The following is a 144,179-nucleotide window of genomic DNA, read 5'->3' as shown; positions in this document are numbered from 1 at the left end:
TTAAATTGTTTTTTATTCTACAACTTGATATTCCGATATGACAGTGAATGTGTAAAAGAGAAGTAATCTCAATTTTAGTTCCTCAACCAAAAATATGTTTAGTTATATATATATAGTATGCAGCAGTTAATATAGCGGTATCTGCGTGATTTAACGTCAGAATGAATTTAAAATTTTCAGACCGATATGCTGAGACATGCACTTCGTGAACTAAAAATATAGTGAACGATATACAATTCCACATATTTTGCTCTTATCAGCAATCTTCAGGAAAAAAATATTCTTGCCATCAACCGATTTGGAATATTCAGCCTGAATATTTCCGTCGTCGGGTAGATATATCAATGATATCAGCGTACACACACACACAGATATATATAAATATGAATCACAAAAGATTTCTGATTCAGCTTCATGAAATTTCGCGGCAGTTTTGCACATTTAGTGTTATTGCTTTTCAGATTCAGATTTTATATCGAAAGAATGCATCAATATATTATCGCGACTTTCTTCGAATAAGGTCATTCAATAACACCATACGGTCGTTCAAGTTACTACGCACACACTAGAAATACTCGCAACAATTTTTAACTGTTTTTACTATATTTAGAAGATGCTATATCCTTCTCTGTCGCATGCCAATAAATTTCGTATTGATACAGTTTTCAGAGTATGTAAATTAATATAAAACATATGTGAGGGGCAGTTTTATAAACGAGGCTATTATTAAATGCTATTTATATGAAATACTGATTTTGCTGATGAAAGGAGCTTGAGGAATAAAATTGATACTACAATATGTTCGTGGATATTCGATTATATGAATCTATATCAATATTGGTATTATTGAAAATGATTTAATGAGAATTTCATTTCTACTCTTCTAAACATATTTAGTTTGCTAAAATGACACATATTATATGTATTCCCGATTGCAGAAACCTCCTATCCTTGAAACAATCTGTAAGTAAGCCCACGCATAGTTTTCACGGTATCGATCATCCATTCAAAGAGAAATAAACCCAGTTCTACATCTTAAAATATTTTCAACGGTAAACATTGAAGTTTTTGTTGCTCGTATTGAAACACATCTTTGCGTTTGACTGCTGGTTTGACTGTTTTCACGGGAAAATTTACCATTGATTGATTTTAAGCAAATATTTCTTAGAACAAACATAATCGAAAATGATCTCTGATGAAAATTCGTCAAACACGGTGCATGATTTTCTGTCGTGCGTTTGTTATAATTGTTTTCTTTTTTTCAAAGTTAGTAGATAAATATCATACTGTGGTTATAGTACATCTTGACACAACTAACAAATGACTCATTATTTGATGCTATTGCTCTTTGAGTCGTGAAGTGTATATGCGCTGTAAATATTGATATATACAGGTTTCTTCGAATATCTTTGTTTACGAAACAGATTTTTAGGTTCCTCAAACTAATAGAGGTCTCCATAAATTCATCCTTCATGTTTCTATTGCTAAATATTTCTTTTCAAACAAATTGAAGCGTATTCGAAAGCATCACAAAGAAAATTACCGAAGCTCATAATATAGCGTACTCATCTTTGTCGAATCGACAGCTACGATATATTAGTTTTATTTCTTGTTCAGAGGATGAAGGAACTATTTCACTGAAAGAAAGCAAGTAATATATATTCTTTGATGGGAAGTTGTGGAGAGCGTTGAGATGATTCTTTTGGAGAATTGATTTTAGGTGCGAACAATCGTATAGAATAATGTAAAGTGATAAATTAAATCCTAAAGAAAAAAAAAATTATTCCTCTCCTGGAGAGTGAATCAGGGAAAAAATGGATAACCAAACCGAAATATTTTCTCGAAATTCCAGATATGATTGATGGAAATAAATTCTAAGAACAACGTGTTTGAGAGAAAGAAAGTACGGCAGACTGATCTTGATCACCGAATTACACACAAACACCAAAAAAAAAATAAAAAAACTCTTTTAGTTCGTGATAAAATTTTCTCTTTCCAGTGAGTGAAGGGTATACACTATACATGCCAAACCCATATCCCGTAGGCCAAAGGAGTCATCTGATTGGCCCACGATCTCAAACCTAATTTTGTAAAAATGAACCAAGTGGCAAATTGCCAGATCACTTCAGGGACCAGCAGCATATTCTCAGATCACTCAGTTCAAGATCACTCAAGCGGCCTATAGCATATTTCTAGATCAAAAAGTGACCAGCGATGTAATTTCACATCACTTAGGTGGCCCACGGCATTTTTACAGATCACTTAAGTAACCCACGGCACATTTACAGGTCATTCAAGTGGCCTGCAGCACATTTCCAGATCACTCAATTGGCACGCGTTACGTTTCCAAACCAATAAAGTGGCCCGCACTCTTCAAACGGTTGAGCGCCCGTGCTATACTCGTTTGTTTCAAAAAAATTAGAACGTCCCAGCAATTTACGATCGTAATTAATGAAATGCTCAAGTTAGAATACAAATTTACAGCACATGGTGTATTTATACTCCATCGATGATGTTTGATGGACATGGCTGCATTTTCGATCGAAAAACTACGTTTTCCATCTTCAAACAAAGTCTTTAGCTGCTGGAATCAAAAACTACAGACCAATGGATCAGAAGATTTCTCTGGATTTAGTTGTACATTAGGCTCTCTACCTTTTGATTCTAGAAGTTGAAGACTTGTATGAGGAAGGAAATTTCATTTGCCAATCACGATTTTGACTATGTCTAAGAAGCTGTATCGATGCTGCAGCAGTATACATAGGCAAAATTTTTATGCTAATTGTTTGTGGAGTCGTGCTAGAACTTTTTTTTCCCATACTGTCCAAGCACAAACGCATACCTCATTTTCTGTTTGCAGAAATGCCCCTTTTTTTACCCGTAAAGCGAAGATTGAACTATTCTAGGTTTACATACATAACTGAGAAAGACATACAACACACACGAATTCAATCAAGTTGATTTGAATTTGAATAGAAATATTGATGTGATAATCTGTTTTTAGTCAGATGTTACAATTTTTTAAGCAAGAGGAGAAAGTGATTTGACATTTTAGGACGCATTCGATCCACTTTATGCAATTTTTTTTGTCATTGACATGCTCAAGAAGGACCTCTTAGAAGATGGAAATGCAAACTACAGATATTCTGAAATTTGGGCTTTCTAACTTGAGCATTTCATGAACTCGTAATTTTCTGGGACGTCTCTAAAATGCATCTCTTCTCTAAATTTATATTTAAACTACTGATAAGAGAATCTTATATATTTCGTCTCATCGACGTAAAAAACTCTTTTAGTGCATTATCTGACGAAAAAGTGTAGTGAAATTACCTTCATTTTTTCGTAAGCAGATAAAAGATGTCACAGAAAAATTTTATATTAAAGATTCATTCGATAAATTTCGCATCATGATGTCAGCTGCAAGACTCGAAATTATTCTTTCCCCCAAATTTTGCATATCAATCAGTAAATAATTTTTTTCAGGGAAAATTGTGGGAAAGATTTTTTTGTGAGTCAAGGTAAACAATTTTCGGCATCCCCGTGGCATATTATGACCTACAGGTGTCCCAAGATAATTAGTTTACTACGTTCTAACATTATGATAAATAGATAAAATTTCTGTATAATTAGGTAAGTTATTAAAGGTATTAAACTAGTTACACTTTGTTGAATTTTTGATGTTTCAATAATCATCACACACGAAATGTTTACAAAAGGATTATTTTTTAATTTTCATTGATTTTTTTTTTTGTAATATCTATGACATGATTTTTAAGTGTTACTTAAGCAAAGTACAATTTTTCTCTGCAATATACTATAACTTACGTATAATTTGAGGTAAGTGTGAGTGTGCAAAAAGGAGTCCGGTAGGATGAACTATTTCACCAAAGCTATTTACCGCTGTTTTAGAAGAAGTATTCAGAAAAGTGGATCGAGATGAGAAAAGGAATTAAAATATACGGAGAATTTCTCAACTATTTAAGTTTTGCCGTCGACATTGTTATTATCAGCAGTAATCCAGATAGACTTGAAGACATGATACAAGAACTGGCGGAAGCAAGTATTTAGGTGAGTTTGAAAATGTACCTGCAAAAGACTATAGTTAATGTTAACCCTTCTGCTTCGAAGAAGAAGATTTTGCTCAACAACACAGAGATGGAAGAATTGGAAAGCTATGTATACCTGGAACAAGAAATCACTATGAACAACAGCATCCTCAATGAAATAAACAGAAGAATCAGGATTGGGTGGAGCAGTTTTGGCAAAAACTGTGATTCTGAAGAGCAACATGCCATTATGCCTGAAAAATATCCAACCAGTGTGTGCCAAAGCGCTTGAAGAACACCTTCAAGCGCTTTGGTGTGTGCTACCAGCACTGACTTATGGAGGTGAAACGTAGACACTATGCTAGGCATTACAAGGAGGGATAGAAAACGAATCACATGGATAAGAAACCAAACAAAAGTATGTGATATCATGAAAGAATTAAACGTCTAAAATGGGAATGGGCTAGACATATTGCTAGAAAAGAGGACAACAGATGGACCACAAGTATTCTGGATTGGTACCCCGTGGTGTTATGCGTCCGGGAAGGCGTCCCCAAACAAGATGGAGCGATGAGATTCGAAAGATGGTTGGAGCCAACTGGATGACAAATGCATCAGAGTAAAATAAAAAAATTTAGAGAAGACTTACATGTCCATAAGTGGATTGAAAAAATGGTCCTTGTTGTTGTTGTTGATGATGATGAAGTGTGATTATTCGGCATTAATGAGCAACTCACAAATTTTAAGAAACAAATTAATAGATAATTCATGTTATATTCACCATGATTTCATTTTTCAATACTTGGTTTCACTTTTTGCATTGAAAAGTTAAAGATAATTGAGAAAAAAATCGACTATAAATACCGCAATTTTTGTTGAAAAAATTACAATTAGGAATGAGTTGAAATTTAAAACATCGAAGAATGAATTTAAAGCATAAAAATCGTATGCAATTGGGCATTTTGTTTAAAGAAGAAGTAAGGAAAAGGGATTTTGCTGCTGTGTGTGTGTTGCTAGTGCAGCTTTTACTCAGAAATTGAATTTTTCTACACTTTTGCGAAATCAGCAAAAACGTTATTGGGGGAAAAAGAATCTATCAATAGGCAAATTTTCTCTGTAAGAAATGCTTCTATTTTCTTACGTTGAATTGGTGAAGTACTTATTGAAATGATTTCAAAAAAGGTATTTTGGCCAATATGTTTGTTATAGCTTGTGTATGTCTTTGTTTTGTTTTCTCGAATTCTGTGCTTTTTCAAACATCTTCAATTGAATCAATAAATGTTAATTTTTAATAGATTTGCTTTTATTGTTAGATGTTGTTTGTTAGTAAATGTTTTCTTGCTTGAAATTTTAGAACCTTTGTACGTACGTATACGGTTTTCAGACGACACGTGCAACATAGACTCTGAATGCATTTTCAATCAATATATATTTTTTTCAGATCATTCAATTAAGTTCTATCAAGTGTATCTTACAACTTCTTCAGTCATACGGAAAACTTTGATCAGATTACAAATGAACAGTTTAATGAAAATTTATTATCTTGTGTACCAAGTGTGGTTGTAGGTTAAAAAGATACGTATTTTTCTTTAGCCTATTTATATTGTAGACATTTTGAAATAAATTTGTCTCTAAAAATATAACTATTTGGTTGATCGTATTTATGTTTTTTAATAATAATGTCTTTTCCCAACCTTTTTTCGATGTATCGTGATTATAATTTCTTTTATTGAATACCGTCGGAAATCCATTTATCAATTTTTTTTTTCATCTCTTTCATCATTCTCTGAATTCCGTTTTCTCAGGGTGGAGTTCGTTGAGCCTTAGCACGAATTCGTGGTCAATCGATACATGAGGTGTGGCCACTGTAATGGTGCATTTTCTGAAATTTCTTCGTAAGTGGCAGATTCTTATCTCTGTGAATGAAACGATCATATAATTCAGCTGACAAAATAGCCACTTGAGGGTGGAGTTGTTGCACTTTTTCAATATTTCTCGTTAAGACAATGAAAAAAAATTATGGTGCAATATCTCAAAATTTCCTGATTGCCTATCTATTTGTGGAACCATTAATGAGAGATAATTTGAAGTCTGATATATAGATGCTATATGTACTTATATGTACGCTTGGCATACATTTTTACCTCTACGAGTGAACCAAAATAAAATGCTACTTGATTAACAATTCTAAAAACCATCTCGAATAACAAACACTTAGAGTTTTACTCTAATAATTATGAATTTCTAACGATTTTTAACAAAACATAGAATTTTGTTTGTTTAACACATTCTCCTAATAATTACAATTCTCTTGATATAATAATTAAAAAAAACAATTGGAAGATTATTTGATGGTTTCAGATAGTTGCAAGAAAACTGTTTTTAACTAATTTTTTTGCTTTTACGGTTTGCATAAAATATTGAATGTTATTGATAAAATAAATTGGATTTCGAACAAGATGCACAACTTCGCAAACTACATTAACTTGACGTGTCCAATGATAATTTCATTGACATCAGACGTAGGGGTCCTGAGGTGAGTGAGGGGATGTCTCATGTATTTCCATTAACGTTCATTTCATCAACAGTTTGTTAACTCTAAAGGCATTTTCAAACCTTGTGGGAGTCATCTCGTTCCTATATTAAGCATCATATTATGCCAAACAGCCTTGTCATATTCCATCGCTGCATTACAAGTCATACATTTAACGACGGTCTAGTTCTACGAAGGCGCGAAAAGATTGTCGCTCACGAGAATTTACGAAAATCTTCGGATATGATTCCCATGAACATGACACACACAATTACTCACAACCATACAGCATCGGCGCAGCTGTGCGCTCAAAATCTGCATTAGCTTTCACTAATACCATTACCGAGAACGTTCTAAAGTTGTTAGTTAACATATCTTGAATGAAAGTTTTCAAAAAAAAGTGTATTGGGAGAAATGCATTACTTGACAAATGCACATAAATTCGTTTACCGCATATGCGTGTATTTAAACATCACGTTCCTCAAATTAATTAACTTGATCTAATTTGGAAATGCTTTTAATAAGAGTGCTCTCTAATGGGAAGCTTTCACTTGTTCATCTACTTTCCAGTTTTTTCCGTATTTAAAATTATTAACTAATGAAAGGATAAATGAAATCTTTCACTCGTCTTATATAAATATTCGTTTGGTTTTTATGGTTAACGCATTTTTAATCACAAACTTTTTTCAGAGATTATAAAGTTTTTATTCGGAATATAAGATAGTGAAATAATAATCCTGAAAGCCTAGTAATTGTAATTTTTATGTTATCGAATTTTTGTTTAGTAAAAATAACACTAAAAAAGATGGGAATACAAGCATATGAAAAATTCCAAATACCAAAGCATCATGTTGAGTTGATTTCAGATTCAGTTCATATATAGAGGAAACTTGTACGTTGACCATAGTAAACCTTGAAACACTTGAAATAGTTTTAACGATAATGCCTTCTAGCTGATGTTTTTGGAGTGCAATGCATAAGCTTGCAACTGAGTGTGGTTTTAAATCATTTTCTGTGACTTTGACAGAGTATTTGCAACTAGGTACGTTTTAGTAACAAAATTGTGAGCTTGTTTTTGCCGTGTTTCCTTCTCAATGCTGAAAGTTCAGTGAACTATATTTAGTAATTATATAATCTATGTAATCACCTGATAAACCATACCACGTGCTCAATAAGCAACATAATAAGCAACGCGAATAAAATTATTAACATTTTTCACAAATGGTGGAAGGTCATGTACCTTAGAACAGCATAGAACTTGAAATGTTCGTACATTACTTACCTTGGAAAACATACAACTCACACCATTTTTTAATACTTCTTTTTTTTTGCTTATAAATACAATTTATATTTAAAATTTTAGTTCTATATTTTTTCTTAAAACTTAAAAGCTATACCCATTTTTTCTCTTTTATTTTCACCTTTTGTTATTTCCTGGTCAAATTTGTTGGAAAAAACACACAAAGTTCACAGTGTAAGATGCGTCCAGCAAAAACTTTTACCAAATGAGTTCCCTTAGGAGAAGTGAGAAAATAATTTAGTATTCATTAGTGCCAGATACAGCAAATGTTGACATCACGGATAATGTGTCTCTAATGCACATCAAAAAAAATTGGCATCATTGTCAATCATTGTCATCATTGTCAAAATCTGTCATCAAAAAAATTGGCAGAACTAAAGATTTACAAAACGTAATTTTTTTCCACAAGTACAACAAAGAATAAATATATATTTTATCTATATAAATACGTTTCTACCTCCATTATTGTTACTTTTGTTTATATATGTTAATAATAATATTTGTATCATCATTTTGATATTTTGTATTTCAATACATGAGTTATATAAAAAAAATACTTATTATATTATTTTTTTCTGTAACATTTGAATGTTTTTGTCTTTGTAATCTTACCCTGGTTTCAAGGTACAACAGTGCATGCTTCAAGGTATAAGACCTTGGAACATTTTTACTTTTTCAAACATCAATATTTCATGATTACAAACTAAGAAAAAAATACAATTTAAAAGTTATATGATGTTTCATATAGTATACAGTTACTAAAAATGAATTTGGTGAAATTTTTTATAGTAAAAATTGAGTGAGGAAAAAAAATAATGTATATATAGTGTCCTTTGTATGTGATCAATTCGATTGTAAACACTATAAATACTTGTTTCTTAAATTTTAGATTGAATTATTTGATGGGGTTACCCATCTATTAATCCAAGTTACTAAAAAATAACAATATCAATGAATTTTGAATTGAAACGAAAAAAATTCCACTATTTAGTTTCTTTGGGAAAAATTCACATCACGACGGAAGTGAAGAATCCAACAAAGTGAAATGCCTTCATCTTTCACAAACTACTACCACTGTCAGTTCAAGATCACGCTGGTTCGTGAAGCTAAAGTATATTTACCACTAGATCCCGAATACAACAGCCTGAAGATCTTTGGAAGGTTTTCGGATAGTAAGACTCACTTCCTATATCACGCCGTCACGAAGAAGTCAATTTCCTTGAAAGCAGACGTGATTCTTGTATCAAACAGTCTGAAAAGAGCAGAGGAGAAAATTATTCCTCAGAGGGCAATATATATGGTGTTGAAGATGCAAAGCCTATCGTTTGCGTATAGTATTCCTTTTGCTTCTAAAACAATGTTTACTAATGGTCCTTGTGGTTTAAAATAGGCCTTATATACTGTAGTTTACATTTTTTACGCGCTCGCGAGTTTTTTACACGTCATTTTATATACAGCGTGCCCCAAAAGTCCTTACCCAGCCTTTCTTGTTCTCAGCCGTTGGCTGTAGCCAAAAAACTTCTACAGTAGTCTCGATAATTCGAGTCCCAGATGTTCGAGGCTCTGAAAAAATCTTTAGAAATTTCTTTTTAAAACCCCATTCTTTCTGATTGCTGCCGATAACGCAATTTGTTCAATTTTTCCTAGGAATGCCAGAAATTTTACTTTGAAGAGGACTTTCGTCAGCGAGTAAAGGCGTAGACGGAGATGACTTGAAAGGCTGGTGAGGGGAGCCACGATAATGATGATGTCAATTCGATTGTTTCTCAGAATGATTTCTCAGCCACCTCGTTGGGCATTTTGCCCTGTTGTGGCTTTGTATTTGTATACATTACACCGGTCGGCTCTATCATTGACACTGGGGGTCTTGATTCCTAGGTCGGAATCTTCGGTGGCCCTCAGGCCAGAATGTTTTGCAGGTTCGTTCCTCTATAGTAAATTTAGTGTAAAAAACATCTTATCAGGTCCCCAGGGCTACTGCACCAAACACCAACACTGGCCATATCGCTATATTGCAATTTATTGCCATTAACGAGATGGGTTGGAAATGAAGGCGATGTCTATCGGTGGTCGCCTCAAGCTCATTAGGGAAAATATCTTCGCTATATCCTCCCTCGGGTTTGAACTTAGAGACTGTGAGAACAACCTTCATGGTGGTAGACGAGCATCTTACCACCACGATACTCAGGCGTCGGGTCCCCAGTGCTTCAGCCCCCATTATAAAGGCGGCATGAGTTTTGGCAGCCCTTATGTAAGGTATTAAGCCCTTGAACCAAGAATTAGAACGGTAAGAAAGTACGAATACGTAGGCTCCAAGAGAACAAGAAAATAAGTTCCCTCAACAAGTCCGGAAAACCCAGGAATGGGGGGGGGGGACCTTGTAGTTTCTTAATTTTTTACTCACACTATATGTGGTATATTTAACTATAAAATAAATATGGGTGGGGTTCTCTCACCTCCTCTTCACGTTGAAATTTATTTTTTGTTGTTTTTCGGATAATCAGAGATTTCAGTAATAGGACGTATTCTCGGTCCCGTTCACCTCGGATTATCGAGACTCTACCTTAATTACAAAAATATCTTAGATAAGGTAAGTATTCATACTTTTACATAAATAAATTAATTTTTCAAAAAATTAAAAAAAAATGTCTTTCATACCTTTTCCAGAGCCCTATAACCATACCCAGGAAAAGTGTGTTCTTTTACAGTGATATGACAAACAAAACAAGTTTCATCACCGTACAACATAAATTAAACGAGATATTTAATTTCTAAGTTTGAATTTTTTGTTTGGCTCTTGGAAGCTATTTTTACAGCTGCTATTAAGGGGTCGGTGTAAAACATAAATTGCAATAATTAGAGACAGATTTTTCCCCTTCCATATCACTCAGTGTTACTCGTTTTGGTTTACTATAGTAAGTGAAATTCTCAATCATTTTTGCTACATATTTTGTCTACCGAAATTGATGAATAAAATTGATTAATTAAGCAAACAAGTACTTTATCAAATTTTATTATACTTTCTTTCGAGAGATACAGTGGAGTATCAATCATAGTCACTATATTAACATCAGAGACCAAAATTTGGACAGCTTTGTCCAAATGATACCCCGTTAAAGCAATATACTTACATTTTATTACGTAAAAAATTACTTAATAAACATACAAAAATAATTCAAACAGTGAACTAATGTTTATGAAATCATAAATTAAATAATTACTGTTTTTTTTTTGTTTTCACTTGACGTACGGTTTTGACTAATTGAAGTTTTAAGAGGTTTCACAAAGTTATGATAGTCACTAAATAGAAGAAACAAGGTGTGAACAAAATCAGAAACATCATTAACAATCTATTTAAGCACCTCAGCGCATTCTACTAATTGTTGTAAATAATTATAGATCAAGAACGCGACGATGGTACGAAAATTCAGCCTAACACATAATTTCAAACATAATGCTTGTCCTAAGGGTAACCCGCTTGTTCTATAAATTCACCTCACAGTTTACGGTATATGTTTTTCTGGGAATCTACTGTGAATTTTAAAAAATAATAAACCCTAATTAAATCGAATGCTGAAAAAACAATAGATTTTTTTACTCCCTGATATAAAGTATAATGAATGAGAGAAAACAAAGACATATATTGTTTTCAAGCTAGCCGTAGAAATTCCATGATCACATTTCACTTTCAATCAAGGACGGCGAAAAGAAGATAAAAATACAGAGGGAAAAAACCACTTTTCCTATAATAAATCTGTACCTTTTCTGTTCTTAAGCAGTGAAAGCGCATGATTTTTTTTTTTTTTGTAAAAAAAGTATAGGTGAAAGTATTTCTTTAGAATCCTTTAAGACATGATATAAAAATGCACTGTTCCTTAGAAGTTAAGTTCGATTTTTATCGTAGCGAGAATAACGTCCTGTACTGGACAGTAAAGAATTCGGTCAGGGTATTCTGTGTTATCTGCTCTATTTTCGCTTGCTTTGGTTGGAGTTTTTATCTCGTAGGAACAGATTGAGAGTAAAATTATATGATTTTTTTAAACTTGTATATATGGTCGCTTTTCTTCCGCGCGGAGATAACACTTCATGAAAATTTTCTTTCACCCCTAATGTGAAGCGAGATTTCACTCTTACTTTTTCTCACCACTTTTCTTTTTGTGCTTGAACATTTAATCATCTACAAAGTTACTCAATTTTCTACTTTATCGTCTTTTTTTAACCACATTTCATCTGAAAGAAGCAGGTCACGATTTTATGTGTACTTGAACACATTTTTTAATTTGCGGTTCTGAAATATCTTACGCTCATAACGTTTGCCGACGTGGCCATTCACCATAAATAACTAACTTAAATGAAGGAAAAAAAAGAAAAAAAATTACTTTTTTAAAAAAGTTTTCTCAGCTTTGTTAGGAACTTGAATTTAATCGAAAGATTTTTTTCATCAGTAATTAAGTTTACAAACATAATTTAAGTTTTATAATATAATTAAGTTTATATTTACAAATATAATTAAGTTTATATTTACAAATATAATTAAGTTTATATTTACAAATATAATTAAGTTTATATTTACAAATATAATTAAGTTTATATTTACAAATATAATTAAGTTTATATTTACAAATATAATTAAGTTTATATTTACAAATATAATTAAGTTTATATTTACAAATATAACGTAATTTAATTACAAATATCATTATATATAATAAGTTTATATAGATTATATTTACGGCATTTGGAATGAATTTAACTTCTAAAATTGTAATGAACACCCTTTCTCAGTGTTTTAAAATGCATTTTTTTAATGTCCTCATTTTTATAAAAATAAATACGATAAACACGTTGGGGTAGATCGAGAAGCTATCTATACTTAGAATAAGACAACCACTTAAATATTTTTTATGGGTATTGTACAATATTTTATCATGCATGTATATTGCTTTTAGTTTTTATAATTGAACTTTTAATTGGGTATTGCTGCATTGTAGAAATATATGACATCCATATTTGTTATGGGCATCTTTTTCTCAGCCTCCTCGTTGGGCATTTTGCCTGTTGTAGCCTGGTATTTGTATTACCAAAATAACGCGTTTCAATGTCACACACACTTTATTGAATTAGATATCTGAATGACTGATACATTTATGTGCTTTAAATTACACGTGAGCAAGGAGAAAAAAAATCATAAGGTGAAACCAGAAAAATCTGAGAAATTTATTCACGTAATATTCATCAAAAAACACTTGGTATTCATAATTTCATCATCATAAACTTTATTGCAAAATTATATAAGGAAAACATACATATTAATCCTTTATAACCTAGTGACGGTACTTTGGAGTACCACAAATTTATTAACCCCTGTAACATCCTTTACATACGTTGTGGACTGTTGATAATTTGAGGTATAAAGACTATAAATTCTTCATGATTACCAAAAGACAGCACGTGAGGGACAACTAGTTTTTTTTAATATGATAAAATAGTAAAATTCAGTTAGATATTTTGCTCCTGTAAAAATGTTTACTACATTACACTTTTGTGTAATCAAATTGATAGCTAAAAAGCTAAAATTTTTTATAATTAAAATTAACGTGTAATTTAGAACACTGCTGCTTTTACAAAATGTTCCCTAACAAATGTATAAATAAAATTTTGGCTTTCTTTCTCTCTCTCTGGTAAATATTCATTAATATAATTATATAAAAATATTCATTATTAGGTATCATTCAGCACATTCGAAAAAAATGGTATTTTTTATTTCTATTGTAAGCATACAGTGCTGACGAAACTTTCAAGTACCGGGTTATTTAGTTCGTTGTGTACACAACCGTAAATACTTTTTTGACAAAAAAATTATTATTTTTTTGTTTTTAGGCTTTAATTAAAGCTGAAATTACCTACCAAAAAATCACATGATAATTATTTCGTTCTTTTATATAGTGGTAATAATTATACAACTTTTGCATCAGTAATTATATAAGTAAGATTATCTCAAGATATGGTGGCTCAAGCGAGGGTGCAAGGGGGGTGCGGTACACCAGCGTGGCAGGTTGCTTAGGGGCGGCAGCTAGAGGCTTTAATTAGACGCCAAAATTTTTTAAAACTTCCAATCATAAAAATTCGCATAACTAGAGGCGGATTCATGGTTGAGCTGACTGTGGGATGTAGAAATTTTTCCGTCATTCTTAAATCCTAGTCTGATTTTTTTGACCATATATTTCTTAAATTTGACTTGCTACAGCCCGTTCAGCCTGTAAACGTGCCTCTGTTTCTTAGTTAAATTTTTCGTCACTCTTTCCCCCTTAGCCTTGCTCTCTAGATCAGTACTGCGCAAACGGTGGGTCGCGAGAGATTTTAAAAAATAAAAATTTCCAAATGAGAAAATAATTTTTATTTAAAAATATGTCAGAACTAAGGAAAGCATTTATTCAGCTAAGCTAATTACCATGTGTCATACAATGTGAATTTATCAAAATCCAATTGTACAATAATTAATGTATCGGCTCCGTCACGCCAGAATCACGAATGTGCAGTGTCCTTGCAAAAGAAAAAGAACGTGGGAGAATCACCCGATTTCAAAATTGTATATTTCTTAAAAATCAAAAACAAAGTATAGACTGATAACTGAATGCCATATGTGAATATAATAGGGGAAATGTGTCTACGTTTTATGAAAAAAAAATTTAATACAAATAAATACAAATACAACACCACAGCAGGCAAAATGCCCAACGAGGTGGCTAAGAAAAAGATGCCCAATTGTTGGTCGATTTCAAGTATAGAATCATTTTGAAATCGGGTGATTCTTTCTTAATCATCCTGTATACGAAAATCAAGGACCATACACCTCACTACACTTCCATCTGGCATAAGGGATACTAAGTACATAAAAAAAACAAAGTAAATATTTATATGATATTTAAAAAAACTGAATATCTTTAGAAGTCAAAATATCATCTAATTAAAATCGGAACAAGCGTTCCGAAAAGGGTTTTCGAGACAGCAAGTCTATTTTCAAAAAAATCGGAATGCACCGGGAAACCAGGACAAATGATCAGCCTATGATGCGGTCGCGGGACATATGGTCAGCCTGTGTAGGGGTCGTCGATAAATTTTTTTAGTCAAAATTGGGTCGCGCTTCAAAAAGTTTGCGTACCACCGCTCTAGATCACTCTTTGTCGTTTACTGAATTGGTCCCTTGTTCTTTAGGTCTTTTTTTTTTTTTTGGTCACTCACATGCTTACACACTTTTTCGATCACTCACGGGCTTACAAATTCTCCAGATCTCCCTGCCGCACCAGGAATGCCCCTTTAAAATTAATTTCTAAAATAAAGTCACGTCTTTTATATACATCCTCCTTGCAGGATAAGTGTCAGTAATTATGACTCAATGATGAATTGAGAAATATGACACAATTAAAAACAGTAAAATGGTTCTAGACCAAAAAGCAGGGCCATATTTTTAAAAGTAGTACATATGGTCATGAATATTGTGATTGGCAAACAACTGGCTTTGTACTGCAAAAAATCATGTTTTTGTCAGGGTTCCCCTATGATAAAGCCCTGTCAGCCTCCAGCTAAAGTCTTCTTTAGGGACGGCTCATGAGGCTTTACACCCGGGCGACAGCTAAGCTCAAGCCGCCCATGTCTCAAGATATAGATTTGAAATAGATAAAAAAGGAAATTCTTATTTTTGGAAACGTGACATTTTTTTGACATTTCACTCCAGCATGTTCGTAACCTGCATTGAGTCCAATAGAGACTGCCTTCCCAATATTGAGAAAATATCATCTATCTAAATATTACAATAAGCCCCCTTCTCTGAATATTTTAAATAACTTCACGCTTTACATGCCGGTGTTCTAATGGTCTGAAGTTATTCTTGTAACTGAAATTCCAAGAACATAAACTATTCATATTTTTTACTCATTTTATAAAGTTTTTTCCCTTACGCGATTACATAAATCTTCTCAGGTATTTGAGTGTTGATCTTAATTGCTTAATTCATAAAATTCAATAAAAACAATATAAGTTGCTTCCGATGATATTTTATAAACCTGCTGATTTTCGGTTGCTTTTGATAGTTAAACATTGATCGGTTGCCACTGAACAAACGCAACCACAAATCATTCATTACATGCGTGATAATAGGATTGATTAACTATCTTGCTTCCTCACAAAGGCTTCGATGTATGTTATTGCCGTTGGCATTTCATTATTAATATGCTTGACTTCAATCGTTAATGTACACCTTTACTAGAAATGACCGCAGCGTCACCTGCCAACCTGGAAACTTTCCAAAGATTTTTCCTCATTGAAAAATTCTGGTCGCTCTCTTCTTCTACATTCCCTTATTTTATTTTTCCTCCCCGAAATTTTCAATGTTTTCTACGATAAAAGTTTTTATGCCTCACTCGGGAAATTTAATTTTTTTTAAATGGGAAAGATGATACATACAGCTGCACTGATGAGACTTTCGATAAAATTTAAATTGCTAGCATTTCGCAAATACAATAACGTACATATTTTTTAAATTATTCGATATGTTTAGAGATTTCAGTGCGTATAATATGTATGCTCAAATCTACTTGGTAACGGCTTATATTCCATACCGGGATAGATACGGGGCTCTCTGGTTAATTTTATATGTAGTTTGTTAGCATATAAATGTTTTTTTCTTTTGCTTGAAGTTAGAAAGCCTTAATTTACAGCATGGCACTAATTGTATATTTAATTTCATGTAACCATCATGTTTTTCTTAAGCATATCGGTGGCAAAAATTTGCATAAAGTATTGCAGATTCAATGCGCTCTAAAAAAATTTCAAATTATTTTTTCCTCTTTGTTTCAAAAAATTAGAACATCCTTAAACTTATTTTGAAAAGTTATATCTCACTCTAAAAACGGATTATCATATGAATATTTTCATGCAAATTTACGTCAATTTGATGGAATTCATGTTACGTGTCTTCCTTGATTACGTATGTAAACCTAAAATAGTTCAATCTTCGCGTTATGGGTAGGAAAATGGGACATTTCTGCAAACGCGTGCGCGCCCAAAATTAGGTGGGCATTTGCTTGGATAATATGAGAAAACGCGTGCTGTTATTAAGTACATTGTACTGTGGTCATTTTTCAGGGCCGGAACTAGGATCTTTATGTTGTTTTGCCGCCCCAAAACTTTAAAATGTGAGAGTTTTCTAACGGTGTTTCCCACCTAAAATTTTTTCACCCAGGGAAGTTACTCCTTCTGACCCCTCTAGTTCCGGCCTTGACCGCCGATTTTATGCTGAAAAGTCTCTATTCACAGATCTGTATTGGACCTCAATCGTGAATCCCATCGTCGCTATTGTAGAGCCAATAGCAGCTGGTTTGCAATTGATCAGCTTCTTTTTTTAGCAGACAATGCTAAGAGAAGTCAGATATTCTATTTTTTTTAAACAAGTACGGTGTTTTAAAAAATTAAAACATATTTTGAAACAAAAAGGAAAATGTAATTTGGCATTTTAGGGGGTATTTAATCTACTTGATGCAAATGTATTGCTACCGATATGCTCAGAAGCTGGAAAATAAATCACAGCCATGCTGTAAATTTGGGATTTCTAAGTTGAGCATCGAGTAAAGTAAATTTCTGGAACGTTCTAATTTTCTGAAACAAATGTGTGTATCGGCTCTATAGATTTGTTGGGTAAAATGTCACTCTCCGGACGTAGTAGCAATATCTATAAGATGTGTGTTATAGTGAAATTTCGATATAACGATATTCTGCGGGCCAAGAAAAAATATCGTTGTAGAGGGTTATCGTTATATCTAGAGATAAAATTATCATCACGTGCCATCTAATTTATGCTGCTGTTGATATCTTTTCTAAATCGATGTTGTTAGTACCACCAAAAAATGTGCTTTTGTGTATTTATTCACCGCAAAAAAGTGTAATTGATTAGTTGATTAACAAAATTGAGTTAGATACATTGCTCCTGTGAAGAGCTTTATTGCAATTCACTTTACTGTCTCACACGAAAAGTAGCAATACTGAAACTTCATCAACACTTTTGGTATGATCAGGTGGCACCAAATACCGATATATTATTAGACGACCTCGGAAGAACAAAAATATGTGACAAGTTTAAAAACATATCGAACGATATTTCGATAAAAATATACAGAATATCCTTGTGTAGCGATTTGAAAATCTCAAATAATATCGTTATTGGGGGTTTATATAAGTAAATGATATTGTTCTATCGAGACAGTTTAACATTAGACTATAGGTAATTCCAAATAAGATTTGAAAAATACCGGTATAGAGGAATTTATCGTTACATCGAGTATCGTTGTAGCGAGGTTTTACTGTAAAATGTTATATTTGTCATTTGCCTTCCTTGAAAAGTACCTCCTAAGGCATACCATTCTCCCTTCATTTCGATGTATTTTTAAAGCAAAAATGAATATTAATACGTACTAATGATGAAAGAAAAATTGCTACGCTCCGACTTTAGTAGAAGAAATATGCATCTCCACCAGCATTGGAAATAAATAGCAATAAAAAATCAGAAATTTACATTTTCTTACGAAATGCCCTAAGGGGAAGCAAAGAATCTGAAAGAAATATTTCTGAGATACACAAATACCTGCATTTTTAACGATATGTGTGATGAGGGGTAAAAAAAAAATATTAACAGCGTAGAAAGTTATGTGGAAGATGCAAAAATAAATAAAAATAAATAAAGGCATATTATTACAAAACGGAACATTGAGTCTAATTATCCTTTGCTCGTTGTGCGCTTAAGAGGAAAAGATGAAAAAACAATGTAAAAACATAAAGGGAAAGACTAACGCTTATGGCATTTCGGTGTGTGCACATTTTGTCGCAACCAAAAATTTAATGCCGCATGCTTTACCCCAGTTTCTCGAAAGTGTTATTAAAGAACTGAGACTAAGTTTCTAAAAATAGATTGGCAGAAAAGCGCGGAGCGTAAATCTGCTTCAATCTGAGAAATATTTCATTCCCCCTTTTTCTGTGTGAAAGCTAGTACTTTTTTCTTTCCCCATCTCGTTTTTTTTCATTCAGTTAGTACAGCTTTAAGCTCAGAATTAAATTTTTTTTTATTTCTATGTCACAATGACTGCTTCTTCTCTTTTGTATTCAAAGACATATTTTTGTTTTCTAACCCACAAAACTGTTGTTATCGTGTGAGAGTAATTAAAATTCAGAACAAATGAAGAGCTACATTAAACGTGACACTTACTCAAAAACTAGACTCAAAACCCCAAGTTTTTCGTACAGGTTCTGTAATTACAGTACGATACTCCTACTTGTTCTACGAAGAGAAATTATATACCATATTAAAAATTATGGATTCTGAACCGGTGATGTGTAAGTTTATAGAACCTTAAATGAATTTATTTTTACAATATTGTTGGTCATTGCTAGGTCTATACAAGAAAATGCAGTTGAATGAGAAAAAGATATTGTTTGATATTGTACAAAAATCTAGTGATCGTTGGAGAATCGACAATAGAGTTGAGGAGTTTGTTCCAGCCACTAGTGGTATAAGGAAAGAAGCTGTATTTAAAGCAGTCAGTAGAAGAAAAAAAGAGGTTGTATTTTATGGGGATGGTCGAGTTTATTAGAGATGTAGGATTCTTTGGCTAGAATATATACGAGAAGTATCAAAGTTAAGATGACTATAGAGAATCTTATATCAGGATTAATCGAGAAATAAGTCGAAGAGAAGAGAGGGTGGCGGAGTTTAAGTTAGTATTTAATATATTTTGATTATTATATGTTTTGTGTAGGGGAAACTGTCGTAATTTGACCATAGAAAAAATATAGTAAACCTTGTATGTAACCTATTTATAAACCTATATCCATAGTAAACCTTGAAAAACTTGGAATATTTTTAATGGCATTGCATTTTAGCTGATGTTTTTGGAATGCCAGAGATGCCAGAGATAGATATAGTCAGAAATACATAACCTCACAACTGAATATTGTTTCAGCTATTTGTCTGATAGAAATTTTGGAGGCAAACGTTTTTGTAACAACATTGTGAGCTTGTTTTTTGCCGTGTTTCTTCTCAACGTTGTGTAGCGAATAGAATGCTCGGTTTCACTTTTAAAAGGTCTCTTCGCATTCTCCCCTAAAGTCATTCTTCCGCTTTTTCGAAGTTGTTCTGGACTGGAGTATGATGTAAGGTTTTGGAGATCAACCTACAGAGGGACATAGACTTGGTTGAAGGGGGTGCAGACCTACGCGTGTCTTTGTTGGCACACGGGGATTGAGTTATTAAGAGAGAGACTTCATTTTTGAATATACTTATATTGGAAGAATGTGCAGGTGTCGGGGGATATGATCGAAATGCTCCAAATTTTCAACGGGATGGATAGAATGGACCATGAATTATCAATGCGCTGCCCATCGACTGCTTTGACAAGTGGACACCAGTACCAGGGAATTTTTCTCTAATAGGATTTTAATAAATGGAATAGCTTACCCCCGGGAGTAGTAAATTCTAACACAATTCGCACGTTTAAAAATAAATACGATAAACATGTTGGGGTAAATCGAGAAGATATCCATAGTTAAAATAAGACAACCATAAATATTTTTATGGACATTGTGTAATATTTTATCATTGTACATATAGTTTTTAGTCATTATGATTGTATTTTTGATTAGGTTGCTTTATTTTTGAAATATAGTGTTCCAAGGTATAACACAGTCTTCCTTACTTCTAAATTTGTATGCGATAGATTCAGGAGTGTGTATTCTATCAAAATTCTTTTGTTTTGAGCTGCGCGCAGCCATAACTATTCATTAGAAAACTATGAAACAATGGGGAAGAAACGAGGGACATAAGAAAAAATCAGTTCCCGCAGTCGTCACTAGAGAGCATATCCTTATGCAAATGATAGCGCACATGCTAATTCTTGTAATCATGCGACCCATCTGTTCAAGCTTAACGGCGTCGTATCTAAAAATCGTCGGCAGAACCATTTCCATTCGCATTTCTTCACTAATGAATATGATTGTGAGATTACAAGAATGTGCTTTGTGTTGAAACTCTTTTACGAGTAATTTGATTCCACTAGAGAATATTTTCGGAGATTTTCAGTCGTTTGTGGGAGCTCCAAATGTTCTTCCCATGTCTACATAAAGAGATTTCCATAATTTTGTAACATTTTGATTAATAATTTCGGTTGTGGATAGCTCAGAACAGGGTGATTTCCGTTATAGGCACCCTGTAAATAAAGATAAAATAATGATAATGATAAAATAAAATAATGATTTTTTATTCACACCTGATGGTAATCTTGTCATGTTGAATTATTTATAGAATTACATTGTGTACATGTAATCGTCATAATCAACACATTTCTGTCTAGTCCATGTTTTCATGAATAAATGTATCTTTCATACAAAAGATTGACTTTCTAAATTACCAAATATTGAGAGAAAACAAGTTCCACACACTCTCGTGTCCGAATCAGTAAAAAATTAAGACAGGCGTAATATTCGAAATTATGAATTAATGTTTTTATAATTTGTTAGAAAGAAGTTCATTAATTTCTAAAATTATTTTATGGCTCTATTGGTCCTGTGCATATCTCAATATACATGGTAAAAAAATTCAATATACCAATTTCTTTTCTCAATTTTTTTGGTATTTTAGAAAGCAAATCTTTTAGTGTCATTACGGCTATATAATGAAATATACCTTTTTATCTATAAAGACATCTTATTGCTGTTGTTTTTTGAGAGCTGCTAAAATATGTTAATGCTAACACGTGTTCAGCAAATTATAAAATCACAACAAATTGAGGGAATCAAAAATGAAATTCAAGGTATAAACTATTCAGCTTTGCTAAGAAAAGTCTTATTTGTTTATAGATAACACATTAAAATAAAGACAAACTGTATATTTTATCCTTTAATTAACCATTTTAGCTCATTAAAAATCCATTCTAATTAATCAAATTGCTGTATTGATGAATTGTTTCAATTGAATATATGCTCTTTGATCATGATCAAATGTAAATATGCTAACAACATCAATTTATAGTCAGTTTTGTGAAAAAAAATTCAATACGTTTTTATAGGGGGTGTATCCCATAGTAAATTCACCATGAAAATCAAATAAGTTAAACATGAAATAAAGTTTGACACTTGTAGAGATTGAACATTCTGCTACTCTGGCTTCTCCTCAGAAAACATAATTTCACAGTGAAGCCCATTTTACTGGCAGAATGATTTTTCTTTTCAAAAAAAAAAAGCCAAAAATTTATTATTCATATAACCCAAATTATCCGCTCATTTAGTGACACGGGTAATTTTTGTTGCATGAAATAGCTGATCAACAATGTGTTAATCATATTCCACCATGAAGTTATATATTTTTTTAGATGGCTCTATTTTGAGAATATATTAGACTAATCATTACTATTGATGTTAAATAGCTTAATTGTATCCAATTGAAACAAAAGAATCTTACCAGAATACGATTTATATATTACGTTATTTTTAGTCTTAAGCATTCCTGTAATTTTGGTAGGGACTTTTTTAAAAAATAGCTTTTACAAATTATAACATGGTCCTAGCTCTCCTGATATTAGAAAGAAAATTGTGAATAAAAAAATCTGAAAAAGAATTTCGGCAAAAAATTTAGTAATATCAATCTGTGTCATGCGGAATACGATATCCAACAAGCAGCGATTCAACAATTAGGTAATAGAAATCTGTACTTATATATATATATATATTAGAGATTCGTTATTTGAAATGTTTTTCAATATAAATGCTTCTTTAAACACTTTTGTTATAATTTCATTCTACAAAAAGGCATTTTCTGCATATCTGAAATTGCCGATGAATACTCCCATTGGTTTCAGATTAGGGTAATGTTGCGTAGCCAACTAGCCAACATCGTACAGTTGTATTTTCACTTTCAATATATTTGAGCTTAAACTTTTTGGGAAACAATTCTTTCACAGCCAAAAAATATTAATTTTTAATTCAGCCAAACCGTATAAATTTCATATGCATATACAATTTTACGTGAATGCTTTCCATCTGGGATATGCAAGAGTTTGACGTCACAGTCGTAGATAGCGCATTCACCCTTAATCGTGGAGATTTAATTGGAGTCTTCTCAACTTTCTCTTTTTTTGTCCGGATATCGTTCTTTGTCAATCTGTTCCAAATTGGTTCTAAACTTTGGAAATCCCCCTAATTAGACTATGGGTGCACAAAATGACGATGCTGCAAAAAATAAATAATGAGTTTAATAAATGTAAAAAATTATGGAATGAGAAAGAAATCGAATTTGGATTCTATTTCTGAATTAATCGTACAGGCTCCCCCAATTTAACTGCGCAGCGGATATCTCTGCAGCCGCCGACTTTAGAGAGAGAGAGAGAGAAACATACTTTCAATTATAAAAGTTTTCAAATGACGTGCGGTTATTCAAAATGTCTTAAATTTCCCAAGGGGGTCGCATGCATAAAAAATAGGAAAATTAACTTTCTATTTAGACCCTGTCTACTAAACGTTCCAGTTGATGAAATGTAAATGTGGCTCTGAGAAGTCATTTACAAAAAATTGCATATTTCTAAGTGCAATATTAACGGAGATATTGGACTTCGGAAATTTTCAAAATTTATTGCCAATGATTGAGGGTGTGATTCGCAAATTGCGACACGTAAATTAAATTCAAAGTTTTTAAAATGCTGTAATTGTCAAAGAAATTGTCAAAAAATGTAATTGCTATTTATTATGAATCAAAAAATAAAATGGTAGAGCTCATTCCATTTGTGTGCAGTCCCTAAAAACGTAAACTTATGACCCAACGGAAACTTATCAACACAGTGATAAGTAGTCAGAACATAGTGATTTTATATAGTTAATAATACTTCAATATGTAAACATTGCATTTAAAATATGAAATTTTTTGGTTTTTCGACTTCTCAGAGCAGAATCTACGTTTAAATAATAGGAACAGCTTAAAAATTTAATTTCTTTATTTTTTATGTATACGCAACGTCCTAAACAAATTATGAGGTTTTAAGGGGGTTGGTGCACGATCTCATATGCTTTTCTATGGAAAAAAATACCCTGCATTCAAGGAACATTTAAAAATTTTCTATCCACTTTAGGGCTTGAATTATTTTTCTTCAAATTTTGTGGATATTTTTATACAATTTAACAAGAATTTTTTCGGTATTTTTTTGATTGTTGTTTATTTTTTTTCTAATTTTAACTTCAACAGCATGCAACTTTTCAAAAATCCCCAAAATCTACCCATATTTCGTAGCAGATTTTTTTTTTAAAATCATTTTTAATGAGAAACCCGCTCTTTAAAGTATATAAGACCTCAGTGCTGAGAGGCAAAGTTTCAAGACATTTGGACGAATTGTGTTTGAAAAATTGTTCCTTATCTGACAAAAAATATAGTTTTAAGAAAAGAGCATTTTAATGGAAAACATTAGCACATATAATGCCTGCCAGCGGTTTATATTAAAATATTTTAATAATATTTCCATTGCAGGTAGAACAAAAACTCGAACGCAGTTAGACGCAAAAATCTTATAGCACTTAAAAATCGAAAAAACTGCAAAATGTGTCTTTTGGAAAATTTGCGTGCACTAACCCCCTTAAGTCATTTGAAATCTTTTTGTAATGGAAAGTATGTTTCTCTTAAGTCAGAAGTGGCAGAGATCTCACCCTCGCAAACAATTTGGGACAGCCTTTACAGTAATAAAATTAATCAGGTAAGAAAATTTTTAAATTTCCGTGAACGCGCAAAGGTGTTTGAAAAGTTTCATCAGAAACAATGTGAGAATTTATCTTTCGGGAAGGTCATTTTCACCTGCTATCGGTTGATTGAAAACAGAAATCGATGTCTTGCCTGGAAAAGTCATTTCAAGGTTCAATATTTGCTAGATCCTCTCAAAGAACCTCTTTTCTTTGACATCTTGGCACGGAATCAAATATGTTGTTGCTACTAGCCATTGGTCCCATACATATCTGAGCAAAGAAAAGCACGAATATTTGCTAGAGGTAGAAAAGGAACCTCAAGCGATACCTGAGGGGCTCTGGGATTTATAAATATACAGAGGTTAAACGTGTGAACATTGAGATTATGTTTCCTGTCTCGCTTTTATCTTTCAAGTTTCAGGAAGCTGAATCCGGGAAACTTGGGGAGAAGAAAAAATAGCCAGCCAAAGTACATTTTCCTCTCGGAGAAGATGTTAGCAGAAGGTAGCTTAGTAAATGGATGTTGTGTTGGGTCTTGACATGTTTCGATGTTATATTTAAGGTCCGAAGGCACTTCGTGCTTGAAAAAAAAAACGGGAATGAGATCGCAAAATGGTGGTACTCATCTCGTTTTGAGCTATTTGAGAATTCTTTTTACCAGCCAATAGTTTGTCTTCCAGGAAAAAAGTAGAAGATTTTAAGCTATGGTATAATCACTTAAGGGTTTTCTTACCTTTTAAGGAGTTTCCTACCTTTTAAAGGGCCTCATACCTTTTAGCATGGTTAAAAACTACGCTCTAGTAGAAATATCACTAAAAATACTACTTAACCATTGATTTCTCTTTTTTTCAAATATTTTTATTCGATATGCTGCTCTATGCCAGTATAAAGTTTCACATATATCTTTAATACTTTTTTTTTTTTTACAAATTTCCAAAACAATCCATTAAAAACAAAGTGCGCATGATAAAATAGCATTACATTAATGTAATTGAATAAAAATTGATTCCAAATACATAAAAGAAACTTTTCAGTTCATGAAATGAAGCAAAAAATTGAAATTTCGTTGATTAAATCTTATTTAAAATTAAATTTCAAAATTGAAATAAAAAAATGGAATTTTGATTTACAATAAATTTAATTTTAAATAAGAGTGAGTCAATGAAATTTCAATCTTTTGCTTCATTTCACAAACTGAATAGTGTCCTTTATATATATTTTGAATCAATTTTTATGTCACACATATAAAGGACACTATTCAGTTCGTGAAATGAAGCAAAAGATTGAAATTTCATTGACTCACTCTTATTTAAAATTAAATTTTAAAATTTAAAATATTTGAATTTTAAACCTTTATTTTAAAATTTAAATTTTAAAATTTAATTTTAAATACGATTTAATCAATGTTTTCTTCATTTCATGAACTGAAATGTTTCCTTTAGCTTTGGAATCAAATTTTCTTCAATTACATTAATGTAAGGGTATTTTATCATGCGCACAAACTGTTTTTAATGCTTTCTTTGAAAATTTGAAAAAAGTCAAGTATTAGAGAGATATAAAACTTTATACAGACCTAAGAAAGTATACATTATCAAAAATTGCGGGAAAAAAAAGTTTGAAATAAATCAATGGTTAGGAAGTATTTTTTATAATATTTCTACTAGACCATAGTTTTTCACTACGTAAAAAGGTATGTGACCCCTGAAAATAGTAGTTCTTAAACTTTTTCCATCCCGCTCCCCCAAAAATACGATTCACTTTCTCGTACGCCCTTACATAATGCGTTTCCTATTCGTTAAAAAATTTACTTATGCGAAGGGCGGCGTGGTATGCAGGAAGCTTCAAACATGGAAATTCTTTATTCTACTTCACACGGTTACATGCGTAACAAACAACCATTCGCACTAAAAGTTCAAATCGAAATCTACGAGAAGGTTTTCTCTCCCCATAATGTTAATCTCCTTGAGACTTCGGGAAAAGAGTACAGTGGAACCTCGATTGTTCATGCGCGGATCAAAATATTATTGGAAGAAGCTTAAAAATGTCGAATTGAACGATATAAAATATAAAAGCACTAATATTAAGACAAAAGATATTTTGCGATTTTCATAACATTCACTCAATATAAAATCTATATTTTCTGTTGCAGTCAAACTAGATGAAATTAAATCCCAGGAAAGCAAATTTTCAGCTTTTCTGAAATTACCTTGAACAATTTTCGCAATATTCCATTTCATTTTATATTCACCAACAAATTCAAACACTTTTTTTGTTCGAACGAGGGAAAACGCTCGTTTCGTTTCCTTTCTTATTGCATTTCTTAGAGGCTATAAACAAAGTGTATCAACAACGTCTTAGTAATTGACGTAGACAAAGATATTCTCTTTGTTTGGTTCCTGTTCAGAAAATAGAGATTGGAATGTACTTTTCCTTTTACTTATTGTTTTCCATCCTGTTAAATGTGCGCATGATCCTTTTCAGTTTCAGAATAAAAAAATATTAGCAACAAGAAATGCTCTCTCGCAACTGATGGGCTAGCATAGGAAACCATTTTTTTTTCATTCGAAGAAAAACATTGTATTGTTTTTTTTTGTCTCTCTCTTATAACGTATCTCTAAGCGACATTAAAAACCATTACTCCAAAAAATAAGTTACTAATATCACATTACTATTATTTGAAAAAAATATTATTTAATAATCTCTCATATTTTCTTAGAAACCTTTTTACTGAAAAATGGAATATAATGTGGCTCATTCATGGAATCTTATTTCTGACGGTGGCCATGGATTTCAAAGATAAGATTTCGTGCCTACTTTTAGAACCATGTTCGATCTAATGCGAATTTTAAGAAAAATTCGAAAATAAATGAAAGGATATTTTGTGGTTAGCATCATTATTAACAATCCTTCAACTGAATATGATACAGCTTATAATTTGAGATTGTTAATTTATATTACGAATTTATATTACTTTTGTGTCGCTTATAACTTTAACCTCCTTAAATATCATAGTCCTTTGTCTATCATCAGTGGCGTATTTACGGGCTATAACCCAGGGCGGCATGTTCGGAGGGGCAGCAAATTTGAGGAATGAGTTGTCGAGAATGGCAGAAGGGTGGCAAAACCATAAATCCACTTCTTCCTAGAGAGTGAGGGACCAGGTCTATGACCAGGTTTAGTGATCAAACGAGTGATCTAGAGAGTTTGCAAGAAAGCATGTCAGTGAATAAAAAGCGTGCAAGCATGTTAGTGCTCAAGAGAATGACCTAGAGCGTGTGCAAGCTTGTGAATAACCAAAAGAATCAGTTTGAGAGATAGGGACCAGGCTGGTGAGCTACCAAGAGAGTGATCTAGTGCGTGTGGCTAGCATGTTAATGACCAAAAGAGTAACCCGGGGAGTGTGTAAGCATGAGAGTGACCAAAAGATGACCTAGAGAGCAAGGAATCAGGTCAGTGAGCGACCAAAAGATTTCCCAAGCATGTGAGTGACCAAAAGCGTTGACAAGAATGGGAGTGACCCAGAGAGAGTAAGAGCATGGGAGTGGCCAAAAAAGTGACTTAGAGACAAAGGCATATTTACTGGAGTGGGGAGAGCGAAACAGGTTACAGCACAGGACAATGAGTTCGTTAGGTGGAGACCGAAAAAATAAAAATAAAATGGGCGAAGGGCGGCAAAATTCGTGCAGCCCTCTGGTGGCAAATCCGTAAATCCACCTCTGTCTATCATCAGTTATACTTGTCTTGGCATAATAGAGGGTGGGCAGAAAGTTCGTAAAAACTTTAAAAATGAATAAAAACCGGAAAAATAACAGAAATAAAAAACGGTTTGCAGGGTTAGCATCGCTAGGTCACGGGAACGTTTTTAAGACAGGAAAAAATAACCGATAGGTGGTGCTGACGTACACAAGTCAAAGAAAAGATACGCAAATAACGAACAGAATGCCTCCAAATCGTTTATTACCGCAGTGTCATGTCCCACATGACCACCACCACCACAAGGGGTAACACATTGGAGGCGAGTCACAAATCTAGCAACGACAGAGTATAGCAAGTCCGGATGTATACATGACACCTCTCGGCGGATCGCATCTTTCAGTTGCGACAGACTGGATGGACCGGATCGATACATCCGAGATTTCAAATAATCACGTAACCAGAAGTCTGCCGGTGTCAAATCTGGAGACCGAGGAAGCCATGGGAACCTGCAACGCCTGCTAATGATTTTGTCTTCCCCGAACGTCTGTATCAGGAATGCCTTGACCGGAGTTCAGTGTGACTAGTTGCTCTGTCTTGCGTAAACGTGACGGTAGAAAGCGCATCTCTTTCAAGCAAACAAAACGTTGTTGGATTTGTGACTCGCCTGCAATGTGTTATCTGTGGTGGTGGTCAGTTGGAACACATACTGCTGTAATTTGAGGAACGATTTGGAGGCATTGTGTTAGTTATTTGCGTATCTTTTCTTTGACTTGTGTACGTCAGCGCCACCTATCGACTGCTTTTGAGTTATTTTTTTCCTACGAAGGTTTTAACAACTGGATGTTGCGAAGATATATTTTGGAAAGAGAGAAAATTCAACTGCCCCTGCGGGGAATCGAACCCACGTCCTTTCACTTTCCGGGTGAACGCCCTAGACCACTAGAATACAGAGGCACCGGTCTAGGGCATTCACCCGGAAAGTGAAAGGACGTGGGTTCGATTCCCCGCAGGGGCAGTTGAATTTTCTCTCTTTCCAAAATATATCTTCGCAACATCCAGTTGTTAAAACCTTGGTATGATAGTGGAGAGTGACGTCATCATTGTGTATTTTTTTCCTGTCTTAAAAAAATTCCCGTGACCTAGCGATGCTAACCCTGCAAACCGTTTTTTATTTCGTTTTTATTCATTTTTAAAGTTTCTATGGACTTTTTGTCCACCGTGTACAATCTACTGTAAATGGAACGTGGTATCTACTCAGTTCATCTGAATTCAACATGTAACAAAAGCGTTTATAATCGGCTGTAAGTTTTATTTCCAATTCTAACTAGCCCTATGGAAGTGCTATGATTCAAAAGAGTTAAGCAATACAGACACATACGTTGTACAGGCTGTCCCAAATTGTTTGCACAGCAGATATTTCTCCAACCGTTGTGACTTTAATAACACACATTCGAATACAAAAAGTTTTCAAATGACGTGCAGTAACCTAAAGATTTTGTTTGAGGAACAGAAATTTTTGAAGAACACAAATTTGAGAAACAAAAATGAGGAATCCGAGTTTTCGAGGAATCGTATACATAAAAAAATAAAGAAATTAACTTTTTATGCAGTCCCCGTGTTTGGAACAACAATTTGGGACAGTCTGTATCGTTTTAAAAAAAACGCAGCGAACTAATTTAGCATTATGATAAAACTATTATTTATCCACAGTATTGCTTTATATAAACTAAAAATATATTTAAACTAAGAAAGATATATAAACTAAACTCATATATTTTAGAATATCTGAAATTCTACAGCCAATAATAAATATACAGGGTGGTCCAAAACTCTACACTAAAATGAAGTAATACGTCGAGACAAACAATTTTTGCAATGAAACCAAGGCTCGCAATTATCTCACAGGAGGGTATAGTGATTTCTACTATGACGCGGAAAGGTTTAAATTGCATGTTAAGATGCGACTAAAAACATTCATTTCAGTTGTAGGTTCTATAGAAATAATTTCTGGTTGTTAGCTGCATTTGTAAAATCACCTCTACCTAAGTCTTATTAAGTGATAGAATTCATGAACATCCGTTTAATAAAACCACGAATAGACGACCGCGTGATCAATTACCTCCAACTTCTATCAGTACGGGTCTGTGTTCAATCCTGCTCTAGGAATTGTGGATTGCTTTTCTAGTCATCCTAAATGAACTCTGAATAACAACTCAATAAAGTTTTTCTGAATGTGGAAAACAGTCATAATGAAATAGAATGAATAAAATATACGAGGTATCCAGTGTTCACTCTTATCGTTGTCCTATGGCTATTTGCTGAACCGCTGGTTTTAGAGCAATCTTAAAAAAAAATGTTTCAACTTATGTCTCCCATCATCTTAAATTCCGTTCAAATGAATTTTTTTTAAATAAATAAGATACAAATTTTAAATTTTTATACTATCTCCTGTCTTCTAACTTCCAATTCGAAAGTTTAAATCCTATCTTTCCTGAGGGAAAAACATTCAATGTTTCTAAGTGCAATATTCAAAAATCAGGAAAAAAAGGAAAAATAACAACATAAATGAGAAAAGGGAACGTTGTCCGTTAGTTTAAATATGTTGTTCTTTCACCTTTTTTCTCTGGTTTTTGAATTCAAATATCTCGGTGAATATTTCCCTTGGAAACATTGGCAGTTTTTGGTGGTCTTAGGAGAAACAGGCCAACAACTTTTATTTGGAAGTTAGAGGACAAGGTGAACTTTTAAATTTTAAGTTTTGTAATTTTTTTATTAATAATTTTTTTTCTTAAATGCCGTTGAAACACTAGCATATAACCACTGCACAACACATTTAGGAAAACACTAGAATATAACCATTGCTCAACACATTTAAGGAACACTGGAATATATAACCACCACGCAACACATTTAGAATATAACCACTGCACAACACATTTAAGAAACGCTGGAATATAACCACCGCGCAACACATTTAAAAAACTCTTCTCGAGTATTCTAGTCACACTAATTTGACAAATAATTTGATAAATAATCAAATGCATAAAGTAGAAAAAAAAAACCTTCAGAGATCAAGTGCGGTCGACAATTCACTGGCTTTCATTTTTGCTAAACTTTTCTCCACATAGCTTCTGATTTATTTACAGTTCCGTTATTTTGTACTGATTTAAAAAGAGATCCGCTGTTGGAACTTTAAAATAAGCAAAAAAAAAAACAACTCATATATGGCATGTGTAACCGGAAGGCATACCACGCGAATAAATAAAAACACACACAAACTTCATTTAATTTTTTTCCCCTCCAGCATAATAAACTCTGAGACACAAAAAATACCATTATACACTAAAACAAAAAAGGCATCGAGTTCATCAAAGAAAAAAAAAAAGTTAAGAATTTTGGCAATGAAAGAAAATGCGCGTGTTTCAGTAGCGTACACTTGTTAAGAATCAAGCTTTTCCAACTCACTGACGTGTAAAGTTGTTAGTTAGAGAACTGTTTTATCGGGAGTTTGCTTCGGAATTCTTTTCCCCGTGTACTTGGTTATTATCTCGAGTAACATTATCTGGAGTAGTTTTGGTTTACAATAAATTTTTTTTTCCGATAAAAAATAAATTAATACTTTTATATTAGAATAAAATGAAAAAAAAAAACGTTCGTGAGTTTTTTTTTTTCCTACATCGGTTCGTTTCATTTCTCTGACATTTTTCAGTGATTAGTTTTTGCTCTGCATTTGAAGATGCTTCGAAGCTTCTATAAAAGAAATGCACTTGATTTCTGTTAAATGAAATCAAATGAATGTCAATAGCCGTGTATTTTTGTATCAATCAGCTTTGTTGTTGAGGAAGTATGTAAAAGCGTACTTGAAACCCGTCATGAATTTTATACTTGTTGCATCAAGATTATACAGTGTGCCCTGAAAGTCCTAATTCATCCTTTATGTCGTCAACCGTTCGTCGTAGAGGTACATGTTCTAATTCGAGAAATGTTCAAAATATGTTCAGAAATCACTCTGTATCAGTTTTGACAGCGAAAATAAAGTGTGTCACAAAGAACTTTAATTTTTTATGCGAACACCTGTCCCAAAAACCCAATTAGAATGTCGTGTCTCTGTCTCACCCGAGGCCAAATTTTCAAGTCAAATTTTCAAGTGCAATAATCGCTAAGATATTGAAATTTGAAAATCGCAGAAAAGTTGAGAAAGAACAGCATAAATTACCGGACAACGTCTCTTTCTCTGATTTTGAATTCAAATATCTCGACCAATATTTCACTTTGAAACATGAAATTTGTTTTGTTGGCCTTAGGAGAGCTGACAGGGCAAAAACTTATAACTGGGAGTTAGAAGACCAGGGGACAATATAGAATTTAGATTTTTTCATTTTGTGACACACTTTATTTTCTCTCTCAAAACTGGTACAGGGTAATTTTTTAACACATTTTGAGCATTTTTTTAAACTGGAGTCATACCCCTACGACAAACGGTTGATGAAATAAAGTCTGAATCAGGACTTACAGGACACCATGTGTACTGTAAGCTTGCAGGGGAGTAGAATTTTTGAGAATAGAGCGATCCTTCTTTGATATGCATTCAGGAGTTTCCTATACTGGGTAACCGTGATTGACCGTAAAGTAATTTCATCACCTATGAAAACATCAACTCAAAATACAGCATTTTTGAGTTTTTCGTATTTATCGTCCCAGGAATTGACGTGTTTAGAATATATACCAGAAACTCGCGAATGCAGTTCATGAAATGCTTGGTTGAGAACGTCAAAATTTACAGTATAGCTTCAATTTACATTTTCGTCTTCTAAGATGTTGTTTTTGAGTATATCGGTAGCAAAACATTTGCTTAAAGTAGATGGAATACCTTTCCATCTCTGTTTCAAAAAATTGGAAGAGGACAAAAAATAGGAATTGGAATTCTGAGTAAAAACGGATTATTATTATATCAATATTTTCCCCATCATTAGTTTGATCGAATAAGTATTGTAAGTTTTCTCTAGTTATTAAACTTCGCTCAATCTGGGTACAAAAGGGTGTTATTTTTCGTAAAGGTATTGAATCGATGAGCTACTCCAGCACGTATTTGGATAGAACTGGCTCATCCGTGGCTCCTATTGCTACTGTTCTAAACGATTGTAGCTAGCCCGCAAGCTTCTTTTTCAATGACACCACAATCTCTCAATAGGATTATCATCAAGTATCATCATCAGATATCACGAAACCAACGAAGCACTAATAATGTTAAATGAGCATGACCGAATTCTTGATCAAAAAATGTGTTTCCCATCTTCAAAGTCTTCAGCTGCTGGAACCAGAAAATGTTGACAAATACATCAGAAGATTTTTTGGATGCGAGGGTACGTTGCTCTCTACCTTTTAACTAAAGAAGTCGAAGACTTGCATCAAGATTTCGTAAATCGCAGCAGCATTGATACAGATTTTTTGGCATGGGAGGAATTTGTAAAAAGATGGAATTTCAAATTAAATCCATACTGTTAACTTGAGCATTTCATGAACGGCACTTGCGAGTTTCCGGGATGTTCGATTTTAAACAAGCGTGTATTCACTTTCTGTCATTCGAAGTAACTTAAGCAAGGATTCATTTCGCGATTACCGTAGTTTTCATTCATTCATCCGTAGTTTTCTTCTATATTTAAAAACATTAGTTTCTTAGAGCAAATCATAGTCAGCTGGTTATTATTTGCAGCATTTTTTTTCTGAGACGTTGCACAACAAATGTGAATATTTTCAAAAATAATTGACAAAAATAGTAAGATACGGTCAACTGGGATGACTTTGTCCAGTTTTGAAAACAATGTTTTCTGACGGTGTAAAACTTACTTTGTTGATCGTTTGTGGCGTTGCAGTCAGCATGGCATTTGCTGTACGTCTAAGTGAGGTGACCTGAGGTTTGGGGAAGGGTTTTCTGATAAGGTGATATTGACAATATTGAATTTCACCGGTTTTTTGTCGAGAGTCAATATCAAGAAAAGTTTGAAGACCTCAAACTTTCGTTTGCGCAGCCTTTTTTGATAACCAGGTGAGTCCCAGCAGTTATTATTATTAGATTTAATAAAGATTGTAAAGCAGTTGGAGTTTTCGTTTTGCACCTTACTGGAAGATTTTTACTTCAGTGGGAAATGTCACCTCAGTTTCTATAGGAAATTTGGGGTCACACTTTGCCCATTTTCTATATATATAGTTATCATTTTATCTCAGAGTACAAACTTAAAAGGTATAAATAGATCAAATCTTATAACTTAAATATGAATCGAAACTATTCAACAGCTTGAAAAAGGAAAACATAAGTTTATTTTAAACACGGGATACACTCTTACAGAGTATCCCACAATCAAATGACGATTTTCAGAATGGGATAGCAAGAAAACGGTGACACATATTGAAGTCATTATTACGGAATATAAATGTAAAAAGTCAGTTATTTCATATGCGGCATCCATGTTTCAAGGCGTAGTGTCAATGTGTAGTTATTAAAATAAAAAATTTAACTCTTTATACAGACACCTTGTGCCCAACAACCCAATTGAAAAGTTGTTGTCCTGCCCCTCCTGATGCCAACGAAAAAATTCACGTTTTTAAGTGCAATATTCGCAGCGATATTTGAATTTAAAAATCGGAGGAAAGTTGGGAAAAGAAGCTTTGTCCGTTAGTTTTTGCTGTGTTCTTTTCCCAAGTTTCTTCCGTTTTTGAATTCGAATATCTCTACGAATATTGCACTTCGAAACGTGAAATTTTTCGTTGGTATCAGCAGAGACACGGCAATAACTTTCTAGTTGCCTTTTTGGCACAGGGTATCCATATAAAAAGTTATTGCTTTTATTTTAATAACTATAAATCCTCTTGCAACATGAATGACGTATCTAAAATTCCTGACTTCGTTATATTCCGGAAGAATAACTTTAATATCTATCACCGTTTACTTGCTCTATTCCATTTTAAATACCGTCAGTCGATTGTACGACATTCTGTATAAGAACAAATATACACAGAAAACAATTTGACTTAATTCATAATTTATTCCAGGGTGGAGTATAGGGATTCTCCGGCGGATTTCTGTGGGAACCATTCAACCTTTAACTTTTGCTGCCTTAATTCGTATGTTTTTCTTCCGATTTCGGATTTTTTTCAACTCTTTCAATATTAGATTTAACATATTTTCTAAAGATAATACGTGCTTGAAGCTTTGGACTATGTTAAGGGGATTGGTGCACGCAAATTTTTCAAAAAATACATTTTCCAATTTTAAATAGTATGAAATTTTCTGCGTCTAACTGTGTCCAAGTTTTTGTTCTATCTGTAATAAAATATTTTCAAAATATTTTAATATAAACTGCTGGCAGGCATTACACGTGCTAATTTTTTTCACTAAAATGCGTTATTCTCAAAACTAAGTTCTTTGTTAGATAAGGAACATTTTTTAGAACACCACTCATTCAAATGTATTAAAACTTTGTGTCTCTCAACACTACGGTGTTACATACTTTACCTCGAGCTTTTATGTGATTTTAATTGTTGGTTATATTTTTTATCGAATTTTAACTCCTACAACATGCAACTTTATTAAAAATTCCATATTTTGTGCCATAAATGTTTTTTAAAATAATTTCGATAAAAAACCTTCGTGTTAAAGTATGTAACGTGTAACACCATTGTATTGAGAGACATTCAAAGTCTCAAGACATTTGAATGATTGGTGTTGGAAAAAATGTTCCTTATCTAACAAAGAAGTTAGTTTTTAGAAAAACGCATTTTAGTGAAAAAAAATTATCACGTGTATATATAATGCTTGCCAGCAGTTTATATTAAAATATTTTGAAAATATCTATAGTGTAGGTAGAACAAAAACTAGGACCCAGTTAGACGCAGAAAATTTCACGGTATTTAAAAATCGGAAAATGTGTTTTGTGGAAAATTTGAGTGCATCAACCCCCTTAAGTTATTTTCTTTATATATTAACTTTTATTGCGGTGAAGTCAGATCAGTCGGTTTTGGTTCAGTGGATTTCTGTATTATTTTTATTTTTCCTTCATTTTCTTCGAAGTTCATTTTTTTCTAGGAAACATCCTTATTACAACAAATGAACTTTTAATGCACATAATTTACCTAATTTCCACTTTTCACGCGTACTTTTCTAGTTTATCGTAATGTTTCGCCGACCAGCTTTAAGGAAGAGGCATAATTAAACCATATCTTTTAAAAATAAAATTCATTGCATTGTTTTGCGTTATTTTTGTTGTTATTATGGTTCTCTTGACTCTTTGTTGGTCGCATTCCTCTAAATCCACTCACGTCCTTGTTATATACACAAATCAGGTGATGGGCAAAGTCACGCCATTATGTCGGGTGACTGCCTACCCTGTTTTTATTTTTGCATAAAACGTCTGGGTGACTTATTCCAATAAAAACTACGTAAATCATATCCACAAACCATGAACCAAGCATAAAACTTTTATTTTTGACTCTTAACCAACGGATTCTATGAAAATTTTTAATTTTAATTATAAAACTGGGCAAAATAACTCCATTTCACGGTAACATTATATAGCAATGTTATAATCTAAATGGCGTAAAAAAATACACTTGACGAACAACTTCATCCATTCTTCAGATTTTATTTACGGGGATACAAATAACTATCAGAAATTTCAGTGGGGATATTAGGGGCAGAAAATTATGGTACTCACATTTGACGAGTATAAAGTATGCCAATTTATCATAAATGTGTGTGTGCGTAACATTATTACACAACACTCGGTTCAACACTATTCACAACGTTTCTTTTTTTTTATTTCTGCAACAGCTAATAATCCGTACTCGATAAGAGAGCTGAGCACGAGCTGTTCTTGTAGAAGCCACATAAAATAGTTGGAGTGCGAAATCGACTGACTTCCATTTTGTGAATATATTCTACTCATATACCCGGAGGCTACGATTTAGGGAACAGCCATATTGTATTAGAGATAGGAAATGCTACCAAGACGCTGAACATAAACATTGACAGAAACACACTCCTTTCTAACGTGTCTGGCTTCTTATGGCTAAAATGAATATTGTAGCATTGTTTCGGCTTCATCGAGAAAGCTCTTGGTGTTTCCTCCGGCTCGAATACTCTCTCTTTACTGAAAACTTTAATATCTTCAGCGTATCTCCTAAGCTACATGATCGAGTGTATGCATTCGCATATCGTTAAATCGTTGATCATGTAATCAAGTCAGCCTTTAGGTATGTAATACCTGACGTTGCTTTGGTAAAATGGCACCTGCGCAGTATAGATTAAAAACATATATTTTTTTCACTTTCATATAAAGGAAAGATAAAAGAAAGAATAGATTACGATTTTCATATTTGATCACGAGATGAATCGAGGTGCTGTTCGATAGGGCTTTACTGTACATACTGTGTACATTAATTACAAACTTACATTAAATTACATACAAACTTACATTAAATTACATACAAACTTACATTAAATTACATACAAACTTACATTAAATTACATACAAACTTACATTAAATTACATACAAACTTACATTAAATTACATACAAACTTACATTAAATTACATACAAACTTACATTAAATTCTTATTTGTTGCATATGTATTTGATAGTCGTTCAAATATTAACATTCATCTTGTTAAACTAAATATTTTTTTTGGATATAATTTGTTACTTTGCATTCCGTAGATTCTTAAATAAAAGGAATCGACTATAAATTAGGAAATACTACAATGGTATTGTTTGGCGAGAGAGAGGGAGTGATAGACATATAAACTAAAACGCATGATTTATAATTACATGTAACCATTACTCCAAGACGTATGTATATTCAAATCGAATATGCAATTCCCTGAATATAACTTTCGTTTAATACAAGTTACAGTACACAGTCATTCGAGTATAAAAATCAAAATACTCGCAGCATTTCAATATTGGATGTGGTCTCTACACAGTTTGATTTTTATGTGAAACAAAAGCTAGAATTTCATATCCGCATCATCCAATAAAATATTTAAAGGTTCAATCCATCAGCAGACGGTAGAAAAATTCTATTTGTGAAACAAATAGGTGTTGCGGAGCTATTTATAAAATATTTTTCCAATGAAAGACAGATGACTGAATCCGAATTCTTCCTTTTTAAATATATATTTTCGGAAAGAGTGAGTATAAATCTTTTGAAAGCGAGGGAAACGTGCGGAAATGTTTTTTTTTCTTTTAGGAGCTTAACATAGCTCAGGCTCAGGAGTCAGCAGGTCTCAATGCATTGCACGTAAGGCATAAATATGTCAAAATGTATATACATGTGCATGCGGGAAAAGAATAAAGCATTCCGAAAGAAAAGTTTTAAAGCACAAAAAAACACGAACCTTTCAACGCGTTCCAGACGTAAAATACAAAAGAAAACAATAAAAGAATGTTGAAAATTCTAAAAGAAAAAAGAAAACAAAAACTCTTGTAAATTTTTGGATCACGCAGAAAAGTTCGTTAAAATGAAAGAAAGTGAAATTGAAAAACTTTTAGAAGCAAAAATATTCGAAACGAAAAAACGTTGCGATGATTTCATATCAAAAGTGATTCTTTCATTTTCTTTTTCCTCAAGACAAATATGTTCAAATATGATATCTTGCTCTTTTCTCACTGTAAAAGAAGATTGTTTTTATGTTAGAGTTAATCCAGGATGCCATCAAACACATAACGTTTCATGCATGAAATAGGTTCCTTAATATGGCTCATAGTACTTTCAACACTGAAAAAAAAAGGAAAATTGTATAGCAACTATTTTGGGAATTCCCTAAAGTTTTGAATTTCTAACTTTCTTGATAACTTTCACTAAAATGTCAACAACAATTTATCATTGTGAAGTTTATTTACTATTTGTAACGAAACATTGTTGCGAGTAAAAATTAATATTTGAAAAAAAAAAATCATATATTAAAAAAAAACCAATCATATAATAATGAGACTGGATATTACAGCGAATAATTTCCTTTCCGCCATAGAATACAATTTACTGTTGCAGTAAATATGCAGTCGGATTTTTCTTGTATTTATATAATTTAGTATTTTTTTGCTTTCCCATTATTTACCGCTTGGAAACGCGTTAAAGAATTTATGGTCTAATGAATAATTGAAATTAAAACAGACCATATCGTCGATTTCTTTAGCGCATAACAATTGAACACCAATCTTTTCTATTAATTCTAAACAATAATGTACTTTCTGGCTTTCACGAATGGCTGAAACTGATGATTTTGAAGTAAATGCCAAAGATTAAAGAAATAATGTGAGTTTTCTATTTGTTAAGCGAAAAAAACTGGGTTCTTTCGAACTTCACTCGATTAGTTGGAGAATTAGACTATGAAAATCTCAGAAACGAAATGTCATCCGTTCCCTTAGGAAAAACAATTATTTTTGCTTCACACAATATATCTTGTTAGTTACTTGTCAAAACATATGCTAGAGCTTCTGTATTATTCATTCCGTTTACAGTGAAATTGTTGTTTTGAATAAAATATTCGTATCTCATTTTTTAAACATGATCTCCTGGCATTTGATACTGACATTGGAAAACAATGAAATTGTATCCGTCACAAAAAATATATATAATTCTGTATAACCTAGCAATGATCCTAAATTTTCTAGACAAATTAAAATGAAAATTGGAGAGGTCTTGTCTGCTCCTAGATCGGACCGCCTTTCGGAGACCTCAAGTTTAAGAATCCTTTGGAAGTAATAGGAATGCCAATTGTCAAGTGTCAAAAACTTTCTGAAGCATGCTGCCGATAATTATCAGGATTTGGTAGAAGACATGGTTGGCCTATTCCTGGTTGTTGGCTGCAATTGGGTTCAAGATACTTTTTCTAGCATATTAAGGTTTTTGATGTTCAGATTCATGTTCAGCAGATCGAAATACATGAATAAAACTTTTGTGATGTTTGTATCTAATGTTTAAAATATTTCTTTCTCTTTGTAAACACGGAAATTTTTTCAATACTTCTTGTCTAGTGCGATTAGTATTTATTCTCTGAAACTTTTCTCTATTCTGTACGTGCATTCTTCTAAGAAAGCACGTTGTTACATTGCTGTGTGGAAGTATTTTTTTCATTTAATCGTTCTTTTCATGCCTTTATTGGACAATAAATAAATATACAGGGTGTCCCATCAAAATCACCTAAACTCTGCACAGCCAGATTCCTCGCTTTCAATACATAAAGAATGTCCAAAGAACTGTACCTGTACGACCCATAGCTTTCGAGAAAAATGCGAAAGAAAATTATGACGTCATATCCGTTTCAAGAAAACAAAGCTTTATTGGGAACATGAACATCTGTATTTGCGTATGTTTACATAGGAACATGTTCAAAATGTCCACCGTGCATATCGAGGCATGCATGCGCGCGCCGTGGAATGATGTCAAGGCGTCGTTTGATATATCACCGGATATGATGTCATACTTTTCTTTCGCATTTTTCTCGAAAACTACGGATCGTACAGGTACAGTTGTTTGGACATTTTTTATGTATTCCAAACGAGTAATCTGGCTGGGCAGAGTTTGGGCGGTCTTGATGGGACACTCTGTGTAAAGTAGTTCACATATGAAATTCCGAGTCATTTCGATCCAGCTACAGATGTATTTTATAGTAGTGTCAGTTTAGTTATGGTCACTCTATATTTGCATAGCATTAGCTTTGATGGCACAATGAAGAACATGAGTGGAATTTTTTTTCTAATAAATATGGATTAAAAAAGAAATGCTGATCAAAATTTTCATCTAATATCAAAATTCAATTATCAGTTTATAACATCACACAAGTGAATCAACATTTCATTATTTTATGCTGGAAATTTAATTTCTCATTCTATTCTTTTAAATTATGATTTCTGTTGTTAAAATATTGTTCATATTTACAACTTTTTCTATCTTTGTTGGTACTGAGCTTAAATCTACGTTCTCCAAAGAGCATTCTATATAATCACAAAGTGAAAATAATCGAAATATTTTTGTGAAATTATTATTTATTCTTTTACGTACGTGGCGGGTGATTATAATCACTTTATACGCAGATAATAAATTTAATTTAAAACCAATTTTTAGTTCGCATAGAAAAACATTTGAGAATGTCATGGGAGAAATTCACATCGTTATTAATTACAGGGATGTTGTTATCTTTACATGTTCACCCAATATGTAATACTATATCAAGTCCATTCAAAGTGCATTATACAATGGAATAAGCAATCGAAAAAAGCACCGGAAAATTTTGGTAAAGAATATAATAAAGCGTGAATTATAGAAATATATAATAATCCCCATTCTTGTGGGTTATTACACATCGTCCCTCTCATGCCAGAAGCATGAATGTGCAAATTTTCACTTTTTGGGTTTATCAGCTGGTTGGATGGATCCCTTGTTTTGCTATCTAAGTTTTGTCAGAAACGCGAATGTTTAATCCCTGCTGGGAAATGATGATACATTTGATTTATTCAATTTGGTCAATTTAATTTATTGACCAGGAGCATCATCTCAACCAAAACAAATTTTGATGTTACGTCATCGAAAGTTCTTTCACGAGAATCCTGTTTTATATGAGATATAAATTTTTATATGGGCCCAAAAGCTCGGTTGGAGTGATTCGTTTTCAATAAGCGATATGCCTAAAATTAAACTTTTTATAAATCAGTCAATTTCGGCCTAAGAGAATTTTTTTGTTTAGCATAACAGGGCGTGAAATATTTTTTAATAGACATCGACGGACCCAGGGACCGTAAAAAAATTATAGTTCACTTCTTTTTTAAGACATAAGTTTTTGATTTAAACTTCCAATATGATGGGTTACATCATTTGAAAAATTATTTGTAATCAAAAATTTCTTCTTAGAGTGAAAGTTTAGAAATTAGCTATTCACAACGATGGCAGAGTGGACATCCTATATTTTTATATTTATTTTTATTTCTCCTTTTACTTTTTATATAGCCACTTTGTTGGCCATTTTCTTGTTGGGGTTTACATTTTTGTATTTGTATTTGTATATTAAGTTCATTACTTATAAGCAAGAAATGTTCAAAGATTAACAAGGGAAAAAATTTAACATTCTTATTCAAGAGATATAATTGATTACAAACACAAATACAACGCCACAACAGGCAAATTGCCCAACGAGGTGGCTGACTTAAGAACATCATGGATCCCCGAGCCATTTTTTGGAGTCCCTACATAGTACTGCTACACCACACATGCACCCCCTCCCCGCGGAACCCCCCAACGAACCGGTACATGCGGGAATGTGCGTGTACGTGTAGTGCAACCTGACGTAAAGTTTGTTTCGGTGTAATGCTTGTTATGTGTAGTGCTGTCATCTGCCCCCTAGTTTTTCTAATTATGAGTGAAGTGTTATGATTGAATGATTTACCGTTGTAGGACTGTTGCTCTCTGTGGCGAGACTTTTTAACGGGGAGATCGGCTCGCATTTGCGCCTTGAAGTTGGGAACCACAGAAAACCAAATTCAGCCGACCACCACTGTGGGGTTCGAACCCGGATCCTCGCATCACGAGTCCGGCACTATAACTACGTTTCATGAAGTTCAAGAGATATATGTGAATTTCATAAAATGTATCAATTGTCATGAAATTCAACCCATTACATACACTCATTGCCATAAAAATTTGCGCACAAAGAAATAATTGTGGGATCGAAACGAAAGTTGGCCTGCAGGTACATGTCGGGCAGATATGCAAATGATTAGAAATGCAGCGTGATTGCGCATTGCGTAATGCCACTAGAGGGCGTTGAACTTCGTTCTCCTTGGAGTATAAAACAGGTAAGCAGAGCTTGCTGGAGTGTATTTAATCGTTTGCAAAAGAAATGCTGAGGTAGACATGCCGTTACGCCGCCGTCGAAGACCATATGAGCAGTTGTCAGAGTTCGATAGGGGAAGAATAATCGGGATGATGGAAGCTGGGTGGTCAGCTCGGCGAGTAGCTCGTCAACTAGGCCGTTCTGATTTTACTGTGAGGAGGTGTTAGGACCAGTGGACAGAAGAGACATCATTTACACGGCGACCAGGTTCAGGACGCCCTCGACAGACCAGTCGTCGAGAAGACCGTCACATCATCCGAAACGCACGCGTAGAGCCAACTGCCTCATTGGCCGCTACCCAGACACAGGCAGCAGCTTCACTACGGGCCCCTGTGTCTTCCCGAACCATCGCAAGGCACCTGGCTGAAGGACATCTGGTTTTGGAGTGGTGTCGAGCACGACGGGATTGGACTGCAACGGAATGGAACCAGGTCGTCTTCAGCGACGAATCGAGATTCAACTTGAGCAGTGATGACAATCGTGTTCATGTGTGGAGGCCCCGTGGTGAACGCTTCAATCCTGCCTTCACTTTACAGCGACACACCGCTCCCACAGCTGGTGTCATGGTATGGGGTGCCATTGCTTACGATACACGGTCACCCCTAATATTGATCCATGGCACAATGACAGCCCAGCGGCACGTCCATAACATCCTTCAGCCACATGTGTTGCCACTCATGGCAGGGCTCCCAGGAGCCATTTTTCAACAAGACAATGCTAGGTCACACACAGCAAGGATGTCACAAGACTGCCTCCGCCACATTACCACCCTTCCCTGGCCTGCTCTATCCCCAGATTTGTCACCAATCGAGCATATCTCGGATCATTTGGGACGGCAAGTTGGACACCCTACGAGGTTGGTCGAACTAGAGGCGCATTTACAGCAACTGTGGAACGAGATGTCTCAGGACATCATACGGAACTTGTATGCCTCAATGCCCGCTCGTATCGCATCGTGCATTCGCGCTAGAGGGGGTCCAACAGAGTACTAAAACTTCTGTTCACCTGTACTTTTTTCTGCAATAAATGATCCTTTTTCTTGGATTTTCTAATCACTTACTTATATCAACGTAGTACTTACATGTGTAAAATTTCGTTTCATTTTGACGACTTCTTCTGGGTGCGCAAATTTTTATGGCAATGAGTGTATTTTATTCGCAATGTGTCACTCAGCATATTGTCAAGTTCTTGCTTTATTACTGGAAAATGGAAAGGCTACGGTGAGTGAAAAAAAACCACAACAACAACAACATGTGCTATTTATGACACTTGATTCATTTCACAGCTAGAACTACTTATAAGAGTATATGCTTATCCATGGAATGCTTCCAATCTTGCAGCATACGATACTTTGCGGATCTAGATAAAATATTGTTGTAAAGGAATTATTGTTATATCGAGAAGCAACATTATCATCACGTATTATCAAATTTATGCTATTGTCTTCTTTTATAAATCGGCATCGTTAGTATCACAAAGGAATGTGCTTTTAAGCATTTTTTCATTGCGAAAAAGTATAATTCATTAGTTAAATTATAATTGATTTGATTTGCATTGCCCGGCAAAGTTGTTTACAGCATTGCACTTTTGTGCCTTACACAGAAAGTAGCAACAACAAAAACTTCCTCAGCACTTTCGGTGACCCTGTGGTGCTGATTACCGATGTTTTTAGACGCCTTCAGAAGAAAGAAATCAAGTGACATAGTTGAAATTAAATTCAAAATAAATTTGAGTAAAATATAAAAATATCGTTGTTGCGGTTTCTCAAAAATCTTCTAAAAATATCGTTATAAAGAGATTTATCGTAGTAAAGGATATCGTTGTATCGAGAGTATTTAACATTGGACCTATAGGTAATTCCAGACAACATTTCAAAAAATATCGCCGTACTTGAATTTATAGTTATATCGAGTATCATTGTAGTGAGGTTTTACTGTTTCAATTTTCCAAGGGTATTTCAATAAAATATGCATGGAAGTTGTAACGTCAATTTTTTATATTGGTTTGGAAAGTATTTTATTTTACATTTATTTGCGTATTTTAAATTCAACTTCAAAAAAAAGGACTCAGTGAAATATACTTTTTAAAATCGGACATGAATTTTTCTACTAACAGGGGCAAGCCCTTTTCTTATAACATGTACACTCACGAGAGACAAGGATTGCAAGGCGTCTCATCATGCACAAAAAAAAAAAAATTACGTCTATACGGTTTATGGCAAACTTGTGGTGATTCGGTGAGCAGGAATTCCTTCTATACCACATTAACTTCACCAAGAAACGTACTGAATCCATTTATAAAAGTGTCAGACAAGAATACGCGATGAACTCGCTAAATTTTGTCTTGTAGTCGTTTCCGGAATGCGGAGGATGGAGCAAAATGTACAACCAAAAAGAGGAAAAATTGCACTCTCAGAAAGGAGTTTTCTGTATGAAATTTTTCTTTTCGGTGGATTACAGATAGTTTCGCGTAGCCGACTTCCAAAGCATAGAAGTATGTCACTTTTAGAGTTTTTCTGAAGTTTCACCATGAACTAAAATGGTTTCTCTGAGTACAGATATTCTTACAACTCCGCCGAAACTTATTACCCTGTTGCTCGAAATAACCTCGACGATGGATCTCGGAAAAGAAAAATTTTCTGTAGACATGATACAACATTCTTGAGTTGGATTTGAAAAAAAAGAATGCTTTAAGAGTTTTGAGTATCGCTTTATATATGAAGAGTGGCAATTTTTCTTCTACTAAATTCCTATGAAAGAACAAAATAAGGCTATTAGTAGTCGTACCACGTACAGCCAAACTAGAATATATATTTTCCAAAAAAAGTTCATTTTCCCAAACCTCGGAAGACATTTATAGATGCGTATTCCTTTTTTTGCCCCATCGCATTTTGGCCCAAAAAAGCAATTAAAGTTCTATCGTCAATTTTTGATGAGTAGTAATTAATGCTCGAATATAAATTAGTTCATACGTTACGAGATCTTAACAGCATTAGATATAAGACACATAGCAATGTAATAGAAAAAATTGAGTTAAATATATAGCCTACTTCAATTTCTAATACAGACCGCAGCGGCTTATTCTTATGCCGCTATATATATTTTAATATATTTTAAAAGCTCGAGCTCGAATATGAATGTTTAAAAACAAACATGCAGTGAAATTCATATTTTCTTGTATTTTTAAATTCCACCCCCTTCCCCAATTCCAACTTTAAACATTGCTGAACACTGATTTTATTGCCACAGATATTTTACTGATTTTAGGATGACTTTTAGCCGCTCGTTATGAATTTGGCATCAGTTTTGTCAGATTGGCTCTAGTTCTTTGAAATAAAAAATTTTATATTACGTAAGCAGCATACACACAAATCACATTGATTCTGTGTGAAATGTAGATCATTGCAAAAGATACTGTATTTCAGTGATTTTAGGATGATTTTAAAGCACAGATTCTAAATCTGGCGCTCGGAGTGACTCAATTTTTTCAGATAAAGTAAAAATTAAATTTTAATAGTAATACATATAAACGTGGGAAATGTAAATCAATAATAAACTTAGATAAGACAACTATAATCTTTTTATACGAGCATTGTATTATATAATATTAATTATTTTCGGGATAAATATGCCTCTATATTGGGCTGCTGTTGCTGTATTTTAGTTATATTTGACGACCGTATTTTTTTATGGGAATCTTTTTTTTGGCAACCTCGTTGGGTAACTTTCCTGTTGTGGCCTTTATGTTTGTATTTGTATTTGTATGTGTATTAAGGTCAATACAAAAACCACTGATGTCTAATGATGGTATAAATCTAATAATATAGTGAATAAAAAAAGAAAATAAATGAAAAATCAAAAGTAAAATTTCTACGCAAAAATTAGTGGCTGCAGACTACATTGAAATGTTGAGAGTATGAATTGTATCAAAAACTAGAGCCAGTTTGGCAAAACCAACACCAGTTTTGAAATCAGCAGCCCTAGTATACCCTAAAACCGTTACAATGTTCTTGGCAACTTGATTTTTTTTTTTGTTCTTGTTGTTGAGCAGTATAATCCACGTGCAGTGGTGAAAATGTGAATTTTTTTAATACTTTCTATTTTGAACGAAAAAAAAAAACTAAGAAACACGCCGATCCTTGTAATGCGATTGTGTTATTTTAACGATGCCCTGCTATCGCTTCGAATGAAAATGGTGACAATAATAACTGCAATAAAACTAAAAATAACATTGATACACACACTCATTCACTATCTCAGTTTCAACTTAAGACTTCATATCACAAAAGACATTTGCAGTTTATTGCTCGGAGCAAATGCCGTCGCTCGGCATGTACAAGGCAAAAGCGGATGAATATCCTTGCCGCTACCACTCAGAGCTTTTATGCTTCGGTTCTTCCAACATCTGTAAAGTTTCTTCGGTTTGAAAAGATCGACCAGAAGCGATACTCAAGAAGAGAAAATTATTTCGAGAGTGCCAGAGCAATGATTCATGAAACTCAAGAATTCCTCTACTCTCAAAGCCCCATAAAACTGTTTCTGAGCCACTTTTAAAATTTATCAATTTATTTGGTGGAAGAAAGGTTCGTAGCTTGGAAAATTATTTGTTAATTATACTGAGATCGGTACAAAACCCTATTATTATAGATTAATAGAAGATTAAAATATTAAAAGTGTGTACTCGAATATATAGAATTATCATAATATTGCTTAAAAAAATGAAAATTTTACATTCACGTACAAATACAAAGGCCACAACAGGCAAAATGCCCAACAAGGTGGCTGAAAGAGACATGCCCATAAAACATATGGATGTCAAATAAAACTAAAATACAGCAACGCAAAATAAACGCAATTTTTACGAGAAAACAAATACACACTAAAATAAAACTAATACAAAAAATGATTATGATAAAATTAAGTAAAATAATTTATTATATTATTTTATAAATTAGACAACCATAATTTTTTATGGTTGTCTTATCAAAGTAATTCATCTCATTATAAACAGCGTATTTATTTTTAAACATGTGAATTGTGGTAAAATTCACAATAACCGGGGGTTTAAACTATATTCCATTTATTCACAACCTTGTTTGAGAAAAATTACCTGTGACACCACAATTGTTCCTTACAAATCGATACTAGTGTTTCCTTGTCGAAACACTCGATTGATGGTGTATTAACCCGTTTATGCTCGCACCTTGATGTACTTCGAATTAAATTTCAGTATTGGAATATTTTGTTGAAATTGCTCCAGTTAAGAATGTTGAAAGGTATTTTTTAAATACGTCAACAGGAAGTATGACACTGGAAGACAAGTGTCCTCAAATGAGGATAGCAAAATATGACGACACATTTGAAAAAAAAAAGTTCAAGTGAAACGAATTATTAAATTGTGTTAGTTATTCACACCAAACTGTAATCTAAATAGTCAATTACAAAAGAATCACCTGCATCAAAATAGCGATATAATGTCAATAATATAAGGTGGAAAACAGAAGTACCCACGAGATGATAAAATACACCAACTTCAATTCTAAACCAGAGATCGCTACCCGAGAAGTTTTTCGATGCCAACCTCTGAGTAGGGTTGTCTGCCATCTATACGTACTAAATACACAATATCTAGCTGCAAGGCAAGTAAAATATTATACAAAGCCAAATCCTCGCAGTACTCAAATGACTTCAGTGGATACAAATGTTTTATTAACTCGTAGTCCATCGTATTCATCCCGTTGAAAAATTTTGAAACTTCAATCATATCCCCCCAATATCTACGTTCTTCCAACATGAACACATTCAAAAAGTCAGATCTTTCTTCATAGCTCAAGCCCACAAGGGACAGAGTGGCGGCCATGTTTGGATAGCTCAACCCCAGTGTACCAACAAAAGTGCACGTGACTCTCTTTTGCATCCTCCCAACAATTCTATGCTCCTCTGTAGGTATGGCCTCCAAAACCTTACGCATACCCCAGTTCAGGATGTACTAAGCCACTCAAAAATGGAAGGATAACTTTAGCAAAATTCGAAGACACGTCTTTCAGGATGAAACCGAGTATTCTATTCATTTTTTCTTTTGACCACCGTGGAACAATGTTCACAAAAACCTAAGCCGCTCGTCAATGAGAATTTCCATGAGACTGAAATATTCATGTATCCTTCACGATGCATATAATCTGCAGCTAAAATACGTGAAATCTACTGAAACCGATACTCTGTCAAGTCTGACGATCATCAGTAATCATTTATAATGTTCCTTGAACTCTAAGATATTTATCTTAATAACGAGCTGAGACCAGTTAAAGTTTCCAATATCTAAATACTGTTAGATGAATATTCAATATAAGTGCTTCCCTATAATTAAGTGCATTCCAGTGTTTTCAATCAACTCAGTGTTTTTATCAGGACATGAAATACTGTTAAGTGACATTTCGTGATATTTTATTCCATTATTTAAAGAGATGAGAAAAATTTCAAAAAAAAAAAAAATATATATATATATATATATATACAGTGTGATTATAAAAAAACTATCCCGACATATGGGCCCCTAACTATCATACCATTCACAGAAACTGAATGAAATTTTGACATAAGGTATTTTGATGTATGCGCTCAAGAATGATATGGAAAACAACAGTGTCACTCTAACAGTTACGGTTACAGTGAGAAAATTTCGAAAATATCAAATGGAAACACCAAGTTTTTCGTATTGGAATGTGATCTCCATTGTGAAAAACCCTAAATAGCGTTCGAACGGCAACTGTAGCATGAAAATCACCGTCGGTAGATAGGCTAAAAGTGAGGACAACCAATAAGGACAGAGAAGCAGCGTAAAATGAAGCATTTTATTGTGTTTCACAAATTTTCCACATGACCTTGTGGAGGACTAATCAGGCTGGGATCTCAGCCGAAGAAACGGTGTGACGAATGAAACGAACATTAATGCTCTGGTGCACGGCAAAGTCCTTTTTACTTTTTCCTTGCCTAGCTCCGGGGATTTTCGTGTTACAGGTGCCATTCCAACGCTATTTAGTGTTTTTCAGTATGGAGATCGCATTCCAATACAAAAAAAAATTGGTGTTGCCATTTGATATTTTCGAAATTTTCTCACTGTAACCGTAACTGTTAGAGTGACACTGTTGTTTTCCATATCATTCTTGAGCGCATACCTCAAAATACCTTATGCCAAAATTTCATTCAGTTTCTGTGAATGGTATGATAGTTAGGGGCCCCATATGTCGGGATAGTTTTTTTATAATCACCCCGTATGTATACACTGGTGAAATAAATTAAGAGAATTTGCATAGTTTATCGAATTTCATGAAAAGAACTGAACTGAATGTAAAACCACTGCTTCTAGACAAAAATGCAAATCTTGTACGTCAAATACGTAAGCGTACACGTGTGTGTTGGCGGAGCCAGTAGAGAAACAGGCTATATAAGCGCGCGTAAGTTAAGACGCATTTCGTTCGCTAACACACCTCGGCGAATTTCTTGGTGTTATTTTGCAGCAATCGGCTAATTTCAAATTGTAACAGTAAAAATGAATAACCACCAACGTTTAGATGACGGAATGAGGTGGCGAATTGTGGGGAGGCTAGAAGCAGGCCAATCTCAATTCCAGATTTGTAGAGAGTTCAATTTAACGCCCAGCGTCATGTGTAAATTATGGAAACAGTTCGAGGATATCGGATCCATCGAGAGAAAGCCTGGGCAAGGTCTTCCAAGAGCCACGACGGCCAGAGAAGATCACCATTTGTCGGTTATAGCGAGGCGTAACAGGAGTGCTACAGCTTCTCAGCTCTCTCGTGACTTGTATGCAGCCACAGGAACCCGTGTATCAAGGGTGACTGTTTCCAAAAGACTTCATGAGAGAGGGTTGTTTGCAAGAAGACCTGCTGTTTGCGTCCCGCTCACTTCTACGGACAGGAGAATCTGTTTATCATGGTGCAGAGAGCTTAGAGATTGGAGTATGGATCAATGGGTGACCGTTCTCTTCACTGATGAGTCCCGGTTCAGCCTAAGCACCGATTCTCGACGTACGTTCATATGGAGAGAACCAGGGACCCGCTACCTACCCTCCAATGTCCGCGAAATCTACCATTATGGCGGAGGAGGTTTAATGGTCTGGGCAGGCATCATGTTGGATGGCCGCACACCTCTCCATGTCTTTGAAAGAGGCACTGTGACTGGTGTGAGGTATAGGGATGAGATCTTGGAGCCCTATGTTTGCCTTTTCAGGGGTGCAGTTGGCCCTGAGTTCATTTTAATGGACGATAACGCGAGGCCACATAGAGCTCTTCTGCTCGAAGATTTTCTAGAGAGTGAGGATATTCGCCGGATGGATTGGCCAGCCAGATCTCCAGACCTTAACCTTATAGAGCATGTCTGGGACGCTTTGGAGAGGGCAATTGCAACTCGCAACCCCCCTCCGGGAACTATCCAGGAAATGAAAACAGCGTTGCTGAACGAGTGGGACCAATTGCCACAAGAAATGATAAACTACCTTATTTCAAGTATGAAATCACGCTGCGAGATCTGTATATATGTAAGAGGGGACCCCCTATTAACCCATCTATTAACCCATTTTTTTTATTATTCTGCAACCGCTGTTTCATACCTTCCAACTCCAACGAGTGTTACGCACGATCATGCGTGTGTATTACAATTATTGAATGATTATTTGTTTTGTATTGTATCAATGTATGTACATATCAAATTTCATTAAAACCGGTACAGTAGTTCTAGAGATAATCGACCAAGTCTGCAACTTCTCTTAATTTCTTACACCAGTGTATAAACATGTAATCATAGTAACTGCGTTTATTTTTACCATCGCTGCATATTTGCTGAGAATTTTGCTACAATGCATGATGATCGGTCTATTAATCAAAATTGGAAACCAACTAAACTATAATACTGTTCAACAATTTTCCATGAAGTATAGTATTTGTAAATGCATTCAAATCAGTTTATTTACGTTTCTGACCATAAGGGGACAGAATATTACCATACTGCTAAATCATTAGCTGTCTAGTACAGAGGTTCCCAAACTTTTTGTTCGATCGCCCCCTAACTTGAAGCAGCCCATAGGATTCTATGTTATACCAGAAGCTTCTAACGCCCCCTGGACTATTTCATCGCCCACCAGGTGATGATAATGCCCACTTTGGGAAACACTGGTCTAGTATATGAAAAAGTGCCCGACTGATGCAATGGTAATATGCTCGTCATCCACCATGAAGGTTGCCGTAGGTTCGATCCTGTGAAAAACATAGATAGCGAAGTATGTTTCCTAATGAACTTGAGGCGACCACCTATAGATGACACCTTCATTTCCACCCCAACTCCATCGGTAGTAAATTGCTGTATGGCCATATGATCTGAGTTGGTGCGTGGTGAAGTAGTAAATAAAATAGGAGATCTGGGACTGTGGCATATTAATGAAATACACAATTCATGGTTATAAGGTGTAATATGTAAAAATCTTCCATACAGTTATTGTAAATTCTTATGAAAAACTATCATTATATGGGCCAAAGTACGTAATGAATAACTACATTTATTGCGATACCAAATTGGGCTCTTTCTTTCTGCCTGTCGTTTGTATTGTATCTCTGGAACGTCTCTTGATCGTACAGCATAGTCTACTAGCATTGCCTTGCTCTATTTTCTTTCACACCCTTTTTTCAATGGCAGCATTGCCCTTATGTAATCGCTAACTGCGTTCAGCACCAGGAACAATCGGAATCATTTGAATAATAAAAAATTGTTGGTATCACTTGTTCCTACATCATAGTCTAAGTGATACTATTTTGGTGTTTCTGGGGTAGGGAGAAAATTTTTATAATGTGAAACAGGTCAAATGGCTGAGGATAGATATATTCCTCGACTTTTCTTTTTAGATATTCCTTGCCGAATAAGTGGTATCACACAGAAATAGCAGTCAGTTGAATGATTTGTGAATTCTCTTCAAATCACGGGCACTGCAAAAAGCATTGTGAACTACCTTTACCATTAATCTCATTTCACATGTTGCGTTGCTGGAACAAGTGTTACAAACAGTATGCGGTGCCCACGATTTATCTTGGTGTCCGATTTGGCATCCAAAATAACGGTGGTATGTCGTTTCAATCAGTGGCGCCATCACTTGTTTCTGACAAGAAATTGTTACCTCACCACACACATAGCCAGTAGCGGACGGAAGATTTTCTCAATAGAAAAGGGTTTGAAATTTTTTTTTCCTATGGTGGTTTCATTTTTTAAATGCAGAAATACACCATAATCTCTTCTCTGGAGTTACCCCTCCCCCGTGTACGCCAATACACATAGCAAAAGCTGTGAAGACAGTTCATATGAATTTGGGCTTTCTAAAACAAGAAAATGAGGTTACCAAACCATGTTACTAGTTGGCGTGGATTTTCCTTATCCATTACATTTACAGCATTACAATTCCCAACGATCGACATTTTTGAAATGAAATCTAGAGCTAATTATTAATTTTGTTTGTCGTTTTCGTTTTCAGCAGCATCAAAACCATAATGGCTACTTCTGTTCAGTTTACGACTTTGTTGTTGAACAGTGTAATATATAATATCCGTTGATACCATTGACCTCCAACTAGGTTGTATACTTTATAAGGTATAACAGTTTAAAATTTGCCAATGAAGTTTCAAAAATTCATTTTGCTGAGCTTTCAAAATTCACGTGCAGACTTTCATACTCCGATTTGTTTCTTCTGTAACGTTACAAAATTCCGTATATACGACATGATTTTTACCAACATTTGAACACTTGTTTTAAGGAAATCAATTTATCAATGTAAACTTCGACTCCAAGTGCATAAAACTATGTATCGAAATTTAAAATTAATTTTTTTTATTTATTTATTTAAATATACCACACTACAGAAAACAAAACAAATTACAGCAAGGTATGACATAGAAATGTAAACACAATAAAATCAAACAGGATAGAATGCAAGACACAGATAAAAAATACAAAAGATAGAAACAAACACTAGTCAATACGAAATAAGTAAAATGAAGGCCTGTATAAAACCACCGGATCAATTAGAAATGAAAATAAATAACACGACGATTAAAAATAAAATGGAACAAATAAACAAAAAAAACTAAATATTTTAACAGTCAAAAACAAGAAATCATCATTTAAAGAGAAAAAAAAATCGCTGATCAATCTGAGAGAAGCTCTTTGAATTTACCAATAGGTGTTGCAAATATATCAAATTCGTCAGGTAAACTATTATACAAAATCTGTTTATAGCACAAGACAGACCAATCAATGTACTAAAGTGAGCTATATGAAATATTTTATTTGACCTTGTGATCAAGAATCCTATCTTAGATCATTTTTGTCGCACCACGGTCATTTTACTGCACACGAGGGTTATTAGACCGGAACCTACAATTTATTGCCGATTCCGAACGGCAAACTTGTTTTTTATACTCATCGAGAGGTTGTTGCCCTAACCCCTCGATGGGGGACTCCCTACAGTAGCAGTTTTTTCTGCGGTCATGTCGCCGTTTCTGTTGTACCCCTGTGTCAGGAAAGTTTTCTGACAAGGACGAACGTGTATCGAACTCGCGACACCTCTAAACATCCTTTGGTACTTTAGGCGAGTATCTTATCGACCTGGGCTACCCAGCCCCTCCTATTTGAGATAACAGAAAAGAACAATCGATATTACCATTAACTAAGCTCCAGAAAAATTTCAAAAGAATGAAATTTCTTCTCTTTTCCGGACTGGTAATTAAAAAAATTTGTCGGAGAAAAGTTGTTGGAATTGTAATGTCATATATGCTCTAAATTTCTTAAAATACAAATATCGCATAAATGAATTTTGAATAATTGCAATATCATCAATAGCATTATTGTAATTAGAATTCCAAACAACACATGCATATTCAGGTTTTGATCGTATTATAGAGGTGAAAAGAACAATCATTGTATCCAAATTGGTGAAATTCTTAGTTATTATTTTAAGCCAACCGAGTCTGCGATATGAATTACTACAAATATTGTTAATATGATCACGGAAGGTAAAATCAGAGGTGTAAATTACACCCAGGTCCGTAGCAGAATATCTTCCCTGTAAAATATCAGTTCTAATGCATGTAATAAAAGTATCTGATAGGATTTTTCCTACGGGTGTAAGCGTTAACAAAGCATTTGTTAATATCCAAGTGTAGATGATTCTCTTGATACACCAGTGGTAAATGTGGGTTAATTTATCTTGAACAATAGAACAAGATTCAAAATTTACACACACAATAAATTCAAATATTTTAAAATCATCAGCATAAGCGATGATGAACATACTGCAAGGTCATTAATAAAAATGAGAAACAATAGAGGTCCAAGGAGAGACCCCCTGAGGGACTCCAGATATTGCACAAAATCCATCATTAAGAGACGAGCTAAAAGATACAGAAATCATTCTGTTTTTTAGATACGAAGCAAGTAAATTACAAGTATCATCACAGAAACCAATTTTTTCAATTTGTACATTAATATAGAGTGGCTAACATAATCAAATGCTTTAGCGAAATCTATGTAAATTACATCGAACTGACTTTTATAAGCTATGGCGTCAACAATATGGGTATTGCGGGAAAGACGATTGGTAATCGTAGATCTATTTCTAACGAAACCATACTGATTTGGGTAGATACAGGTCTTAATTTTGAGCATAGATTTTATGAATGCTTAAGCAAAAGATGACAGAATGGCCACACCTCTAATTTTCAATTTTATGTCTATCACCTTTTCTAAGAATTAGAACGATTCTTGCGTTCTTCCATTCATCCGGAAAGATCACATTTTTAACAGACATTAAAAATTAATAAAAGTGGATACACCAAATGCTCAGCACACGCCTTGATAAAATATGGAGGTATACCGTCAATAAAAGCTTTGATATGTATTATTACATTAGTAAATGGAATAAAAAGTACTTAAATCAAATACATACCACCTAATAAATTGATTTTGAGACTCATTTTAATGTGCGAAAAACTGATTGTCGAATAACGCATGATTTCCACTGATCAGATATATATATATATAGATAGATATAATATTAAATAACTATATTACAAAACATCTCACGAGAACTAATGCCAAGAGAAAGCGAGTAATTAAGAGTTGTAAGTTTTTATTATTTTTGCGGACGATCAGTTTTGAAACTTCATGTTGCTCACACACTTGAACAGCCGTGAACCTCATTTCCCGTGTGTTGTTTTATACAGAAAAGAATTGCGGAAAATGTCATTGCATTGAAATTCATATAGTGTATGTTACTTCTGTTATTCCTGAATGTTACCCCGTCAGTTACGATTACTTTGAAATTTAAATAAAATTCCACCATTAAATTTTATGCGATATGTTATTGCAGATTTGTGCCGAAGCTGATTTTACTAAAAACACAGAGAAGCTGAAACACTTCCAGTTGAGATGAAAATCAGTTTCAAACAACTTCTGTAACTAAATTAATTTTCCGGAATTCCTTGAATAAAAATAAAATTGGAAGATTCGCAAAAGATTTCGATTCCTTTTGGGAGGAATCCTTTTGAGACGTCTTCGGAATTATAACTAAACTGACTCAAAAATGAATCAAAGAAATTTCGTTTACAAATGATTTTCTCCTCGGATATAGATTTCACGAAGGAGGATAAATTAAGTGCAAACAATTTCTAGTGAAATTACAATTGTATAATATATATTTACAAATCCTCCTCCACAAAAATTGATTTGAACATTTTTATCGTGTATATAAACTTAATACCTGTTGTATTGGATGAAAAAATTGGAGTTAATCAAAAATGTAAACTTAAATTTATTTAATACGGAGGAAATATTGGGTTATCCTAAAATAGGTTTTATTAGACTGTACTGTTCCAGTTACGATGTGTCTTTTTATTGAATAAAAACAGAATACTTTGAAAGTTGACTGAGATGTCCGAAGTTGACTGAGATGTCCGGGCCTCCTTTTATGGTAATAGATGTATTTCGGATATTTATGCATACTTATATGGATACTTAAAAAACATATTCTGAGACACCGATGGTATCAATATATGAAAGGGAAGGTAATTCCACTCCAACCTTTTGAACTACAAAAGTCTATTAATATAATTTTTTACATGCATTTTGAGCTATAAAACTGAGTATTTCAGGATTGTATATCTCTACCACAGTGTATATGTGTATCACTAATCATTGTTCTACGGAACCCCAGGGTTTCACGAGAGCTTTTCTGGGGTTCAATACCATGAAAAGCTGTGAAGTTCTTCACTGGCGTTGGAATAAAAATATTTATGTAGGAAAATATAAATGTTGCTGGTGTTCCGTGGAAGTTTCATAACCGTCGAGGGTTCAAATTGTACAGAAACATTTGAAACCTCTGGTATGTATCCACAGAATATGTGTGCTCATTTTTTTTTCGGAAAATTAGATTGGTTTTTCAATTTCAAGCCTATCAAGTTACATTTTAAAAATAAATTCATCTTCATTCTGGAATAAAATGAAGCAACAAAGTACGTATTGTATTTCTGGGAAACAAAAGGCATTATTTGATTTTTTTTTATTTGAAGTGAATAATAGCAAGTTAATACATCGCCACATAATACTAGTGGAAAACACTGTATTGCACCTCTTTCATTTATAAGCCTGTAAAATAACCCACTAAACGAACATATTCGCAAAACCATCAGAGATATATTTCGGTAGTAGATATATTTCATAGTTTTCAGTGTATGAATAGCTGAAATCCATGCCGAGTCACACTCTCGCATAAAATCTCACTTAGCCATTTCAAAAGATATTAGGTTTCAATCATTATACAAAATGTATTCAGTTGCTTCTGAATTCATTAATTTCGAACTAATTCCATGTTACATGAGAAAGGCCTCATACTCCGTCTATGTCAGTACTGGAGCTGTAAATATAATGTTTCGGTTTTAAATTCCAGTTGAACAAAACGTTTAGAGAACATACAAAAGATGGAAAATCTAATAAGTTATTGTAATTATAATCCTCAGAGATAATTATGAACAAGTCTAGCTTTTGAAAATATAGAATGATAAAAGTGTGACATTTAGTACAAATAATTTCATCAACAAACTACGTTACCCGAAGATCAACTAAAGTCATGTAGTCAATAAAAAATATGACAAATATTTCAATGATCAAGGTAAATATTTAAATAAACAAATGCGATATAATGTATATAATTTTGCAAGCAAGAATGAGCTATAAGTCGATTGAAGACAAGACATTTTATCGTTTTAAACATTTATTGTAGAGCGAGTTTTTGTTTGTAACTGTCAACATAACATACAATAAGCAACAAAAATTTATTTTATGCCCACTTTTTTTTTCTATTGAAGCTATCGGACAGTTTACGGTCAATCAATGTAAATTACTTATCAGCGGAAGAACATTATCTTACTATGTTATGTGCTCAGATCGGTACGTTAGAACAGGAACTATAGTTTAGTTATGGATATATCCAGATAAAAATATCTGCAGAAACTTTTAACCCATAATTGTTGAACTTGAGGCCCTTATCAATTCATCATTCATTACGCTCCACAAATACTCCAATAAAATGCAGCTAAATATCACATGCATTTATTTTGTTTGTGACACAGTGCTATTCTCTCGTACGAACGTTCTACTCTCGCGAACGTTGTCACTTACGAGTTAAGGTAATATTATTTTACAGATGCAAATAGGATCACCGATTTGGGAAATTTCATCGACAAGTGGTTAAAGTTTTCCGAACATGGTTCCACGGTGGCGAAAAAATCGAATAGAATGCTCGGTCTCATCCTTAAAAAGTGTCTTCGCGTTCTCTTAAAGTGAGCCTTCCGCTGTTAGGGGTTTGGTTCATCATGGACGTTAGAGGATATACACTTGATTGGGGGGGGGGGGTTGCAGAGATGACCTACCGTGCTCTTGTTGTCAAACAAGGCTTGAGCTATGAAGAGACACTTGGTTTTTTGGATATGTTTACATTAGAAGAACACAGGTGTACGGGGGATATGATTGAAGTTTTTAAAACTTTCAACGGAATGGACAGGATGGAGCATGAGTTATGAACATACCGTCAAGCAAGTGTTTCGACAAGGAATCACCATTATCGATTAATAAGGAACAACTCAGGTTGTGGTGTTACAAGGAATTTTTCTCTAACAGAGTTGTGAATAAATAGCTTATCCGGGGAGTCGTGAATTCTACCACAATTGACACGTTTAAAGAGAAATACGATGTTCATTTTTGAATGAATCGAAACGCTATCCATACTTAGACAAGACACAACTATACTTTTTTTATGGGCAGTGTATTTTATTCTATCATAATAAAATAGTTTTAGTTTAGTGCGTATATTTTAGTTGCATTTGACATCCGTGTTTTTTATGGCCATCTTTGCAGCCACCTCTCTGGGCATTTTGCCTGTCGTGGTCTTTATATTTATATATTTGTGTATTTGTTTAAATAGAAAGGAAACTATTTTCATGTTCATACAACACCCACTACACTAGACTTGGCTACATTACTAACACCATAGCATTAAGAAGACATGCAATGTGTATAAACATATTATGAACACTAATCTGCATTCAGTCTCCGGCGTTTTTTAACCCTCTCTTCGCATCTAGGTTGATATTGTGAATAATTGTTTTATTAGGAAAAAAAATCATACGAAAATGTTTTACAGATGTGATGCTGTCTCGTAGAAAACTACAATGCATATTTTAAGCATTTTTGTGTATGCATACATTTCTGCTTTTTGATATTCTCAATCTTGAAAGTTACTAGAATAAATATTATAGTTATAATAATATAGTTATAATAATATAGTTATAATAATATAGTTATAATAATATAGTTATAATAATATAGTTATAATAATATAGTTATAATAATATAGTTATAATAATATAGTTATAAAAATAGTTACTAATAGAGCTATTGACAGCTGAAAACCTTTCACTACGAAATCAAGATGGAGGTAATATATATAGAGAACTATATATACACGAGGGTCTCCGTTCAGACGGAGGACCAGGCACAATCTTCCTACTCCAAGTCAAAGTTGATTTATTCACGGGTGTTAAAAAGTGAATGCGTATCTATGCATAGGAATTCGTTGATCTGTAAAGAACGGATAAATTGATATACATAAGCGAAAGAGTTGGGAAGCAAAAAGTTGAAGAAAGTTTGAACTTAGTGCGCCATCTGTCAGCGTAGACTTGAAGCTTCTATTGATAAAAGGTCAAAGTCACTGTTTCGTTCAATGCTTGAATTACACCACAATATTCTACTACATAACAAATTACTTTGTCATTATTCATTTCTTCGTGATGAACGCCTATATTGAGTCGATATGAGTAATTGACTTGTTCAATTAGTAGACCAAATTGTTTTGATAATACAAAATTCTATGCAAAAATGTCTTGAGAATTAGCTGCTGTGAGACCAAAAATCAATTTTGTGAGTGGAGAAATGTTCATTCGTTAATGTTAGAAAAAAACCATCTAAAGGACATTTTAATCACGATAAAATAGTAATTTTCTACAATTTTTATAACCTGACAGAGCAAACGATGAAAATTTGCTTATAAGTCCGTTATAACGACAGTTTTCCTCGTGATTGTGAACTGAATAAGAAGATTGTCTCTATATTCAACTAATAAGCGTATTGATTCTGTTCGAGCGAATGTAACCAATAGGGTCATTGGTTGTTTTTTCAAGTTTTGTAAAAGATCTTTTATCAAACTTCTATAGTGAAATACCAGTCTTAACGACTCCCATCAGGTGAAACAACGGCAGAAACCAGGACTTCTTGGGCCAAAAGCCACTCGCATTATTTTATGATTTTTTTTCCTTCTAATAAACATTCCCTCTCGGTAACAGACACATCCGGGGCCCTCGCGGATCATATTTTAAAAACCACTGCTTCAGGCAATGGTCGAAAGCCCATGAAAAAATCACATAATTAATAACTGAGTCGGATAGCAATATTATAATTAGCTTCAAAGAAATAATTTATGTTTCCTGCCGTACATAATCTTTTATCAAAAAATAAGTCTTTCATCATCAAAATAGATTTCTGTATTTTATAGAAGAATAGGAGCTTTTCATTCCTTTTTTTGCTACACCGCTATCAATGTAAGACATCTTTATTTCCCCTCTGGACAAACATCAAAGTGCCATTCATCGTTATTGCCACACAAAAAGTCATATCGCAATAAAATACTGGCAGATTCAATAAATACAACACCGTTACGAACAAACTGGCAAATCAAATGGCCAGTTTGCTTTGCTTTTATTGATCATCTATCTTTTACTTTGCTTTCCTTTTCAGAAAAAACCGTAAAACAAAAATTGTATTTGTTATATATTTTATGATATTTATTTCAATGGACTAGAAAATTTTTCTTATGTTAGGGGTTTAGAGTACAAGGAGTATAAAACACATATACTTAAAATTGCAATTATAACTCTTGCGCCTTAGACCCAAGACATATAATGATGGTAACGACATTATTAATTCAGCATTAATACAGTAATACCCGGACTTATGATAACCCGAGCTGCGCGATTTCGGGGAGTGCGGATATTTTCTGTGAAAATTTCACATTTCTGAAATTTAATCATATTTATAAGAGGTAGTGGAAATTATCCTGTGATAATTAAATAAATTTGTTTTATTCGATTAAAATGCATACGAAATTTCACGATTTTTGAGAGGCTACAGTAATAAACATGAAAAATTTACCGTGATTACGATATGGAATTGCAAGGTTTGTATGGTATCTACTATGTTTGCACAGGAACTCACAATTTCATACCTGAAATCCAATTTTATGGTCAGTCTTGAGAAAGACAATTCGTTAACGCTTAAATGCCCAATTTTTTTTTCGTAGTTAATGACAAGTATTACAAACCAGAAAAAAATTACTTTAAAAAATCTATTTCGAATTATACTGCTTATACAGTCTTACTCAAGACGTGCAAAGCTTCATAAACCGCACATAAAATAAATGAGTTAAAAAAAGGAACATTACTTTTTAAATATATAACTACCTGCTTTGGTGATTCAAACTATAGTAAGAAAAAAATTCGGCTTGCCAACTTCAAAATAAAAAAAAGGAATGTAACAAAGCATTTTAACAAATTAGTGAAATCACAGCGACGCATGTTCTGCAACAACGATTTGTTGCCGTTAATTGGAGCATCTACCAGAAAATTGAAAATATAAAATGGAAAGAATATGACCTCACCTGTGCGCAAAGGTAATTCTGAATTTTTATCTTCAAACTGACTGCAGTAATTAACGTTTGCACAAATACAAAGCTATGCATTTGACGGTTAATACTACTATGTTCAAAAAGTTCCGAGCCTTATTTTATTACGGGAGAATGAATGCAGATAGAACCTGTATATTTGGTGTTTCCTTCGAAGTAACTACGCTGTTCAATTATGCATTTTTGCCATTGTCCATATAAAGATGTAAGTGCGGATTGAAAATCTTTTTTGTGGCACCCTCCAGTGCCTTCGTCGCTGCTCTCTGCATTTCTCCGAAACCTGAGAAACGTTGCCCCTCGAGCAAATTTCTTTACCCGAGTAAAAAGGAGAAAGTCACATGGGGCAAGATCAGGGGAATAACCTGGTTTAGTATTAGAATGCGATGTTTTGACAGGTAATTTGACACCAGGAGGGATCTGTGAGTTCTTAAACGTCTCAAGACGCAAGCGACAAGATCTTTGGATGACCAAGTTGTGGGTGCTCCATCACAATATTGCGCGGGCTCGCGGGGCCCTCCTGGTGTCAGATTACCTGTCAAAACTTCAACATTCGGATACTTTTACATCCAGCTTATCCTCCCGATGTCGTTGCATTCATTCTATCTACATTTATTCTTCCGTAACAAGTCTCGGAAATTTTTGAACATATTAGTAAGATGCTCTTTGATTGTAATGCGGTAGATCTTCAACAATGAATTAATTTCGGAAAAAATTGCTTTCTTGCCTGCAAGCACAAGCAGATCTTTTTTTTCGATGCGCCAAGACATTATCACAATATTCAAAGCATTCAACACGTGACTTCCATTTACACAGATTTTAGGGAATGTGGCCTTTTTCTAGGACAAGATTGCAGTCACAAAGCAAGTTAAATTATATAAAACCACGGAAAAGTATTTTAGTAGTACAGCCATAGTGAAAAGGAAAAAGACGGGTGCTTTTTCCTGGATTTTTGTGCTAATTAAATGATATTTATATGTTATGTGTATGATAAATTGTATTGCGACTTACGCGAATTCGACTTACGCACAACCTTTTCAATCCGCGGACCAGAGTGACTATATGACCCGTATTTTACGGGACATTGCTGTAATTTTAGCTTTTAACTTTTTTATAAAATGTACTGTTTCTTTCCCTATTTGGATATTTCAGATGAAAAATTAAGATTATTTTCATGACCAAATTATATTATGATAGTTATGACTAATTATATTTATTATGGTTATATAAATATATCCATCTCGCATGTTTGTCAAACATACTTTTTTTGGTTAATTATATTTTGAGACTTGCAGTACCCATCATTTTCTACGATTGGCAATTTTTCAGCAATTTTATCGATAGTTGGCAATTTTACTTGCCTTTGCCAATATTATTGGCTAGAATCGACAACTGCACTTGCCTTTCGCAATTTTTTTTTTGCTGGAAATAACAACGTTACTTACCGTTGACAAATTTTTCTGCTGTAAACGGCAACTTTGTAAATGACAACTTTACTTGCCTTTAATGATTTTTTCTGGTTATAACTGACAATTTTACTCGCATTTGACTTTTTTTTTGGCTATATCCCGTATTTTTATGAAAAAAATATTGTCAGCATTATGTATTTATCGTGTTGTGTGAATTGATATTTTTCTGTTGGAACAACTTTTGCGGACCGGATGGAACCCCTTGGAGGCCTGCATTATGGCTGTGGGCTGGGGTTTGTGCGCCCCTAACTTACGCTGTTATCGTCGGTCCTACCTATCGCGTAACTTTAGGGTGTTACTGTATATCTGAGATTTAAAAAAATCGTTTCTTTAAAAAGTAAAAATACCGTACACTGGGGTAACTTTAGGACAGAAATATAATTACACAATTTTTTGAGTATGGTATTCGTACTGTGTACTATGATTGTTAACATGATTTCTGGGAAGGAAAGTAGCTGCAACATTGAGCTTTCTTACCAATGGCCGATTATTTCAAATTATTTATAGAATAAACAGGGAGAGACATAATTCTGCTGTCTTAAAGTTACCCCCACCATTCTGGTGTAACTTTAGGATAAGCCTTTTTTCTACTCTGAAAGACATATTAGTACTTTTGTCTGATTGTTACCCCAATACTAGCCTGTAGCGACTCTACAGGAAGAGTTTTACAATTAAAAAATTGTTAGTTTTTTTTAGTTTTTTTCTTAAAACAATTTTTAAATTTTTTTTTTCGCGTAAAGTTTTTTATTTTACGTTTACAGTCGAGTAAAGTAAAGTTCGAGTAAAACTTTCTTTGAAAGTTTAACAAAGAGAGAGAAAACATTTATTTTTATATTTATACAACTTTCAACAATTAAGTAAAAAAATGAAATGAACCTGATATGGATACAAAAATCAACGGTAATAGAAATTCAAGTTTTAAGCTAATTTTCTTGAAATACAGGTTATGGGAAGTTGTAAAAGACTGAAAATTCTTCACCAAAATTTAAACAGCTATGCCCTATATTACCCCGTCAAATGTAATATGTTTACATTTTATTACGTACAAAATTACCTAATTGACATAGAGAAATGATTCAAGGATTAATTTGATGAATATAAATTATAAATTGAATAATTACTTACCTTTTTGTTTTCATTTGGCATGGTTTTGACTTGACATGGTTTGATGAAAGTTTTAAGAGGTTTCACAAAGTTATGAGAGTCACTAAATAGAGGAAACAAGGCGCCAACAATCAAAAGCATCACTCAGAATATATTTAAGCACCTCAGCACATTCTGCTAATTGTTATGAAAAATCTCATCAAGAACGTGACGACAGTACGAAAACCCGGCACACCACATGATTTCAAATATGAAAATAATGCTTGTCCCCTAATGTTACACCAGTTTGCGTTAGTGAAAGGTTTAGATCTTTTCGAATGAAAGAGAAAAAAATACCAAGCTGAGAAAAATGATATATTTTTTCCATTAATGGAACTAGCAACTTGACTTGTTGCAAATAAATTTTCTTGTTCACCAAAATAATAATAATAAAAGTGTACTAGTGAGAAAATGAGTGCGTCTGATATCCTTACTTGTTCGAACGTTCACAGCCACGCAGTCGTTAGGAAGCCATTTGTAGCAGTTTTGTTCTTTTTTTGTTTGTGAGTGTGACAGATACGTACTCAGAATCATTAATGAAGCTTGTTTCTTACATCTTCCTTTTCCATCTGTTTGTGGTTAATGATTCATAAGACTTTTCTCGGATACAGCCGGGAAACTCAAATCACGCAAGTGCTCCTCTTTCTTCCCATCAAGTTACCTAATCATTCAATGAATGGTAGACTGCCATCAACCAACTGATTCAGCTCAGTGGCCGAGGAAAAAAAAGCTCAATGGAACGACGGATGATCACAACAACACAATTATATGCACTCGTGATGCTGTACTCGGGATGCTGTACTCTGTATTTCGGGAGTCTTCAATTCGTGGCCCACGGACCACATATGTTCCTTGGAGAATTTTTCTCCAGCCAGCTGAGGAGAAAGCATACATGATCACAGAAATGATGAAAAACACAAAAGTTCATGAAAAAAAATAATAACTTCAAAATCAATTTCAGAAAACATTTCACAATTAATTCAGCAAACATTTTACAATTAATTTCAGAAAACATTTCATAATTAATTTAGAAAGCATTTCACAATTAATTCAGAAAACATTTCACAGTTAATTCAGAAAACATTTCACAATTAATTCAGAAAACATTTCACAATTAATTCAGAAAACATTTCACAATTAATTCAGAAAACATTTCAATGCGAGGAATAACTTTATAATTAATGAGAGTAATAACTTCATAATTAATGAGAGGAATAATTGAAAAACTAATAAGAAGAATGATTGCAAAACTAATAAGAAGAATGATTGCAAAACTAATGAAAAGAATAATTACAAAATTAAAATAATAATTTCAGAGAATTGGCAAAAATTCTTCATAACTAATAAAAAAACTACTTTCAGAATTGAAAAAAAAGGTTATTTCAGAATACTGAAATATTGTACGTAACTATCCAAACATCAGTACAACTCTCTTAAAATAGCTTATCCGGATTTTGTGGTTATCGTGGATGGGTTCGAGTTTCTGTAACGATAGAAAAGTTGGAGAAGTTTAAATCATTAATTTAATTCGTCAAATGGATCTGATACCAACTTATCGCCATTGAACTGCAAAAAATGGATTTTTTAAAATTAAAAAATTCAGATAGTACTCTATATTCCGGGTAGCACAAGGAAAGTCTCTAGGCCGCATTTTACTGCCGAGAACCATTGATTTTAGAGGCATTCTTCCAATTACAGAAAGTATCTAAATAACGTGTAAGACCTCATATACTTCATTCATATTATAAAGGTTTATATAGTTATTAAAATACAGGAACTACTTCTTATACAGACACACTGTCGTCAAAAATCCAATTAGAACATTTTTGCCCTGTCTCTCCTGAGGCAAGCCAAAAAATCCACGTTTCTAATTTCAATATTCACTGAGATATTTGGATTAAAAAACAGAGAACAAAATTACGAAAGAACAGCAAAGAAGAATCATTGTCCGTTAGGTTTTACAGTTCCCCCCCCCCCCAATTTCTTTCCAATTTTTGAATTGAAATATCTCAACAAATATTGCATCAATGAACGTGGAATTTTTTTTTGTTGACCTTAAGAAAGATAGGGCAACAACTTTCTAATTGGGTTTTTGAAGACAGGTTGTTCGTATAAAAAGTTAGTTTTTATATTTTAAAACAACACAACCCCTTGCAATGTGAATGGCGTGTCTAAGGTCTATACGCCATTGGGATACTTTTTCTAACTGGAAGTATGCCTGTAGAATCAACGGTTTGTCAGTAAAATGCGGCCTAGGGACTGTCCTTACTACCCTTGTATTTTTTCAAATGCTCTGATTTAAAAAAATTGTGTCCAACAAAATACGGATCATATCGTCTCCCCATATGCAGAATTGCTCGCGAGGGAAGGGGGCATAAGGGTGTTTAAGGCAGAAAATTTCCGTATCGCTTTTATTAATGCAAGTTATGAAAAATTTAATTTGATAAGACATTTGTTAATCATACAAATATATTCGTACATATATTCTCTTTCTTTTCTCTTTAGTTTTAAAAGACCATGGCCGGAAAGCACAACCAAATGTATCTATCCAAGGACCAATGCAAGAAAAAACATCCTACACAGACTGAAAGTAGCATAGTTATTCATCAAATTTGTGAGTAATACTTGGTGGAACAAATATGAATCAGAAAAGAATTAAATCAGTAGAAGACAACGATTTCATATAAAAATGGAGTGAAATATATATTTTTTTCTTTTTGTCGCAAAATTAGTTTTATTTCCGTTCCAACAAATCTCAAGAGACTTAAACTTATTTTTCATAGTGCATAGTGAGACATAAAAAGGTAAAAAATGAGCTTTTTATACAAGAAATCAAAAGTAAGATATCTATAGAAGATTGTTTTCTGATTTTAATTAGAAGAAATTGTCTTCTAATTTCATCACTGAGAGGTTTCAACAATACATCATCTTATTTCAAGAAATAAAAAAAATCTAAGCGTCTTCAAGACAAAGACATATATTTTTATTATCGCCATTTTCACAAGAAAACTGATACATCTGAAATTCATTGCTCTTCTTTGGTTGAGTTTTATTTTTTACTCAAAGTTTTACTTATAAAAGTCCGTCGAAATCAAGATCTGTCGATGACAAAAAGTGGACATTTTTTCTGGAAACAAATCGTGGAAGCAAGGTAACTGTGAATGTTTGTTATTTTCGGACATTCAGGTGCTTTTGTACAGTGTGAGTGTGTGCGAACGCGTCCAAAAATGTGCTCGTGATTCGTTCCAAATTATGAACGTCAAGTATTTTATTACTAATTTAAGAAGCTAAACTTTCTGTGGAAGTGAACTGCGTTCCTTATTACTGGAACACCCGTAACGAATGCATGAGTTAGTAAAAACAAGGACAATTTGAAGAATCATCTGTGATTTGATGTAAGTTTCCAAGAAAAGAAAAAGACATGATAGCATCAAACGTTCTTTCACTTGTGAAAAAGGTAAGTACAATACGTTTATCGTTATCTTGATTAGTTTGAAACGTTGAACGAATATGCACCGTGTTTTAATCTATTATATGGCACATTTTTTCATATGCAATAAATAATTTAGGAAAAATCATTATATATATAAACAATCAAATTACTTAAAATCCAAATTGGAATTCTTTTGAATATGGAAAAAAGAACATTCAGATTGAATATTAGAATCCCAGCAGTGGTACGGATGTCTTTGTAACTTTCCTTCCTGAACAGATCACGTAAATCTCTAAAGCGAAACGTTATAGGTAGGTTTAGAAAATAGGATTTAACGGATTAAAAAAAGTATATGGGTCTAACATGAATGTTTCTACTTGAAATGGCAGAGAAGTCAACATATAAATTTGGGACCAATTTGAAATTTCAGGTAAGATTTACCAGTACTTGAGAAGGTAAGACCATTTTTATCTGGAATTTTTACTTGTTATGGCAAGTCTTATTGTTGAATATGCAGCGTATATGTAAAATGGAAAATATGTGAGGTAGGTCAAATTCAAAAGAAATAAAAACCTTCTCTGGCCATATATTTAGTTACATTCATGTGGAACATGTAACCATACAAAGCCGTTTTTACGACGTTGAAAATAGTTTTGGTTGAAAGCAAACATTACAATCTTTTCTAGAGAATCTTTTTATTTGTGGTATTGTGTGTTGGAGAATCCAAATGAAAATCTCCTCTGAAGCTGCCCTCATATGAAACCGTCCTACTGTTTTCTTTTGTAGATGTTCTCAGAAGTAAAAGATATTTTTTATCAAAACATATGATGGCACTATAATATATAGGGTGTCTTTTATAAGTGCTAATGCGGCTTTTATCTCATCAACCGTCCGTCGTAGAGGTATGACTCCAAAATGCTCAAAAGAAGTTCAAAAATTTCCCTGTACCAGCTTTGAGAGTGAAAATACAACGTGCCACAAAATAAAGAATCTAAATTTTTATACGGTCCCCTTGCCCTCTAACTTCCAGTAAAAACTAACAGACGACGTTACTTTCCCTCATTCATGCCCAACTTTTCTACGCTTTTTGAATTAGAATAGCTCAGCAAATATTGCACTTTAGAAACTTGTTGTTGGCCCCGGGAGAGACTGGTAAACATCTTTCTAATTGGAAATTGGAGGATGGGGGGCCGTATAAATTTTTTTATAAAATTCAGTAAAAACTTAGATCTTTTACTTTGTTACACACTGTTTTTTACTCTCAAAACTGGTACAGGGTAATTTTTGAAAGCCTTTTGAGCATTTTTTAAATTGAAACTATAGCTCTACCACAGACGGAATTGTATGAAATATGAATTTTTGTGGCGCCTTATATATATTGTTCTTATTGTGGCCGAGACGTGGGGAGCTGTCCATGCCTATAATACAGAAGGCAACCAATTTCGGGGCCCTGAAAATTTTTGGGCCTTGGACACGTGCCCCATTTGCCTTGTGTCTTGAACACATACGTACCATTACTCGAGGGGATTAGTTGTCGTAGACTATGGCTTACTAGATCAGAATTCCTGCAGTGGAGGAAGATAGTGTGTTACTCGATGATGAATTTGGGATTGTGCTGATCACGAGGAGACCTTCCTGCCTCGACCCGATGATCGTCTGTGCCGAAAACATCGAACCGTCAACTGGGGTGACTTAGCCAGCCGCGGGGTGACTGCCCACTTTAAAAAAAAATGTTTTTTAGAGGTGTAAAACTTGCTTAACCTCTTTATAATCACGGACGTAATAACACGTCCAAACACAAGTGCAAAAAATTCAAACAAGTTCTCTACGTCTTCTTTCCTCTCTCTTCACTATCGCGGAGCTTTATAGTTATTCTATCTAAGGAAGTTGCTTTTACTTTATTTTCATCCTTTTTTGCTATACTCTTGTTAATGATTTTTTTCCTGCACTTATAATGTATCGTTCTACTATATACATATAAGAGCGAAAGAGAACATGTAGGGTGAGGGTTGAAAGATACTTTAAAAAAGGCTCTCTCTATCTACCTTATCTATTATACTTTTTCCATTTATATTTTTCCCTCTTCTTTTTGCTAACGTGCAGTTAGGTTAGAACAAGTTTCCCAGATTTATCGCTGATTAGTCAAACATGGATAATCCAAATTGTTTTGCCTAAAGCTTGTACGTGAATTTGGCTAACTGATTATTTCACGCACCGCAGTCGCCAAGGCATTCGTTTTACATATAGATGAGACGACCTGGGATTTTTGATGGACGTTTCCTGATAAGTGATATCGCCGATAAGTTGTTTCTTCGACGAGATTCAATATCGAGGAAAATTGGAAAACATCAAACTTTCATTTGTGCAGCCGTTTTGATAACGAAATGAAAATCCCATCAGTTATTATTATTATTAATGGACGTTAGTAAAACTTTTGGTTGGGGGAAATCGATCAAACACTACATGGCTAAAATTATGAACAAGTGTGATGATGAAGATTTGGAAGTTTCTTTCCTGGGAACAAGCCATGAAGTTGAGATCATTCAGTTTACCTCAGGTACCGAATAAAGCGAGTGTTTGTCCCAATATAACATTGTGCCCAAGCCATCCCCCCCTAAAGAAAGGGGAAATGTCTTCCAGTTCAACGAAGACTCCTCTAGATGGTTAACCAACAAATTCAGATATATATATATATTTATTTATTTATTTATTTATTTATTTATTTATTACTCTATTATTATTTTTTGGTTAATTCATCCAATTTGAATGGTTTAATAGAGTTATGAGTTTCTTTTTTTCAGTTAAGCCATATTTCTTTAAAACAATTCTACATTATTTTTGTTATCGTGTTCCTCTTGACAACCCGTGTTGGTTACATCGCTCTAAATCTACTCACTGCCTTGTTATATACACAAATTAGGTGGTGGGCAAAGCCATCTCATTATGCCTTGTGACTTCGCTTACCCTGCTTTTATTTTTTAATAAAAAGCAGGGGCCCCAAAGATTACCCCATTTAAATAAAAATTACATAAATCATATCTACGAACCATGAAACCAAAATGAAAGTTAGTTTGATATTTTCGACTTTTAATGAACGGATTGAATGAAAATTTTTTAATTTCAATTTCAAAACTGGTCAAAGTCACCTCGTTGACGGTAGCATTCGTAACTAACTACAAGAATTTCCAATTTATGACATTGCATGTTGGTCTGGGTTTGCACGTCTCCAAACGGAGCCACCGATTCTCCCATAGGTAAAGAAACGCACGTAAGAGATGCGGGGATCTAATACCTACTTTATCTGGAAATGGTTTCGTTAAACTTTGATCCCCTGTCAATTGGTGGTGAGCCTAATTCGCCCGGAGGAGATCCTCTGCAGGTCTTTTTTTATATCAAATTTCGATGACGCGTTACTCTTATCTTGATTACATATCCACCAGGAGAAACATGTAGCTATCACGTGTGTACTACTCTGACCAACTTCAGACGCCATTGTCAGAACATAAGGTGGGCCGACCATACTGTATATCGGGATTGATCCGCATTATAGGGAATATCGGGAATTTTTCTCTCTCCACTATGTACTCTTATTTGCTTGTTTTTTTATTTTTTGTTTTCACTGAGGCTCAATTACACTCCGGCTTCAAGCTATTAGAATGTGCTTATAGCGCACTGCAAGGTGTACAGCAAAATTCGCTCTAAACTATTAGCATGCGAAAAATGCGTCCCCGCACACAGTTTATTTCACGTAGAAAACATCTATATTGTATGTGGATGCGTGATATTTTGTCATTCCGTGCGAATTTCAAAATGTTGCGCAGATTAATAATAGGTCTGTGCTCGTAAAATGACATTAAGCCACATTCACAACCACAGCGCCACGCCGCTCCGAGCAGCTCAAATCTGGTTTTTGGAGTGTTGCTGAGGTGAAGCTCGTAGAAACCCCATGCTGGTTCATCCTCCACATTTTTGCGAAGTGTTGCGCTAATATTATCGCTACAGCCCCCTATTATTATTGCTGCCCCCCCCCATGCTTTTTTTTAACGATTGCAACATGAGTGACGCATGTAAGTTCTACACGTTATTTGGATAATTTTTCTGATTGGAAGTATGTCTCTAGGATCAACGGTTTTGCTGTAAAATGCGGCAAGGGGGAATTAAGTAACCTTACTGTATATATATCTTATGTAACATTTTAATCTTGGCTTTACCTTTTCTTTTGTTGTGAGAATTTATAGACGATAGGAAAAAAAATCATTGTTCATAAATTTGGCTTTAAAAATTGGGAGAAGGAGGTAAATTAAATATTTTTATGATCTCATGGTCATATGCCTCAAAATTTCTTACAGCAAATGAGTCAAACCTTTGGGGGGGGGGGGGAGTAGTATTATTACTGAAAGGGATTGTTTCAAATTAATCGGAACGATGAACATAACTCGACTGTATTTTAACAATTACGGTATAACACACTGACTAAATTTAGTAGGTTGACTCCTTGAAATTAACACTCTCAAGAGAACCTAAGGAAAAAATCGTCTTCGTCCAACTAGAAAACATTACGCTGTTTTTCCTCTCATTATGAGGGAAAGATAGAGCTTATTTCAAAAATACTTTTTGATTGAGCTTCAGCATTTTCATAGGTGGATAAATTTTTACGCTTGATTTATGACGCGGTTCACGAGAGGTAAATGCTCTAATTTATAGAACACGATTGATTAAACACGCTACGACCAGAACTCCATCTCATTACATACAGTCAGTGGTTTCAATGAAATGCGAAATTCGACATCCTTCTGAGACGAGAATAGCTTACTTGATTGCATCCGCAATGAGAAATTCCCCGAATTCACGTTCGTTAAAAGCAGGAATCGAATTTGAATGCAGCCTATTTGCACAACATAAAGCACCACTAAAACATCACGTATATAATGTGAAACACTTTTCCGCTACAAATTTCCGAAGGTCTTTATATAAGTTTTCTGAAATTAATCTTTAGAAATCAAGTTTATTTTAGCATTTTTTTTTTTTTTTGGAATTTCATGAAAAAATATAAACGTGTCTCAGTTCGGAGAGTTTTTCACGGAATAAAAGAGAGACCAATTATACAGGGTGTCCCAAATTGTTTGCGCAGCGGATTTCGCTGTAACCGTTCGCTTTAGAAACACACTTTCAATTACAAAAAGTTTTCAAATCACGTGTAATTACTTAAAATCTTAAAAATTTTTGAGGGGTCGAATACATAAACAAATAAATGAATAAACTTTTTATATAGTCCCCGTGTGCTCAAAAACTTAATTAAAAAGTTGTTTCCCTGTCTCTTCTGAGGCCAACAAAAAATTTGTTCACGTTTTTAATTTTGTACGTTTCTTAGGGCAATATTCGCTGAAATATTTGAATTCAACAAACGGTGGGGAAAAATTGGGGAAAAAACAGCATAAAAGAGGGAAAGAAGCATTTTCGTTAGTTTATTCCATTCTTTCTAACTTCTGTCCGATTTTTGAATTCAGATATTTCAGCGAATATTGCACGTAAAATGTCGGTTTTTTTTTGTCCTCAGAAGAGACAGGGCAACAAAATTTTAATTGGATTCTGAGAACGCAAGAACTTTATAAAAAGTTAATTTCTTTATTTTTTTATGTATACGAACCCTCAAACAAATTTTAAGATTTTAAGTAACTGCACGTTATTTGAAAACTTTTTGTAGTTGAAAGTATGTTTCGAAAGTCAACGGATGCAAAGATATCTGCTGTGCAAACAGTTTTTGACAACCTGTATGCAGTATTATTATAATGTTTTAGATTAACTCAACAGAAAAAAGGTGTAAATGTATTCGTGATTTTCTAGTGACCATTGACTAATTCAATTTCTGCTTAAAGTATTACCATTAAACAGGCACACACCAGCGTTAATTGAAAAATAAAATTCACTGGACCCACAGACCAGTGAATACGAAAACCTAATGGTCCGCAGCCATTATGACTGGTCCCCTAAAAAAAATCTGTTCTGAATAATAATAATTCATTTTCCTAATTATACTATCATTTAGAAGAGTGATGTACCACCAAGCGGGTGCACAAAGCCATAAAAAACAATTAGAACTGCAGTGAAACTATAAAACCACCACTATCGATTACGTCGCTTATATTTTTTTCAGCAATAAATATCTATCATTCATTTAAACCACTGAGAAAATATAAAACGACTGTGAATCGGTGATTCTCAGATCAATATATCATCACGGCGAGGGGACGAAGTTTTTCGCTACTGCTCCCGCGGACCACCACAATTTGTTTCTCGTTGGTCCAATCGTTTAATCAGTGGTCTCGGACCAGCGGACTACCAATGATTTCGAACACTGTACAAATACAAATACAAATACGACGCCACAACAGGCAAATTGCCCAACGAGGTGGCTGACCCAAGAACATCATGGATCCCCGAGCCATTTTTTTTTTTTTTTGGAGGCCCTACCTACTACTGCTACACCCCAAATGCACCCCTCCCCGCGGAACCCCCCCAACGAACCCCTAACGAGTCGGTACATGCGGGAATGTGCGTGTACGTGTAGTGCAACCTGACGTAAAGTTATTGTTTCTGTGTAATGCTTGTTATGTGTAGTGCTGTCCCCAGTTTTTCTAACTATGAGTGAAGTGTTATGGTTGAATGATTTACCGTTGTAGGACTGTTGCTCTCTGTGGCGAGACTTTTTAATGGGGGGATCGGCTCGCATTTGCGCCTTGAAGTTGGGAACCACAGAAAACCAACTTCAGCCGACCACCACTGTGGGGTTCGAACCCGGATCCTCGCATCACGAGTCCGCACTATAACCACTCGACCACCACAGCGGCACACAACTAATAGTCTACCCAACTGTCTATACAGGGTGTCCCATCAAGACAAAAGGCCCAAACTCTGCACAGCCAGATTCCTCGCTTGGAATACATAAAAAATGCCCAAAGAACTGCACTTGTTCGACCCATAGTTTTCGAGAAAAATGCGAAAGAAAAGTATGACGTCATATCCGGTGCAGAGAAAAAAAAATTTCCACGTCATTCCACGGCGCGCGCATGCATGCCTCGATATGCACGGTGGGCATCTTTTGAACATCTTCCTATGTAAACATACGCAAATACAGATGTTCATGTTTCCAATAAAGCTTTTTTCTCTTGCACCGGATATGACGTCATACTTTTCTTTCGCATTTTTCTCGAAAACCATGGGTCGTACAGGTACAGTTCTTTGGACATTCTTTATGTATTCCAAGCGAGGAATCTGGCTGTGCAGAGTTTGGGTGGTCTTGATGGGACACCTTGTATATAGACTATACCTAACTATCTTTCACTTTTTAATTGTATATTTTATAATCGTAAGGTTGTTTATAGTTGTTTAATCAATTAGTTCTGCCATAGACATGAAGTACTATTATGAACTCTCATCCAGTGTTGAACTTTAGTCGGCTTTCATGGTGATCATTTATAAGATAAAGCTCAGAAAGTGTCATAACTGCTTCGCGATATACATTATTGTAGCAATAAATTATTTTTAGAGGGGAAAATAAACAGGTATAAAAGCATTTAATCTCATTTGACCAGTATTGGGGGGGGGGGGCAGTCCAGCTATTCGTAAAAAGGTAAACCCAATCAAATAAACAGTACATAAAGTAGTAATTTTCTTACGTTTCAGGGTGCGGGGAAGGGAGGCTATTCCTTAAGATCCCTCTCACTGTCTAAGGACACGGTGATATAGATTTTTCACATTTTTCCATGTTTTGTTTCCATTTCAAATCAGAATGTCAAGATCTATATAAACATCTGGCAACGTATTGTTAAGAAGAAAGCTTTCTAAAAATACTGTTTTTGCTTCAAGCGTTATCTCCATGATGTTAATCCCTATTCCCACCCCATACCCCATCATAATCTCTTTCTACAACAACTTAGAATATGAAGGACTTTCTGTTTTTGCCTAAAGGCTTTATGATTAATATTTTCATTTGAGATTATCTATTTATTTTCGCATTGGCCCCAGATAATGCATGGAGAACAGCTCAAATAAATTCCCCAGTGGTGGTTCTTTGCTTTGGCGAAAGGCAAGTATTTTAATTTATAATATAGGATTATAATATCGTTAATGGAAGATAATATCGTTATTGGGAGTGTTTTTTTGTGTTTATCAAACACACTAATTCCAAACGAACTAACTTAATTTAGGCCCTGTGGCAATATCCTTGTTTCTGGTTTCCATCGTTTTATTAAAACCATGATTAAATGCATTTATAAATTTAAATCGGGAAAATTTGTTTTGAGAAAACAAAATGATTAGTACAATCAGTAAACAATCAACTTTGTGAATAATATAATCATAACTGTATTAAATATCTTTCATACTGAGAAAATAAGTTTCGTAGGATATACGTGGCAGGTAGGTGCATAAGGTATATGTTTCGGCTTCTGGATGAATTTTAGTAGTACGAGTATCAGGATCAACTGATGTTTGGCTGGATTAAAGGGATTTCAGTCTTACACATTTGAATGAAGAGTGAATCTTCAGAAAAGTATGCATCCAGTTACAACGATAGATGAATAACTAAAGAATAAATCCATTCAACACCCTAATGTTTATTCGTAATTATAAATTTTTAAATAGAAAATATAAACATTTTAAATGCTTAAAATTATCAAAATTGTTAGGACAAAAAATTTAATTTGTAGTCTAGTTTCACGAGCATTTTTGGCTTCTCATTTGCCGATTCCTCCCATCAAACGAACGAAAAAGAATTTAATCAATTTTTTTTTTGTATTTATGTGCTCTAATTATTGCTCGTATATATTTCAGGATAAGATACAACTAAAAATCTAATCTTAAAAATAACGATCAGAAACGGTACCTTTTAAAATCTTTTCATAAGCATAGGATATCATTTTGTTTCTTTGCAGATAGTAAGGACTGGGGATGATGACGGAAGTTCCAGTGGAGCATCCGGAGGATTCATACCAACCGGAAGTGGGTCACAGTCGGGTAGTACTATCGGGAAACTTCGGCAAAGTGTCGCTTCCGGTATGAAAGAAATCAGAGACAAAACGGTACCTGGAAGCACCAATGCACCAGCGGGTTCGATAAAACCTCGCGCTCTTTCACAGACTGACTTGTATTTGCTTTCAGAAGTGGAAAGGGACGTACTTCATTCTGTGTGGAAAACTGCAGCGGTACCGGGGGAAGAGTAAGTTGTTCGCAAAACAAATCTTACACTGAAAGGACAGAATAATATACGTGTACATCCACACAATAAGCTATTTATCCAACTTCCAACAACAGCAGTTTTTGTGATGACAATGCGAGCTTTTGCTGATTCAAAAGAACTACCACCAGAAAGGATCTCCTATTTTGTTACCGACATTCCTTTTTCGACGAGTTCCCGTCATTTTGAATTGATGTCCGGGTTATGGTTAGTGAAATATAAATCAGGTTGGCTTGGATTTTTTGTGTCGGTTGGTGATACTTCTCTTCCAATCAATTGGGTAGAATTCAAAGTTTCGATAAACTAAAAAACGTTCAAATTGAAGGCGAAAAAGTATGTGTGATCACATCAAAATAACGATGGTAGAGATGGGGAATAAATTTGTTGCATGCGAAGAATTTTGTACATTAAAAACCACCATATATATATATATATATATTCCATTTCGTAACACTTGATGAGCATTGATCACCATGAAAGTCGATGATATTCTACATTGGATAATGTTTCTTTTTCTATAGAATCCCATTTGAGGGGAGTTGATGCCTTTAACATGATGAAAAACTATGCTCTGATAGAAATACCTTTAAAATACTATTTAACCATTGATTTAGTTAAACTTTTTTGCACATATTCTTGATTGTATGTGCTATCCTAAGTAGTATAAAGTTTTACATATCTTGAATACTTAATTTTAAATAAATAAATAATTTTAAATAAATTGAGTCACACACACTGAAATCTCAACCTTTTGCTTCGTTTCATATGAACTGAACAGTTTCCATTATTTGAATCAATTTTTATTCATTTACATTGATGCCATGGTATTTTTTCATGAGCACAAGCTGAGCAGTTTTTAATGCATTTTTTGAAAATTTACAAAATATTAAGTATCCAAGATATGCAAGATTTTAGAACAGCTTAGGATAGCACATATAATCAACAGCATTTGTAAAAAATTTTAAATAAATCAATGATTAAATAGTAGTTTTCATGGTATTTCTATCAGAACATAGTTTTCGCCATGTTATAGGTGTATCAACTCCCCATAATCACTTACATACGTCGCATCGTATGTAATGTACGTTACGTATGTCGTACTCAGCATGCACCTTTCATTAAGATTTTTAGCGACCAGGACGTACGTCGTTCCTTTAACAGCAATGCCTGAGTGTCTGTTTACACCTGATCAGTCGATCCTAGTAAATAGCTGCTTACCTGCGAAATAAAGCCTGGGAGTCAAGGAGTAAAGCAATAAATAAGTCTTATCAAATTTGGTCCGACCTATATTTGTAAAATACTTTCACGATTGTTTGCTTTCAGTTTCAAAACGAACGTTTATAACTCACGAAAAATTATGAAATTTTAATAAATCAGTTATATAAGTTTCAATATATGCCATAAATATATCACATTTGTAAGCAAGTAAAGAAGTAAAAAGTTAACAAGTAATCGAAATTTGTGATAACTAGCTAATGGAAAAAAAGTAACCTTATGCAATGACTTCAACCAAGAACACAAGAACGCTTACAATTAAAGTTTGAGTAAAAATACTAAAAAGCTGACGTGCATATATTCTTAGACAATTGCACACAACTTGGAACAGATCAGAATGGATCTTGAATCCTAATTAAATTTTTATTATTGATTGTCCACATTATATATACATACACACAGGGTGCATAGCTAACGCCTCGAACCGCAAATTAAAGATACATCATTCATATTGCAAAGGGTTGTATAGTTATTAAAATAAAAGGTAACTTTTATTGGAACACCCTATACTCAAAAATCTAATTAGAAAAACATTGCCTTGTCTTTTCTGAGGCCAACAAAGAAGAAATTCTACATTTCTAACTGCAAATATTTTGGCGAATATTACACTTGGAAACGTGGAAGTTTTTTGTTGACCTAAGGAGAAGCAGGGCAATAACTTTCTAATTGGGTATTTGAGGATAGGGTGTTCCTATAAAAAGCTAATTTTTTTTATTTTAATAACTATAAAACCCCTTGCAATATAAATGACGTATCTGAGGTCCACACGTTATTTGTATACATTTTCTAATTGCCTCTAAGATCAACGGTTCGCCAGTAAATTGTGGTTCCAGCTGCTAGCTATGACCCTGCATATACTGCATTCGAGTAATATGGAATACCAATATTATTCTTTCTATTATTTCAATTTGAAACATGGTAGATATATGAATCCTACATTTCCATAAAATTTGGTTTCTTGTTTTCGCACTGACAAGTGTATCGTATTTAAAAATAAATATCAAACTAAGAAAAAATCATTTTTAAAAGTCTTTTTCGTAGAGTAATATGGAATGGGGTTCAAAATGAAGGAAACTAATTCGGATTGTTCAGAAACCAGATTTAATGAGTCTATGACAACGAAAAATAAAAATTTCATCATTTGTTTTTGTAGTTGATGATGCGGTGGTGTCATAGTCTATTTACAAGAGTCACAAATGCAATCTTCCTATTCTACCCCAAAACCGTCAAGGTGAGCCAACAAAGAACGGGACACATTATTTCTAGACACGGTTTCCTCTTTTATCTTACTAAACTTCCAATCTCGAAGAGATATTCTAGCCCAACTCAGATAATACTTACGCTATTCAATATTACCCAACACACCGTCTGTGAAAAAATAGCGTTCCATCTAACCAAAAAGAATTGCTAGCTAAAAATGAATACAGAACAATAAAATAAAACACTTGTGATGAACATTGCTCTTAGTTTCAAATTATTGGGCACATTTCCAATAATTAATAAACACTTTTGAAAACTTGAGTGAGTAAATTTCTGGAAGGGAAAAACAAATATTCTCCTATAACAGCCATGATGATAGTGACAACTGAGCGACATTGGCTCTATAGAATCATGGGGAGCATTTTGAAGTTGTTCATCACTTTTCCACTTGGGAGACCATATTATTTTATAGATTCAAAATGCAAACGTGGAAATAATATGAAATCGAAGGATAAGTTACTAAATCTTTGCAGTAAATGTGTGTGAAAGAATGCAAATTGGTCAGGAATAATAAAAGTAGAATTCAATCTCGACATGGGATGTATAGTATTCAATTATTTATTTATCACTTTCAGAAACGTACTGAATTATTTGGAATGTTAGCCGTTCTTGTAACTGAGCAAATCCTGAATTTAGCATTTTACGGTAAATTTTAATTTTAATATTTTGCATATAGGTATAAACAATATGAAGACACAAACATTAACTCAACTTTAACAAAACAAATATTCTTGATTTTGATGAAGTGAATCCTGGTTGCTTAAAGCCTTCAAATGAAACGATGAATAGTGCCGAAAAGAATTTAAACCCATCTATATAACTAAATACCATAATTCTTAGATTACCTGTTTATGAACAGAGAAACTGCACAGATTTCCCTTCACCCAAAAAATCAAAAAGCTCTGAGGCTGCAGTGAATATTTTCGTAAGGTATATTTTGTAATCTAGGTTATTATGGCAGTGTGGCAAATGTAAAATTATGCCAACACCGATAAGAAAAGTTTATTCACAAGTGTGTGGTCAAATATTTTCAAGGAAAATTAGAAAAAGAAAGATTTACTCTCAACAGTAGTCAAACAGCGAAAATATACTATGAATTTATTGCGAACGAAATGAACCGAAATCCTAAATTTCGTTTTGCAACCCAGGACTTTTCTTTCTGAAAAAACATATGAATGATTGTTTGACTTTTGCTGAATCTCATCTATACAAAGGCAATATGAGTAGACTAGATAGCTCCAAATGTTACTCTGCTACGATCAAATAATAGAAACTACTTTAGAGCGGCATTTTGGCTGTTTAATGCCTTGAGACGGTTTAGCAGCTGGTGTGTAACAACTCCCATAAACATTATACGTTCAGAACTGGATTCTGGTGTTCATTCAATTAAAGTGGTGTAGAATTTATTGTCAATTTCTCTCACAAGTTCAGGAGTTTAGATATTCCTACATGAACATGTTATTGTTAATAGTTCAAAGTCTGCTAAACTTTGGTTGGAAGCCAACAACATCAAATCTATTCAATGGCAGAACTGATTTGAACCCTATTGATATTCTGTTGGGAATTTTGTCGGAAGTTATTTAGAAAAATTTGTAGGAAATTTTCATTGAGAAGAAACTGGGAAATGCCATCAAAAGTGGCCTGTGAAAACATGAACAGTAATGCTTTGAAAACTCATCGTAACTCAACGAGCTTCAGGTTGATTGAAATCATTGTAAATAAAGGTTTGTGCATTAATTATTGGTATCATTAAAATGCACAAATTTTTTATTTCTAGATTTCTTTAAGTACACACACGATTGTGTTATAATATCATTCACGTAAGTACGTAGCGTATTAACCAGCAAAAATACGAGTATCGTACTTTTCGCGTTCGCACATTCTCGTTCATTATATACGTACCTGAAAATTTATTATTCACATTTTGATATAGACGAACTTTTTTGGTTAATATATGAATAGAACAGATGAATTTATAATTTTTAATGCTGCATATTTTGTTCATAAAATATCTTCAAGTAGATGATATTAATATTTAAATTTCTAAAATTGTTTTACATGAAGTGAGCCGCCAAAGCCAGGATCCTGTCGTGTATGCAGGAGATCCATTCATAAAGACGACGTTTATTATATGTGTACTGAGTGTCGAGAAGGTGTATGTGACGATTGTGCAGCTTATAAGAAAGAGGAATGTGAGGATCCAAAAGTATGTAGGAAATGAGCATAGAAAACTATATTATTTCATAATTTTAATGCGAGATTCGGAAAAACTCTGAATATATTACATACTATAAAATTTTATTCTTAGCGGTGGAAATGTAGTTTCTGTATCCGCCGTCAAGAAAGAATAGATGCTGAAGCCGCTTCTGGCATACGTAGAACATCATCTGTACAGAAAATAGTGAGTACATACACACAAACTCAACATTAATAATTTAATTAATTGGTATGTTCTCATACTTTTGTTTTATTGAATAATTACTTAATATGTTTTCTTATAAATAAAAATTTCAGAATCTTCCGTATTCATTAAGGCAATCTTTCAGTGATGAGGGGAGAAATGATTCTATCGATTCATTACACGGTCCACAGAAAAGTCCCCCTCCAACTGCAAGAGTACGCCGCGCATCTTCCAGCATAATTTCATCTCCCGAAACAGATATGTCTTCTTTTCTGCATCAGGACAAACAGCCGGACACTTATCATTCAGACCAAAGGCACTCGGTTGTGGGTTCTAGACCATCGTCCATGGATAAATCAGAGAAATCAAAATCAACATCACCGCAACGGAGCCAGGAGAGCTTAAGTAAATCGCCTCCAACTCATTCGCACCAGTCACCAAAGAAAGGACCTCTGAAAGAGGCAATTCATCAACAAAGTCACACTTCCACAGCAAGTTATGATCTTCCTGGGTATAAATGTGGAGGACCCAAAATCAGTCATACCCAAAAGCAGATTCATCCAACATCAGTAGCGCAAATAAGAAGTAGTGTCGGTCATAGAAAAGCTCTCTCGCCAGCTGATAAAAGCATGTCGTACAATGCTCCAGAAACACATACATCAAGACTAGAGTTACATAGATCTTCAATGCCCGGCATCTTGACTACGGATCGCGCACCAGATATCACTTTCATGAGTTTTTCTTCAAGAACAAACGACAGATCAAGAGATATTCAATATTCAGATGTTCCGACATCAGAGGGTAAGTAAAAATTTACAAAAAATATTTGTATATGTAATACTATTATATTTTTTATAAAATTCAGACTCATTTACAGATGCACTGCTGTATTTGTATTCATGTAATGTCTATGATTAAGCAAATGCTTCTTCTGCTAAATTCCAAAATTTTATAAACTAGCCATAGTTATGTGTTCGATATTTTTTATCTCTGGGTACATATTTAATAACGCAAAGCAATCAAACGTCGAAACTGAATCATCTAAATACTTCTTTTACTTTATGTGGCGCAACAAACAACTGACTATGTCAGGCGCGAAATGGCTTGTTCAATAAATTTTATTTATATAAAAATCGATAGTTTTCGAAGAAAGGCCTCATCTGAAATATAAAATGCAAACACGTTATTTTTATTTATTTATTTCAAATAATTACAAGAAATAAAAAATCAGCATTCACATATAAAAACGAAACAAGCAAGAGAACATCAGTCCCATACTGGTTGTTACAATAAAAATGTTTGTATATGTTAAAATTACTACAATAAATATTTCTGTTAGAATTCATGACAAATAAATAAAATAGTTGTTTGGTGATATCAATCTTTTTATAACCTTAATTTTATTTGAAGAAAATGTAAAATGTAAAGAAAAGTTTTAGGAAAAAGCTTAAATATGTTTATATAATGAACAATTTATTTCATTACAATAGTGTCATATTTGACAGCTAAGTACAGTGAATTTCGATATAACGATATTCTGCGGACCAACGAAAAAACATTTGTAGAAAGATTATCATTATATAGAGAGGCGGTAGTTTTTAACATTAGACTAAACATTTCCAAACAATACCTGAAAAAATATCGTTGTTCAGGAATTTATCGTTATATCGAGTATCATTGTGGTGAGTTTTCACTGTATATAGGATAAATGTATATTTCATGAAGTAAAAGTGTCTGAAAGAATAGCGGCATTATTATAAGATCCTCATAACTGTGTGTTGTACTTTAGCCAATCGATTATCCGCAGCATAAACTAGTGTATCCATAGTTTGAATTTTAAAGATTTTTTTTCCCAATTTTTTCTGCAATAATGCAACTTGCGCAATGAGGTGGTGGAAAAAAATAGAAAAAAGTACCCATGACAAACTTTATGAGTACTTTATGTGATTGTGAAAAGGCAGTATATGGTGAGAACATAGTAAATTATTTTCGTCACTAAATAGTAACGAATTTAAGTGGTCTGTTGTTAATCAGGAAGTCTGCTGTTGGAACCAAAGAAAAAAATAGCTCAAATAATGATCACAAATTCAATTTAATACCTTGTAAATTATTAATTTCAATTTACTAATTTATTTTTACCTTGTTGTGTCCCCACAAAATCTTTTCGCGGGCCAACTGTTGGCAATCCCTGACTTATATCAACACAATGATTTTTTAATTCAAAAGTTGTAGTGTTATTGTTATTAATAGTCACCCGAGTATTAGAATGGATCAAGAACTATCCAATATCAATATGTTTTAAAATCTGAAATGGGTAATGGGCCGTAGGTTTGACAGTAAACATCCATCTTCTTTTATGTGTCTCTTGTAAATTGCTGATACGAAGGGTTGTTTTTATTATAAACAGTTTAGCTGGATCAAGTGTCTTTATAGCATGAAATTTTTCTTTTCAAATAACTGCAGTAGTTGTGATTTGATAATACATTTTTTGCAGGTGGTCTCAGAGAGAGAATGAGATCAGCAGATCCTTCAAAAAATTTACGGTCTCTTCCTCCTCAACCTATTCAGGCAGGTAGTTCTCACAGTCCCTCAACATCACCAAGTCGTTTTCGAATGTCTTCAGAAAGTTCTATTGAAGACAAATCTCCAGAAGACAATGGCGAATGTCAACGTCGTAATCAAATGAGACGAACACGCTTCCAAAGGCAGAAGACATTCATCGATGAGCATGATTCAGAAATCCGAGATGATTGGATGAAAAGCCAATATTCTTCTCATCCAGAAGACGTTAGTTCTTCGTTTGATTCAAACAGCGCTTTTGAGAGCTTTGATACCGATATGGACGCACCCATATACAGACGTGGTCATGGGTATCATCAAATTCCTGGTCGGAACATTCATGGCTCAAGCGATTCCACATCTCGCCAAAGACGACGCAGCTCCGATAGCTCAGAATTCAGTGACATAAACGCTGACGTTGCTTCATACAGGAAACAAATGCAAAACACTGGCAGGAGGCATGTTAGCCGTAGTAAGTGTTGTCAAACTTTCATTCAAAACTAAAGCTATTAAATTGTTACAAAGTACGAAATCGCTAATCATATATTTTAACGAAGAGACGATATTGTGTGTTTATGCTTGTGCAAATATTATCGTTATTTTAATATATTACACATAAAAAGCTTAAATATTCTTTGCCTGATTTATTTAATTACGTAAAGAGTCGTTTTAGCTTATATTATTTAAAACTGTGCATGGCTGCTGAAAACTTTCAAAAGCAAGTCTCTTAACCATACATATTTTTGCTTCCTAACAAACGATACTGCTTACATAGAGTACGTTTTAAAAAAAATGAAAATTTTTCATTGCCTCAACACAGCTGCTAAATTAGTATTGTAAAATTTCAGTACAACATCCTAGTGACGATTTTGCATTCGTATTACTAGATGCTGCTTCAGATTATGATACAGATGTCAGATATCATCATTCTTCACAAGGTGGATTCGGCGTGGCAGAACAAAGCATGAGACATCATTTAGAGAAGTCTTTATCTGTTGATGATCCAGAAACTATGGGCGTACGTAAAGGACAGAGGAAGATGCCAATGGAACCAACATCCGATGATCGCCGCAGAGTTCGGGTTCATGAGCATTTACATGATCCTGTACGGGGCGAATCCCTGAATGCATACCATTATGGGTCTGCAGAGTCCAGGGGCTATCAAAACCAGCAAAATTGGAATCGTTGCGCAAGATCACTGGAATTATCCATGGATGCACAAGAATTTCGAAGATCTTCTTTAAATGAAGGTGAAAGAATAAAAATAGTCATTGACGACGTTGATGCAGGTGCCAAGGGCAAGTGTCATTTTACTGTGCAATCAGTCAGCTTATTTTTCTGTACACTATTGAGTATATACAGCTCATACTACTCTTTACTAACCAAAAGAACAAATCTATCTTTCTCTCTTTCTGATTTCTTTATAATTCTCTCTATACTATGCTTAGACATTCATATTTTCACTTGTTTAATATTTATTTCTTTTTAACAATTTTATTCAAAATTACATTAGAGGGTTGAATTCGACCTTTGAATTCATTACAGCTTACCCTGCAGGACATCATGTACCTGACAGTCGGTCAAGTAGTAGGAGACATTTCCAGGAGAGAGGTCAGCGTGACTTATTTGAGTGATTTCTCTTACTTTTATTTGATCAAAATAGAAGACATAAAATTATTTTGTTCCTTTTGCAAGTTTAAAGTTTAGTTGAATCAGTTTTATGATAGTGGTAAATTTTAGATACTGCACGAAAATGATGAAGTAGTTGTAGATTGTATGCATTTATCAACTAGTGAATTTATCTGCATTCTGAATTATAGTATTCTTGCAATTATCATCTAGTAATTTTGTTTTCATTCTCAAATACAGTATTCATGCATTTTTCGAATATAGTTGATTCTGCCTTTCCCAATTATAGTATTGGCGCATTTCTATAGTATTGTGTGTGTGACGTATAGTATTTCTCATTTAGAGTTTTTTTGCATTTCTCATTTATAGTTTTTCTGCATTTCTCATTTATAGTTTTTCTACATTTCTCAATTATAGTATTTATGCATTTCTCACTTATAGCATTATTTATGCATTTCTTACTTATAGCATTATTTATGCATTTCTTACTTATAGCATTATTTATGCATTTCTCACTTATAGCATTATTTATGCATTTCTCACTTATAGCATTATTTATGCATTTCTCACTTATAGCATTATTTATGCATTTCTCAATTACAGTTTTTGAATGTTTCCACCTCAAAATTTTAAGAAACATTTCTGCTGAATGGATTGAACAGAGTCAAATATAGATATCATAATATTATGATCCCATTCGAGATCTAAGAAGAAGATCACAGAGAAAATTCTTATTCATGAACCATCCGAGAGAGAGAGAGAATCCAAACCTGTTGGGGAAATAACTTAAACGGATTTTTATAAAAACAATATAATTTTTATTCTTTTTATAATTTTTATCTTCATTAACTACACACAATCCAAATCATATTTACACTTTTTGACACACAAAGAAAAGTTAGGTTTCCTCTGAAACCCATATTTCAAGACCAAAAAAATGGTTAATTTTAAAATGGTTAATTTTTAAGAGTGATTTGCACACCAAGTAATCGCGAAGAAAATTTACTTTTATGAAAGTTCCAGAAGTCCTTCGGCCGTTTCCAATTTTCGACTTTGGATTATATATATATACTTGGCAAGAAGGTTAAAAATCGGATGAAAAATAATTAACTTCCTTTACTCATTGATAATAAATTATCCAGCGCATTGGTAGAACCAGTTTATGTTTCCAGAGTGATTCATAGATTGTGGAACCAAACTTTCGTAGTATTGTAAGTTAGATCTTTTCAGTTCCAAAAATAGGGTATTTAACGATTTTTTTCATTAAAAAGATATTTTAATGTTAATTAAAAAGGTATTTTAATGTTAATTAAAAAGGTATTTTAATGTTAATTAAAAAGGTATTTTAATGTTAATTAAAATTAAGACGAACCCTTTCCCCCCACCAAAAATCTGTAAATTGACTCAAAACTAGAGGTCCATATTAGTATTTTATGTTTCTAAAACATCTCGTATTAAAAGAAGGTACTGAAATAAATCAGAGATAGTAACTGCATCAGTTACAAATCGAACTGATAATGGAACGATAACAAGCAACTATATAATAAGTTCTCTTTTATATGTGAGTGTATATGCTGTAGCAAAAAAAAGGCGCTTAGTTCAAAATAATTACATAAATCCAACTTATTTGGTGGATTGATTTCAATAATGCAAGGACGAAATACTGATGATGTAGAACTTGAAGTTTTGGCCCAGAGAAAACGTACTTGAGTTATAAATAAAAAAATCGCATGGAATTATGGGATAAAAAGTGTATATACAGGGTGTCAACTCGCATCGTTGTCCAATGCTATTTCCTGAATCGTTAGCTTTATAGAGACAACTTTCAATTAGAAAAAATGTTTTAAATGATGTCGCATATCATCTAAAATGCCGTTGAAGTGAAAAAAATTATTAAAAAAGTTGAAATTTAAATTTTTATACGATGTTCCGTCCTCTAAATTCAGTTAGAAAATGGTTGCCCTGTCTCTCTTGAGGGCCAAAAAAATTTCCACGTTTCTAAGTGCAATATTCGCTGCGCTATTTTTTTTAATTCAAAATCTGATTAAAAAAGAGAAAGATTGAGAAAAGGGGGCGTTGTACTTTGGTGTTCTTTCCCCCTTTTTCCTCTGATTTCCAATTCAAATATCTCAGCCAATATTTCAATTAGAAATTTTTTTTGGCCTCAGGAAAGACAGGGCAACAACTTTCTCATTGAAATTTAGAGAACGGGAAAACGTATAAAATTTAAATTTTGTAACTTTCTTACTAATATTTTTTTTTCATTCGAACGGCATTTAAGATGATGAACGACATCTTCTGAAACATTTTTTCCAATTGTAAGTTGTTTCTGAAACCAACGGTTCGGGAAATGGCCATTGGACAACGATAAGAGTGGACACCCTGTATATAAATATCTTGAAAAACAATCGTCATTCTTTCACTATTTTTTTTCACAAAACCTCTTTATTTTAATATATTTTATTTTGAAGCATGATATATTTCACGCGTTAAAAGTTTTCATACTCAAGATAGCGATTGATTTCGAGTATTTTCAAAGAAGTACATCACAATCTGCTAGGAATATAAGTCATTTACTTAAAACCTTATTTTTTGGGTGCATTATGAAATACGTGAAAGAGAAAGGGAATCTCGAAAGCTCCATTGCGGTAAACTGCTTTCACAGGAAGAAAACAAGAGAATACGCTAACAGTTTATCTCAGACACATCTATTGCTCTTTCGATGAGCATTTTAGTGGCCAATTTAATAACAAACCTGAAACAGAATGCGATGAAATGACAACGGACATGCTGCACTTTCTAATCTTCGATCATCTCCTTTCAATTGATCGCCGTCTCGTTCTTTTCTGTCGACAAAGAAGATCTCTTTGCCCAATATCTTGACGATCTAATCAGAGCTTCCGGGGACGGTAGTTCAATTGAATTTTGTAGTTCGCAATGTGGCACAAACGAGATGTCAAAGTAGGTGTAAAAAGACGAATAGGTCGATGCGTCTTTTTATCCTTTCACTTTTTCTTCTTTTTTTTTGTTCTTTGTCTCATCTTAAAGCTACTCTAAATCGGGTTCGATATTTGCTCTCCAAAAAGGAACAGAAGTCTGCTACTTTTTATAGTCCTGTACAATTGGAAAAAGCTGAAACTATTAAGGGAGTGAAATAAATTATCTAGGAAATGTTTTTTTTACCAAAATCTCAAATGGAAGTCTCAAGCTGTGACAATAAGTAACAAACTAAAATACATCAATACCAGAATTTATTGTTTGAAAAATATTATATATATATATATATATATATATCCCCTGAGTTCCTTCGTACTATTCATTTTTTACACGGATTTTACCAATCATACAATATTACATATCGATATGGTGATTATGATTCGAATATAAATATAATTAGAAACACTGAGAAAAATAGTAAATAACATATTTGAAAAAAATGATAGAATCTAAGACTGTTATATGATTTGATGATTGGTACGTTGTCGCCCACAGTATATGTGTATATAGATATGTATACATTTTATTTTGTGTGCCCTGGATGTATTGTTATAATCCCTTTGGCAATCCCGTGGGTGAATAATATATATTTGTATTGTTATTTATTTGTTACTGTGCTTGTTCAGTAATAACATGTGTTTGTGTTTGTGTAAATCAATTTCAATTTCAAAAATTTTCAAATGAAAAATCCAATAATGACTTTCAGAGGAATGATAATAAAAAAACGTAAAATCTCTTCCGTGAAACTAAATTGGGAATTGGTGTCATTAAAGAATTTTATGAATATTATGTGGAACATTTTTGTGTAATTCATTTTGCGTGAAAAAAGTGTTCAGATTTTTTCACGCAAAGTAGGTAATATGTAATTTATTAATTTCATGTAGTCAATTTGACTGTCATAGTATGATCTCGTTAAAAATCAGGCAAGACTTTTTTCAAAATTCCAGATGGAGTTTGTTCATTGTCCATAATAACAGAAATTATTCAGTCTTATCAAAAATTACATCATTAGAGATAAGCTGTAGGGAGAGAGAGATGTTACATTTTTTCCTTAAAAAGTGTAAATATATGCTAAGAACAATATTTTTCACTAGAAGGGGGAATTAATTTATTTAGTAAGGCACTTACAATTACGAGAGTAACCTTTTTTCGTAGTCTTTAAAAATTAAAAAAATAATCTCGAGCACGTTTCCAGCGCTTGAAGTTTGATTCCGCTAAGAGCATACGTCCTTTATCACTAATAAACTTAATTTTTGACATTCAGAATTTTGGTACTATAAATGGTTTTTTTAATTTCGATTCCTCAATTGTTAGTTGTTGAGTTTTATTATGTCACGTATTCTCAAGTACATTCATTAAAATGAAAAAGTGATCTTTCCATATGGGGGGGTTTTTATTTAGTAGTAGTATAACCTTTTTGAAGAAATCCTAATTGGAATATGTTAATTTTTTTTCCATACATTTAAACTTTTATATTTTCCCCTGTTTTCAGGTGTGAAAAGTCTCGACAGAAATGAAAGTCTCGATTGGTCTTATGAAGACAATTACAGTAGTTACGGTGACAGTGGAAGGTTAGATTTATGATATCGGCTTCTTATCTATAAATAGTTTTATTTATCCGAATGGATCCATGCTCATTACATAAATATTTAAATTTATACGAGTAGAGAGATGAATATGATTCATTTTGCCTGTTTCAGAAATTTGAATGTCAACATACGTCACAAAGCATCATCGGCAACAGGTAAAGTATTTAATTGCTTTCAAAACAGAAATTGTTATCTACTACATTGCTATTTATAATGATAATTAATTAATCTGTTTTCTAGTGCGTCACACCATGTACTCCTGATACATCCTACCAGGATTAGAAATCAAAAATGTAAAATAAGTTCCTTCTATGATAAAAGATCATGGTTATTTACAGTGAACAAGAAAGAAGAGTGAGGCTACGATCTGCGGCCTTAGCATAGAAGAGTGGGCTAATAGCGCTCCAGTCCGGGGCTTAGGATGAATATCCCATTATTATTTTTTGTTATTTTACTCAACAAATTCAATTTAAAATAGGGAATTGTGACTGGATGGCATAGGAAAGATCGGGACGTAGATACTTGGACAACCTAGTGGAGCCTACGGTCACCCTGAACTTGGGGATTTGCAATAGCCACTAAAAGCACTCGTGGTGGGACCCGAACGTTGAGTATTTGCTAGATGGTGCTATATATATTTCACCTCTGGATCAACTTTATCGATTCTCACAAGACAAAAGTGATTAATGTCTCTGGTACCGAATAGCTTATGTATTTGGGCACCCAATTCCAGCATTTTAATTTTACAATTGGAATGTTCTATCACCGCCTGATCGTTCGTTCATTATTTTACAACGGCCCGTGTGTGTGGAAATCAGAAAGAGTTTGAAAATTCTCACAGACCTTAAATGCTTTTTTACTATTGTTGATGATTGCTAGTCCATTCACCGTATAACAAGAGGTATACGGAAGCATATAGCAAACACTATTTTTTATATTCTTGGTTTGTACGTTTGTGAATGAAATCTTGAATCAGCTGAAATCTCTATCTAATAAGTGGAGTTTTCATCAAATCCAGAATGCTCATCTATTGATGGAGGCTCTGTCGTATGACTTCCATTTTCATCAAGCAGACAAACTTTATGTGATATGTGACTTATCGCGTGATTGCTTTCTGATCTCATTAATTTTTCCCCATCCCAAGTGACAGATGTAATGTTGTGATTTTATTTTGTACAAAACATTAAAATTTCCATCACCGTGATTGGATAATTTGTCCCGATACCTATGAACAAAAACTTCTATTCTCCAGATGGAAGCAATTTTGTAGAATGTAACATTACTGGCTTTACGATTGGTGAATTGTCACTACTATTTTCTTTTTCTGTTTCTTTTTTATGAATGAATAACTCATTCTGTCTTAACAGAAGAGCAAAATTTTCTGACCTAGCTCTGTCCCTCACCAAGTGGTGACGGTGGTTAATTGTAAAAAGACGATGACACCGAAAATGTGTGTGGACCCACTTTCAGACTCCTTATTTGATATATTAAAATATATTTATGCCTTGAAAGTTTTCGACGTTATACACGCATATATTACAGTTTTAGTTATAATTCCAGTAATTTCAGAACGAACAGTAATTTTGATTATTTTTGCACGAATATAGATTGCACTCACTGTAAGAAGTTTTCGGTCGAAGACGTGTTTCCAGGTTTCAAAATATTTTTTGACTCGTTTCTGTATCCTTGTATTTCTTACACGACAATAGACATTTCTTAATATTCCAGTTTTTCAAATACCGCAATTTCCCACGTTTCATCAGCATATGCGGATTTCGATAGGGGAGAGCGGGGTAATGCCAAACACTTAAGAAAAATCTCTAATTACTCAATTATATGTAGTATTCCATTAACAAATTTACTGTAGGTACCCTGTTTCGTTACCTACCAAAAAAACACAAAACATTTGACTTAATGGGTCAAGTTTTCTTAATTATTTTTTTTTTGTAAACCTTACAATGTTTGGAATTGCTCCGGGGATCGGGGCATTACGAACGGTCTCAGGGGCAACATCGAACGGGGTCAGCTAAGTAAGGAATGTAGGATAAATTACGTAGTTTTCTATGAAGTTTATTAATTTAATTACTTAAAATAATATCAACTGTAGAATCAACTATTCCTGTGAAAATATACAACTAAGGTAAACATAAAGCTAGTAATTATCTTTAATCGATATGAATATTATTGTAAAAATTTAAGTAACGTTTGTATAAATGTTCTTAAAAAATTGCAAAAAACACATCACAACAGCAGAGTTGAAACTGACTTAATCTAACGCTGCCTACAAAAATCACTAATAAAATTTTCTAGTTTTTACACTACTGCACCGCGTACGTCCACCCAGAACACAAACGACAAATTTTATTTTGAGCCTCATTTATTTTTCTACCTAAAACCACTGAATGTTGGTGTCTTGAAACAGGTTTTACCACTTCTAAGTTAGGAGTGGCAGAAATTTGTTAAATGACATCATTCCAGAAGCAGATGGTGTAGAAATTTCCATATTCAATAGAATCGATCCACCAACTTCAGGTTTTTTGATTGAGTGTATTTACACTATAAACTAGTGTTAAATAGTATTTAGTATAAACTAGTATTAAGAAGGCGTAATATAAGTAATCCATATTTCAGAGATAATAAAACAGTAATATTTATTTATTCACAGAAGTTTTCCCATATAACGGACCATTAAGGACAATACTGAACACCAGCGGGGTGATTCTGAACACTTTATTTGGAATTTCCCCAAAGGACACCTCGTGGCAATTTATCAATCTAACACCAAAATATCCACAGTAACCAGCCTTTCTTTCTACTTTGTAAATCGCTAAAGAAACATAGAATCTGATGATACCAGGCTCACTACTCTGAAAGCGAACGCATTATTTTTACCTCTTATCTCCAAATGAGCACCAATTTACTAACAAAAAGTTCCGAAAAAACTGATTTTCACACACCATTCACAATAACACAGCTAGAAAGACGCCCGCCCGCTCAATGAGTTTACGCGGACGCCACCAGACTGTGTAACACTAATCAGACCTCTCCAGATTCAAATATTGACCTAGAACAACGGTGTTTGGTATAACCCCACTCCCCCCTACTTTATTATAGAAAACATGTCATCCTATAATCCGCATCCGCATCCAAATTTTAATCAACAATAATGAAATCTTGAGAAATCAAGAACTATCGATTCTTATACTTGCATCTGTAACGAAAATTATTTTTTGCGAATCATTTTGAATATTTATTTTCATGCCAACTTCTAAGACAAAAAAAGCTTCAGATAATACATGCAATAGTCTATAATTTACACATTAATGAAACATCCATTCAGATGTTTTTGACATATGTTCCGCGAATCATAAGCAGGAATATTCGGTATTTTTTGAGCATCTAAGTTAATCCAAGATTATATGTGCGAAAGTAAGGCAGATGGCCCTTAGTAAAATAAAGAGTATTAATGACTTCGTACACTGAAAAGTTATGAAAAGTTTTTATGTTTTTTTGTTTTTTAACAAGGAAAATTTCCCTCATTTTTCTGAAAAGGGTCATTAATTTTGTGGGAAATGAAATAATATCTAGTTAGGAAACAGATACTTTTCCGTATTATATACCGAGGGGCACTCGGAAAAAAAAGTCATCTGGTCTCCGCCGGGACCCGAACTGAGGCCCTCTTGCAAACCGGGAAAACATGCTACCATCTACATCACTAGAGACACGACCCTGCCTTCCTTATTTCACTCACTGCGACATAAAGAGCTGAAGTAGAGACATTAGTAGCTTCTCTTAACTTCAGCAAGTGGTTCCCCAGGTGGAACGGTAGAGATAGAGATAGACGGCTTTTTCTCAGCCAAATATATCAAAGAAACAAATATTTTCTGGATTTTATGCCAGGTGAACTCAGAAAGAAAAGCCACTGATCTCCGCCGTCCGTTACTATCTGAAAATATCTGTTTATTTGATATATTAAGCTGAGAAATATCCATCTATCTATATTAACCCATTAAAGATGACTTTATTCTTAGAAAGACAAAAAACGCTGAGTTTTACCACTCCCACCATTTATTGGCAAAGAAAAAATTAAAATGTCGAATGGAAAATTTTCTTATCAACCGGCGTCAATGGATTAATAGCTAATAAACTTATCACAAAAGAAATTAAATGTCAAATTTATGGTCTCATTAATTTGTATTTTGTGAAGGGTCCATCTTTCAGATCCAGAATTTTGTGAAGGGTCCATTTTCCAGATCTGGAATTCGTGAGGGGTCCACATTTTAAATCCGGAAGTTTGTGAAGGTCCGTTTTTCAAATGCGGAATTTTGTGACAAGTCCGTTTCTCAGATCCGGAGTTTTGTGGAAGGTCTAGAAAACAAAGTTTGGCTGAACAGACTCCTGCTAACAAGCTAATGTAGTAGAATCTGGTCTTAGATATTTTGTAAAACACTAAATATTACCGTGACTTTTTGTGCGGAACTAAAATAACATAATGCATTCAGTATGCGTTTTATAGATCCATCAATTTCCTATGAAATGAATTTTTTATATAGTCTTCTCATTTACTCTTTGGTTAATATTTCCTTTCGTATTAACAGGATATATCCGTTCAGGCTGCAGCTGGGCGCAAACCGGTTAGACAAGGCATATTTAGACAAGCTTAGTCATTCTTGTTCACGTTGATTTGTATGGCGCAACGTTTCAATTTGTATATGACTAACCGGTGTACGTTGCGCCATACAAATCAACGAGAAAAACAATGCCTAAGCTTGTCTAAAGCTGTCTTGCTTTGTCGAAGTGGTGCTCGCTCAGCTTATTGAACCAGCTTAATATCTTCATGATGAATAGATATGAATAGTCATTTCTTTGCTTCTAATTGAAAGGTCTAAGAGGTGTCGATGAAATTATTTCGTATATCCGATGAGATGAACTTTTTCTAAATTAGTTTAAGAATCGCAGTTCATTAGAAAAAAAAACAAAAAACAAAGCCACACACACACAAAGACCATCCTCACATTTTATTTTCGATTATTTTGTGCAGATAATTTATAAATTTCCCATCAAATTTCAGATGTTAGTAGAGATGTTGACTATCATCAATCGCCATCTGGAAGGAGAAGGTTGCCAATGACTCCGGTGAGTTCAGACAAATGTATACTTATACTTTAATAGTTTCCATGTCCCCACTAAATCCTTGCAAATGAAATAGAAATCGCCATATCGACGCAGCTTTTTTGTGAACGTCGAAAAAATGAATCACAATTTATATTTAATGATTAAATTTTGTACCGACGATAAAAATACGTTACGTGTCCTGATATTATCAAAAATATTTATGTAAGCTATTGGAAAGTTAACACATATATTCAATGCTTTGGCCTGTATAATACGATGAAGAAATATCTACAGTGAATACTCGCTACAACGACACTAAATACAACGATATTCTACACTGAAGTACCAAAAGTCATGGGAGACCTCTCTTAATATTGATGCACTTCACCGGGTAAAAGGAGGTCCCACACGATATTAAGAGGGATCCCATGACTTTTGACACTTCAGTGTATATGTGGTGTCGTGGTAGTAGTAAGTAGACATTACAATGCAGCTGATTGCAAAGCGTACACACATCTAACTTATTATTTCAATAATAATCAATATTGTGGATTGATCTCAAACTGATTTTTAAGGAGTCAAATGATTATTTTATTTTGAGGATAAAACACGATTTTAAAAAAAAACTTTATAGCTAACCATAAAATCATAAAGCAAAATGCACTTTATTACGTGACAGAAAACACAAGTTTATCACTCGGGAATTCGAAACTTCTATCATTGTGATAGAACGTGATGATGGACGTGGGAAGCATTAGAAAAAATAAACCAAAGCAACTATTCGATCGATATTTTCTCCGCCATCTGCGCTTTTTTTTCTATGTATGTGATCATTGTATTCTTACACGGTTCTTTATTCTCGATGATAATGGAAATGTCTTTTTCTTGTCGAAAATGGTTTCAAAAGTTCTCTATGTTCAAGATCATTAGCATTCAATGTCATTGATTGTTTTCATCTTTATTTCGATGGAAATTGAAATATTTGAAATAGAACTAATTTATTTTGGAATAAAAAATTAAATTACTTCCCTTTATGAAAAAATTAATAAATAATTGCATTTTTGTTTCTTGAAATAGCCACTGCAACTAATTTATTTTTAAAGACAAAATTTCAGTTATTCTCAAGTTTAATTGAATCGGTGAGAAGAAGAACGGTAAAAACGTCCAAATTCCATCTTTTTTAGTTTTTGTATAATTTTTTTCTGAATCGGGTCGATAAATGTAGATTTAAACATTGAGTGTAAGAGCAGTACTATATTAGCCTCCCTTCGTTGGTTCCAAGCATGTTTTAAATTTGAATCAGTGAAACAACAGTACAGAAAAGAAAAGTTAAATTTGATTATCTCGAATTGATAATTTCAGACTAAACTCATGCTCAAAAGTTAAGCAACAAACTGATAATTCTCCATTGTAAAGGTATGATGATCTGGACAGAAATTGCTATTGGCGTTCTCATCGACCTCCGTGACTTCATTAGAGGTTCAGAGACGGTAGTGAACTGTCGAGATGACATTCTTGCACCATATGCTAGCACCATTTCTTTCTGTCACGGGACTTAATGCCATGTTCATGGACTATAATACAAGTCAACACAGTTTGTGTTGTAGAGCATTACGTTCACAGTCTGAAACGCTCACTCGTATGTAATAGCCACCCACTTCTTTTGAATTGAACCCAATAAAGAATATATTAGACATCCATGGAACACATTCAACTTCTCTCCATGACCCTTCTCAAAGCCTTGGCGAGCTGCGAACACGTCTTTCGCTTAAATGGTCGCTGATACCACAAAACGCCATTGATAATCTCATTATTGATATGAATCGACGTTGTCGAGGCGTTGCATCCTCCATAGGTGGTCATATCTCGTATTGGCCGACTAATAATTGAACATTTTGGGGCTCAATGTATGATTTCTTTTTTAAGTCAGTTATTCGATTTTGGATTTTCTATTTTCTTTGTAATTTCACCAGAGTGTCCTTCGCTTCACCCTAGGGTCTGGATAAACTCCAACAAAGAAGAATCAAAACATTTGCTTTTATAAGCATTTATTTTTGATTTTGTTGCTTAACTTCTGCTCATCAGTGTAGCACTGATCTTCTTCTCGCCTATTCAATTATATAAAGCTGAACAACATTCTCTATTCTTCTAACTGTTCCATTATCTTTAAACTTTTCATATACCTTTAAATTGTTTTGGGTTTTCCAAATTTTAGGCAAGATTTATTACAAACAATTGAGATGTGTGTTTATATTTAAAAGTAGTTTTGGCATTTTTATTTAAATATCTCGAGACTGAAAAGGAAGCAAAAAAGTTATATAAAATCTCCAAAATATTTTCTCAAATTTTTCGGAGAAAAAGTAAACAATATATTTTATTTTTGTTATTTGTTTTAGAAGAACTTCTTGAGTGCAAAGACAAGTAACTCTCCAGCGTATACCGTAAGACAAACCGTACTAGATGCGCGACTTTAAACAAATGATTCACTTTTCAGCTGCGCGTTTCTCCGATGATAGTTTCACAAAAATTCTCAAACGCTTCGTCTCCTTAGACTCGAATGTCTTCTTTTAAAGAAAAAAAAGGCAAAGAAAAGACCGAAAATAGAATTCTTTGAAAAAGAGGTAGACAATCGTTAAATCCGAGTTTTATTGCTTTTTTCCCCCTCTTTCCTTCTTTACAATTCTGCTTCAAAATGGATAGTTTGCCACACGCTGAAAATACACACGTATAAATTTTATTCTTTTTACTTGTCATTTCCTTTTTATATCTTTGGCTTTTTCTTTTTGCAAGACGTTTTTTAAACCTTTCTGTGAAAAAAGAAAAGGCCTTAGCTGCGAAAGGCTTTTCTCCTTCTTTAGAAACGAAACTTTCCAACCAATAAACACAAAGGTTGTAGAAATATCTTTAGTATTTATGCTAAGTAAAAAAGAACCTTGAAAAGTCTGACAAGAATTCTTGCAAACAGGATAAGCTTCTTTTAAGCTTAGTGCGAATAAAACTTCTGCTCCAATTGGAGAGAGTTTCTTAAAATTTCATGAAATAAATTTGTTTTAATGTGAGAAAACAATGTTTAAAAAATTCTTATGTATACATTTATTTAACGAACTTAAATTTTAATTGCTGTAATATTACCGGAAAATGTTGGGAAAAAAATTCCAACAAAATCTGGTTATAAGTAGGTGGTAGATTTTCTTAATTAATTTTTTTTTTAGGATCAGGCTTATCATGGGGAAATTGGAATACGTATTCATTATGAAACCAAGTGCAGCGAACTAGTAGTAACGATAGCTGCAGCAAAAAACTTACGTAAACAAAATCCGCAGTCTACCACTGGTCCAAGAGCCTTTACCAAACTGAAACTGACACCTTATCCGTACGTATATATGTTGCTTTAAAATTCTTGATATGTAAATCAGTATATCACTATACTCAAAAATTTAAGTAGTGTAAAATTCAAATATTCTTTTATTTAGCTATATACAACATAATTAACGTGATGGATAACAAAAATGTATTAAGCGAAAACTTAATACATTTAAATATGAAATACTTAATTTTAATACTAAAAAATGATAATGTTGATTAGAGAAACCTTCGTAAATAGACTTAACTATTTTCATACAATTATCTTACCTACAAAAAAATAAGAATAATAAATTTATTCTTATGGAGTTCACTCCTTAGGAACAGGAGTGTCATTGTTATAGTGGTCAAACATTTTGTTACAGATTGATACAAATTTATAATTTGCAAGAAATTAATAGATCTATTGCAGTCGAACTTGGTTAATTCGAAGTTCAAAAGGACAGCAAAAAAAGTTCGAATTATCCAATTTATGCATATAAAATAACTAGACTTTTACAAAATCTCTTAATAATTATATAAAAATGTATTGAATGCTATCATTACTATTCCAGTTTTTTCGTAAAATTAGCAGCAATTAGTGTTTGTATAAAACGTAAACGATGACGAATAGTATTTCACTTGTAAATTTGTCATTTCCATATTTCTTTTCTTCTGCATACTCTTAAAAATTGTATTAAAAGTTTGTTCAGGTTATCTATTTATTTATTTACACATCTCAACAGGCTGAGCCTAATTACAGAGATGGGAAACACACGAACATAAGAATACAAAAATACAAGTAATGAAAATTAATAGAAAAGCAAATAATAATAATAATTCATCGAATTTACACGTTAAAAATAAAATCATCAACAAACTTAAAATACAAAAATATATACGTGCAACGGAAACACACATTGAGAATTCAGTATGAGAAAGACATAAGAAAACAAGAAAATATATACAAATTCATATAGCACCTAGTAGAACATGGAATCCTTGTGAAAAATATCTGGGAATTCACCCGTATTATAATTTTTGCATGATAGCAAAATTGGTGAAGCATTTAAAATGCTCGTGCGTGCACGAGGTAAATAAAAACCATTTCAGGAACTATGAACCTGTCGCTCGCGAGATGGCACGGAGATATTAATTAGGCTTGTCAGATAATACGAAGGTTTCTTAACAACTGGCTGTTGCGAAGATATATTTTGGATAGAGAGAAAATTCAACTGCCCCTGCGGGGAATCGAACCCACGTCCTTTCACTTTCCGGGTGAACGCCCTAGACCACTATACTACAGAGGCACCGAATCTCTCAATCTTTCCTTGGAGCTCGTGTACACTGACTATTATCGTCAGATAATAGTCATCGATTCTGCCGTGAAGAACTTTGTGAAGGAATGATAGATTTCGCTTTGTACGTCTGCTATCGAGAGATGTCATCTTGAAAAAAGAGAGAAGATCCGAAGTAGGCGCATCTGGGACGTACATACCAAAAGTCTTCCGAAATAATGACCTCAAAAACTTTTTCTGTACACGTTCAATACGTACGCTCATCACTGCAGGAATATGGCCCCATATCACTGAGCCATACTCAAGTGAGGGTAAGACATATGCGAAATACAGTCGTACCATCGCTGGAACTGAGGTGAATGGCCCAGACGACCTTACGAGAAAGCCAAGTGACTTGTTGGACTTTGACAAGACACTCTCCACGTGAGCGCTGAAGTTCAAATCACTCTTGAAAATTACACCTAAATCCATTACCATGCTCTTTCTTTCTATAGCTGCTGTATCTACGGTGTAATCGTAAAGCAATGGATGTAATTTTCGCGTGAATGAAACGACACTGCACTTTGAAACATTCAGACCGAGATTGTTGTCACGACACCAATCATTCAGATGCAATATATCATTTTGAAAAGAAAAGCAGTCTTCTATGGATTGAATTGATCGATGAAACTTTAGGTCATCAGCGAACATGAGGCAACGGCTATTTTGAAGATATAACGGTAACTCATTTACAAAGGTGAGAAAAAGTAACGAACCAAGATTGGACCACTGAGAAACACCAGACGTGCTTGCATATGGTTTAGAAAGATGTCCTGATGGCAGCCTAACGATGTTTGTTCTGTCACTCAAATAGAAAGCGAAGCAAACTACAGATTCATTTGACAAACAAAGTTGCGAGCGTAATTTCGTCGAGAGTACATGATGATTTACTCGATCGGAAGCCTTTTCAAAATCTGTGTATATGGTGTCGATCTGTTCCCCATTGTCAAGAGCAACCGACAGATCATGGGTGAAGTTCGCAAGGTTGGTTACAGTTGAGCGTTTGCGAACAAAACCGTGCTGAAACGGACTCAATGAAGGCGCATTGTATCAGCGTATGCCCTCGTGGCGGGACGCTTAATGTTTTTGCTTATCAAAGGTTGCGCAAAGGGTATTTTAGGTTGATTTAAAGAATGAGATTTTCGAGCTTCAACAGTCGCACTTTTTTTTTAACATGTCCATAGATTCTGCAAGTAATAAGGTCCTCTGCGATTTTATTTTCTACTTTTTAACCGCATCCATAACTCAACCACAATTTTCTTTTATAGAGTTGAACAAGCGTATGAATCTTGTTTGGACACGTTGAAAAATGTTTCTAAGCTACGTTGATATTCCAAAATAAATGAATAATGATGCTAGAAAGGCACGGATCTCTAAAATTCTCACCAGATAAGTGACTAAGATCACAGCACTACATATTTTAACAATTCCGTCTGTAGGGAAGTTGATTACCACACACACACACACACACACTCACACACTTCCGTGTTTCCTGAGTAGTAGTATATGCATCTGCCATTGACAGGTGCTAATTAAGTCATCCAAGATCCGGCAAAACTCCAGCAGTCTACGGAAAGACGAAAGCCAGCGTGTAGAACTTGGAATTAAATCATTGCATCTTGATTGGAGCCGCAACAAAAAAAAATTTGTTCACTGTAATTTTTTTTTAATATTGACTGCATGGCATATTATGGAAAAGATCAGTAAACAACGAAATAAAGAAAAAGATGGCGGAATATTAAGAGAAATTGCTGGGAAGTCTGAGAAAAGAGACATTCCACATGTGAAATATCTGAACCAAACTTCAAATTATCCAAAACATTAGACAAAAAATTCGAATAAAATAGGTAATTTCAACATTCAATTGAATAATTAACACAGGAGAAAATCTTAATATTCGAATTATCCAAAAATTTCGAATTAACCACGTTTGAATTACCTAAGTTCCGCTGTATTTTTTTTAGATTCAATGACTAGGAATATATTTTAAATGAAAAAACTAAATTTTAATGATGTTTGAAAAAAACTCTCAAGAGAGTTTGATATTTATGAACACCTCCGTCTTCCGAATATATAAGAACTAGGTGAGAATTTCGAAGATTTTACACTTAAAGCATAGTGAATTTCAAGCAAACAATATTTTACCTAGAAGAAGTGCAAAAAAACTGGTGTTTGATAAGAGTAGAACTTTCCAGACATTCCAATAAAACTTCAAGATCAAAAGAAAGAAGAACGTTTAACTTTGCTTATTTCAAACATTTTAGTCTGTTTACATTTTTCCGTTGCAGTTACTGACATTTATTTCTATTTTTTTTTTTTCGCAGGGGCTTCCGACCAATGGAAACACATATTGCAGAAGCCACCGTAAATCCAGAATGGAATAAATTGTGCGTTTTTCCGGGTATTGCTATGGACGATGTACGTCATATCCAATTTAAATACCAATTCATATTCTTTATATTTTCTCTTCATATATATGTATGGATTTTCATTATTCAGTAAAAAACGATAAAAACAATAAATAAATTACTTTTTAACCTCGGAACTGTGAAATATGTTTCGAAAAAAAAGCATGAAAAATGAAAGTATTTTTCCCCGTTTAATTCCGTGCATTATACAGTCAAATCTCGATAAGTCGAATGTGCTGCGGATAATTATATATATATCGTATTAGTAAAACATTTGAAACTACTGAAGATGCAGAAATTTAATTGTAGAATGAAAATATTTAGAAATAAACTAGACGCGTACATTCTCTGATACACACGTCACTCTCCGCTATCCATACGAAGGTTTTTTGACAGCTGGCTGATGCGAAGATATATTTTGGAAAGAGAGAAAATTCAACTGCCTTGTGGGGAATCGAACGCCCTAGACCACTAGACTACAGAGGCAACGAATATCTGAATCTTTCCTTGGAGCAAAAAACTTTCGCATGGATAGCGGAGAGTGACATCATCCTCGAATAAGTCGCCATCTGGTGGCATTGTCAGCAATTGTAAGGTTTGGCCTGAGTTAGGTCCGACCGTCCATGCACGGTCCCGTTCAGTGCACACGTGCTGCAAGGAAAGATTGAGGTATTCGCTGCCTATGTAGTCTAGGGGTGTAGAGCGTTCACCTGGAAAGTGAAAGGACGGGGGTTCGACTCTCCGCAGGGGCAGTTGAATTTCTTCTCTTTCCAAAATATATATTCGCATCAGCCAGCTGTTAAAAAACTTTCGTATAGACGTGCACATACTATATTATGGGAACGGGCGCATATATGGCATATTCGTACAAATGAAACTAACTATGACTAAACTGTACACAAGATTATTATTTTCTGTCAAAAAATGCAGTGGATTTTGAATCTCTGTTTTTCGTCCTTCTTTCCTGAGAAAGTTATTCATTTTTTCGCAAGCAGATAAATGAATCTGATAAATTTTATTGCTAAAGCTGAACTTCTGTAGCTAAACTCTAATTTGTATTGCTAAATTCCTAATTCTATCGCTAAATGTTAAAAATTCAACTGTTGAATGCTAAATTCTATTGATAAATGCTAAATTCTATTGATAAATGCTAAATTCCTAATTCTATCGCTAAATGTTAAAAATTCAACTGTTGAATGCTAAATTCTATTGATAAATGCTAAATTCTATTGATAAATGCTAAATTCTATTGATAAATGCTAAATTCTATTGATAAATGCTAAATTCTATTGATAAATGCTAAATTTTATTGATAAATTTGATAAATACTATTTCTTTTATATCTCTCGTTTCCGAAAACTTGGACTTAAATGAAGAAAACTTCGAGTTATAAGGGAAAATTTTGATATTGAAATGCGAAAAAAGTTCACGGGCTGAGTGAAAACTTCAACTTGAACAGATATTTCTGTCATCAGAGTTAGACTTACCGTGAATTAACTGCATAAATAAAAAAGGTAAAAAAACTCAATTTGGCCTTTAAGGTGAAAAGAAAAACCAATTTTTCTCGTCACAAAAAAAAACTCTGATCAAAAACGTATTTTCAGTTGATAATTATGGTTATATTAACGTATTTTCAGTTCACAGGTAAGGGGTTAAATGAATTAGAAAAATTGTCATGTCATTTTTGTCTTATAAAATGCTAAAATAATGCAAAAATCTATAATGTATTTTGTAACATAGTGTAACATTTTTTTTTGTAAACTTATTTTGATAGTTAACGCTGTATAAATAGATTCCAGTACCTCCGTTGAATGTGTGAATTGGTTATAAATCTGCGTTTCTTTCCTTAAAGCTTTACGAAAAGATTTTAGAGTTGACAGTTTTTGATGCAGAACAGGGCATTGACAAGAAAGTGCTTTTGGGAAGTGTTACTATTTCGTTGAGAAATGCGGATTTTAAGGATTCTTTGCATTGGTTTCCACTCAGTCACAAAGGTACATCACTTTTTTCACATCCTCACAAAGCGTCTTCGACTGGAATGTTGGTTTCAACTCCGGCCCATGATATTGCCAGAAGAATTCTAAGTCGAGGAGCTCAGAGAGAAATGCTGCAATCCCAATCTTTAACAGGTAACATTGAGATAATACTTATCCTGTCTCTACAATACATTTCTCCAACAACTATTCACCAAACATTTGAATAGAGAAGAAATAAAATAAATATTGTTTGAGCAAAAGGCTTTTGAAAGGCATAGCAACGTAATATAAAAATATAACGCTGAAACACTTTTATGTGTAAATTTTGCAAATACATACTTACATGGGTACTTAAAATACCATCGACGCCACTTATTGAAATAACGGATACTGTTATCATCCGAGTATTGTTATCACTTTTCCAAAGAACGGAACAGACCAATATCATAACATGGGGGAAAAACTCCGTTATAACAAGTACGGCTTATAACGAGAATCTCGCTATTACGACTAAATCACAAGTGATTGTCAAAGAGCTAATGTTAAAGTTACAAAAAATATCCGCTCATAGTGAGTTATTTATGAATAAAAATCAGAATACCGTCTCTATAACGACAACGAATATTCTCGAAAAGTATGTTTTCCTTTAATTTTCTTCAATAATTATTCATAAAATGTACTAGAAGAAAAAGTGGCTTTTCTTTTTCAAAATATTCATTCTATTCATAGGTGTTTATTAACGGGGAATATCAGTTTTTCCCCATAAATAAGAAGACCACATGTCGTATCTTATCTTCTTATTATCTATATAGGAGGTTGGAAAATGAACTGCATAACTTTTATCTGTAGCTATATTGGTTGGGCAGATGGAGCACTACCTCTGGTTTTGACATCAATGTTATTTTCTTTGATAAATCATCCCCCCCTCTCTTTTCTTAGAATCTTCCAAAACTGGTGCAAAAAAATTAAAATTCGTTTATAATGATATCTCTGTTATAACGGCAATTTTTCCTCTAATTGTAAACTGCCATTATAACGGACTTTTACTGCATATTGCAAATTTTTTTTTGCAAACATATTCTTGAAAATTAGCTGTCTCATTTGGTTATACTCAATGAAATAGGTTTAAAATTTGCAAATGTTTTCAATAAAGGTAATCCACTTAATCCACTAAAGCTCTCTCATTTTATCAGATGATGGTCCTGTAGAATGCTATGATACAGATGATGATCAAGGACTTGTGAAGAGCACATCTATGGACTCAACTTGTATGAAGGAAATCTTTTTGTTTACATAAGCATGCTGACTTTTTTATTTACTCCAGCACTATATCGTCCCCTTCATGCCAGAAGCATGATTGTACAAAAAAAAAAAAGGCAGGAACGAATGAAAAACAAGTGTGCCTTGGAAAAAATAAGAACCTGGGACATCTTCGAATGTTTACCCATGCTACTCTATGGAAGTTATTTTCCTAAAATGTTTAGCAACATGTGTTTGAATAGGGATGCTCATTCGCGTTTCAGACAAAACCTAGATAGAAAAATAAGATATTCAAGCAGCTAATAAAAGGAAAGTGAAAATTTGCACGTGCTCCTAGCATAGGCTAAGTGGGACGATATGGAATTAATATGCAACAGAAGGATGATATTTCCTCTTTTTATTAAATGAGCAAATTTATAATGCATGAATTTTTTCCCCCTTGAATACATACAATCATACAATCTTTAAAATTTCCAATTCAAAACCGTATTTATTTTCAATTGATATAGTACTGAAAAATTTTCCGCATATTTCCAATTTATATTTGAAAAAAAAAATTGTGTGCGTGTGTGTGTTAGCCCGGATCGATAAGATACTCGCCTAAAGTACCAAAGGATGTTTAGATGTGTTGAAAGTTCGATACGCTCGGTTCGTCCATGTCAGAAACTTTCCTTTCCTCATGCAGAGGTACAACAGAAATAGCGACACCACAGAAAGATATTTTTACCGCAGGGAGTCCCACACCGAGGGGTCAGCACACCAACCTCTGTCAAAGCAAAACAAGCAAAATGTCGAACTCTGCCGTTCGGAATCGGCAATAAATTGTAGATCCGGGTCTAATTGGCCCTCGTTTGCTGAAAATGACCGTGGTATGACAAAAATGATCAAACGATCATTTAAAAAAATAAGATAAATTATATTGTGAGAATAAAATCATTGTCATCGGTCATTAAAAGTTTATGATAAAATATTGATTGCACTGTAATATTGATTGTACTATTGGACAATTTCATAACCTGGACGTGGGCTAATTTCCCGCCGAGGGTGATTCAATATTTTCACATCGTCTCCTACCCAAAATTCTGCATACTTTCTTTTCAACCAGCGGTAATAATTCGACAATGGATAAATAATTACAAACGTTATGGAGTTTAGAAATTTATTATATATTAATAATATCCTATTTTTCTCTTATTTTATTCTTACAGTACTTCATCCTGATGATGCTTGGGTACAAGATAACCCAAGTGATGTTAGCAGCACTTCAGCAAACGCATCACCTCGAGTATATGCACGTGGTGCTGTTGAAGGAAGAATCATAGAGGAAGCGTATCCCTTGGCAAATCAAGATAGTCTTCCCGGTGAATGGATGTTTTTAATTTATTCATATACAGGGGTTGGACAAAATAATGTGAACACCTGTACAAAAAAAAACACTCGGGGAACCTGTCGTATACGCCCGCCCTCTAGTGTGAAAGAGTTCCACTCATTGGGCGATAATGTGCACACATCAGTCTAGTCGTAGCAGTGATAGCGTTTGGATGTGATGTATATTGGGGCGCTAAAACTTCGTTATGGCTGACCTCACAGAATTCGTAAGAGGCATGATTGTTGGAGCCCATCTTGCCGGGGCCACAGTAATGAAAACGGCCACCCTTGTTGGTGTCGGGAGAAGTACTGTGTGTGTGGCCAGAAAGCACATGATAACAGCATGCCAGATAACATCTGAGATGAACACACATCTACAGGAAGGTTTATCGACAAAACCTATCCACCGTGAACTGCATGCAGCAAGCATACAAGGTAGAGCGACTATTCCAAAATCATTGGTGACACCATGCAATGCCTTAAAACGACGAACATGGTGTCACGAACATAAGAAATGGACACAACAACAATGGGAGAATGTCATCTGGTCAGACGAATCGTCGTGCACATTATTCCAGACTAACGGACGTGCTTACGTTTGGAGACGCCAGCACAAGCCTATGACGTTGATTGTCTCTTTCCTACTGTTAAGCATGGAGGGGGGGATTAGTGATGCTTTTTTTTTTTTTTTTAACCGAGCACAACTCAGGTCTATCGCCATAGGCAATTTTCTACCTAGTGAGTTGTGCCGGAAGTGTAATTGTGTGTACCCAACAGTCTGAGTGCGTATCTAGTGTTGTGTATGATTTTTCAGTGCTGCCATCTATATCTCAGAAGTGAAGTGAGTGATGTGGATTAGTGATGCTGTGGGGCGCGATGTTGCAGCGTGGTCTTGGCCCACTTGTTGTCCTGGATGGGCGGGTTAATGCAGCGGTTTATGTCAGTATTCTGGCCGACCATCTTCATCCAATGGTGCAATATTTGTTTCATGATTCTCGACTTGTGTTCCAAGAAGATAATTTGCCCGTTCACACTGATGGAATTATCGGAGACTCACTTGATGAACACCATGATGAACTGCAACACCTCGTGTGGCCCGCTCGGTCCCCTTATCTTAATATAATTGAACCTTTGTGGGGTATTTTGCAGGCCAAAATGTGCAGTAGGTTTCCACCTCCAAAGACACGTTCTAAATTAGTGACCTTTTTGCAGGAGGAGTGGTTACGTATCCATGTGACTGTTGTACATGACTTGTCCATCCCACGACGGATACAAGCTGTAAGTAATGAAAAAGGAGGGCCAACAGCCTATTAATAAAGATTTTGTCTCATTTCACAGGGGCCATATTATTTTGTCCAACCCCTGTGTGTGTGTGTGTGTGTGTGTGTGTGTGTGTGTGTGTGTGTGTGTGTGTGTGTAAATACATTTACGCACTTACTAACTTGAAACAACAGAACAACAAAACACAGTAGCAGAGATAAACTAAAAAAGTGGGTACATCGCGCGCGCGGATATAAAGGATATCTCAGCTTAATTGTATGAATGCAATTATTTTTCCAATACACAACATGATCTACCGCTACATGTCAAAAGTCTAACGAGGTGGAAGCTAATAAAAATTAAAACTTTTTCAGTAATTTTTTAAAACACCAAATATCGTACATATACAGGGTGAAAACTCAAGTCCGTTTCACTTCAAATCACTGTAAACCGTTGGCTATAGAAATATACTTTCAATTAGACAAAGTATTTGAATAACATGATCATTTTAAGAGGCGCGTCATTTATTTTATTGGGGGCTGTATATACAAATACAAGTATAAAAACCACAACAAGCAAAATGCCCAGCGAGGTGGGTGGAAAAAGTCACCGTAAAAAATATGGATGTCAAAATAACTAAAATATAGCAACCCAAAACGAGAGCAATTATGACGAAAAAATGAAGAAAAAAAATACACTAAAATAAAACTAATACAAACAAATAATTACGGCACAATAAAATACACTGCCCATAAAAAATTATAGTTGCCTTATCTGAGTATGGAGAGACCCTCGATTCATCTCATTGTAAACATCGTATTTCTTTTTAAACGTGTGAATTGTGGTAGAATTCACAATTCCGGGGGGTAAACTATTCTATTTATTCACAGCCCTGTTAGAGAAAAATTCTCTGTGACATCATAACCAGAAATTGTTCTTTACTAATCGATACAGGGATTCTCTTGTCGAAACACTCGATTGACGGTGTGTTAATATTTTGTAACGTGTCAGTACACTCTGGCACGTGACGATGATCATGAAGTGCCGGAAATTGAGTTTGTCCAAAGAGAGAAAAAACTTTTTTTTCTTATTCATCAGTCAGCACCCGTGCTGTCAACTATTTGGCTTTGACTTAATCGTAGGCTCCGCAGTATTCCCCCACCAGTGACATCAGTCACGATTGATATCGATCGGAGAATCGAACTTTCCTCCCACTACGAGTTGTAGTTTTGGTGATCGTCGTATCACTGGTTGAGGGTTTTTGGTACTAACACAGCTTCTCTTGCAGCCAAAATGCTGGCGTCAGTCGATCTATGGACACCGTTTCATGTTAGCCTTTTATTAGAAGCACGAAGTATATGGGCGTCCGTGCATCACTTGAAACGGGTCATCATAGGTGCACTGGAGTGGAGCTTCACTACATCTCTGAGTATAAACGCTTGAGTCGATATCTGTTGTACCGGATGAATGAAGATATTCAGTTTATTGTGATTAGCAGTAGGAACGGGAGCAATATTGCTCATTGTGTTCACTTGCGGCTGCGAAAGTTAGTGGATACGCGGGTTGTTCGGTACCCGGAACCTAGAACTCCGCGTGCAACCGCAGTGTGGTACCATAGAGCAGTTCTGCGCATGTGGCCTTGAGTTCGATTCGATAGGTTGAACGAAGATCAAGAAGAACTACTGGTAAGACATCCGCGCCCACATTGGTCGGTGAGTTGGCACTTCAGAGCTGCCTTTAGTGGCCGATGGATGTTTTCGACTAGGTCGTTGCCTTGAGGATGAACTGATGTCATTCAAAGTTTTTGTATCCCTAGCAGCAGTGCCAATTCTTGAATAACTGTGCTTCGAGCTGTCGACCTCTATCGGTGGTGATTCTATTAGGTGCACCGAAGCGGGAAACCAAACTTGATACGAAAGAATTTGCCCCGGTTTCCGTCCAGATATCTGCGACAAGTACCATTTCCGGCTAGTGTGTAAATCTGTAAATTATCGTGATCATTACGTATCGGTTGCTCTGGCTTGGTGGAAGTGGTACGATGATATCGATATGTATGTGCTCAAACCTTGCATTCGGCAGCAAGATTGTTCCGGAGTCGCTGACTGTGTGACGCTGTAGTTTCGTCTGTTGACATGGCATGCATGATGTCACCCATGTTTTACAGCCTTTCTTGACTAACGGCCAGACGAAGCGTTCAGTGATGAGTCGTTGTATCGCTTTCATTTCTGGATGCGAAAGTCCGTGGGTTACCTTGAAGCCTTGTAGTCAAAAATCCTTTGGTATATAGGGTCTGACTCTTCCGTCAAAAATCTCGCATGAAAGTTCCAGGTAGGAGAAGCTTCTGAAGTTTCAATGAGGAGTTCGTTTGAACTCGTGCAATTCTAAATCGGTCGTCGATCGCTTCGTAATCGATTCGGCTTGAAAGTTCGATACTACTTATTCGGAAAGAGCGTCAGCGGCCTGATTGCCAAAACCGTTTACGTAACGAATGTCAGTCGTCTGAATTAGAATGCATGAGTGGCGTTTCCTTAGCTAACTGCTGCTTGGTTTCTGCGAACGCCTGTCGATCTTTTTCTGTCCAAGGTATGTTCTTTTTTTCATTTTTGTTAGAGCCTTTAAGAGAAGCACTTAATCTGGTTTGTTTGTGAGCAGCATGTCAAAAGAATCTTCGATAGAAATTTAAAAGTCCTAAAAATTGTTTCAGATCTGATGGTCTCGCCAATGGGTAGTCCAGTATAACTTGTACTTTTTCGGGTAGAGGGTCTATGCCGGCTGCTGAAACCTTATGGCCGAGGAACAAGAGTTCCGTAACCCCGAACTCGCACTTGGATACATTGAGCTTTATACCATATTGGCTTAGCTGTTGAAAAAATTTGCCCAAGATGGGATACATGCAAATCTTCATCGACTGAAAAACGAGTATGTCATTCAGGTAAGCGAAACAGTTTGAAACATCACGGAGAATTTCATTGATGAAACATTGAAAGGACTAGGCAGCGTTGCACAGAACGAAATTCAGGAACGGAAACGCGAACAGTCCAAAAGGAGTGATGATAGCGGTTTTTGGAATGTCCGGTTCGTTGAGTGAAATAGCGTGGTATGCTCGTAAGATGTTTAATTATTATTATTATTATTAAATTTTTTATAATAATGTGATCTTCACATATTCCCAAGAGATCAATATGATCTGTCCAGGGAATTTGTTCGTGTTAGTAGACACCCATGCCCGAACCGGGATTCGAACCCAGACCTGCACAGTCAGAGGAGAGGAAAAGATTTTCATACCGTGGAGAGCATGTGAAAAGTCCTGATGATGAGGTATCGGATAACGGTTAGGGACAGTTTGCACATTCAGTCGTCGATAATCTCCGACAGGACGAATTGCATCATTAGCTTTCAGCACAACGTGTAAAGGGGAGGCCCAAGAGCTTTTTGAAGGCTTGCAGATGCCCTGCTCTACCATACATTCAAATTCTTTTAACTGCATCAAACACCTGCGGATTCAGCCTGCTGGGCCGGCTGTGAAGGGGTAGGGGCAGTGATCTGAATGTAATGGACGGTGCTGTATTTGACGGAGCGAAAAGTTGTAGATGGATTTATTAGCTGTGGGAACTCCCTCAAAATTTAATGGTAGCGAGTGGCGTCGTTAACAACTCAAACAGTAGACTGGGAAACAGCTTGAGATACGCCAGAGATGCTGAGGTTGGTGATAGAGTCAACCAGACGTTTCTTTTTGAGATTTACCAAACTTCCGAACTGTCGAAGAAAATCGGCACCAATTATAGGAACGGCTACTTGTGCAACGATTATGTTCCACTTGAAGCATCTCCTGAGCCCAATGTCTAAGTTAATGAGTTCGGCATCGTACGTTTTAATTCTAGATTGATTTGCAGCATACAGTTGGAGCGGATCGGAATTGCAATTTTCTGAGTTGTGACCTACCAGAACGCATGATACGTCACTGCCGGTATCGATCAAATATCGACGATTCGCGGTTCTGTTGTAAATGTGTAACCTTTGACTTATGGATAGAGGTAAACTACCACCCACTGCTACTTGTTTCTTGACTTCGAGAAAATGCAAGAATCTCCGCATTTTCGAGCTAAATGTCCGAAACGGAAATGGTATATCAATGTCCGTCGCTCGGCTCCGGTGCAAACTTTTTATGCGGCTGTTGCGATATATTTTAGCCTCTAAAAAATGAACGCTGGTCACGAAAGGTTGATCGTGAGCATCGAAATTTTAGCTGATTAACCTGCTCTGCCAATTTGGAAATCTATTGTTTTCAAGTCCGTTATGAAAGGCGAGATCGCGGCAACAGAATTTGAAGATTCGTTATCGGTTGCGAGAGAATACGTCGCTTGTGGCTCTACGAAAACTTCATGGATTTTACCTGCCAGCGTGGCAAGTTACGCCAACTTCTAGTTAGAGGCGGAAAGAGGATAGATTGAATGGTCGTAGGCAGTCGCTGGAGTCATAGGTAATTCTAAATGTCATCGTCGATTTTGTCCTGTGCAAACTTTCGCATTTGGCGGAGCAAACGCAATGGTTTGTTATCGCTGTAGGCCCCCCAAAAATTTGCGTATGCGTGTAGCCCCGGAATCAGCAAATTCTGAGATCAACCTTCGTTTTAATGTCTCGTATTTATTCGTTTCTGGAGATTGGGAAACGAAATCAGAAACGTGAGATAAAGTATCTGTATCGATTGAGACGATGAGTACAGCATATTTAGTTTTATCTCCCGTGATACCCGATAAAAGGAAGGACGCCTCGACTTGGGAAAAAAGTCGTTCTGACTCCAGAAAGGTGGCATTTTTAGACCTACATGGTTAACTTGAGCAGTCCCCCCGGCGTTAATGACAGACATATTGTTGATAGTGAAAGTACAATACGATAAAATACACATAAAGTCGTAATAAAATTATACATGCGAGTAACTGAATTTTATGTATAACGAAGGAAATTTACAGTGTCTATATATAAGGTACTGACGGCTCTCCTGAAAAGCACAAAATTGGGATTTACGTGACTATCGATGTCTTGAGAAGCGAAAGTGCTCACCCCATAGGATTGTCGTAAACATCCAAGCTGTGAGTGTAAATCCTTGGACACGAATGATATCGGCGTACATTATGAGTTCGCACGTGAATTGTTTTCACTAATTATCCGGAAGTCCTGGATTCGACGTTGTTTCCATTGTCTATGTTGCGTGCTCGAGTCCGGGTCACCACTGTAACGCATCAGTACACTGTGGCACGTGGCGATGATCATGAAGGGCCGAAAATTGGGTCTATCCTGAAAGAGAGGAAAAAACTTTTCCTTTTTTCTTGTTCATTGGCCAGCACCCGTGTTGCCATCTGTTCAGCTTTGACTTAGTCGTAGACTCCGCAATTTTCTGGTCCATCCTATCCTTCCGTTGAAAATTTTTAAAAACTTTAATCATATATCTATCCCCCGACACCTACGTTCTTCCAATGTAAACATATTCAGAAAAAATCAAATCTCTCTTCATAGTTCAATAAAGATAAAATGTACCGAGATACAAAATTTAATTTTTTTATACAATTCCCCCCCCCCCTCCGGTCCTCTATTTTTTAATGAAAAAGTTGTTGCCTTGTCTCTCATGAGGCAAAAAAAAATTCAATATTCCCAGAGATATCTGTGCAATATTCGCTGAGATATTTTAATTCAAAACCACTGAAAATGAGGGAAAGAACCAAATAAACTCACGGTCAAGCTTATTCTACGCTTCATATGTTGCTTTTATTGGGCTCAGCAGAAACAGAGCAACAACTTTCTAATTGGAAGTTGAGAACGAGGGAGACGGTATAAGAAATTAAATTTCGTATCTCATTACATGTACGATTACTAGTAAAATAAATGACACATCTAAGGTGAGCTCGTATTTAAATACCTGTTCTAATTGGAAGTTATAAGCGGATATACACTTGAAAGTCCTGGGGGAGGCACCATGATGGTTTCTAGGGGAGGGGGCATGACAATGATGTCAATTTATATATGCCATATACATTACTTTAATCTACTCCTCCGCCTTTGACGCTGCCGCCCTCTCTCCGCCCCTTCGTATCTCCGCCGATGTTATGTTTCTAAAGCAAACAGTTTACGAGTCATTTGAGGTGAAACGAACTCAAGTTTTCATGTTGTATGTATGTTTTAAATTTCATTGTACACATGCTGGATTTATACTCATCGATTCGAGAGAAATAGAAATTTATGCAATTAACAAATGATGTGGCTAATGCATTTTTTGTACGCCCTGTATGTATACTCAGTCGATTCTGACATAATAAGTGATAGAAGTTCGTGAAGCATGTACTTGTAAGTATTACGAAAATGCATACAAGAAATCGGGAAAGAGTGGCACCGAATTCATGTACTATAAAAGAGATGAGAGAGAAAGACTATCCACCCACTCAAATTAAAAATTATGAAATAAATTTTCCATCCATATAACTTGGTCTTAAAAACGTTTCAGAAGATATAATACATTATCTGACGCTTAATTCTACAGCACTTAACAAAATTAAATACTGAAATCTCTTATTTCCCATCAGAATAAAAAAAAAACAAAACAAACAAACAACGATATCGTTAAAAGAGATTGATCATCTCCAAGAGACAAAAAGAGCGATAATAAAAATTCTGAAAGCAGAAAACAAAGTTTTCATCTCTTGAAAAGGCGATTCCCAATGACGAGTAAATTTCTGAAGTGCTCCCCAAGGATAAATGAAATTGGGCCCGACATTTTTATTGTAAAAGCCAAACAAAGAAACACTTTCGTGTAAATCACAAATTAAAAAAAAATGTAGAATTGTTATAGACACATTCTGTAAATTGTTTTTGCAGAAAATTGTTAAAATTGCATTTACTTTTCAACTACTGTAATAAATTATATATTCTACTGTATACTAATCGCTATTTGATGTGTTCAACTATAGCAAATTTTTCTTCATCAAAAACATAAATTATGTAATTTGATGGTAAATATTCTGTCAAAAAAAAATATTCTTCCAAAAATGTTCATAATTTTTGGCAAAAATGTTTTCTATTCAATATCAATAGAACTAACTGTACATCCACGTGGAATAGGGGAAAGTGGGGTGTTAATGGGACAAGACCAAATTTCAGAATTGTTTTCTTTTTCAAATTTTTGCTTTACATCTGAATGAAAACAATCAAGATGCTGTCATTAGTCACAAAAAGTAAACCATTCCCAATTATTAGAGGGAAGATTTTAGATTATTAAAAGGAAAGACGCGCGCGCGAAAATTAGTTTTTCACCCTGTAAAGTACATTCAATTCCTTTACATTGGTAAAGATACTGCTGATTGGTATATTTAAATATTGCACTTTTCATAAATCTCGGTTAAATTTTCTTGTGATAAAAAGATGCTGTGTTGAGATTTCAAAAATATAAACTTTCAGCCCTTGGGGTCTACTGGGACAAGCATTTAAGATTAGTGTCTAACAAAGTGTATTCACTCAAACAAGAAGAAGCAAAACTTGAATATTCAGTAGTGGCATCAAAGCTATACCATAGCTTAACAACAACTGAAACTAGAACGCTTCCATTTCATTATACTTTAGCTTCAGGCATAAAAATTCCTGAAAAATTATTCTAAAATAATGACTAAGATTATTAATTATTCTAAAATAAGACCCCGATCTCGGGGTCTAATGAAACAAAAGAATAAATGTATAAAATTGGTCATCACTGCAAAAGCAACTGAAATACTTTGTTTTGAATATTTTTTTATCATGCAACACAAATGCGTATGTTTATCAAAAACAAAAGAAATTGTTTATTTCATTTAAAAAAATTAAAAACTAAAATTTGTCCCATTATAGCCCTCCTCCCCCCACCTTTCCTCACACTCTTTTTGCATGGATAAAATTCAGCAATATGTTTATATTTTAACACATGTTTCATTCACATGTATTCGTTTGTTATGAAAATGGGTCAGAAAGCAAGTTTCTGATGTTTTAACATGTTATTATCGATGGGAAGCATAAAATACTCGATGAAAAGAAATTGTTATACTTTTTATTCTTTTCAGATATGTATTGTTCTGATATGGAGCCAAATGAATGGCAAAAACACGTTGCTTATGACTTGCGTTCAGTAAATTCAGATACTGAGGCTGGTAAGTATATGAGCTGTAAAGAGAGATTCATCATTTCCTTAACAATAGTTTTAACCCTCCGTAGGGCGCAATAGATCTGACAACTGTATTACATACAGAGTACGCAAAGTCAGATTTCTGCAAATTCTGATAGAAATCATCGGAACAAGAATTTTGATATGTAACGGAGGATGGATCTCTCTCTGAATAAAGCGGCATAGTCTAAGAATAATCTGAGTCATAATTAGACTATGACAATATATTCAGAGACCCCTGCCTCTCATATATTACATATTTAAATACTCATCTGGATAATCTCTGTGGTAATCTACAGATGTCTGACGCTGTGTACATTGGGGCACCCAGTAAAATTTTCAAATAACAAAATTTTAATTTCAAATTCGAGACACGATGCTACTGCACTGCTCAAAACAATTAGGGAAAATGTAGTTTTTTTAGTTGTGGACTTTTAAGCATTTTAATTGATAAACTATTGACAAAGAACATTGTGACATAAAGAACTGTGTCACAAGAAATAATCATCAACTAAATTTTAATAAATTTAAAAATAAATATAAATTTAAAAATAAATATAAATTTAAAAATAAATATAAATTTAAAAATAAATATAAATTTAAAAATAAATATAAATTTAAACTAATAACTTTAAATAAATATAAATTTAAACTAATAACTTTAAATAAATATAAATTTAAGCTAATAAATTTAAATAAATAATGCATATCTAATAGGACAATTTCAATCAATCTATTGAATTAAATCATTTAATGTTTTCTTAAACTGCCCAACTACGCATAAAATTCATGATTCTAACAATTTATAGGTATGTCCTAAAAAGTACGCATGTCAGGAAAGAGAAGAACTGCTTTTAACTTTTTTTTACCCATGCTGACGGGTACCTAACCTCGGGGGTACAGAGAGTCAACAAATAATGGATTTTCTTTGGCGCAACGATAATATTTATTTAAATACGAAAGTGCTGAAAAAATTAGTTAAATTCGTAAAATTTGACATTTCGGCCCGATATTCACATTTTTATGAACACACTAGAGGGGCGTAATCAAGATTGATCTTTGAAGGGGGCCCACAGGATTCGGAGAGGAAGGGCCACAAGTAATCTCTTTCAAATAATTTGAGTTTCTAACCTTCAAAAAGCATAATAGTAAATGAAAAAAAAATTATTAAGGTAGCATAAAAAGACATTTTCATTCAATATTTTGTTTTTTACGAAAATATTTGAGAATATTTCAATTTTAGATCGTCTTGAGAAGGGGGGGGGGGTCTGGAACGGTACCCCCCCCCCGTGTATGCCTCTGACTGGAGATGATTTCTCTTTGAGTGCCCATTTTTCCCAAGTGCCCCACCAGTGAAAATTTCTTATAAAATGGCATGTGTGTGTGTGTGTGATGACCACGCTGTATTTGTGGCCTTGTAACGTATGTGTGAACAGGTTTTCTCACAGTGGAAATTTTCATCTTTCATTGCGCAAGTTATTTTGCGTGTTTCTCCAAATAATTTTCAAAAATTAATGAACTATTTTTTTTTAAACACTCAGCCAATGTTTTTAACAAAAAAAATTGATAATAATAATAATTTTGTCAACTTTGCGAAAAATTCCTCTGCTTAGAACATGAAATATAATCAATGAAAAGCACTTGAACTCAAAATTGATGTTACTGAAACTTATGTAGAGTAATCTGATAAGTTTCTGATGACAAACATTGACAATAATTGAACTTAACAACGATCTGAACAACGATTTATGCGTCCTAACTTATCATTGCTCATGAAAACTCATGGTCCATTGCGTCGTGTAGATGCATATATAAAGTAGGAAAAATAAATAAATGATGCGTAATGTGGATTTTTGATCTTAGACTCTGTGGGAAAGTCAATCTAATAGACACCTATTAGATTGACTTATCACATTAGTTTTCGAGACAGTAAAAAAAAGATATAGAAGCTTTTCCCATTATTTTGAAGGTAATGGAAGAACAATTAATGACTCTGAAGATGCCATGTATCTTGTGTGGCCATTTAGAGAATGGCTAGATTTAACATTATAGTCCTATAATAAAGTTTATATTACTGTTGTAAGAGTCTGTATTCGGATATCATAACAATCTCCAACTTGTTGAATCAGGGAATTGATTCTCGGCTCATATCAGTTGCTGAAAAAAAAATAGAAACACTACAATATCCATTAAAAAAATGATGAGGTACTTGAAAGATGACACATAAAAAATGATAATGAAATTGAGAGACTATGCTAGGCAGTTTTAAACTCATTTTTGACTGACGTTGCATTTGCGCAACATTTTGTTTATTCAAAGATGACGTCACTCTCCGCTACCATACGAAGGTTTTTAACAACTGGCTGTTGCGAAGATATATATAATCCTTGTATAAGTCGCCATCTGTTGGCAACGTCAGCAGTTGTGAGCTTGGCCTGAGTCTGGTCCGGCCGTCCATGTACGGTCCCTTTCAGTGTACACGAGCTCCAAGGAAAGATTGAGAGATTCTGTGCCTCTGTAGTCTAGTGCGTTCACCCGGAAAGTGAAAGGACGTGGGTTCGATTCCCCGCAGGGGCAGTTGAATTTTCTCTCTTTCCGAAATATATCTTCGCAACAGCCAGTTGTTAAAAACCTTCGTATTTTGTTTATTGTTTAACTTTTTTTCTATTAATTTTCATACAAATTTTTGTATGAAATTAACATTTTTGAAAGTTAAAAGGTCTAATGCCCTGATTCCCACCGTGGCAGCCATGCTTCACAGGGGGAGCAATAGGATTTTTAAGGGGGGCAATCTCTCATTTTTAGTGGAAGCAATCAGAGTTTATGAAAATTTATATCCGATGAAATAATTTCTCAGAATCAATTAATGAAAAGTTCATATTCAGTACGAAAACAATTTCAGGATTAAATTAAATTAATATTGATAATTCAAGAATTAATAGTATAAATAAAATTAGTAAAAACAAAATTCTCCAATAATGTAGGGCCCTATTTAACTTGAAGCTGTGGGGCTCCATTGACCTGCTAAGACGCCACAATGTGATTAGAGATATTACAATATGACTTGTTGGCCATTGGGCTTCATGGAAATATTTTTTTGGCCCACACTGTCTCAAAGGTTGAAACCCCAGCTTAAGACAAGTTTAATAATGGTCTTTTGGGCTTCCTCCACGTGGACAGTAGATTCCTTTTCAAATAATTAGAAGTATGGTAGAACGGTAAAACTTCCCTTAACGGACACTCCCCCTTTAGCTGACACCTCCTCATAATGTGGACGCCTTTTTTTAATTACGGCGACGAGTCTCAATATATTCTCCTCCCATTAACAGGCAAAATTTTAATTTTTTCACACCTTTTTTTCTCTTTTCGATCGTGTCTACCCCACCCACAATTTGTGTATCCCTTAAAGGGGGAGGGGAGCTTCAGGATTTTACAAGATGCTTCGGTGGGGCATAACGAAAAAATTTTGAAAAGAACTGGTCTAATGCGTGCCAGAGTATTTTTAACTCTTCAAAAATGAAATTTTTGGGAATTTTACCCCATTATTTTCGATCTGGGATTTTTTTTTTCCATGAACAGATAATTTTTTTGAAAGTACAAAAAAAATTTTTTTTTCTTAAATTTCTTTATTGTTACGTGATACATGAGATTGCCCAAACGTTGATTAATTGGAAGTTTTGTCACGTAGTACATGAGATTTTCCAAAATCATAATTACCGATTATTTTGATTAAATGAAGTTAATTTATATTAGTTAACAAGTTGAGAATAATTGGAAATTTACATTAATTACAAAGTAAATCATGCTAAATTAATTTCCAATTATTTTATTCTTCTGAATTATGTTATTTAACATTTGGTTCCATATACACTGGCGGAAAATAAAATCCCAACACCAAGAAGAAGTTGTGTAAGATAAACGAAATATGGGAGATGTGTTTACGCATCTGAAAGATGACGCCTATTCAGATTTCGCACTAGACGAAAAAGAGTGGTGCTATGATCATGCAACTCACGTTTGCTTTAAATACTCGATGTAAAAACTTCGTGAGCGTTATTTATCGTCCGGATTGGACGTTGTGAGCTACGTTTGAGTCAAGAATAAGGAGACGAAGGCAGTATCATCAGCTTACTGAGTTTGAACGAGGCCGTGTAATAGGGTTACGAGAAGGTGGATTTTCTTTCTTTCCGCGATATTTCGGTAAGACTTGGCAGGGATGTATCCACTGTGCATGATTGTTGGCAGCAGTGGTCACGGGAAGGCACTGTGTCAAGAAGACCGGGGATCCAGCCGTACACTGGACACTACTGAGAGGGAAGACTGCCGTATTCGCCGCATGGCTGTGGCGCATCGTACTGCATCTGCCGCAGAAATTAGAGCTCTTGTCCCCCAGAGGGACTGTATAATAAAATTGTGCAAATTTGTTCAATTAGAGGAGCTGTTAAAAATAGGTTCACCGGGGGTGCAGGAAAGCAGTTTTGAGGGTGCGAAATGAAATGGAAAAAAAAAAACCATGTTGACTGACTATTCAGGAAAATCAAGATTATTAGAAAAATTGAATTTTTGTTGAATTCTCATGAACCATACCGTACCGCAGAAGTTTTCTTTTTGTTTTAGCGATTGTACTTTTTTTTTTTCATTTCGATTGAGGAAAAATACCATTACCTTCAAAATATTTTGCGGTTTGTTTGCATTCGTGCCTCGTGTAATTAGCATGCTGCGCTTCGATTTGATTCTGTCGTGAGCATGCCTCACGAAAAAGGTCAAAAAATTTAATCAAGTGCCAAACAATATATGATAATAGTACTTAATTGTTTGAAAATTTTCAAAAAAAAAATGAATAGCGTGACATCAATGTGATTAAATAAAAATTAATTCAAAATAAAGGACTGTGCGTTCATGAAATTTCAAATTTGATTTTAAATTTAATTTTTTTAATTTTTAAACTAAAACTTAAAATTTCTTTTTAAAAGAGATTGAGTCAATGAAATCTCTATCTTTTGCTTTATTTCATGAACTGAACAGTTTCCTTTATTTTAGACTAATTTTTATTCAATTATATTAATGTCATGCTATGTTATCATGAGCGCAAGCTGTTTTTATTGGATTTTTTGACAAATTTGCAAACAATTATGTATTAGAGGTATGTAAAACGTTATACTAGCATAAGGTAGCATATCCAATCAAATATATGTGTAAAAAATTTTAAATAAATCAATGGTTAGGACTTAGGAAATAATTAAATGATAATAGCTGTTACCCGCAGCTTCGCTCTTGGGGATTTGGTAATCTGAAAATTTCTCGGCGATGATTCATCCATATAGCATTTGACCCTATCATGATCTCCTTAGGGGTTGAGTTTTCAGAAATCTCGTCTTAGTGGATGTCTACATCATAAAATATAATACTGAACAAATTTCATATTTATAGCTTCAGCGATTTCAGCTCGGCACCGTGATTGCCCATATAACCTTTGAACTGCCTTATGGCCTCCTAAGAGATTGAAATTTGAAAAGTCCCTCGTTAGTGAGTCTTCACATCATAAAATAAAACAAGTGACTAATTTCATATTTATAGCTTCAGTGATGATTGCTCCATATAACCTTTGAAATTCCCCTTAGGGGTTGAATTTTGAAAAATCCCTTCTTAGTGAGTCTCTACATTACAAAATAAAAATATACTGACCAAATTTCATATTTTTCATTTCTGTGGTTTCGGCTCAGCATGATGCCTCCTAATATAACCCTTAAACCCCCTTGTGGCCCTCTAAGGGTGGAATTGTGAAAAACCCTTCTTTAGCGAGTCTTGCATCATGAAATGGAACTACTGACTCGATTTCATATTTGTAGCTTCAGCGATTTCGACTCGTTGTAATTTCTCTATACATGTAACCTTCGAACCCGCTTATGACTCCCATAGGGGAAACGAATTTCGAAAAACCCCTTCTTGGTGAGTCTTAACATCATGAAATAAAACTACTGACCGAACTACTCCTGGTCCCTTATTTCCATTGGAAACATCCGTCAATGCCAGCGCCTACATCCACATCATTGCTGACGACGTACACCCGTTTCTGGCCATAATATTTCCTGATGATGATGTCTATTTCCAGCAGGACAATGCACTCTCCCACGGAGTTGGATTTATCTCAGATTTGTTTGAGGAACATCATTCAGAGTCCCATTTGCTTCAATGGGCTCTCAATCACCCGATCTCAACCCAATTGAACATTTGGGGGACGAGATTGAAAGATCTGTAAAAAGCTCCGAAACACCACCTTCTAGCTAGGCATAGGCTAATATTCCTCCTCAACGGTTTCAACAACTTGTAGAGTCCATACCTAGAAGAATATCTGCTGTCATCAAAGTCAGAGGAGATCCCACACGGTATTAGCGGTGAGTATCAAGGTGTTCCTAATTTTTTGGCCACTGGATGTATGTATAGGTTTCTACTAGAGCTAGACCATAGTTTTTCACTACGTGAAAAGGTATGAGACCCCTCAAAACAGTGGTTCTTAACCTTTTTTCATCCCGCTCCCCAAAAATACGATTTACCTTCCCACACACCCTTAGATAATGCGTTTCCTATTCGTTAAAAAATGTACTTATGTGACGGTCGTGTGGTGTGCACGAAGGTTCAAACACGAAAGTTCTTTATTCTACTTCAATACAAAGCAGGCACAGGATTATATGCGTAACCGGCAACCACTCGCGCTTAAAGTTAAAATCGAACACACTACGAGAAAGTTTTCCTCTCCCCCATAATGTTAATCTATCTTCTTGAGACTTCGGGAGAAAAAGTACAGTGGAACCTCGATTATCCTTGACCAGATTAACCGTGCTACACAAATTTCAATTTCATGTTACCTATCCATGTTGTTGATGGTGTTTTTTTCTTTTTCTTCTATCATTGGTTATGGAAAATTTTGTGATGAAAACAAACTTTTCCATTTCGTAGCTGAATTTCTTAATTCTTTTACAGAACCCCCCCCCCCCCATTCTCAGAGCTGAACTCCCACGTCAACGCGTTGAAACGGTGCCGGCGTCCCCCATATGCACACATAAGAACCGATATTATGCTGGGGTGATCGGCACTTTAAGATTTACAGCCAATTACAGGACATTTGCGGGAAGTTAGTCGAAATGTATTGCTTTTCTTGCAGCTGAAAGATAAGGCAATAGTGTAACTTCGAATGCGGTCACGTGACCGCATAGCTCATACCTGTTCCAGCGCTATTTCTTATTTGTTTCATTCTCGTAGTATCTTTTATAACTGTGCATAATGGCTACATTATGGGCAGGAAAAGGACAACCGTATTTTTCGGTTATCGTGAATGCCTCTTCCGAACACTAACCCGGTTAATCAAGTTTCAACTGTATTTCTGCCATCAATGAAACCCTGTATAGTAGAAGTGTGGCTGTTATTCAATAAGTGTAATTTTTTTAATTATGTTTTTCGCACGGATAATATGAATACATGCAATGAATAGTCATTTTAAACAGGTAAAATATATAAATATTTTTCCCAATTTTATTATTTTTAATCTTTCTTACTTCCGGCGGTTTAACTGTGTTTTTCGATTATCCGTGTTGACCTTTCCCACCATTAGCCGGGATAGTCGTGGTTCTACTGTACTACTATACGTCCTTGTAAACAGCTAGCTTGTTACACTTTTGTATGCTTGTTTTGCCATGTTATATAAAAGGTTAGGTCGCAACTAAGGGAGAGAAGGCGTGTCTAGTGCCTTGGGTGCTGGACTGGATGGGGAGCCGAATTTATCCTCTTATTGCTCCTTCTACATTACACGGGGGAGCCGAAATGCATGTTTGCCGCGGTTTACAAAGTATCTAGTTGCGGTCCTGGAGATCCCTTAACAAGCAAAAATCATCTCACATAATGACGAACGGCGTAAATACCGTTGAGTTTTTCAAATGAATGTTTTTTAAAGAAATGAGTTGTGAGCGAAGATGAAAGCTTTTTAATTTTTTTTTTTTTTTTGAAAGTTACCAATAATTACTTTCGCTCTTTGTTTTGCAGGAAGTGGCGCATTACGTCGCCAAAGACAAAGAAATTCATTTCTTCGTCGTAGAATAGGCCGAGCAGCAAATAACAACGTGGAGCATGCCGCTAGGTCTGTTGTCATAGGTATGAGGGGTAGGCTAGTTAGTCGTAGTATGATGTGTGGCGTCTTGTCCTGAAAAGGATTGGTCACTTTCCCTCTATTTTATTTTCTGTCTCTGTCTCTCACCCTCTCTCTTTCTTTTTCTCTTTTGCACATTATTGTCGAAAAAAACATTTAATTTTCTCTTTCGACTTTTACACTGCATGGTACCGCTAATCTTTGAACACTTTTGGCGATTCTCACATCTGCAAGCACTGTTCAAAGCACTTTGCACTAGAAGAGTTTGCATGATTGCATGGCCATTGGCTGAATTCCGGTAAGTACCCTCGTGATATAGCATGCTTCCATCATTCCTGTGCATTTTGAGCATGTTTTTCTTTTGTCAATGATATAATTTCAAGAGTCAGTGATATACATAGATATTTCAATTTTAACCCAACAGGGGGCTCCAGCACTGACACTGAACCGTCGCAGTCAGTCGATAACCCAAGTTACATGCTGGCCACTGAACGACGTAGTCCATCTATACTAAAAAATCCAAAACAACCAAAAAAAGAGGAAGGGAAACCAGTAGAAAACGCAGGTCTGTTGCTTATTTTACGTTTACATTACTATACAGTATACAGTCAAGTTCGCTTATAACATATCCCCTTAGTGATTCGAGAATTGTATGTTATAAGTAAGGTCTCTTGAAATTAACTTATGTAGCTGTTGTATATATATGCATAAAGTGTTTTACTGAGATTACCCCTAGCAAAATAAGCTTATGCAGCACGCAATTAAATTTAATATAGCATGAATGTAGCTTTTAGTTGATATCGCCTCAGGAATTTTGAAAATTTATTGGAGTACATTACATATACTGGATATATAGAACATACATACATTTTTCCCTAATTTAATTGATTTATTTCGTATTTGATAATTTTATCATTTTTGTCGCAGTACAATCATTTTCTGCACACGAGGGCTAATTAGACCGGGACCTACAATTTATTTGGTATTATTTGAATTTATGCTAATGGTTTTCAATCAAAATTGTCAGCATTTCTACAATAAATTTTAAAAAAGTAACTAATGTTCATGAATTTTACTCTCTCGCTCTTTCTTTCTTTTCTTCTTTTGCACATTATTGTCGAAATGAACGTATAAAAACACTTCTTGTTGGCAACATTTTGCACTACCAATGCTGCTGTTGCTGAACCAGACATGCACTACCAGCGCTGGGCACATAAAGTGAATCTTGTGGGTAACGCATTCATTAAAGAATTCAAAGAATTTAATTCTGTTGTGGCCAAGACGAAGATAACTTTGCACCGAAGAAAAATGAGCAGTTTATTTAAGCTACCAAAAATATAAAAAAAAGTCACTGTATAAGTAGGCTATTACTGGCAGCAAAATTCTTCCCGACGTCCGTAGTAACCAGGCAGAATTCGTGGTTCAAAGGTGTCGTTCATCTGAGCGAATATCATATATTTTGCTGCTTTTTCCTCGATAAATATAAAGACGATTACTCCAGCATAAGTTTCTTAAAAATAAGTTTTGACAATGAAATTCTAGCTCCTAAAATACGGGTTCAGTTGACTTTCGTTTCCGAGTTCTGTAGGAAAATTATGCTAATCGACAATTTATTACTTCTTTGACGACAGAATCCACAGTGTATGTTTTAGCAGTATGTAATAACAGATATGTTAAAATATATGGAAGTAAATGGGTCAAAAAAAATCGGGGAGTACAACATATCGTACGTTACATCTACGATCTATTTTATATTCAGGTATGTTATAAGTGTACTCGACTGTATGTTGGGATTAATAAACAAAAATATTTATGATTACTTTAATGGATATTTCCAGCTTACTCTAGGTGAAAAGCCGATAAAATAGCAGACGTAATTAGTCGGTAATGTCTTCTACTTAACTGGTAAATGAATAACGAATGAAGCTCATTAGGAATGACCTATCAATTTAGGTTTAGATTATTTGAGTGCATAAAATGGTACCATTGTTCGATAAAATATATCAGATCAAACTTTTTACTTTGGCCGTTGTCATGATCAGCGATCGGTAATGAATTGAAATGTAGAAAGTGCCGGAGTAAATCACTGAAATAAACAAATAGAAGTGTAAAGCAATCAAATCTTAATCCGAAGCAGAACAACATATAGACCATAGTAATTTCAAAGAGCATAGTAAAATATTTTATTTATTTATTTAAATACAAACTACAGGCAAAAGCCCAGTTACAGTTTGCATATATGAATACAAGAAAAACATATATATACAAAGTTCAAAGTTTAAAAATATACATCATCTGTATTACATCTCAGAAATCGGTACAATGGAGAATAAATAAATGGAGAATTTACTATACCAGAAACGAGATTTTTAAGATGCTCTCTTTTGCAATTTTTCTTATTTGGAATCAAGTTTTTAACTGCATGCTTTTCCGATTCCCCGAATAACTGGTAATTTGGTCTTCTAAAATATATACATTCAAAAGAAGATGAATTCATTTTCGTTATTTCTATAACGCTTTTTTTGTGGTAATATTATGGTATTTCAGCAATGAAACAATTCTACGTATAACACATGATTTATTGCCGCAATTTGTAATGTAATACGATACTATAGACTGTGATTTATGAAACTCTAGATGAGTGATGGTTTTACAGCAAAAAAAATCAGCTGTAGCTCATTATCTTCTCGAAAGATAAATCTCTTATTGTTTTTATATGAGATTTGCTGGTTTTTAAATAAAAAATTTTGTTAAAAGCAGCTATTAGATTTTAGCATCCTCACTCGTTTACAATTATTAATAGCATATTTAAAATAGTATGATTACATGTTTTTAATTTTTTTAATAATACATGAAAAACTTATGCACGTTTATATAAGAGGAAAGTATTTTTCAATCATAATATAGAGAGTTTGTTTTTATTAGTAAAATTCTTTTACAGCTCACGCCTTCGCTCTAGGGAGCAAAAACATCATTTGCGGTAAATTTCGAACTATTTTTTGATGAACTATGACACATTTACTCAAAAATGCTTTATTAATGCAGACTTTTGATAGATAATCAAAAATTAAAACCTGGACTTTTGAGATAGGTAACATTGAAAAAAAATAATCCACATTCTTTTAAAAGCAAAACTTCATAAGTGTATCGAGTAACCATTTCAGTCTCATCAAATTTGATTCCTTCAAAGATTTTGCTTTTTCTCTTGAATATGACCATTGTTATAAAATTAAAAATATATATTCTGCACACTGAGTAATTTAGTACGAAGCTCAAGTATATTCGTTGTTAATCTTCAATTTTTTGCTACATTTCTTCAATAATTTTTCTGAATAACATTTTTTTTCATGGAACACGATACTTATTCTGCAATAGGTATTTTGAAACCATTTGTTTCTTTCTTTTGAGCTTTTTGTATGTTAATAGTGCTCGTATAACTTATTTTAACAGACTGAGAAATTTATTTTGAATGCGATTATATCGTATTTTCTTAGCAAAAAGTAGATATGGCGAGCTAAAACTTGGGTTTTCACTGCAAAAAGGTTATTTGCATATCGAAGTCATCAAAGCACGAGGAATTCGTCAAGCTACCACCGGATTACCTCCAGGTGAGTTCAGATATTCCGTGAGCGTCTTGCATTATTCATAAATACCTCGTAAAACAAGAACAAAAAGAATTCGCACACTTGGTGTATCAGTCTTTTGATAAGATATTCGCGGAAGATTTCTAATACCAGGATCAATAGTTAGCACTTAAGATTTTCACCTGCCATCGAAGATTTCTGAGGCTTTTGTTTCATGCAACGCTAAGTTAACTTTATTATCAACTTCATTGAGCTTGTGAAGTTAACAGCTGTTCGGTTATATTTGCGGCTTTCGCAATTCTTTTCAATCGACTAGCGAAATCGGTGTAAAAAGATTAGAAATAAAATAATAATTATAATAAATGAATAGAGGAAAGTGTAATACTTCGCGTTGAACCAACAGCTGTTCGCTATTATTAGTAAAAAGCGATGCCTGATTATTCTTAGGAATAAAACTTCATCTCTCGATCGTTAGCATATAGTACCTGTTTCTTATTTGTAACTTATTTTTTCAAACTGGAACTTCTTTCATTACAATATGAATGAAAGTACGTTCAATAAATTTTAGGTATATATCGTATTTCATTATTAAGATATCAGTTCGATGGAAATGAGGTGACTGTTGTTGACAAAGAGCTCCTCGATACTATCTAGGAAACAGTTACTTATAACGATGTGTGTATAGTGATTTCATCTCATATAAGCGTAGCTAACATAGTTCTAGATGTAAATGAATTAATAAAAAATGAAAACCATATTTTTCTCTATTAGAATTTCGTCTCCTCTCAAACAACAAATCGCATTTTTTTTACTATACGAAATATCGTCTCCCTCGTGTCAGAAGTACGGATGTGCAATGTCGTTGACACAAAAAAAACGGCGGAAATGACTTTTAATGTTTACTCTACCCATGCCACTGTATGGAAGTTATTTTCCTAAAATGTTTTGTAACATGTGTTTCAATAGGGATACAAATTTGCGTTCAAGGCAAAACTTAGATAGCAAAATAAAGTATCCAACCACCAACCAGCTGATAAAAAGAAAGTGAAAATAGAGAAAGAGAAAATTTGCACATTCGTGCTTCTGGCATGCGGGAAACGAATTATATGCTCAATAACAAAATTAAAATATACTTTTACGAACAATTCAAAACAAGCTCGAAATCACCGAAAGCATGGCTGATTGAGTAGCTCTGTGATTCTTTTTGTTTCTCTGTTCTGTATTTTTATTTGTTCTATTTTTCAACGTGAATTAGATACCTACGTGAAGACGTACCTGAAAAATGGCGATAATAAGACCATGAAGAGGAAGACGAGTGTTGTGAGACAGTCATCAGAACCAAGGTTTCATCAGACTATCAGATATGCAGTTGGTGACATCAACCGGAAATCGTTATTAGTAAATTCCTGTTTTTTTGTCAATATCCCATTGATTTGTAACTAACGAAAAAAGTTTTATAGTCTTCAGTCAGTGCTGTCTTAACGCATTGGCCAACCCAGGCATGGCCTCTCAAGTGCAGAACAGGGCCTCATGAAAATCGGATAAGGTTAAGATTATCGAGATTATATGCATGTAAATTCGTAGGCAGGTATTTATGGCCAGGTAGGAATCTCAGAATAATCAGTTTTCCCGGGGGGGAGGGACCCATGATACTCTTAAGACGACCCTGCCTTCAGTTACTTGATGTAAAGAAAGAATGGACACAGCGAAAATATATATGCGTCCATCTACTTCTTTATATGTATGTGTGTGTGAATTCGGAAAAGCGAATTCGAAACGAAAATTTCCATATCGATTGAAATTCGTAAACTAGGAACACATGCAGATGCATATACTTATAAAAAGAAGCGAGATCACTCATATTTAATTGAACTTTGTACTGCTAGAACCAGTGCCGCCTTAGCGCATCGGTCCACCCGGGTACCGCCCGAGGGCCTCAAGAGAAGAGGGAGCTCCAACAAAAATAAGATCTGGTTGAAATTTTCTAGAATTTACTGGGTATAGCCTCAGAAAAATCGTTTGGCCCGGGGGCCCATGATGCTCTTAAGACAGCCCTGGCTAGAACGCACAATTATGCAACTACTGAAGAACTCTGATAAAAAATTTTAAAATGTTTTAACATAAAAAAATACATGTGATGCAGAAAATTGAATGATGCTAAAAAAGTCAAGTTTGTCTAAATTTGGGACACTGTTTCATATTAGGTACTGTTTTCTGAAGTTAAACAATGCAATGTCATTGTTATGTTTTCGAATTTTGCATGCGGTACATCGTGTATAATCCAATTCCTCGATGCAAACAAACTTCTTTTTGCTAGTTCAGATGGGCAGCTGTTCATAATCCGTTTTATGAGAACTTTCAGGGGTAAAAAAGATGTGTTCTCATTTCCTGATCTTGATGAGATTGATGAAGTTTCAATAAATGAGATAAAGAGAATTGTGTAGAAGCTCTTCATCGTGGGCCAAGATCGCTGCACTTTTGTGCTCTAGCTTTTCAATCATTTCAACATTTTGTTCTTTGTTCGTTCGTGTCAGCCAAAATCACTACACACATTAACGTTTTTCAAGTTTTTTACTTCCTAATTTTATTTGTTCCTTTTTTGAATGTGTGATATTTTCTTACCAGAGAACTTGCTCTGTGATTTTGTCATAAAGGTTCTGACGCTATTTCCGATGAATAAAAGCATTTCTGAACTGTTTTCACACAGTCTGGAATTGTCCTAGGACTTTTTAAAAAAAGATTTAACCTGTCCCAAGCTAAAACAAAGGTCCGTAAACACGAGACAAAACACAAAAACTATACTGTTCCAAGTTAGGGTACCCATGCCTAACAGGACAAACATCCAAAGTTAAACGATCGTCCAAACGATATTTTATTTTTTTAGGTACTAAATGTACACATGAAATTGACAGATAATCAGTACAAAGAGCCTAGACACCCTTCAGAATGTGGGTTGTTTTTTTAATTTTAACTTTTCATTGAGGGGTTGATTTTTCAGTGCAAAGTTCAAAATTGTCCCAAGTACGGAGACTTGACTGTATGTTCTTTGTGATTCGAACTATAGTAAGAAAAATATTTGGACTGCAAACTTCAAGATAAAAAAAACATTTTAACAAGTTAACGAAATCACAGCCACGCATGCTCTGCAACAAACAAAGAGTTGTTGTCGATAATTGGGGCAGCTATCAGCAAATTCAAAATATAAACTGGAAAGAATATTACCTCACTCTATGTGCAAAAGCGATTTTGAATTTTTGTCTTCAAACTGGCTGCAGTAATGAACGTTTAAAGAACCCTTTTCACATATGCCAAAAGCTACCTATTAAGGAGTTAAGTTTTCGCTATAAATTATAAGAATTTTAGAGTGTCAGAATACAATTCTCCTTGAATGGCATGTTGCTCATCATTATCATGTCACGCAGGTCATACACGAATACTAAAAATTGTATGATATTTAAAAGCAAAGGAGGGGAACAAAAACAAGCTAATCGATAAAAAGATAGGCAGAGATCATCATTTGGAGGTATATAGCTTCTTCACTTCAGATAAAAGTTCCATCACGCAATGTTTCCAGTTGAGAAGAAATCTGTGTTAAGAAGTGAACACGCACGAATATCGGATTCTGAGTCGGCCTTTGCAACGAAATAAACATGAAAAACTCATCTGATTTATTCAAAACTTTTAAATTTTTCTTTTCTCGTACATTGGGGTTGCATACAAAGTTACATGTTGAATAAATTTCGAGTTATTACATGGAGATACATTTTTGTATGTGCAAGCTCATGAAGAATAATCGTAGTTTTTCAGCTTAATATGGGTATACAGGGTGTCCTATAAGTGTTGATACGGCCTTTATCTCATCAAACATCCGCCGTAGAGGTATGATTCCAATTTTTTTTAAATTGGAATGCTCAAAAATTTAAAAAATACTCAACATTCATTCAAAAATTACCCTGCACTAGTTTTCAGAGTGAGAATACAATGTATCACAAAATAAAAAAATCTAAATTTTTATACGGTTCCCTTGCCCTCTAACTTCTAATTAGAAAGTTGTTGCCCTGTCTTTTCTGGACCCAACAAAAAAAATTCATGTTTATAACTGCAATATTAACTGAGATATTTTAATTCAAAAAATGGAGAAAAGTTGAGAAATACAGTAACAAAAACTAACGGGCAACGCTCCTTTCCCTCTTTTATGCTATCCTTTTCCAACTTTTCTCCGACTTTTGAATCCGAATATTTCAGCGAATATTGCAGTTAAAAGCATAGGATCTCTTTTGTTGGACTCAGAAACAACGGCAAAAACTTCCTAATTAGAAGCTATAGGACGTGGGGCGTATGAAAATTTAGATTTTTTACTTTCTTCACTCTCAAAACTGGTACAGGGTAATTTTTTAACACATTTTGACCATTTTTAAAAACTGAAAACATACCTCTACGACAAACGATTGATGAGATAAAGGGACCGTTAGCACTTACAGTACACCCTGTATATCTTTTGAAGCATTTGCTTCAATGTTAAGACCATTATAAAACCAATTCTGTACGCTTTGAGACAGGGTCGCCTTTATCAGACCCCCGATTTTGCCCAATTTTATATATTTTAGGGGAATGGGGAATAGGAACATCCATTATTTAAGCATTTTCAGGAATGCTGCGATAATACCCATACAAAAAAAACACACAATTAAATTTAAATCAACACAAAAATTGATGAAAATTCAGCACTGAATGTAATGTTGAACCAATGAGAGAAGAAATTCTCGAATAATGAAAATTTTAGAATTGATGAATTAAAAATAATTGAAAGAAATAATTTCAGCAACAATGAAAATTCAGAATTATTGAAAGACATAATTCCAGACATAGGTGTACGAACAATTTTCTCAAGGGGGGGGGGGGGGTTCAATTTTTTTCCCTTCTCAAGGGGAGGGGGGGTTACGTTTTTCCATGATATAAAAAATTACTTTCAGATTGATAATTTTCAATTTCTATTACTCTATTCACTTTTAATAACTTGGTACGAACTTTTTTAGGCTATGATATGGGAACGCCACAAAAGATTTGAACATAATCAGGCTATTGGCACAGTGGAACTTGACTTGGGCAAGATGAAGTTGACAAAACCTTTCATGGGGTGGTATCAATTGAAACCGATGCATCCTGCCGACAGTGAATCACTTGGATCATCATGAGCCCTTTCTTTGTGATCTTTTCTCTTTCACATATTTATTTCAATATCTATTGAAATCTAATTGTATGATAATGCGATAATGCGCATTAATGTTCGACGTCACGTGTTGTGCAAAGTGATGTGAAGTAAAATTCATAAATGAATAATGTTTATTCTTTCTTTGTGCGTGTGGGTTGGTTCTGAAAATATTGAATATATATATAATTTATATAAAGTGAAATTTCTCTAATCATTGCTTCAACTCATTTAAAAATGCTTCTCGTATATGAAAGTTCGATATTGTATGCTTGTGGTTTTTTCTGTCGTTGAGTAGTATTAGCAACTGAATATCCGTGATTCATTCTCATTCGCATGGCTTCTCGATTTCAAAAATAATGATTCAACAATCGTGCGTGTATGAATGGTTATATACCTTGTATTGTGTGCGTATTTTGTGAATTGCATAATTATATATATTAATATAAAATATAATATTTTATTTCATATTCAACAACGTTGGAGTTTAATATTTTCAATGTATTTCTCGATTCCACATACATGTCCGTGTGTGATTTGAATTGTATTTAATGGATTAAATTTTACTTTCAACCTGAAATAGTTATAAACCACTTATAAAGCAGCCATAAAGAAATATTTAACTGTATTGCAATACCCGAAGCGATACCAATGAAATATGATAAAAATAGAACTTTACACCACATATACACTCTCTTAACGTATTACCTTTAATCTCTATCTTAAATTTATTGGTTCATCATAATGATTTAGTAATCTAATCGTAGGTTTTGTTTAATAGATACTAGAAAGTTATTATATATAATGTGATGTTCAAGAATGGGACCTACAGTTTGGATTGCATTATACAATATTGTACAACAACATTCGTGCCCAATTCCTCATTAGTTCAGAATCAGTAACTGGTTCGCTAATATAACACACATTCTTACACTAACTATGAATTATCTGATAATCATTAGCTATGTAACATACAGTAACTATAAAGCTGCACCTCGTCCTATGATAATATATTTTCGTTCAAAAAATTTTTTTTTTCGTCCAGCATCTCTATGATCTATTATGAAAGTCAATCGAAAACCTTAATTTTTTCAAGGATTTAGGGCCAGGGAATATATTTCTGTATCCACATGCTTAAAAAACAACAGTAGATAGAATTATCATTAATGATGAATAATTACGCGTCAGTTTTCTATGAAATGTTTTACATTAAGCTTATTTGCGAAGTCATATTTTTCAAACATTTTTATTCATATCAAACATTCAAAAATTAGTATAAAGTTATATTTGCTACTTGGATCTGAAACTCAGTCTTCCAAATTAAAAAAAAAAACTAAGCAGCCTGTGATCCGATAAAGTTGGGAAAAAGTTACTGTCGCTAAGAGAAAATTTTTATAAGTTTATATAAAAGTGTATAATAAAATATTCAGAAACGAGAGCGACACACATACACCATGATACTAGAATTTTTTTACTATAAAAGGTACTTATTGTAAAATTTTTAATTTTGAAACTAACCTAATCAAAATGGTTGACTTGAAATGTTTCAATTTTATTTATGGTCTATACATGTGAATTGTTCTTTTCCTTGGATATATTGCGGTGAAATATTAGACAGGGTTAATCAAAAGTGATAATTGAAAAAGCAGTAAGTTTTCAATGAATAATATAAAGTATTAGAGTGTTAGAATACTTTATAAATACGTATCACCAAAGAAGACTATTAGCACAACTATAGATAACTACAGCAACTTCTTGAGATGACTCAGGTAAATTACATTAGTGTAGATCCATGCGTGATTATGATTACAGTAGCATTTTCATGATTGATTTTAAAGTTATGTGAATAACTATTATTTATTTTCTCAAAAAAAGAATTTAATGGGCTACTTAATATTTTTGTATTTGTGAAAAATTCCGATTGAAACATAAAAAACTAATTGATATGCTGTATAGGTATATATTTTTTTTTCATCTTTTAGGTAAAAGAAAAAAAAAACCAATTTTAAAACACTCTGTATGTATATTAATAATTTATGCACAAGCAGCTAGAAATCGCGTTTCACTTGCCTGATTAGATTGATATTATTCAACTAAAATGCATATATAAACTCTGTTCAAATTTTGTTACACGGGAATGCTACCTTGTATACAAGTGTACCACAGCATCAAATGGCATCACAAGTATTTAAAATAAATTTATCCAACACCATTTCAAAATATTTATAATACAGGGTGCCCAGGCGAAAGATAGAAATAAGTAATGACTTAGATAGAGAGAACCATACATGCTGAGTTATAAAAGTGCTGCACCATGGATACTCTCTTAAAGATTTTTATCCAAGTTTTCAACCAATTTCAAGCATGCGTAATTTCGGTTTCACGACAGTTCAGCGTGAGACAATTCAGCGCCGACGATTCAGTGCAAACAATTCAATGAGAGACGATTCAGCGCCGTAATTGTGTTTTGTATAAATATAGCAATTCCCTTCCCACTTTTTTCCCAGACATAAGACTGGCATACTTTAAAAATGCTTTGAAATAATTTTAAAAATAAGGTGCGTCGTCGTCATAAAAAATGTATCATCATGTCATGAGAAAAGTAGTTACGTTTGCAGCTAAAAACTATGTGTCATGCCTCGTAGAAATTCATCTAATGTTCAATTCTCGTAATTTTGAACTATTTCCAAAATTCTTTTTTCAGTCTCCACTGCTCTTTTATGACGCTTAGAATTTTCGTAACTAGGCTGGGCCAACCGGGACTGCCCCTAGGTCCTGATCCGAATGGGGGCCCACAAAAATTTACCTTTCTTTTGCATAATAATAACCCTTTCAAGGGCCCCCCCCCCCCCGAAAAGGCACACTACGGCCCTGGATGCACTTCTCTAATTTAATTTCTGTTAGCTTCTCCTCTTTCTGCAGAGCCATTATGAATCTACAATTGAGCTGATTCCATAGTTCTACAACAAATTTTGGATCTCTCCTACGATTTCTTCGTGTTGACCGTCCAATCCAGGTGTCTTCGATCATAATACTAATTGCATTGATATTTTTATTATTATTTGAATAACTGGACATGTGATAGCACTGAACTGTTCACACTGAATCGTCGGCACTAAATTGCCGGCGTAATTCCGACAGCTGCTTTGAAACGCTTTTCGCAGCAGTTGCGTTGATTAGGGTGGCCGCTAAGTGTGACCGTAATCAGCTGAAGTTCGTTTTCTGCAGTTTTATAACTTCAAGACACAAAAGCAAGCCGATCTACCTTTTAAAAAGTCTTACCGCACAAAGCAATCGTGCCCAATAAATTTAAAGTTCACGCATAATACGAAGAAAAAAAATAGTTTCGAGTTGTGTGTTTCCGATGGCAGCTCTTCTATTACACACGACAGGTATTTGTCAGAAACAAACTTGACGGTGGTACATAACACGTACACGGTGCATTAGAGTAGGCACCAATTCGTTAGAGGTTAGTGAGGAATGTGGTAGCATGTAGGCGGCGTAACATGGGATTCAGTGCGTTCTTAAGGTTAGCTGAATTTAAATCAGTGACACGTGTTGAGCGCCTTTCATGAACCGAGTGGAATGTGAAGCCTCCCACATCTGTATCAATATCGTATCTCTGCAGTAGTTGATTTAATAATACCTCAAATGTTACTAAACACTTTAGAAAGCCACTAAAGTTACTTACTATATCGAACTTCATTTACCTGAAAATAAACTTAAGGAGTTGCCCTCTTTAATTTAACGAACATTTATAAGTAACCGCATGCGGATCTCTCACTACAAGCCATTATTTATTTTTTGAGAACTTTAGCCAGGACATTCTGCATATAAAGTACAACATTTATATAAAACATGGTTGTGTGTGTGTTTTTAACGCTTGCAACACTATGTGGATCTCTTGCCCTTCTCACTTCTTCATGCTGATGTAGGAAATTCAGTGAAAATGTGAAAGCTGAGTTTCATTTGATGCTTAACGAATATCAGAATTCCAAAATTGTGATCGAGTAGCTCTTTCGTTTCACACAATGAGTTTTATATTGTATTTCAGAGATTTGACTAACTATTTTGAATAATTACTGCTCAAAATTAGTTTACAGTACTGCACCGTAAGGTGTAGATGCACACTAGTTAGTCTGTGTGCCACTGAGAACAGGTTTGGACTTGTCCAAGATCCTTTCAAACTTGGTAATGGAAGACATGAAACCAAGAGAAAATCAAGCATATATCTTGCACCCTCTGCCTTTGAAACGTGAAATGTTTTTTGCTTTATGGGATACAGCTGTACTTCGGGTAGCATTCCAGTGAATAGTCTTAGAAAATTCATCGAAGTCCGTTATAACATGTAGATTTATGAAAACCACTCAGTCAATGATCTTATACATATTTTCCTAATATAAAGAAAGGCGTAACGCTATGACGGTAAAGTCAGAAATGTTTTTGACAGATTTATCGCGATCAATTGCCGAGACAAAAAAAATACCATGCTTTCAAAATATGTTTGTACAGATTTAAACTCGAAAATTATTTAACAGCAATGTTTCCGAAATTGTTTGTTATTTCTATAGATAGTTGTGAGCAGGGTGATCATATGGTATTTTATGGGACTTTCCCGTATTTTGTGCGAAATTTTTTCGAAATTTTTATGCGAATGTCTGGTTTTTCAATACTTTTCCTACGAGAAGCTTAAATCAAATTCATTACTTTAACTAAAATCATGGATGTAGATAACCTTCATAACTTTTTAGTCATAGATATAAATATTTAACTCCCACATAATTTGTCTAGTTCAAGGTTTTTTCGTAAGAAATAAATTTTGATTCACTACAGGTTATAGCCTTTTATTTTCTGCCAATTAGCAATTTTTTGGGGACTACTCGATATTTCAATAAAAATTTACTGTTGAAGATCTCAATGTCCCATATTTATCTCGGGTATATATGGTCACCCTGGTTTGTGTATATGGTTGTCGGAAAAAGTGTCTAGCGTTTGTATTTTTCGGTTGTTTGTTAGTTTTTATTTTCCATGAGAATTCAGAACCTAACCCAAAATAATGACCAAAACTGATCCCGTCCAAAAAAAATTCTGACCAAATTGGACTAATTCATATGTGAATTTACTGTCAACCGTCAAAGTAAATGATGATGAACTAAAGGATATTGACTTAAAGCAAACTGTATTACAGATATATCCATCTGCAGCAATTATATTGCATCTGATAAATGAGAGGGGGGAACCCAAGTGAATATCAAAATATAGCGAAACGATATTAAAGACGAAATGTCCTCTTGCCAAACCTTCAGGCATATCTTCACGAGCTTAACAGCACATTTTAACGAGCTTTTCATTTTTGCTGAATAAAGGCAAACCTCCCAGTTGCACCCATAAAAAAGATATCATATATGGTTTAAAAAAAAATGCCTTTTTCTCTTATTATCGTCTACCATTGCATGATGTATCGTGAGATTCGATGTTGTGAACCTATATTGTATTTTGTTTTGGTAGCATGCTTCTAAAATATACTGTTGTGTTTGACACCATGTAGAAGTAACATATGTATTAATAGAACTGTACTGGAAAGTAGCTCTGACAGGATGAAATAAAATATTGTACTGAGTAAAAGATTGTCAACACTTAAAAAGGCTTTCAAAATGAAGCAAGCTGAAAGTAGATATGAGATTCGTAGTGATTTTTCATTGATCAGTAAAGTAGCTTACAGTTGAATTCCTAGAATAAAGGAAAAAACAACTTTGTAGTGTGACATCTCTCCGCGGCAGCATTTTTTGCTACTCGCATGTGAATGATAAAGAATGATATGTCCGTTATTTTGATAGACTGACATTAAATTTTATATGCATATGTAAAAGCTAAAAATGTGTGATTTTGATCAGAGTTTTATACAAGTGTTGAACTGGGTACGTTAGACCAAAAAGAGCTGATATGATATTTATGGTGTTGATTGTACTTAACAATTGATATCGTGATTGTGTCAGTGAATAAAAAGCATTATGTATCTTGTTCAAAAGTAGTCTTGGCTTGATTTTTTTATCTGAATAAAGAAGAGTTATATCGATTTGTGCACAAGAAACGATATATAAATGAGAACTCTCATTTATATATCGAAAAATGTTCGCGTATAAACCGAGTTTTTTTATTAAAAAATTCGCTTCTATATTAGGGGTCGGCTGGATGTCCAGAATTGTGTTTTCTTTTTTAAAATAACGCGATCAGCACATATTCCCAAAAGATAGTTACGATCTGTCCCATTGGAAGTTTAGCACACAGGGTTTACGTAAAAAGTTAATTTTTCTATTTTTTTATGAATATGAAAACCCCTTGAAAAATTAAGACATTTTATGTAACCTCACGTCATTCAAAACTTTTTGTAATTGAAAGTATGTTTCTGAAGTCAACGGTTGCACATAACTTATACCCGTTGTGCAAACAATTTGAAACAGCCAACAACTGAAGTTTTTGAGGATTCAGTAAACCAATTCAGTACCACCGTTTTGATGGCCCTGAAGTGAAGGGGGGATCGCTTATACACGAGTATATTTGGTACATACGTGAAATTTCAATTAAATTTCACCTACAAATATGTTCGTGTTCCAAGGCGTTGGACTGCTAACTTCATCACGCATTGAATGCCAATACCAAGGTATAGTATGCACAGCTAGGGGCTATTATATTGAGCTCCGCTCGAAATTAATTGCATCCAATTCCTCAAATAACTCAAATATTCCTGTGCGCGTTATCCAATTTTGAACAAGTTATAATATGAGCTATAATTCATTCATATACGATATAAAATTGATCAGTTCAAAGCCGTTCCCGCATGGCTTCTAACAGGCTTCTATGTTCAACATGTGACTCGAAACTACTGTCGAAACTACTGGTGTGGGCGGGATGCATGTGTGGTGTAGTAGTAGTACGTAGGGCCTCCAAAAAATGGCTCGGGGATCCATGATGTTCTTAAGGCAGCCACCTCGTTGGGCAATTTGCCTGTTGTGGCGTTGTATGTGTATTTGTATTCTTCGGCTGAGATCCCAGCCTGATTAGTCCTCCACAAGGTCATGTGGAAAATTTGTGAAACACAATAAAATGCTTTATTTTATGCTGCTTCTCTGTCCTTATTGGTTGTCCTCACTTTTAGCCTATCTAGCGCCGGTGATTTTCATGCTACAGTTGCCGTTCGAACGCTATTTAGGGTTTTTCACAATGGAGATCACATTCCAATACAAAAAACTTGGTGTTGCCATTTGATATTTTCGAAATTTTCTCACTGTAACCGTAACTGTTAGAGTGACACTGTTGTTTTCCATATCATTCTTGAGCGCATACATCAAAATACCTTATGCCAAAATTTTATTCAGTTTCTGTGAATGGTATGATAGTTAGGGGCCCATATGTCGGGATAGTTTTTTTATAATCACCCTGTATATAAATACTTTTTTTCAAATTAGAAGTAAGCCTCTAGGATCAAAAACTCGCTACTAAAATGAGGCAAGGGGAATTATGGAATCACCATGTATATTCATAATTCTATTACTAAAAGAAAATAGTAACATTTTTCTCATATATATATAATTCACTCACCTCAAATCATCACAATTTTTATTTTGTAAGTTTTTTTAATGAAAGTATATTTAAATAATATTTTCATCAACACAAAATTGCAAGATTTATGTGCTTTGACTTGAGTACGGTGAAAAGCAGCAGTAAAAAGAAGTGCAAACAACATGAGCTTAATATGTAATAGCGTACCAAATATAATAGGCCAGAACACGTTACCAAAAATTATACGCAAATAATTATTGGCGTTATTTTTAATTTTTCAAGGATAAAAAATAAAAGAAGACGGAAATAGCTGCAATCAGCATTATTCGACAATAATGGACAAAAAAGTACAGTACTTTTATATTTTTACTTATATACTCACGTTTTACAGTAATAGCACTCTATGAGTGTTTGTGTTATGAAAGCGTGTTTGGTAAAGCCATCTAGTATTACGAGTCGGAATTCGACTCCCAACTTACCGTTACCGTGAACTGTGATACGAAGCACCGGCATATGCTGCATCTTCTTCGTCTTAGGGACCATTTTGGTCATTAATTTAGAAACGTTACTGCTATGCTTATTCCCAACTGCCGAACTCTTCATCTTTTTTTTTCTCCTCGAATGGTTCCATCTATCCAGGGCAGCAACTAGATGCTTGGTCAGCCGGGGCAAGAGCGAATTTTTGCGCTCCTTTGTAATGTTGAAGGAAAGGTTTGAGAATGTAATTTGCACCCAATCTGGTCCATCGCTCGTGGCACGAGAACCGCCTGCCCCCCCCTCCTAGTTGCGGCCCTGCATCTAGCTTCCAAAAGTCGAAGTATTTGCATATGGTCATTTTTTGTTGCATCATTTTTTTTACGTTTTCAAAATGTGTGAACATATTGATCATTTTCATCACGCCAATTTTGAAACATATTATGACTTACCAAAAACGTTTTTATTGACGTCAGGCGACAACATGGATACTATTTCCATAACAAATTTCAGTTCCCTATATCCTGTTTTTTATTAACGATCAGACGTCACCTGGAGCGGCAAAAGCAATTTTTTGGTGAAAGGTGGAGGACGAAGAGTAAACCCTCTTTTTTAGGTTGTCTTGGATTCTGTGACTACTCCATAACTTGCTACAAAATGCTAGCTAACCCCGACGCCATACGAATATATTGAGCACGATTATTTTGATCGTGTTAAAAAAAAAAAGTCAGGAAATATCAGCATAGAAAGAAAAAGGTAGACTGTTAATAGATTGTTGAAGTACATTGTCGGCCAATTGCACGTTTGCGTGAAATAGGTTTTTTTTTAATTTTCTGCTTGCTTAACAGTGACCAAACTTTTAACTTTTTATCGACGATGTTACCATTTTTAACAGATGATGAGTGACATTAACGAATTTAATGACAAGTTTAAATTTTTTAATATGTACAACCATGCTGATCGAATTTCCTCGAGAAAATTTTTGAAAATAGTTCGTTCAAAAATACGGGACATCTCAAATTCTCGCAAATTGTTAGTTGTTAGATATGTTGTGTTTCCTAAATTTCTAGAAAGTGCGCCTATAAAGAAAAACGGGCTCGTCGTTCATCTTTGAGCAAAGGACAGGAGAAAGCTGCCTTTCAGTGATGTTTCGGAAATCATTGAAAAGAAAGCAGGATTAGGAACAGCCATTGGCTATAACGATGATACCGCCGTCGCAGTATCATCGATTGCTCAAAATATGACAGATGAGTCAGCCCAGTATTTCGAAGAGCTCTAGGTCATATGATTGCCAAAAACCTTAGACGAGGTTTTCCATGTATCATAGAGAAGTGATTCCCAAACATTTTGAAGCACGACCCATACCGTACATGCAAACCGTATCCAAGGTAACCAATTTGGCGACTCATGAAAGAAACA

At 34.3% G+C, this 144,179-nt stretch overlaps 1 protein-coding gene across 3 annotated transcripts; it reads left to right on the top strand.

Annotated features, from left to right (window-relative positions):
- The first annotated feature begins 68,121 nt into the window (after positions 1-68,121).
- On the top strand, positions 68,122-140,726 carry LOC149085501 (uncharacterized). Of its 3 annotated transcripts, XM_089233545.1 has the most exons (22): positions 68,122-68,627; positions 77,537-77,820; positions 82,438-82,579; positions 82,682-82,774; positions 82,888-83,575; positions 85,269-85,805; positions 86,221-86,631; positions 86,879-86,944; positions 91,452-91,530; positions 91,660-91,703; positions 96,620-96,684; positions 99,876-100,036; positions 103,667-103,760; positions 105,603-105,879; positions 106,920-106,994; positions 108,195-108,347; positions 117,693-117,779; positions 125,831-125,938; positions 126,358-126,498; positions 129,428-129,541; positions 130,773-130,915; positions 134,554-140,726. In XM_089233545.1, the coding sequence occupies exons 1-22, from the start codon at positions 68,592-68,594 to the stop codon at positions 134,710-134,712; spliced, it is 3,957 nt and encodes a 1,318-aa protein (XP_089089671.1). In that variant the 5' UTR covers positions 68,122-68,591; the 3' UTR covers positions 134,713-140,726. The 3 variants fall into 3 exon arrangements, with proteins under 3 accessions (XP_089089671.1, XP_089089672.1, XP_089089673.1); XM_089233546.1 differs by lacking the exon at positions 77,537-77,820; XM_089233547.1 differs by lacking the exons at positions 129,428-129,541; positions 130,773-130,915; positions 134,554-140,726 and having other exon boundaries at positions 125,831-125,924; positions 126,358-126,455.
- Positions 140,727-144,179: the final 3,453 nt, after the last annotated feature.

This window comes from Pholcus phalangioides, unplaced genomic scaffold (assembly GCF_987345545.1).
Source record: "Pholcus phalangioides strain wild (caught in Gottingen) unplaced genomic scaffold, Ppha-v1.0 ptg000007l_1, whole genome shotgun sequence".
Taxonomy (NCBI): Eukaryota; Metazoa; Arthropoda; class Arachnida; order Araneae; family Pholcidae; genus Pholcus; species Pholcus phalangioides.
This window is presented reverse-complemented; position numbering and strand designations above follow the sequence as displayed.

Excerpts from the sequence above, each read along its gene's own strand:
- LOC149085501 (XM_089233545.1), top strand. The coding sequence starts at position 68,592 with ATGATAGCATCAAACGTTCTTTCACTTGTGAAAAAG. Across the intron at positions 85,806-86,220 it reads CAGGAGGCATGTTAGCCGTA|ATGCTGCTTCAGATTATGAT; the intron begins GTAAGTGTTGTC and ends TCGTATTACTAG. Across the intron at positions 91,531-91,659 it reads AGTTACGGTGACAGTGGAAG|AAATTTGAATGTCAACATAC; the intron begins GTTAGATTTATG and ends TGCCTGTTTCAG.